The 137,993-nt window shown below is 42.5% G+C and overlaps 1 protein-coding gene across 1 annotated transcript; it reads right to left on the minus strand.

Moving 5' to 3' along the window:
- Nucleotides 1–27,370: 27,370 nt before the first annotated feature.
- EIF5A2 (eukaryotic translation initiation factor 5A2) lies at nucleotides 27,371–65,105 on the minus strand. Its single transcript, XM_089675493.1, has 5 exons — nucleotides 64,959–65,105; nucleotides 61,525–61,710; nucleotides 59,595–59,699; nucleotides 47,118–47,249; nucleotides 27,371–30,140 (listed from the first exon to the last, which is right to left on the minus strand). Exons 2-5 carry the CDS (start codon nucleotides 61,687–61,689, stop codon nucleotides 30,078–30,080), a joined length of 465 nt encoding a protein of 154 aa, XP_089531619.1. The 5' UTR covers nucleotides 61,690–61,710; nucleotides 64,959–65,105; the 3' UTR covers nucleotides 27,371–30,077.
- Between the last annotated feature and the right edge of the window lie 72,888 nt (nucleotides 65,106–137,993).

The following is a 137,993-nucleotide window of genomic DNA, read 5'->3' on the forward strand; positions in this document are numbered from 1 at the left end:
AATGGAAAGAGAAAACAACCTTGGACTAGAAAGAAAGGCAGGATATAAAGACAACCTTATCTCTGGAAAGGATGAGAAAAAGTGCATTCCAAGAAAAGACTGCCAGCTCCGAGACCCTCCTGGCTGAAATGATAGGCTGCTTTATGAAATGGTGGAGCACCCTCATAATGGTCAAAGACCGCTAAAATAGAATTGCCATGACAAGTACTTGTCCTTTAATAATCACTAATTATTGATTCATGTCCTATTGAAGAAAATTTAGAACTTGAGTGACTGAAAAGAGTGAGGCTTAAAGGAATTTTGACATACCTGTACATACTGTATCTTTGGAGTATAGTATAATGCAGGGGTCTCCAAAAACTTTTAAAACAAAAAGGGTCAATTTACTGTCCTTCAGAATTTTTTTTGGGGGGGGGGGTTGATTGGAAAAGTGCCCCAGGGCCAGATAAAGGCTAGCAAATGGCCGCATCCAGCCCTTGGGCCACAGTTTGGAGACCACTGGTATAGTGAAAAGGCTGGATATTCCTAGAACCTGGATTATAGCCTACCACCTGCAGATGACTGAATATTGCAAACCTTTTGGACACTCCCCCACTTGGTGAGACCTCTCTTTTGTAACAAGCAATGCTAAGTAACCCAGAAACAAGGGGGGGGGGTCAGGGAACTGCATTCTCTACTGTACTCGGAGATACAGAATTTACAGGTAAGCCAAAATTAATTTTATCCTAATCATACAGGACACAGGGTTGATATTAATAGACCCTGGGATGTCCCCAAGCAATGAAACAGAAATGGGGGCAACAAGGCACAAAGAACAGTGCCAAAAGGGTCCAACCATACAGAAAAAGGTCAAAGAACCAATTCTGAAAAAAACTTGTGGCTGAAAGCTGCCATTTTATACTGTGTACTTGCCTCTCTCCAAAGCATTTGAGTGTTATTTCTCTTTGCTGTCTTGTCCGGTTATCAGCATGAGTCACTTCTGGCAGCTTTTCCCACCACCAACAGTTAAAAAGGTGATGGAGAGGGAGCTGCAGCACTGCACCTGTAAGCTATATGGAATCTGCTTGCGCTCCTATGCAGAAAATGGTAAATATGCGTGTGAAGCTGCCAACATCCGATCCAATACCCCAAGATCAAATAAAGTGCAGAAAAAACTAGAAAATGATGTAGCGCTAAAAACACACAACTATAACATCAATAACATGGGACATATATATGACATAATATAGGGATCCTGTTTTTTAGCGTGGGGATACTGTATCCCCAGTATACAGCTTCCACCTCTCCTATGACATCCTCCGAGGTTTAGCTGAGCAGAGTGGACCCCAGCTCAAACCCCATTAGGATAAAGGAAGCAAAAAGACATCCTCCATAGTGTAAAACCGTTTAATATAGATGTCAGAAGGTAAATATATAGTACACTCACATTTGCCAGATGGAATACAGGCTATTTCCCATACCATGGGTGTAAGCGTGTGTCTGGAGGGTGTACCAAGATGGCGCCGCGCCGGAAGTGCGTCACCACGTGTTGCCGTCGACGCGTTGCGTCACGTGACCCCGTGACGCAACGCGTCGACGGCAACACGTGGTGACGCACTTCCGGCGCGGCACCATCTTGGTACACCCTCCAGACACACGCTTACACAGGTGGAAGCTGTATACTAGGGATACACTAAAGAAGCCATCCATTCAAGAGGAAGCATACTTTGATTCAGTGGGGATCTGTTAAAGCTCTGTGGCCCTGCAGGATCGCAGGGAGGAGGTGAGAGGCCATTTCAGCTGGTTCTGGATTGCACGTGGTGGTGTGCGGGTCCACATACAGTCCATGGACTCTGTTTTGAGAGGAGAATATTGATACAGGATCACTGGACTTTATATATTTATGTGCACTGTGTTCAGGGGTTGCACATCTGTTTTCCATCTTTACCTTGTCAGTATCATCACGCACATTTATATATTTATTTTCTTTTTTCACGCTAAAAAACAGGATCCCTATATTATGTCATATATATGTCCCATGTTATTGATGTTATAGTTGTGTGTTTTTAGCGCTACATCATTTTCTAGTTTTTACTGCACCTGCAAGGGCTCATGTACACAGGGTATTTGAAATACTTTTCTGACCTCTGGAAACTGACTGCTAGAAAACGTAGGTTAAAAATGTTAGTTTAGCCACGTTTACATTTAGAGGCATTTTTAAAAGATAACCTCAGGAGACCCTCTGAAAATGCCCAGAATGCACTGAAAAATAGTAAATAATTTATCATTTCAGAAATTTTGTGAGAAATAGAGAGCAGAAGTAGACAAACCACTACTTTCTGATGGGTGTTGCAACTGTAGTAAAAGAGGCTCGTGAAACATGCTTGGCACTGTGGGAGGTGTTACAATAGTGCTGTAATGCCTCCGGCTGCATTCTGGAGTGCACACAACACTCCTTGTGCTTTTTTGCTGCGTTTTGATATAATCTAGCACAGTTATGTGCAGAAATAATGCCGCACGTTCTACCATTTTTTTCCTGCAAACGAAACCTGGAACTGACTGCACTGGTGTATTAGATCCATTTGAATACATGGAAACCGCTGTGCATGCATTTTTGATGAAGGAAAAGGGCACTGGCCAGCATCTGGATATGGATCAGCCCAAAAAAGCATATAAACGAGTTTACAAGTGTTTGAAATGCTGGTAAACTCTACTCCTGAACGTGATTTTTGTGCTTTCAAATAAAAAAAAACCAAAAAAACCTGTAAGCTCAACTGCCTGTAAACAACTATGTCAGGCAATAAAATGATAAAAGTTTAAACAAGCGCTAGGTAAATATGACGAGCAGCTAGCATGAAGGTAAAACCTCAAAATCCTTCCCAAAATCAGTAAACGTAAAATGCAGCGCTTAATATAAATAAATTAATATATACACCTATATATGTAATGTGATTATCATAAATAAATGCGCTGTGGAGTGCTTCATCCACTAGTGTAACGTCTGGATAATGATGTTTACAGTGCAAAAGTGACACAAACAAATAGATTTAAAGTCCAAAACAAATCTTCAGGTGAATTCTGTGACCCCAGTGGCTTGAAAAATAAATGTATATTGCACTAACCAGAAAGCGCAATATAATGCACATTTGAGTAAATCAGACCACTCCTGGTCATCAGGATCTGGAATGCACATCCATCCAGCAGGGGGAACCACTCATAGGGGCAAGCAGGGAGTAATAGGAATCCACCTTGGGGGGGGGGGGGCTCGCAATAAATGAGCCAGAGAAGAAATCTCTAAGTGTGCAGTATTTTTTTATTTGGTATGGCAAAAATATCACTTACAAAAGGAATGCATGCATGGAATGCACATCTGGCATGTAATACTGAAAACAAAGATGTGTACAAACCTGGTGGCCAACTACAGGAAATGTCTGACCTCTGTGATTGCCAACAAGGGATTTGCCACCAAGTACTAAGTCAAGTTTTGTGAAGGGGATCAAATACTTATTTCCCTCATGAACATGCAAATCAGTGCATAATTTGTTAGACGTGCATTTCTTTTGAATTTTTTGTTGCTATTCTGACTCTCAGTGTTACGATACCATTCCTACCATTCGATTTTTAGACTGATCATTTCTTTGTAAGTGGGCAAACATTCAAAATCAGCAGGGGATCAAATACCTATTTCCTTCACTGTATGCTGCAAGGATATTTAAAACATTGCAATACTCATAGTAATTAAAAATAAAATCATAAAATAAATATATAAACAATATATAATACTATAAACATGAAAAATCCCTCGCAATTTAATAAAATGGGATATAAACCAAGATGATAATAAAATAAATAAAAAGCCAGATGTGAAGAGTAAAAATTACAAAATATAACACAACACAAAAGACAAAAATCCATATAAAAATCATGTAAAAGTAATACAGAAGTAATAAACATATAAAAATATATTAAAAATATATAAAGAGATATGACCTATAATGAAATTAGGATCTCAAATATAAACAGATAAAAATAATAGAATTATCCGTATTGACTAGAATAAAAAAGCTAAATTATCAAAAATATCAGAGGCACTGGGATAAAAATTTACATAAAACAAAATTCATTATTGTATATAAAAAATATCATAAGAAAAAATTAATATGTAAAAAATACTTTGTGGGATGGTATAAAACGCATGTTAAAAAATCAACTTAACTAGTATTGATAAAACAACTGATGTCAAGATCAATGTTCAAACCATGTGGAAAAAGTGAACGCAACTCAAAAATCTACTTAGTTTCTAACATGGACACAGTTCTACGTTTATACATCCTCCAATGCTGCTTGATGATGTCAATACCCGTGAATTTGAGGCACTGAGGGTTTCTGTTATGAAATTCCTGGTAATGCATAGAGAGAGAATGCTCTTTGTATCCTCTATTGATATTGTACAGATGTTCTCTCAATCTGTCTCTAAGCCTTCTTGTAGTCCTTCCAACGTATTGTTTGCCACAAGAGCATTCTAAAAGGTATACGACATGCGTGCTATTGCAGGTGATAACTGACTGTATGTCGTATGTTTTCATTGTTGAGTTAGAGCAGAATGTTTTTACGGGTTTCTTATGAATTTCATTATTAACACATAACATACATCTATTACATGGATAGAAACGTTTAAGTCCAAAACCAAAGGATAATTGTTTAGGAGGATTTACCACATTAGGAGCCAAAGTATGTCTCAATGAAGATGCTTTCTGATAGGTGATCTCCGGATAGTCAGGTAAGGCTCAACCAAGCACCGGGTCATTCTTGAGATTAGTCCAATTCTTTCTAATAATTTTCGCTACCTCCTTATATTGCACAGAGAAATTCGTAATAAACGGACAAAATCTATCTGATTTAGAGTTATCTCTTGGAGTAAAAAGATCATTTCTATTCAGACTACCCCCTTCTTCAATTTCTTTATCCACAATCGCTGGGTTGTATCCTTTTTCTAAAAACCTCTTCTTGAGTATACTTGCTTGAGAAATAAAATCTTCCATTCTGTCACAATTCCTATGTATATGAAGAAATTAGCCTTTTGGAATATTATTTAGCCAACTTGGGTGATGGCAGCTATCCAATGGTATGTAGCTACTTCTGTCTGTAGTTTAAAAAAAAGTTTTAGTAAAAATCCCAGTGCCATTGTTAAAAAGGGTAAGATCTAAAAAGTTAATTTCATTATAGTCATATTCATAGGTCAATTTAATATTCAGATCGTTAAAATTAAGGGTAGTAAAAAAATTAATAAGAGAAAACTCATCTCCCTGCCAGAGTAAAAATATATCATCAATGTATCGGCGAAAAAATAGATCAGGCCAGTCTCTAGAGTAAATAAATAATATAAACCCTGGTGAATTATATTAATAGCAGATCAATATATTCCAAAGTCTACACCATCGCGCCTTGAGAATGTAGTACTGAGAAATAAGTATTTGATATTTTTTGGTTTATTGTATAATAGCAGCTCCTATTTCAAATATGTGAAAATCTATCAATATAACCACAATAATAGCGTTTACAAAATATAACTAATTAAATTAAATAAAATTAATAATAGTAATATTAATCCACCACCAAATGAAACATAATGTGTGGAAAAACAAACCAAACACAACTATATAATAGATCCTCATTAAAGTCCATTAAATAAAGTCCACATAAAGCACATATGTTCTTCAGTAAATTAAGTTATGGAATCTTTGACTTTCCTTCACCAGTAGATACTCCAGTGCTCAACACCCCATCAAAGTGAAAACTCACCAGATACTAGTGAAATACCAGCATTTCTTTATAAACTCAGTAGATGTAATACACTCCACAGCATATCATTTGTTATATATATCAGCTGAAGGATCCAAAGAACTCCGTAGGTCACATGTGAATACAGTAAAGAACACTCTCCATAGTGTAATAACGTTTCAGAAAATGTATTCCAACAAATACCCCCATAAAAACAGCACTCACATTATGTCAGTACATCAAAAACCTTGTATAATTAAAATCTTTCCCACAGCAGCGCTACAGACACTGCTTCCTGCATGAACGGTGGTGTCTCACCAGCCTGCAACAGATGACGCGGTTGCGGTCATGTGGTCCGGACATGTGATACGTCACTGCTAGATCAAGTCTAACGCGTTTCGTCACATGACTTTGTCCGAGGGTGTGATCAGCAGTGGATTACACGAGCTCTTAAAGAGCCGCCCCCATTCTCATTAGATAATTACATTGGTAACACTGTAATGCAATCACAACAAGATTAAACATATCGCAAATGATTGGCTCAATAAGATACCATTAAAAAGGGGAATCAGAGCCATTCCTTAGTGCCATCTTGTGCATAATGAAGAGATAACAGCAAAATATATTTAAATGATATAGGTACCAGTACACATAGCTAAAATAATAATATTAACCCTAAATAAACTTGAATCACATAAAATAAAATTAACTAAATTTAATATTATAATAATAAGACATAAAATGAAATACAATATATCCTAATAAATTTACAGACAAATAATATCACTAATCACTAATAAAACAATTTAAATCCAGTTCAACATTTAATCCTTTAGTTGATAAGGTCTCAGTCATATATATCCATCTAGTTTCTCATTTTGACAATTCCCTAATTCTATTAGACTCTCGCCATGCCCTTGGGACAAATTCCACACCCCAAAACTTAATAACGGTGGGATCACAGTTATAATGAAGAGCTATAAGTATCATAGTGTATCTATGCACTTTAGAAAATTTTATATTTTTAATATGTTCAAGTATTCTGATTCTTCGATGCCTTTTTGTTCTACCAATGTAAATGAGGCCACAAGGACATTCTAAAGCGTATACTACATGAGTGGACTCACAAGTAATAAATGTGGTTATTTTAAATTCCCTTCCATTAAATTTGGATTGAAATTTGGTCAGACCATTACATTTATTATTCACTATACGACAGGCAGAACATTTTTTAAAAGTATAAAATCCTTTTCTATCCCAAAACATCCCCATATCTCCTATAGTAGGAGCCTTTCTATATATGAACATGGGTCTTTCAGGAATAATATTACCCAATACTCTATCCATTTTAAGTACTTGCCAATATTTCTGAAAGACGTGTTCCACATCTCTATATTGTGTATGAAAATTGGAAATAAATCCCCATTGATATCTATCATTTAATTCAGATTTAGGTTTGTCTCCTAACAGCTGATCTTTTGGAATACTCAACATTTCATCAACTGTATTCTGGAGGCGTTGTTGGTTATAACCTTTATCAATAAACCTATCTACAATAATAGTAGATTGAGCAAAAAAATCATTATCCTGACAACAATTTCTCCTAAGTCTCATTATTTGTCCATTTGGAATATTTTTGAGCCATAATGGATGATGGCCACTAAACCAAGGCAAATAACTATTACAGTCAGTAGGTTTGAAATAAGTCTTAGTTTGTAATATATCATCTTTCCTAAAGATTGAGAGATCCAAGAAATGCACAGTTATTGCACTATATTGATAATCCAACTTAATATTATTAGGGTTCTTATTTAATCCTTCAAGGAATAATAACAAATTGCCTTCACAGCCTGCCCAAATCATAAACATATCGTCTATAAATCTTTTGTACTGCAAAATCTGCTTATGTCTATGATTGAAGACAAATCTATCTTCCCATTCTGCCATGAACAGATTAGCTATAATGGGTGCAAAACGAGCCCCCATGGCTACTCCCCTCTTCTGGGAGAAAAACCTCACCATTAAACCAAAAATAATTGTGGGATAAACAAAATTCTAATGCATCCCTGAGGAACTTTTTTTGGGTATAGGGTATATCATCCCTTCTACTCAAGGCCCAATTAAGTGCCAATAAAGCATCCTCATTCCCAATAGATGTCTCAGCCAAAAATTTCAATAAATGTTTAGTGTCCCGTAAATAAGCTTTAGTAGAACATACACTAGCTTGTAAAAAAAAACATCCAGATATTGCCCCAGTCTCACAGAGACTGAAACAATACCATTCACAATAGGCCTGGCATGTGGGTTTATTTTATCTTTATGAATTTTGGGTAGAGTGTAAATAACAGGAATCCTACGCACACTAGGAACCAAATATTGTTTCTCTTTTTTGTTTAATACTCTAGTTCTATAACCCAAATTTATCAGTGTTTTTAATTCTTCCCTATATTTATTTGTGGGATCCTTATTTATCTTAACATAGGTATTAGAATCAGATAGCATGTCTATAATTTGGTTAAGATAAAACAGTTTACTCATAACCACCACCCCTCCACCCTTGTCAGCGGGGCGTATAATAATGTCCTTACGTTGTTCCAATGATTTAATACTTTCCTGTATATACTTTGGATTCACATTCCTCATGGGCTCAATGGCCTCTAAATCTCTCAAAACTAAATTGCTAAACACATCTATATGTTGATTAGACGAAACATTAGGACTAAATAGGGACTTATTTTTTAAACTACTATTCAGGTTGTGATGGACAGCAGAAATATTCTTTTATTTTTGTGTTGTTTTGTTTGTGGCCAAACAGTCAGCTTGACTGCTTTGTCTACAATTTGGAGTTCCTGTGCCCCGCAGGGGGTGGGAAATGGGATTGATCTCCGCAGGGAGCGCAGACAGCATGGTCTTTTGTGGCTGTGAAAGACCAGTTCTTACCGGGAGTTTGGGGGCTTGGACAATTTGAAAGGGCCATGCGGTCTCTTTATGAATGAGAGAGCTAGAGAGAGGAGGTCAGAGTCACTCCTAGCTGAACCTAACTATCAGATGCATGTAACTGTGCTTTGTTTTGTGCACTGCTGGGACTTTTGGTCCTATAATGCCTGTGTGGTCTTAAAGCTGCGGCCAAGACACACAGCCCTAATTGTGACAGAATGGAAGATTTTATTTCTCAAGCAAGTATACTCAAGAAGAGGTTTTTAGAAAAAGGATACAACCCAGCGATTTTGGATAAAGAAATTGAAGAAGGGGGTAGTCTGAATAGAAATGATCTTTTTACTCCAAGAGATAACTCTAAGTCGGATAGATTTTGTCCGTTTATTACAAATTTCTCTGTAAAATATAAGGAGGTAGCGAAAATTATTAGAAAGAATTGGACTATTCTCAAGAATGACCCTGTGCTTGGTAGAGCCTTACCTGACTATCCAGAGATCACCTACCGGAAAGAACCTTCATTGAGACATACTTTGGCTCCTAATGTGGTAAATCCTCCTAAACAATTATTCTTTGGTTTCTATCCATGTAATAGATGTACATTGAGGAACAGAAGTATTTGAACACCCTGCGATTTTGCAAGTTCTCCCACTTAGAAATCATGGAGGGGTCTGAAATTCACATTGTAGGTGCATTCCCACTCTGAGAGACAGAATTAAAAAAAAATTCAGGAAATCACATTGTATCATTTTTAACCGCTTGTCGACCCGCCACAGTGTTTTTACTGCGGCAGGGTGGCACAGCGCCATCTTTTAACATCGCTCGGGCTCCCTGTGTTTTCACAGGCGGGGGGGGCGCGCGCCCCCGCCGACCTGCAGGTGTCACCATTTGACCCCCGAGGGATCAATCATTCGGTTTCAGCCAGTGATGTCCGGCTGAAATCGGATGATCGGTCCCTGTCTTATCCTGTGTTGACAGTTACACAGGACAGGATATGATGTCATTTTTCTCTGCCTATGCACATTCCATCCCAAAGAGAGAAGAGGACATACAAATTGTGTGTAAAACAGTACATACCCACAGTTAGAACACACCTAGGTCACATTTAACCCTCTGATCGCCCCCCCAGTTAACCCTTTCACTGCTCTGTCACCAGTGTCATTGATTACAGTGAACAGATTTTTACCGATCACTGTATTAGTGTCACTGGCGACTTCTGATAGTGTTAGCGCCCCTCCCAGATAGCGCCAGTTTGCCCGCTAGTACACCAGTAATCCCATTTAACCCCTTCACTGCCCTGTCACCAGTGTCATTGATTACAGTGAACAGATTTTTACTTATCACTATCAGTGTCTCTGGCGACTTCCAATAGCGTTAGCGTCAGTTAGCGCCCCTCCCAGATAGTGTCAGATTGCCCCCTAGTACACCAGTAATCACATTTAACCCCTTGATTGCCAGGAACATGCTCATTTGCACACTAAACCTCCATTGCTAGTATAGCGTCTGATTGGATCAATATCTTTGATCAGATCAGCGCTATACCAGCGTTCACATTAGTATAGTGTCCCCAAAAATGCAGCATTAGCAGGATCAGCCCCGACACCTGCGTTTAGCCCCTACGTCCCCCCCTTCTCCCCCAGCAAGTGCAGTGTCAGTAGATAACTGTCACTTGATACATTATACACAAAACCGCAGTGTTCACAGAATCAGGCCTGATCTCTGTTAGCACTTGTCGGTAAATTTTTTTGTAGCGGTTCAAGCAGTCCCTGACAGCCAGGCGCTCTTTTTCCCATGAGTCACACTAGGTACCTGTAAATTTAGTGGCCAAAATGTCCAACCAAAGGTACACTAGTGAAGAGGACTATAGGATTCTGAGCATGTCAAGTGAGAGCGAAGGGGAAGACTCACTGACAGAATCCAGCTCAGAATGCGAACCTGTAGACAGCAGCGGCACCCTGACAGGTAGCTCAGACGACGGAGAAGAGGTCCCTGCTAAGATCAGGCGTACCTGACCCCATTTCCAGGTTGCTGAGGTGGTACAAATGCATGATGACTCTCATATGCAGCAGAGTGCCAACACTACCTTTTGGTGAACTGGCGAGCACCAGCAGCCTAGTCCATCCTGGTCTTATACATACCACCACTGCAGTATCACTTGGTGACGTCGCGAGTCCCATAAGTGCAGTACAAACTGGTGCGGTGGCGAGCACAAATAGTGTACCGCGGCCACCAAGAATTCGCACACAGGCCCGTAGAGCCCCTAGTATCCTTTCGGATGTGCTTGCAAATCCCGATTGGCAGCCCAAATTCTGAAGCACACTTACTTCCCCCATTCACTGCCCAACCTGGAATTAAGGTGGAAACAGCAAATTTAAATACTCCCCTTGATTTTTTTGGAGCTGTTTTTGACAGATGATCTTTATGCATTGTGGATCAAAGCAATTTATATGCGCGACAGTTTATCACCGCCAACCTTGCCAGACCATTCGCATGGAAACCCAATACTGTTTCCAAATTTAAAGTTTTTTTGGGCCTAACCCTCAACACAGGCATTAATAAAAAAATGAATTGCGGTTATATTGGTCCAAAGACCCAATTTATCATATGTCTGTGTTCTCTGCTGCCATGGCCAGGAAAATATATGAGATGATATTGCGTTTTATGCACTTCAACGACAACACACTCAGACATCCTTGGGGGTGACCCTGAATTTGACCGGCTCCACAAAATTCGGCCCCTCGTAAATCACTTTAACCAAACATTTGCAGATATCTATACTCCCCATAAAAACATCTGCATCGATGAGTCCCTCATTCAATTTGCTGGCCGCCTTGTATTCAAACAGTATATCCCCAGCAAGCGTGCCAGATATGGGGTCAAGATGTACAAGACCTGTGAGAGGGCAACAGGCTATACATGTAAGTTTCGGATTTACGAGGGAAAAGATAGTCACGTGGAGCCCCCCAGGTGCCCAGACTACATGGGGAGCAGTGGCAAGATAGTTTGGGACTTTGTGTCATCCTTTTTCCACATGGGGTACCACTTATACGTGGACAATTTTTATTCAAGCGTGCCACTGTTTAAACATTTGTACAATCTTGGAATTTGCGCATGTGGCACTGTGCGACGTAATCGCTGGGGCTTCCCCCAACGGCTTGTAAATACCCGTCTTAGAAAGGGGAAAAAAACCTGCTTGAGAAACTAAGAATTTCTCGCAGTAAAGTGAAGGACAAACGGGATGTTTACCTCCTGTCTTCCATTCATGCAGATACGACCATCCAAATTTTCACGGCAGCTGGTGTTGTTGAGAAGCCCCTCTGTGTCCACGATTATAACCTTAACATGGGAGGGGTGGACTACAACGACCAGATGATGCAGCTGTACTTAGTTTCCCGAAAATCCAGACGCTGGCACAAAAAAATGTCTGTTTTTTTATTCCAATTGGCTAGATATAATGCTTCTGTTCTTTACAAAGCAACTGGACATAGTGAATACTTCCAAAAATTCCAGGAAGATATCTTTTGTATCCAAGAGGTGCTATGCCCCAAACCCCCAACCCAGATGCAGTTAGCCGGCTGCATGAGAGGCATTTTCCCCATGCCATTCCCAGTACCCCAACCCAAAGGAACCCCCAAAAAAGATGTTCTGTAGCAAACGTGGAATTAGGCATGACACCCGCTTTTGTTGTCCCTCCTGTCCTGACCAACCTGGCCTCTGCGTCAAGGGCTGCTTCCGCCTCTACCATACACTAGTGGATTATTAGTATAGGGTACAGCACGGCGCAGTTCAGGGCACATTTACACAGGGTCTCGAAAGATGTTAGGTAGTCAGGAAACTGGCTATCGCATTTGGAGAGACCGTACCATCTGTTTTAAACATTTTTAAAGTTTGAAAAAAGTTAAAAAAAAAAAAATTTAAAGTACAAATCCCCCAAAAAATTTTAAAAACCAAAAATAGTTAGTTTTTTTTGTTGTCATTTTTGTTATTGTGCTACTTTTACTGTTTTATTGTTAACCATTTCTGTTTGCAGGAATGCTTTCAGCTGCAGCACTGACCTGTTTATTCTGACAGCCCCAGGGTCTTGCTTTCAGAATAGACATAAGTAGGTGTGTGCAGTGCTGTCGGATGAGATTTTTCATCCGCAGTTAAAAAAGAGCATATATGCCGAAGCATGGGGGCCTGGGGTGGATGGCCCCTATACTTCGGCATATATATTTTATATTTGTTGGCACATTTCATGTGTGCCCACCATTAGAAGTGGGTGGATGAAGGGAGGTTTTCTAATGGTGGGCATACCACCACACACTTTTCCTTGCAGAGATATTTCAATTATAAAGTTATTTTATTGAGTTAATGTTTTATTGTTAACCATTGTTGATTTCTTTGCAGGAATGTTAAGCTGCAGCACTGACTTGTTTATTCTGACAGCAACAGGGTCTTGCTTTCAGAATAGACATAAGTAGGTGTGTGCAGTGCTGTCGGATGAGATTTTTCATCCGCAGTTAAAAAAAAAAAAAGAAAAAAAAAAAAGAAAAAAAAAAAAAGAAGAGCTGCAGGATTGCTTTTACAAGCAGCGGGAGAAAATGCCCCCCCCCCCCACTGCCTTCCACGGCCTTCTCGGGCAGTCCCGTGCCATCAGTGGAAACCTGAGAATGCAGCCAGAGTTTCTGCCAGCTGACCATAGAGCTAACTGGAGACCAGAATAGTGCCAATCATCTATAGTCTAAGAAATCAGAAGCTACGAGCATTTCATCACTTCAGTTGCGCAGGATATAAACAGCGCCATTTGTAAATTGGGAAAACATCTGATCACACAGATCTTGGCGAGATTAGATAATGTAAGGGCAGAGGAGATATGTAGAGTATGCTAGACCCCAGATTTCTCAAAAAAGAATATATGACCATGCCCATTGAAGTTATAGGGGATATTTGAATTCCCTGAGATAGCATTAAAAGTGATATATATATATTGTGACAGTTTGGCGATCTGTAACCCTGGATTCTCAACAAGGCAGGTTGAGGGGCTCCAGGGTAAGTGTTTGATATGGAGGAAAGTGGCTTTTCACTTTCCTCCTGTGTTTGTAAGGTCTGTTTTGGGATCTGGAGCCTGGAGATTTCAAAGAGATCTGGGAGGGATGAAATCTCCAATCCTGGGACCAGGTTTTGGGATAGGCCAGGAGACTGATTGCACAGGTGTGTGCAGGCCTTTAGAGAGAGTCAGGACCAGGGTTCTGGGCTCCACCCCGGCAGCTAGGAGTCAGGCGGGCTCCACCCCGGCAGCTAGGAGTCAGGCGGGCTCCACCCCGGCAGCTAGGAGTCAGGCGGGCTCCACCCCGGCAGCTAGGAGTCAGCAGGGCTTCACCTAGGGGAGGTGGAAGCCAAAAGCAGCAAGGGGCTGCTAGAGACTAGCTGTGTGCTAGTGGCCAGCGGTGTGCAAGAGCTGTGTCTTGAAGAAGTCTGCAGGAGGCAGACATCAAGCGGAGTATAAGCCAGGAGGCTGAGTTTTGTTTTGTGTGATGGTGGATACCCCTGCGTGGGAACCTCTTATGTTATTGAACTGTTTCATTTAAATAAAAGTGGGCTAAAAAGGCCCTGAGAAAGAAAGCGAGTAGCTGTGTGCGTTTAAAAGCTCTACCACTTTGAAGCGAGTTCCCACATATGGTGGAGGATGCGGGCAGAATTGGAGATCCCAGCGATTGAAGTAATTTCATCAGTTATATGAACTGTTTGGTGCATAAGTCTGCACTATCTGTGTATGCAGGTGAGGAGAACCTGCTAGAGGAAAGGACTTTGCCTTAAAGAGACAGTGTTCCATGGTGTTGCTGAACTGTGTAACACACTGCTGTGTGCATGACTGCAAAGATGGGGCGGTCAAAACAGAAAAAGGAGGCAATGTTTTCTGAAATGAGAGATAGAGCCCTGTGGCTAGGGGGTTATATACCGCATGCTCCAGTCAAGCCGGGAAATTTAGATGTGAGTCTGCTGTGGACTGGTGCAAGCGGCACCTGGCAGCATTGAACCAACCTACAGAGGAAAGCAAGCCAACCTTCAGTGCAAGGAGAGAGCTGCAGGATGTCCGTACCTGGGAGAGGGGTGTTGTTGCCCCTGGCAACGCTGCTGCAATTAAACCAGTAGCTGTTGTGAAAAATGTGAATGTGTCACGGCTTGAGAGTTGGTCCAGCAGAGAGAAGCCTATGCTATGTGCAAGGAGAGGGGCTGACCAGAGGCCAGGACCAAGAGTGAAGGCCCATAGCAACACAGAGGAGGCCAGTCGGGCTGTCTGTGTATGGGGGGCTATGTCATACAAGGATCATGGCAAGTGGCATCAAGAGGAGCCAATACAGCGTGTTGGAAAGAGCCAGCAAAGTTCTGCTTGGAGAGTGCAATCTCCCATGGCGACCGGAGAAAAATTAGTGCCTGGAAGGAGGAGCTGCATTGAAGATGTGGCTCAGTGTCCCAACAAAGATAAGAGTGGAAGTGTACCATGCCTGGAATGTGGTCAGTGGGGGCATGGGATCTTTTCCTGTCCCAGACTCTGGAATACCACTGATACTGGGCAAATGTCTACAACATCAAGCCCAGATTCTTGTTTGAAAATGTTGGCGGCCGCCTCTGGCAACAGGGAGGAAGTTCCTGTTGGGCCTGCAGGGGGTGCCGGAGAGTCCATGGAGCCTATGGAGGCATCTGTTACTTCACCTTGGGGCAAGGGAAAAGTTGCCAAGGAAAGTGCAGTTGAGGATGCGTTTATGAGACAACGTACTCAAATGAAGATGGTGACACCTACTACTGTGGTGGGTAAGACTGTGTGTGATAAAATCATGGCTGGGACTGTCATGTTGAGAAGGACTGGTTATGAGACTGTCCATTCTGATGTAGGAGTGACCCCAGTTGGTTGGGCCACTGAATGTGCTTTTGAGAGTGACTTTTCCCTGTGCAGTGCCTTGTACAGTGGGGAGTTAGGGGTTAAAGTTAAACCTGTGCCTGGTTCTCAAAAAGCAAGTGATGTCACTAATGTGTGCCAGTCACAGGTTGGTAGTGGGATAGTACAGCCCACAAGAGCTAAAAATGCTAATGTTGATGTGAAATGTTCTGCTGTTGGGAAAACCCTGAGCTCTTGCAGTGCAAAAGCTATAGTTAAAGATGGGTCGTTTCCCATAGCAACTGGTGGTAAGACAGCACAGGTGTCCTTAGACATCTCCAGGGGTCTCCGTGTATTGGAGCCGGAGGTTGCCCTGGACAACTGTGATGTCACTCTGGTGGAGCAGAGTGGAACTGCACCTTGTCATAGGAGTGTGTTGGTGCAGTCTAACAATACGGAAAGTGTTCAGGTGAACAGCGGGTTAATGCAGCCTGGCAAAAATGCAAGTGTGTGTGTAATTCAGGAAGCACCACCAGAGCAAAGTGGTGGATGTGAGGTATTGCAACCTGCAGTGGGAAACCAGGTGTTACCCAAGTCAGACGTGATCCAGAGTGATTTGTGCAATGGATCTGCAACTAAGCCCGTCTATTCTTGTGTGTCTCCTTGGGCGGATGGATCGGTGCTGAGGAGCACTGGCGAATTGAGCACATATACAATGGATTGGGATAGTTGGGGTAAACGGCTAATCTCGTTGTTAGATGAGGCTTTTATGCAAAAAAATAAGGTGGACACTGTTTCTGCTGTGCCAGCAGGAGGATCTATAGAACAGCCTATGGATAAGGGCGTGTATACAGCAGAGAATTTGTCTGTGACCCACAAAAGTGATGTTGGCATGGAGTGTCAAAATGATGTTGTCACTGGGAATGATCAGGGGCAGCTTGTGGATGCTGAGTCTGAGATGTTGAGAGTGAGCCCAGCACATGGCAGCGCTCTGGTGGAGCACCAGGCTGTGGTTGTCTCCAGCTTGGAGAAGGTCCCTTTAAAAATTTCAACTTCTCAAGTCTCAGCAGGTGAGTCTCTCAGCGTTCCCAGTGCCCTAAATATGGTCAGGAAGCTCTTAGGTTTAGAGTCAAGTGGTTGGGTTGTATCCAAAGTATTAAAGGAGATGCTTGAACTTTGGAATGTACAACCAATGTATACTGGGGTGTCTCCTCCACAGTCAGATGGTCTGGTACTGCGGAGTACCTCTAGGTGGAGCACCGAATGGCTGGCTGTACAGATCAAAGGGGAACAAGAAAGTGGTTTATTTCTGAATTTGTTGATGGTGTTAAAAGTTGTATCAGGGTACGCCGCTGGATTACCTGTAAATGTGATATATGAGAAATGTTTTGGAGAAATGGAAAATGAGTCAAAAAAGGTTTTACCTCCTAACAGCCAGGTGGGAAGCATTTCTGCTGCTATGGTCCAGGATGGTGCTGGTCAGTTGTCAGTGAAGGGTGTGTTGACTGCACCAGTGGACAAACCACATGAGATGGAAGGGCCGAGCATGGACCAGAGAACAGCAGAGATCCTGACCCGGGCTCAAACGGATGTGCATAAAGAAATCCGGGTCATTGGGCCAAAAAGAGGTTTAGGTAGCAGGTCTGATGAGACATCTGACATACAGGGACAAATGGTATCTGAAAACTGGCAAAATGGATCAGAAGAGAGCTCGTCTGTACAGGATTTGTATACAGATACAAGTGGTGTAGAAAAAGTTAAAATGGTTGGACAGCCGCCTGCAGATTGCATGACGCCAGGTGAAGTGGCATTTTGTGAGGTTCACGTGGGTGATGGCTGCCCTATGGTGTGTGTGCCATCTACAGACACTGTCCTAACTAATGCTGGAAAATGTATTGAAAGGTGTAATATTGACTGGAATATAACCGTTCATGGTAAACTGAATACTGTGGTAATGAGTCATGCAGGTTTGATAGCTAAAGGTACAAGAAATCAGGGGGGTGGTCCTGGTACAAATACAGTAGAAATAGTTCCCCTACAGCCTTGGGACAGGAATACTGAGAAAGGTATTAGGAAACCTGATCACCTGAAGCAAAGGGGCAGAAAGGTCGATAGAAAGGCCAGGGGGACCCTGTTAAGATCTCAGGAGAGAAAGTGTTTATGGAAATGCACCCGGAAAAAGAATAGGGAAGGTCTGAGTAGAGCCCATAGCAGAGTGACAATGAGGCTTGGGGAGAGACACCAAAGGAGTCATTGGGTAGAGTTCCCCTTTAGGAAAGGTAAGGTCAGACCAGATTGGACCCCTGTAAGTGAGAGCTGGCACAGAGGTGCCAGAAGATATAAGTTGTGTGTTCTGCCCCCTACGGGATCAAAACAAAGGGGGGGGATATGTGACAGTGTGGCGATCTGTAACCCTGGATTCTCAACAAGGCAGGTTGAGGGGCTCCAGGGTAAGTGTTTGATATGGAGGAAAGTGGCTTTTCACTTTCCTCCTGTGTTTGTAAGGTCTGTTTTGGGATCTGGAGCCTGGAGATTTCAAAGAGATCTGGGAGGGATGAAATCTCCAATCCTGGGACCAGGTTTTGGGATAGGCCAGGAGACTGATTGCACAGGTGTGTGCAGGCCTTTAGAGAGAGTCAGGACCAGGGTTCTGGGCTCCACCCCGGCAGCTAGGAGTCAGGCGGGCTCCACCCCGGCAGCTAGGAGTCAGGCGGGCTCCACCCCGGCAGCTAGGAGTCAGCAGGGCTTCACCTAGGGGAGGTGGAAGCCAAAAGCAGCAAGGGGCTGCTAGAGACTAGCTGTGTGCTAGTGGCCAGCGGTGTGCAAGAGCTGTGTCTTGAAGAAGTCTGCAGGAGGCAGACATCAAGCGGAGTATAAGCCAGGAGGCTGAGTTTTGTTTTGTGTGATGGTGGATACCCCTGCGTGGGAACCTCTTATGTTATTGAACTGTTTCATTTAAATAAAAGTGGGCTAAAAAGGCCCTGAGAAAGAAAGCGAGTAGCTGTGTGCGTTTAAAAGCTCTACCACTTTGAAGCGAGTTCCCACAATATATATAAAAAAAAAGGGACAGTGTAAAAATAAATAAATCAGAGAAAAAAAAAAAAAGTACCCTCGCCCACCCGCGGTCGTGAGTGTTGACCCTGTGCCAGTATGGAAACAGCGATTGCACCATGCATGTGAGGTATCGCCACAAACGTCAGATCAAGGGCAGTAATTATAGCTCTAGACCTCCTCTATAAATCTAAAATGGTAGCTTGTAAAGGCTTTTAAAGCGTTGCTTATAGATATTAAAAATGTATGCAGTTTGTCGCCATTGCACAGGGCATGCGCAATTTTAAAGTATGTCATGTTTGGTATCTATTTACTCAGCATAGCATCATCTTTTATATCATACCAAATAATTGGCCAATATATTGTGTTTTTGTGCATTAAAATTAAAAAAAGTGTAATTTAAAAAAAAAAATTGTGATTGAAAAATTGCTGTGTAAGTACGTGAGATAAAAAATTGCAGCACCCACCATTTTATTTACTAGGGTGTCTGCTCTAAAAAAATATATAATGTTTGGGGGTTCACGTTAATTTACTAGCAAAAATACTGATTTTTTTAATGTGAACAAAAAGTGTCAGAAAAGGCTTGGTCTTCAGGTGGTTAGAAGAGTGAATGATGTGTGGCATAAACGTCTAATGCTGGGCATAAAATGCCCCCACCCCCCAAAATGACCCCTTTTTGGAAAGTAGACACCCTAAACTATTTGTTGAATTTTAATTTAATTTTGGAAAATGACAAAAAAAAAAAATACACAAAATTGTCATTTAAATAATTTATTGCTCACACATGCCGAGTATGGGGGTACCACATGTGAGAGACATTTTGGAAGTCTAGCCAAGTACAGGACCCCAAAATCCAATAAGCACCTTCAGGATTTTAAAGGGCTTTGTTTCCTCTCTACACTTCCTGACTACCTATCACAGTTTCGGAGGCCCTGGAATGCCAGAATAGTACCAACCCCCCTCAAATGACCAATTTTTGGAAAGTAGACAACCCAAGGAATTTGATAAGAAGCATGATGAGTATTTTTCAGATCTCGTTTGTTGCCACAAGTTTTTGGAAAATGAAGAAAAATGTTTTCTTTTATTATATTTCAAAACCTTGTGAGAAAAAATGAGATCTGAAAAATACTCACCATGCCTCTTTTTAAACTCCTTGGAGTGTCTACTTTCCAAAAAGGGGTCATTTGGGGGGGGGGGGGGGTGCTATCCTGTCATGTCAGGGCCTTCAAAACTCTGATAGGTAGTGGGGAAGTGAAATGAAGTTACGCACCTTCAGGCTTTCAAAGTGGTCATTGGATTTCAGGCTCCTGTACGTGGCTAGGCTCCCAAAAAGTCTCATGTGTGGTATCCTCATACTCGGTAGAAGTAGCAGAATGTATTTTGGGGTGTAATTCCACATATACCCATGGCTTGTGCGAGAAATAAATCATTTAAATGACAACTTTGACATTTTTTTTTTTGTACACATTTTCCAGAAACTTGTGGAAAAAAAATAAATCTTCCATGGACACAATATGCCTCTCAGCAGATAGCTTAGGGTTTCTACTTTCTGAAAAGATGTCATTTGGGGGTATTTGTTCTATCCTGGTATTTTAGCACCTCAAGAAATGTGATGGGCAGTCATAAAGTAAAAGCTGTGTAAATTTCAAATTATCTATACCATAGTTTGTAGACGCTATAACTTTTACACAAAGCAATCAATATACACTTATTGGGATTTTTTTTACCAAAAACATGTAGCAGAATACATTTTGGCCTAAATTTATGACGAAATTAGAGTTTTTTTGGATATTTTTTATGACAGAATTGAGAAAATATTGGGGGTTTTTTTCAAAATTTTTGGGGTTCTTTTGTTTATAGCGCAAAAAATAAAAAAGCGCACAGGTGATTAAATACTACCGAAAGAAAGCTCTATTTGTGTGAAAAAAAGGACGTAAATTTTCTTTGGGTACAGCATTGCATGACTGTGCAATTAAGTAGTACAGTGCCAAACAGCAAAAAAAGGCCTGGTCAGGAAGGGGGGTAAATCCTCAGGAGGGCAAGTGGTTAAAGAATTTATTTGTCTTGCACTGCTGAACATAAGTATTTGAACACCTGAGAAAATCAGTGTTATTTTTTGTACAGAAGCCTTTGCTTGCAATTACAGAGGTCAAATATTTCCTGTAGTTCTTGACCAGGTTTGCACACACTGCAACAGGGATTTTGGCCCACTCCTCCACACAGATCTTCTCTAGATCTGTCAGGTTTCGGGGCTGTCGCTGAGAAACACGGAGTTTCAGCTCCCTCCAAAGATGTTCTATTGGATTTAGGTCTGGAGACTGGCTAGGCCACTCCAGAACCTTGATGCTTCTTACGGAGCCACTCCTTGGTTATCCTGGCTGTGTGCTTCGGGTCGTCATGTTGGAAGACCCAGCCACAACCCATCTTCAGTGCTCTAAGGGAAGGAGGTTGTTGCTCAAAATCTCACAATAAATGGCCCCATTCATCCTCTCCTTAATACAGTGCAGTCGTCCTGTCCCCTTCACAGAAAAGCACTCCCAAAGCATGAGTTTACCACCCCCATGCTTCACAGTAGGAATGGTGTTCTTGGGATGCAACGCATCCTTCTTTTTCCTCCAAACACAAGTGAAGTTTAGACCAAAAAGTTCTACTTTGGTCTCATCTGACCACATGACTTTCTCCCATGCCTCCTCTGGATCATCCAGATGGTCATTGGCAAACTTCAGACGGGCCTGGACATGTAATGACTTGAGCAGGGGAATCTTCCGTGCGATGCATGATTTGAAACCATGACAGCGTAGTGTTCTACCGACAGTGACCTTTGAAACTGTGGTCCCAGCTCTCTTCATGTCATTGACCAGCTCCTCCCTTGTAGTTCTGGGCCGATTCCTCACCTTTCTTATCATCAGTGATACCCCACCAGGTGAGATCTTGCATGGAGCCCCAGTCCAAGGGAGACTGACAGTTGTCTTTAGCCTCTTCCATTTTCTAACAATTGCTCCAATAGTTTATCTATTTTCACCAAGCTGCTTGGCAATTGCCCTTTCCAGCCTTGTGGAGATCCACATTTTGTCTCTGGTGTCTTTTGACAGCTCTTTAGTCTTGCCCATGGTAGTAGTAGGTGTATGACTGACTGGGGTGGACAGGTGTCTTTAAAGAGCTCAGACAGGTGCTACTAAGTTAGATTAATGAGTGGAGTAGAGGTGGACTTTTTAAAGGCACAGTACCAGGTCTTTGAAAGCCAGAATTCTTGCTGTTTCTTAGGTGTTCAAATACTTATGTTCAGCAGTGCAAGACAAATAAATTCTTTAAAAACCATACAATGTGATTTCCTGAATTTTTTTTCAGAGTGGGAATGCACCTATAATGTGAATTTCAGACCCCTCCATGACTTCTAAGAGGGAGAACATGCAAAATCGCAGGGTGTTCAAATACTTCTGTTCCTCACTGTATGTTATGTGTTAATAATGGAATTCTTAAAAAACCCATAAAAACATTGTGCTCTAGCTCAACAATGAAAACATACGACATACAGTCAGTTATCACCTGCAATAACACGCATGTCGTATACCTTCAAGAATGCTCTTGTGGCAAACAATACGTTGGAAGGACTACACGAAAGCTTAGAGACAGATTGAGAGAACATCTGAACAATACCAAAAGAGGATACAAAGAGCATTCTCTATGCATTACTGGTAATTTCATAAACAAAAACCCTCAGTGCCTCAAATTCATGGGTATTGCCATCATCAAGCAGCATTGGAGGATGTATAAACGTAGAACTGTGTCCATGTTAGAAACTAAGTAGATTTATGAGTTGCGTTCATTTTTTCCACATGGTTTGAACATTGATCTTGACATCACTAATTTTATCGATACTAGTTGATTTTTTAATATCAATTTTTTTTAACATGCGTTTATACCATCCCACAAAGTTTTTTACATTTTAATTTTTTCTTATATACAATATTTTGTTTTATGTAATTTTTTATCCCACTGCCTGTAATATTTTTGATAATTTTGCTTTTTTATTCTAGTCAATATGGATAAGTCTATTATTTTTATCCGTTTATGTTTGAGATCCTTATTTCATTATAGGTCATATCTCTTTATATGTTTATATTATTTCTGTATGACTTTTACATGATTTTTATATGGATTTGTCTTTTGTGTTATATTTTGTAATTTTTACTCTTCACATCTGGCTTTTTATTTATCATCTTGGTTTATATCCCTTTTTATTAAATTGCGAGGGATTTTTCATGTTTATAGTATTATATATTGTTTATATATTTATTTTTAATTACTATGAGTATTGCAATGTTTTAAATATCCTTGCAGCATAGGCACATTTCATTTAAAACTCACTGGGATTTGTAGTCCCATATAAAGACTGTCATTAGTTCTCAATGGAGCCTGTTTATTAGACTCGTGTCTGTAGGAACGGGACTACAACTTAATGGAGGTATGTCAGATCCGGTTCCTGTCTAATATCGATGTACCTTTAGGTGGGAGCTTATTGTGATTACTCCCCTGGTTTAACCATCTTTTTTGTCCCAGAGTTATTATTCTACTATCCTTAATCGAGTTTTTTCAGTTTGTAGAGTTAATTACTCACTGTACCATAAATTACATCCGTCCTATCGTCTCCTATGCTGCTCGGTAATCAATCTCCTCTAAAATGGCCGTCTTTGCATGCATCGCGCATGTGCGAGCAGACCAATATGGGGTCATTCCGCCAAACCACGCAGCACCGTATTTAAAAGATCGCTAAGCTGAGGCACGCTTCCTTTGAAAACATGCACGAGCATGAAACACATTAGGGAGGCGCCCAGCTAGTGACGTCACGCCACACAAGCCACGAAGAAGGCCGGTGGCCATCTTTGTTTTCAGTATTAAAATACTGCACAATTAGAGATTTCTTCTCTGGCTCGTTTATTGCGAGCCCCCCCAAGGTGGATTCCTATAACTCCCTGCTTGCCCCTATGAGTGGTTCCCCCTGCTCGATGGATGTGCATTCCTAGAGCCTGGAGAGTGAGGGTGTGCTGATTACCCGCTGTGCCGATGTGTGCCAGATGATCCCGAGATACCTTTCCAGATCCTGATGACCAGGAGTGGTCTGATTTACCCAAATGCGCATTATATTGCACTTTCTGGTTAGTGCAATATACATTCATTTTTCAAGCCACTGGAGGCACAGAATTCACCTGATTTGTTTTGGACTGTGAATCTATTTGTGTCACTTCTGCACTTTAAACATCATAATCCAGACGTTATTCACACGAGTGGATGATGCGCTCCACAGCGCATTTATTTATGATAATCACATTACATATATAGGTTGATATATTCATTTATTTATATTAAGCGCTGCATTTTAAATTTACTATGTCAGGTAGCACAGTGGCTAAGAGGTTAGCACTTCTGCCTGGCAGTACTACCGTCATTGGTTCGAAGCCCAACCATGGTGGCACCTGCCTGTACTTTGCAAGTTCTCCCTGTGCCTGCGTGGGTTTCCTCTGGGTACTTCCTCCCACACTCCAAAGACATGCTGGTAGGTTAATTGTATCCTGTTTAAATTGGCCCTAGTATGTGTGTGAATGAATGGGATTTAGGAACCTTAGATTGTACACCCCTTGAGGTTAGTGACTGTTGTGAATGTACAATATTTGTATATAAAGTGCTGTGTACATTGATGGCTCTATATAAGTACTTGAAATAAATGTGTACATGGACACATAGGAAAACAAAGGAGAGTTCAGGGGCTGCGGAAAAAAACACACACACAACTGCTCCTAAACTTGTTTAGCAGCTGCAGTGTACATGAGCCTTAATGCAGTCACAGCTATGCTTGTTCTCCTGTACTGTGTGAAGGAAGCTGTGTCCCTTTTCTCCACTCTGAGCTTCTGCACTCTGCCTACTTCAGGTCCCCAGCCCCTACTTCTAGATCAAAAAGAAGAAATGATTTCCCATTTGTAGTTTTACAACACTCTACAGCAAAAATGGCTACAGGTACAACTTATGGAAGAGGATTTTTAATCTGCATCATTGTCCCACCACAATCCAAAGCTCAACCACACACTCTGCACTGAAGTTAATGCTGCAGAAAAGAGAAAATGGAAAGACAAACTGACTCTTAGTGAGACAAGTTGTAAGGCTATACAGGTAATATTACAATGTAGGTAAAGCAGATACTGCCATCAGTGGTTTAGATACAGTCTTACTTGTATTGGATATACAGGGCTGTGTAGTTTGCTTTGCCTAGTGTCTGACTCCTTAGAGGTAGCAGCTGTAACCAGATGTAGAATATTGTATTGGCCCTGTCCACAAAGGACCATTAGGAAGTTTATAAAGCCATAGCAGATAAGACTCCACCAAATATAATACTCATTACCCCCTTTGGTTTGGTTAAGACCAAACCATTTAACAGACGAAGCTGTGCAGGAAAGGTGGCAGCTAACAAATGAAGCAACCGCATCCAAGAACTACACTACTCAAAAAAATTAAAGGAACACTTATTATGCAGTATAGCATCAATTAAACTCCTGGGATATTGATCTGGTCAGTTAAGTAGGAGAGGGGGCTGTTTCAGTTTCAGCTGCTTTGGTGTTGCCATACAAAATTACCTCTAGCAGGCCACGGGTGTGAATGACTAACCAATCAGAAACAGACTTCATGAGGGTGGCCCGAGGTCCTTTAATGAGCCCTGTGCTCACTGCCCAGCCCCATAGAGCACGATTGGCATGATCCACCACTGGCTCCCTGTGCTTTTCACACGAGAGCAGGTTCACCCTGAGCACGTGACAGATGTGAAAGGGTCTGGAGAAGCCGTGGAGACCATTATGGTACCTGTAACATTGCTCGGCATGGCAGTGATGGTCTAGGGAGGCATACCCATAGATGAATGCACAGACCTCTACAGGCTAGACAATGGCACCCTGCCTGCCATTAGAGATAAGGAAAAAATCATTGGACCCATTGTCAAACCGTACAGTGGGTCCTGGGTTCCTGCTTGTGCACAACAATGCCCAGCCTCATGTGGCAAGAGTAGGCAATTGCTGGAAGATGAAGGAATTGAAAATGTCAATAAAGCACCTCTTCGCTATCATGTTTCAGTCCATCCAACACCACCAGCATGCAGCTCAGTCTGTACAGGAACTCAGTGCTGCACCCTGGTCCAGATCAGGGGGGAATACAACAGGCCACCAGCTATTGTCAGGCATGCCTGCAAGTTTTGTGTTTTTTTTGAGTAGTGGCATAATTTTGTTTTTATTATTTTAGGGTTTGCTCACACCATGCTACAGCAACAGTTTATCACATGTTCTATTGGGGCACAACCCCATGTTGTTCTCTATGTACCATATTCATACCCCAACACTAGTAGCTTGGGGAGTGGTTTTTTTTGTTTGGGAAAGGAATCTACAATATAAATAATTCAAATTGAAGTGTACATGAAACCTGATCTCTGCAAGTGAAAGCTGCAGGTCAGTTTCTGTAAGTTTTTCTGTATATATGAACAACGCCTTAAAAGGCAATTTACATATGCCAATTTTTTATTTTGGCTAAGCCTTGGCTTTAAGATAGGTTTATTAATAATAACATGGACCAGACCACTTTCCACTGATGTAGCAAACCACAGCCCAGACCTTATGGCAATGCAAGTGCATTATCCACTAGTAAAAGAACTTGGCATCCCATTTGAAATAAATTACATTGCAGTTTGCATAGTAATGGGCATTGCTACAAAAACATTTTACCACATTGCATAAAAAGTTGGTTACATTAGTGGATCAAATAGAAACTTAATTATAAAAACCAGTAGACAGTCAACAGGCTTGAAGTATTATTAAACAAAAACGATAAAATCAGTCTGCATATGCAGTAAACCATGCTGGTTATACTCACTGTGGAACCTAAAAGGGGTTGATTCTCTACTTTGTGTAAAAAGGATGTTCGAGCCTGTCCTCTGATTCACCCCCTACTATTCCAAAGCCATCTGCTGATAGTAGAGGCCTAGGAATCACTCTGCACATGCTCAGTTTGGTGTGTAGTACTAGAGCATGTTGTCTTGTGCGAGTGCATATAAAATCAGCAAAGAGCCAATCAACATTGGCCAGAGGTCCTACCATCTCAAAGGCTAGTCACATGCAAATGAAATCTTACAAGATTAGACAGACTGATGGAAGCTCAAAGACTGAGCTAACTGCTGATGAGAAAAAGTTTTTAGCCATTTTATTTACTAACATACAGTAAAGGAAATAAGTATTTAAGCTCCTGCTGATTTTGAACATTTGCCCACTCATAAAGCAATGATCAATCTAAAAATCAAATTGTAGGTGTATTGTAACATTGAGAGACAATAGCAACAAACAAAATTCAAAAGAAATGCATGTCTAACAAATTCCATGTTCTGTATATTGTGGGAGAGCAGAAATAGTGACTGCATGGTACTGGGTTTAGTAACATTTTAAAGCAAAAGGCTGGGTAGTAAAAAACTTAAAGCTGCTGTTCTCAAACATTTAACTGCAAAATGTATACTCACCCCAAGTCTGTCAACTATCACCTCTGCATGAACAAAATCTAAAATTACAGTAGCACAAACCTGACCACTACTTACAGCTAGACCAGGTCAATCTGTAGTGGTTTCAAGTATATAGAACATTTTAGCGTTAGTAAATGTCCAGCATAAAAAACAGACCAAATCTGAACACATTTTTCAAGCCGGTCTATCATATAAGCAAGGTTAAAGAAAAATGACTAAAGACATCAGAAATCACCTATATTTTATTGATCTTATTAACTTTGTTCAATTCACAATTGTATAACCTAGTAACACAATTGAAACTTTACATGTTCTGACTAACCAATGAAGGTTTTACTTTACAGGGAAATGCAAAATATACAAGGCTGCTAGACTTTTGTACATTGTGAAATGTAAAACCCAACACAATATTTAAACCTGCCATTAGTTTGAGACTGAGCCTTTACTCTCATAGTGTGTTTTCTACAGAACCTATTAAAAAGGTGTATATCAATGTGAGTATTGCTGCAAACTTAAGGACTTAATGAGGGGCAAAGTTTTAGGTTTGGTTTTTCCCTCTTGTGAACTGCAATGTCTGGGCTAGAGCATGCAGACAAACTATTGACATTAAAGGACTAGAAAACATTGCAAAAGCACAAAACTTCATGTAGTCACCACCCTTTGTTATCTCCCGCCATACTACTATCTACTCACTTCACACACAAAATAAACTAAGATATGCTGCCATCTATAACATAGCTCATAAAAAAGGATCTATTTGATACCATGGACTAATTTAATTTCTAACATTAGATTTATATTACAAGCATGGCAATACTGTATATTCTAGAAACATAGGATGTTTATGTGTGAAATAAGTCGCATTTATTGCTCAAATCCTAGTTATGCACCACCCTAGGTCCTTTTAAAGTCAAAATTAAAACGCCATTTAGTGCCATGTACATTTGAGCTAGTGCAGAGCAATATATTTATAAGTTATTTTGATGCATAATGTATGATCCTCATGCACAAGCACTAAAAATTGCCCTCAAGACTTGCAACAAAGTGCACAATGGCAACCCCAACAAAAAGTTACTTATGTCAGGGGCATAAAGGCAGAACAAACTCAGCTTCACCAGATAATGCAAGTATGGCTGTAAACCCCAAGTTCACAAAATTATGTTCCTTTACAGCAGTACTCAAGGCAATTATGAAGGTAGCAAATCACAAACTTAATTGCAGCCTGAAAAAGTAAAATCTGAAAGCATGAAAGCTGGGGAAGTTGCAACCAATGGCAAGTGCAAAAAATTAACAGCAAGATCATGATTCAACAAGAGACTGTCAAAGTGCCTGAAGAATGGTCTCCCTATACAGTGACCAATAATCAGATCTTTATTTTACAATTAAAATAAAAAGAATTTCCCTCAGACATTGATATAGGCCCATAGTGTTCACACCAATGAGATGCAATACTGGTCTGCATTACACTGACAGATTTGAAGGGTATTCCCAATACCAGGCAACAACACGTTTGACTAGTGTAGTTTAGCCAGCATCCCAGTAGTGCATTTTACTCCTATGAATTTCAAGTGTATTCTGTAAGCTTTAATTACTTTTGCAGTACCGAGAAAAAAAATTGGAAACCCTTTGTAATTAAGTTGTGTGCACTGCAACACCAGATTTACATATTGGGATACAGAAAGATCCTGTAAATAACTTCTTTTAAAGTGTGTATAATGTAAGACAGATAAGACAAGAAAAAGGAGGCACAAGACAATCTTTATATACATAGTTAGTCCAAAGGAAAAAGTAACAATTCAGGTTTGCGCAATGATTCATGATGACTACATATCCATAATGTGCACATGACAACCAGCAGCACAGAGGCTGCTAGTTTAGAGTTGCAAATTCATACTGAGGAAAAAACGAATCCATAAACAAGCATGGACATTCTGAAATTGGCAATTCGGTATTACACAGTTTTCCCATTACTGGCAGTTTTAAGCCAGGCAAGATGAGCACTCTGAGATCCAATTTCCAGTATCCATATTTGTGCTACAAAAAAGTAGATTCTCAATATTTAAAAGAAATCACACTGGAAGCACTGCAAACCAATTCCTGGGAAGGTCTTTACTTTCTTTAATATTTCAAGATAAATACAATAAAAGAAAGAGCAACTGAACTGCATTTTCTTTATTTTTTTTTTCAGTCGGATGACAAAGGCCTCGAGTGAAAATCTGTAGCATTTACAACTCTAATCCTCATTTTGTGCCATGTATGCCTGCTGTGTAGAATCACCCAACATACCATGTGCCTGTGGGCAGGCTTTGACACCATTTTGATAAAGTTACAATATACAAGCCAACATGTTGGCAGGAGAGCACAGAGGTAATACAATTTACTTGCACATGGCCACCAGGAGTAGTTCTTTTCTAAGGAAGGGAAGGAAAGTGGTGCATCAACTGGCAATCCTAAATCACTATTTTGAAGTGTCCTAAGTTAATGCATTTGGGAGTTCCAAATGCTCAAACATGCAAAAGAAAATTTTATATTTGTTTCAGTTAACCTAAGCAGAACACAAAGTTGGCTTAACATTACACTAAAATTACCTTTATCATTTTTAGATACTTTTACTCATTACAAGCTTGATCTAAAGTATGCATCACAAGTAAACAGATGCTGAACTCCACTAAAGAGGTTTTTGATCTGTTCATTTGGACTCAATACATTTATGTTAAAGGTAACTTAAGTACTGAAGTTTAAAACTGCAGTGATTTTGGAAATTGCCAGTTAGACTGCATAACCAAAATTTAGACTCCAGCAGTATTTGCAAACAAATCAAAAAAAATGAGGTTTTTGTGAAGGCCATAGCTTTGGTGACAATCAGAACCAAATTTAAGATCTGTGGTTAATCTTGACCTGAGCAGATAGCTCGAGCCTCGGGATCCCTGTTTATTTGGTAATGGGCTTGATGGCTACTGCACATTCATCAGCCATTGCTTGCAAAACCGAGACCTGCAAAAGAGAAAGAAAAAAGTTATAAGCCTCATTCTTGCACCACTGTATACTTGCCAGTTATCCATGAAGAGCTTTATAAAAATTTGCCAACCAGACCATGACACTTATTTGGATGCCCACACACACACACACTTTACTCACTGTGAAAGGGAATGCATTTCTCGGCCCATAAGAACTCTGGTCAACTCAGCAGGTTAACAGCTGCATTAATTTCTTAAAATAATCTCATGCAGTATTTTTATCGGTCTTATTTACCAAATGAGTTGCATTTTTTCCCCATTATGAGATATTGAGAACAGTGTTTTTGGTTTTACGTCAATTTTTATCACCGCTATAACATGGCACAAGAGCAAGATCAATGAAGACACCAAGAACTATGAAGCTGAAAAGAATAGAACAATTTTTCTGCTACAAGGTTACACATTTACATTCCTGATCCAACATTGCAGTCATACCAATTTAAAGAATTCCAGGCAAAATAATTTTCCCATGCAGCGTCCCTGGCCATCTCCTCTGGCCAATGCCGGCATCAGTGTTCCGGTCCCTGCGACGTCAGGACGTATGGGGGCCGGAAGCAGCAGCAAATTTAAAAAACTTTTTTGTAAACGAATATAACATAGTAAAACATTGCTGTTTCTAAAGCATTTCACATACATTTGGTCCCTACTGCTTTGTCCTGTGCCCTGCCTGCATTTTGACTGTTTTCTGCCTGGAATCTTAGAGAAGTCCACGGCGTCCAAAAAGCATCCTTTTAGGTCAAAAGCGGTTTTAGACCGGCTACAGAACAGCGATAGTAAATCAGAACCACTTGCAGAATTGAGTGATAATGTGGTGAAATTCGCCAGACATTGAAAACGATTTTGCGACTGCTCAGTGATGTGCGAACTTGGTGCTATATTTCAAATTTCAGTGGTTTTGGATTGATTATATTAAAATTATATTTTATGATTTATTAAATTATAATTTCGTGTTTCAAATTTTATCATATCCGGAATGTTTACTAGACTTATTCGGACAGATTTCAGTTATTCCTAAAAATTACAGGCCTACAATAAAAAAAAAGCTACATATTTCCATGCAAAATAATGGTACCGCTTTCAGCACCAAAAATCTAAAATCAGCATACCGCCAGGGAGGTTAACCTACCAGCAGGTCCTTTGGAGTGGTAGAAAACATGAAACTGCCAGGCAGGTGGTGCCGTAGTTGGGATTCGAACCAACGACCCTAGTACTGCCAGGCAGAAGTGCCAACTATTTAGCCACTGTGCTGCCCAATACCGGTTTTTGTGAACAGAAACAGTGTACCACTGGATGTGGGGGGGGGATGGGGAGCACAGTTTTCCAGAAGAATTTACAGGTACAGCTTTTTCCTGAGCTCCGAGACAAAAGCACTTGGCTGTGCCCACACTGCATGGGGGAAATAAGTTTCGACTTGAATTCTACAGAGGGAAATCTGCTTGCTTCACCAGGTGATTGCAGCCATCAGCTTTCTGATCAGAACACCGTGCCAACTCACATGCCAGTGGTTCTGTAGCCAGATTTGCTTCTACATTCCATTGCCAGTTCTGCTTGAGTGAATGGGAACACATTTCCCCCGCTGTCTTTATACTACTCACCCCAAAGCAAAGCAGAATCTCCTCTCCCCTCCCCCAATCACAAAAAAAAAGTTAAATAAATATGGTCTAGTAAGCATCCTAAGAATGTTTATAAACATGGTTAGACTTATAGATCTACTTATAAAAAAAATCCCAACCTAGCTTAATTTTTGGCAATCTTAATGTACCTAAAACAAGTAAAAACCACGATTTACCAAACTGGAGGATTTTTAGAATAGGATTTTTTTTCTTATCTGAACATGTCCTTTCAGCTTGAACTAGAGGACTGAATTGATGCAAAAGAAATGATCCTCAATACTTCTCTGGGGTCAAATTGGACATTTTTGCCAAACCCCCACTAGTACAATTCAATCATGTAAGTGGGAATCTTTAAGCCCAGGTGAAGTCAAGTGAACTTCCTGCCGCTATTGCAATACTACAGTGGTAGTGCCTTTGCAGCACAATGGAGTAGGTGGGGGATAGTAAAAGTGTGGCTCAGATGCACATCTTTAATACCCCTCAAACAAGGGTAAAAAACAGGAAGCATCTCACTGTGCTTGCGATCATGTTCACAGTATAAAAAAGGTGCTGTATATCTGGAGGCACAGACTGAGATACAGCTATACATTGTATACAAACAAAACTGAAGCTTGCCTGTGCATTGGGTTCCCATTGCTGCCTGTGTCCTCGGCCACCTTTGTTGAATCACCTCCTGCTGCCAGGCTACAGCCACGCCTTCCACCCTAGCGGAGGAAGGTAGAATCACTAAAGTAAAAGGCTATGAGCAGCTGCAGGCGAACGCCACTGATCAGCAATGCAACACACATGGCAGCGCCCCTGGCAGCAGTGTGCCCTAGGCAGCTGCCTAGTGGTAGCACTGGCCCTTGAATACAGTGTAGAACCCAGACTTACTCAGCCTACTAAATTGGGTGCCGTCACCTTCAGGCGATTGGATGCTAGCACGCCTTTAGGACACCCCCAACAAGCAACAAAAACTAAATCACAATAAGGGGAGGGAACAGTGTCCTGTACTTCAAGAAAGGATTTTGCAGGCCAGTCAAATCTTGGGGATGACCGACTCCAATAAGCCCCATTCCCTAAGGGACATGGGTTTAAGCAAGCCAGCAACTGAGAAGCAAGGTAGTAGACCAGTCATTCAAAGGTCTGAAGAGGTCACAGAGTTTAGTCTACATTCTCTTGCACCAGTTTTGAGTAACAAAGGATCAAAATGCCCTCCACATTTCAAAGAGGAAAAGGTGTAAATCAGTAAACTGATCCCATGAGGTCAACATTCACTACTACAGGAGGACCTTCATGCCGACAATGAACAGGACCAGATTATTGCTGAACTTTGCCACCAGGTAGTCCACATCCAGATTCTCCAACTGCAACAGAGGTCCTGTAAACCCCTCAAGGTGAATAGACCACTGCCCTGAATACCCATTCACAACTGAGGAAGTTTGCCAGTCAACTTTCCCACACTGACAATATGCACAGCAGTTAAGGTCAAAATGTGAAGTTCTGACCAAGCCAAAATTAGATCTGCCTCTTTCTGGGCCCTCAAATTACTTACCAAACTGGAGTTTTTTTTTTTTTTTAACAGGATTTACTTTTCCTATCCGAACATGTCCTTTCAGCTTGTACTAGACAACCAATTGGTGCAAAAGAATCGATCCTCAATACTTCTCTGGGGTCAAAGTGGACATGTTTGCCAACCCCCCCCCCCCCCCCGTACAATTCAATCATGTAGGTGGGAATCTAAGCCCAGGTGAAGTCATCACCTTCCTTCCAAGGCATGAAGCAAGGTACAGACCAAAATTTAACTCAGGGTTCCGAAGGTCCTCCAAGTGTCCAGAATGTACCAGGACCAAGAGGATGTGAAGACCAGACAGGTCTCTCTCGCCTCCCCCTTGAAGTAAGGTGCTCCATCATTGGCAATGTGGACTTGGACCCAGGCTTAGCAGTAGAGTTCTTGCAGCAGAATTTGGTGTTGGGCTGAAAAGGTGCAGCATGTCTGTCAACCTGTTCTTGCAGTAGCCTAAAGCTACAGGTAGGAGCTTGAGCTTCTTAAAAAGACAGAAGAATCTGCAGGGAACAGAACCAGAGTCTTGGGCTATGCACTTAAGTCAAGAAAGCAAGAGTCACTTGCGGGCAGATCTAAGATGAAAGAAGCAGTCCTGTGTCAGGCACTGAAAGCTGTGGGATACCCAAAAGATGTCTCATTTTGCTGTGGTGTTTAGTCACAGGGAACAGTGGTAGAACATTCAGGTGGCATCCCCAAGTAAGCACATAGGCCTGACTCGCAGGAGAAAGTCCAAAGAAAGGATAAATCCCACTGATTAGACTAATCCGTGAGAAGTGTTGCAGCATGAAGGTTTCTTCATGGGGTACAGCTAAGAATAATTTTTGGTGGTGAAAAACAAACAGCATACATCACTTTTTGAAAGAAAATTGGAAAGGATTTAGGACATTTTGATGCCCGCTAGGAGCCAAACCAAGTGACTTGTAGAAGGACCCCACACTTGATGGTAACTCAGTGCTCAATGCATCCACCAGAAAGCCTGCTGCAGTATTGTGTCTAACAGCCCCTGCAATTTCCACCTTGAAGACCTCTACAGAGGATCCCTGAGCTTCCCCCCATTCCAAACATTACACACACTTGCTGGTCTATCCCTTTTGAATACCACTGGTGTATTTATTGCTCTGCATGTAAATTTCAGCTTACAAAGGGAACACTGTTAGGGTAGAGACTGCCACAAGGCTCCACCACAGAGGCACTCATCAGTCCATACTACAGGGCTCAAATGCACTTGATTCTTCCTACACCCCAAGTGATCATTGCCCTTAACCTTTATCATACATCAAAGGGCACTTCATGTTCACAAACTACTTATACAAGAATGTAACCCAGTTATCTTAAAGTAGTTGTCAAGTCTCAGCCATAAACTCCCATTTCTCTTTGGTGCATAGTAATCTATATGCGGACCTTGGAGGGGAGGAGCAGCTGCAAATTGAGTTAAGGCAGGAGAAGAGGGGAGCAGCTTTATAAGACTATGGAAATGGCAAGGAGGGAGATACAGAAACACTGCATACAGAACAGCATGAAAAATTGACCATGCTGTTATGGATCAGCCATAATTGCCGCAGTCAGTTTACTCACAGGAACAGGTAGGATCAACGAGGTATACTATGGGGAAAGGATAAAACATTGCTAAAACAGAAGCATGATTTTTTGGGGGTTTACAAACACTTTGTAACGTGTTGGGAAAAGTAACTTTCCCCTTTTTAATCATTTGTGAATGGCTGTGTTAAAAATTTAACAGACTGCCTCAAAAGATGGATCTCAATCCCAGCAATTGCATGCAACTCTGCACGAAGACAGTCAAGTTGCCAAACCAGGTAGGAATACCTTGGAGTGCTTGGTGGGCCTTCTCATGGATATCTTTTCAGGCCAAGTGATGTGTTGGATTAGATTACCTTTATTTACCCTAAACCTTCCAAGGTCCATACTGCAATGGCCATTGGAGCTCACATTTAGCAAGATCTTCAGCAGCAAAAAACATCCAGGTTCATGACTTGAAACACCAGACTCAAATACTCTCAGGCCTAGGCAATGCCTAAGGCAAGGAGCACAGATAGTGGTAGTCACTGATGGAAAAAATGAATGCCTTTGAGGTTCACAAATAAACCAGTTTGATTTTTTTTGTTCCCCCATTAAAATTGAAACCTCTGTTTAAACCATACCTGAAAGGCTAAAAGGCCCCCCTGATGCTACCAAGACAGGAAAAATGAAGCAAAAACCAACTTCTGTAATGTTTCAATAACCCCTCCCACGCACCTATGAAAGCTTACCAATCTCTGAAAGCCATTAGGCATCCCCCCACCCCAACATTCCTATCCCCTGTGAAGGGCATCAAAAAGACTCTAGAGAAGTCTATCCTATTTAGCCTCCATGTATTCCCAAGGACACAGAAGTGGAGATACTTAAACCTGACAAGCAAAGGAATGCTGATGCAGAACAAAAAAAAAAAAAAAAAAAAAAGTGTGCCTTTCAGTGAAATTAAAAAGGAAACACTGGACCCAAAGGGTTGGCAAAGCAAGGAAAGAAAGTACCCAACACTAAAAAATCGCTGTGTGATTAGCAGTCTTTTTGCAAAGGGAGGTGAACTTGCAGAGCTCTGGTCTCATGACTCTACAAGGAATCCCCAGGAAATACTGACCCAAGTCAAAGTCTGGTGCTAACTGGAACATACAAGTTTGTAATTGCTGACTGCAAGACCAAAGAACACTAGTATATTTAACATAGAACCCCTGCACTTGTTGGCTTACTGGAGAGACTCAATTTCCTATAATCTACCAGAAGCTGGTGAATAATCATCCATTTAAGCAAAATTACAGCTGATGGGAAAATAGATGCCCAATAATCCTTAACAGAACTAAGCAGGTGTGAGGAGGGGGAAAGGTCAGTTTCAAGGGGCCTTCAGTTTATGTGCCTAGTGTCCAGTTTCTTCTGAAGGCAGTAGAACGCAAGGTTGCTTATCCTCAAATTGCATCCCTTGAATGAGAATTATTTAAAATGTTACATTGTGGCTAGACATCAGCCATAGGTTATGACCACCCATGTAATAATGTGTTCCCCTTTGCTGCCAAAACAGCCCTGACCCATTGACACCACTAGACCCCTGAAGGAATGCTGTGGCATTAGGCACCAAGTAGTCAATAGCAGGTTCTTTAAGTTCTGCACGTCATGAAGTGGGGCCTCCATGGATCAGACTCGTTTTTATAGCACATCCCACAGATGCTCAATTGCATCAAGATCTGGAGAAATTTGGAGGATTCAACAACTTCAACTAACACCCCTCAAAATACTCTAACTGTTTTTGCAGTGTGCATTATCCTGCTGAAAGTGGCCCCTTCCATTAGGAAATGTGTCAAAATAGATAAATCTTTGGCGCTGGAGGTATAAATGGATTTACTTAGTCCAAAGTGCATTAATAAAGTCCAACGTGAAAAGTGGAATAGGGGGAAGGGAGTGGGAAATGGACTGCAAAAAGTTCAATAGGCAGTGGACAATGGACAGCAGCATCAGTGGCAGCACCCACAGAGTAAAGCTGGACTCTAAGCAAGGAAAGAGAAGAGAAGAGAGGGGCGCCAGACTAAGTGCATTACAATGGTAGGTTTATTGCAAGGTAACTGTCAACTCACTAGAAGTAAAATTTTAGAAAGCATGTCACTGGACATCATCCTGTGTGGATCCCAGGAGCTGGTGGAGAGCAGGCAGGAGTGTGTTCAAGATCTGACTGCTGGAACAGATCTCCTAGGTGTCTCCCCCGCTGGAGGGGGAAGTAGTCTGGAACGCAAATGGCGCCGGGATGGACGTGACGTCAAACGTTGAAGCGTGGTGACAAATTGGGCAGTGACTAGTTTCAAAGCTTCTTCTGCAGACCTAATTGGCCAGTGGAGGAGGCCCTCTAAATAGGGGATCAGGGGGGTGAGGATGGTTGTGGTGACGTGTCTAGACCCTACGAACATACTTAAGGGGAAATTGCGATCCGAGGAGCATAACCAAGCACAAAAATGAATGGTAAAAGGATGGGTAAAAATGCATGGAAATACATAATTCATAAGTTACAAAACATTGTGAATGTCAAAATCATGCAGTATATACATTACAGGTGATGGGGTAATGATTGATCAATATTGATAAGGTGAATACCTAAAAACCATGATGACCACAATATAGAATGCCAATTGGATATAAAGGATTAGAATGTTGGGGGGGGAAAAAAAAAAAAAAAAAAAAAAAAAAAAAGTGTATGTAGATGGAAAAAATTGTTAATAGAATAAAAATGTATAGCAGTTAAGAATGAAACCTAATGTACATAAATGTGTAGAAACCAATATGAGTCAATAAACCTAATACAAAATATACCCTATAATATATAGTTACCCACCCCAATACGAGACAAAATGGTTGGGGAAATAATGAAATCACTAACCCAGGGTGGGTTAGAAATTCCATTATATTTCCCCAACCATTTTGGAGATGGAGAAAAAAGTGGGTACATTTGAAAGTAGCAACCTGAAATATGCAAGGCAATTAATAATGAAACCAGTTTGGATGTATACCATATTTTTCTAAGGTAAATAAATTAAAACACCACTATAAATGGTAAAAAAAGGTTCAAAATGGGTTAACCACCTCCCGTCCGATGGCACTGCAGGGTCAGGTGGCCGTTTATAAACGGCCTCCCCGCACCCTGCTTGTGCACGCTCCCTGGGAGCGCGCAGCACCACGATCCGGTACCCGCTATGTCCTCCGGACACAGTGAAACACCAATCGGATGGGACCTCTGTACGAGGTCCCGATCATGTGATCAGATTGGCCAATGCAAAGTAGTAAGCAAGATGTCACTTGTGACATTGCTTACTACGTGTGAAATCTGAATGATCACAGGTGTCACATGGTACAAGGCTATTCACAACAGCCTTGTACCATGTGACAAGTTGTGACCAATAACGGCTCACTCAGTAGTTCTCAATGGCTGTAAGAATGCAGACAGAAAGAAATCATTGCTTTTACATCATATATGGGTGTAAAAGCAATCAGTGTGTAAAAAAAAAAAAAAATCCAAATCACCCCCCCACTAATAGTGTCACCATGGTAGGGTGACAGTATGTAAAAACAAACAAATATAAAAAATAAATGTAAAAAAAAAAAATTTAAAAATAATTTGGTTATAAAACTAATTTGGCTTTTTTTTACTAAAGAGATAACTGAATAAATTTTGGCCAAGATTTGACATATTTGCAAAATTTTATAAGAAAACCTTTTCAAAATTTTCGGACTTTCAATTACATTGCAAAAAAAAAAATCCCAGCAGTGAATACCACCAAAATAAAGCTGTCTGGAAAAAAAAAAAAAAAAAAAAAAACCAAAGTGTAAACAATTCATATGGTGTACAGTGTTGCATGACCGCACAATTGTCATTCAAAGTGTGATAGCGCTGAAAGCTGAAAATTGCCCTGGACAGGAAGGGGGTAAAAGTGTCCAGACAGGAAGTGGTTAAATTTTTTAAAAAAAAATATATATACACAGTATATTCATAAGACCAGGAACAAGTACAGGATAAAAGCAGGGGAAAACTGGGACCCTAGCTACCACGTAGAACTAAAAATGCTCGTGTGGATCTCAATTTCCTCGTTTAAACCTTTGGGGGCAAGGGTATCAAGGATGAATATTCACCGTTTCCGGTCGGCAAAGCTTTTGAAAGCGCTCTGCCTGGGGTAATCAGGTATGGACTCAGTAACCCAAACACGTAAATCTAGTGAGGATTCTCAGCAACATGGCGTGGTATGCTGTGTTTAGTAATGCAATCATTCACTAGCCTGCAGTGTTCACCAAATCACTTTTGTAAGGTTCTAATGGTGCATCCCATATAGTACACCACAGGGGCAAGATAAACAGTACACTACATACATAGATTAGCAGTTGTGGAAAGAAAAAAAAAAAAAAAAAGTGTAGGTCTTGCCATTGGCATTGAAAGATTTTTGACCATGGTGAACCTGAGCATATGTATGGCAGAGGGGTCTATTGCAGCGAAACATTCCCACTAACAGGATTAGGGTGGGTCTACGAGTAGTACTTGTGACGGATGCGGCGTCAGACCCACAGCCCTTTTCACCAATTTGTGACTGAAGGACTAGCCAATCACCAAACCACGCTGTCATGTGCGTAACAATACCACACTCAGCTGCACCCTGCACAAAGATTTTCCAGCTAATGGACCACAATCTATGTACCGCAGCCTGAGAGCGATTGTTACTGGGTCAGGTTAATTACGCAATTAACACTGCACACTGCCACCACCGCCTTTTTGTACGGAGGAGGAAACTTGCCAATCTTAGCAGTAATACTATGTTTGAATAAGTCTGTATACACACTGTCACCGCAGGCAGATGTATGCAGAAGAGACAGGGATTCTTAGTTTGCATTAAAGTGCTTTAGAAAGTTCACTTTTCAGATAATAGGATTTATTACTAAAAAGGTCAAAATGGTGCAATAAAAAAAATATTTACAGAAAAAGATGACAGAGCAATACCACAACAGAGATAACAAAGAAGTTTAGAGAGGTAGAATACTTGCAGAAATCCTGCAGCTTCAAGGGTCCTGAGCAAAAGGGTACCTTTTCTCCCAAAATTGGTTCCTGATGTTAAAAAGGGAGGTCTCTTCAACTTCTATCAGGCCTGACAGCCTAATTTTTAGTCCACCAGCGTCTCCTTAAAACAGAGAACCAATTGCCTCATTTGGGGGAGGGTGTTTAGGCGGGGAACTCTGCTATGACTAAATTCCTCACATGTTTATACCATGGTCAATAATCTTCCATAGGTACATGGAGCATCCTATCCACTGGTAGGATAATATGCAGAATCATCTGCTAAACGTTTAGATATCAGATGACATTTCTACCTGTGACAGTTAAAGAGATCGCTTTCTGCATTCGGGTAGGCTTAATCTAGGGGTGTAAGATATCAGGCGACTCGCATTAAACTGAGCTATCCGGATATATGCTTTGTTTGATTGTATGTATTCCCCATTTTAAGTTATGAAAAGGTTTTTAAAATGGGATGTATGTTTTACGGCTATTCTGGAATGTGTTTCATGTCCAGGGAAGGACTGGTTTATAGCTTTACGATCAACTCCAAGCGAGACGCTAACAGACACCCAGGCACCAGCTAACTGGGATTACAACCATGAAGTGTATCTGCTGTGCCTGATGCCCTTATGAACCCAGCACACACCACATTCCTGAGGGAGGGGGATTGGAGAGGGAATGATACAAGATGGGGAATCGTGAGCAAGATGGATGACCGTTGTCCATATCTGTGTGCACAATTGCTACAGTACTGGTGAATTGTTGGGACAAAAACTTGCTGGGTGCAATCCTCTTTTTAATGTTTAAGGCCCTTCTGTACACAAAATTGGGAACAGATAGCATGGCAGGTTTAAAAGGTGTGGATCTTGATTTAAAATAGGCCAATGTTTTTTCATAATGGCCTCCATTTTGGAATGGCAGGAGTGGTATTGGGTGACAAAACGAATGTTAGGTGCCAATGTGCGTTGCTTAGGTGGAGGGATAGAATCAGATAAGCGAGACAGGCTTTGTTCACGATGTCTGCGGGGTACCCCTTTTCCGCAAATTTGTTTTAAGAGACGGATTTTGTAGTCTAAAGTGCAATTATGACGCAGTCTACAGAATTGTCCTTTGCCATCATCCTAGATGGATAAATAGTCCCAACTAGTAGGATCTAGACTGTGCCATAATTGCACTTTGTTTTAAAATACTTTGGATTTTGTAGCCTTCTAATAAAGATTTGTGGAAAAGGGGTACCCCGCAGACATTGTGAACCAAGAGCACCATTGTGAATTGGAGTTTTCCACAACTGTTCATCGATGTATGTAGTGTACGGTTTATCTTGCACCTGTGGACTACTATATGTGGGCCGCACCATTAGGACCTTAAGAAAAAAGGGATTTGGTGAACACCACAGGCTAGTAGATGATTGCATTAATAAAAAAACAGCATACCATTTTGCTGAATTTCACTCAAAATCCTCCTCAGATTTACATGCTTTGGTTATTGAGTCCATACACGATTGTTTCCCCCAGGCAGAGCACTTTCAAAAGCTGTGTCGACAGGAAACTTATTGGATATTCACCCTTGCCCGAAAAAAGTTTAAACGAGGAGATTGAGATCCACACAATTTAGTTCTACATGGTAGCTAGGGTCCCAGTTCTCTCTTGCTTTTATCCTGTACTTGTTCCTGGTCTTAAGAACACACACATAGTATATGTGATGTGTTTTTAAAGCTGTATGCGGTTTTTTTTGATTGACCTTAGTTAATGGAACCAATTTGGATGTATACCATATTTTTCTATTACCTTACATATTTCAGGTTGCTACTTTCTAATTTATCCACTTTTTTCTCCATCGGGGTGGGTTAGAGATTCCATTATATTTCCCCAACCCTTTTTTCTCATATCGGGGTGGGTAAGTAAGTATTATAGGGTATATTTTTTATGTTTATTGGCTCATATTGGTTTCTACACATTTCTATTATGTACATTAGGTTTCATTATCATTAACCTATATAATTTAGCAATTTTTTTTCCCATCTATATACACACACTATGTATCTTTTCCAATTTTATAATCATATCCAATTAGAATTCTGTATTACTTGTGGTCATCTGTTTTTAGGCATTATCCACCTTATCAATACTTTTTATCAATTACCCCATCACCTGTAATGTATATATACTGCATGATTTTATATTTCCAATGTTATTTTGTAACTTATGAATTGTTTATGTATTTCCATACATTCTTTTACCCGTCCTTTTACCATATATTTTTGTGCTTGGTTATGCTCCCCGAATCGCCATTTCCCCTTAAGTATGTTCGTGGACTCTAGAGACACCACAGCCATCCCCGCCCCTCTAGTCCACTATTTAGATGGCCACCTCCACTGGCCAATTAGGTCTGAGGAAGAAGCGCAGCTTTGAAATGTCACTAATTTACGTCAGACCAATTTACGTCACCACGTGCCAACGTCTGACGTCACGTCCGCCCCCATTTGCGTTCCAGGCTGCTTCCCCTCCAGCGGCCAGCTGCTACAGACACCTAGGAGTTCCATTCCAGCTATCAGCTCTTGAACACTTACTCCTGCCTGCTCTCCACCAGCTCCTAGGATCCACACGGGACAACATCCAGGGTGACATGCCATCTAAAATTTCACTTCTAGTGAGTTGCCATCGTTTTTACCTTGCAATAAAAACTACCATTTTAATGCTGCACTTAGTCTGGAGCCACTTTTTACTTTTATCAGGAAATAGTTTCCATAAAGGTGTGCATCTGCAAAGACTGTTTTGTGAGTATAAGATGGCCAAATAGTAATACAACCTATAGTTTTAGTAATAGCCTTTTGCAAAAAAAAAAAAAAAAAAAAACTGTACTCAGATTATTCAGATATTTCAAGTGGTCCCTGACCCGTCACCACAAACACATGTATGTTTAACAATAATGCAGTATCCAAACTTCACTTTGGAAAATATTTATCTTAAGGGTTCCATGCACACTGGGCTTAAAAGTGGTTTTAAGGCTTCGTTTTTTTCCCCCCATACTTTCCTGTGCACAGAGCAGCCCCGATTCTCCTCTTGGGTCCTTTGCTGGCACTCTTGGCCAATCCCAAGTGCCTCCAGAGTAAGTCGCTTGCTTTGGGGACACATGCATCTTTGCTTTTGAGCCTTCCCTTTATGCCCATAAGACAGTGCAGCTGGCCCTGACCCTGCCTCACAGGCTGTGATTGCCAATGACTCCAGTTACTGTGTCTCAGCCAATGAATAGGGAGAGACCCAGGAGAGTTAGAGGCTTTCGTGTACAGCGCTGGATCACAATCAAGCTCAAGTATAGGGAAGGGGGCTGCACACTTGAGGTCTAGAAGCATAAAGCTTAGAACATTTTTGTACACTAGTTTAAATTTTCTTCTGCCTGAAAACTGCTCAAAGAAAAAAAAAAAAAAATCCAGGACGGAAGGCTTTTTCTGCCTCTAAATACTAAGGATAATATATGCCCCCCAAATGTCTAAGGCTAGGTTCACACTAGTGCGGGGCATCACATGTGATTCGCACAGGAACCGCACCCCCGTGCAAATCACATGCGATTTGTGTGCGGTGCGATTGGAGCCATATATTTTATATGGCTCAAATCACACCGCACAAAAAAAAAAAGTGCAGGATCCTTTTTTGGGTCCGCACTAGAATTGGATCGCATGGGTATTCACACCTATTCGATATGATTGTGCACATCAGTTTTTTTTTTACAGACCGATTTCAGGGTGTTAACTTACAGGTGAAACTCAAAAAATTAGAATATCGTGCAAAAAGTTCATTAATTTCAGTAATGCAACAAAAAGGTGTAACTAATATATGAGAGACTCATAACATGCAAAGCAAGATAGTTCAAGCTGTGATTTGTCATAATTGTAATGATTTTGGCTTACAGCTCATGAAAACCCCAAATCCACAATCTCAGAAAATTAGAATATTGTGAAAAGGTGCAATATTCTAGGCTCAAAGTATCCCACTAATCAGCCAATTAAGCCATAACACCTGCAAAGGGTTCCTGAGCCTTTAAATGGTCTGTCTGGTTCCGTAGGACTCACAATCATGGGAAAGACTGCTGACCTGACAGTTGTGCAGAAAACCATCATTGACACCCTCCATAAGGAGTGAAAGCCTCAAAAAGGTAATTGCAAAAGAAGTTGGATGTTCCCAAAGTGCTGTATCAAAGCACATTAATAGAAAAGTTATGTGGAAGGGAAAGTGTGGAAGAAAAAGGTGCACAAGCAGCAGGGATAACCGCAGCCTGGAGAGGATTGTCAGGAAAACGCCATTCAAAAGTGTTGGGGACTTTCACAAGGAGTGGACTGAGGCTGGAGTCTGTACATCAAGAGCAACCACAGACGGATCATGGACATGGGCTTCAAATGTCATATTCCTCTTGTCAAGCCGCTCCTGAACAACAAACAACGTCAGAAGCATCTTACCTGGGCTAAAGAAAAACACACCTAGTCTGTTGCTCAGTGGTCCAAAGTCCTCTTTTCTGATGAGAGCACCTTGTGCATCTCATTTGGAAACCAAGGACCCAGAGTATGGAGGAAGAATGGAAAGGCACACACTGCAAGATGCTTGAAGTCCAGTGTGAAGTTTCCACAGTCTGTGTTGATTTGGGGAGCCATGTCATCTGCTGGTGTTGGTCCACTGTGCTTCATTAAGTCCAGGGTCAATGCAGCCGTCTACCAGGAGGTTTGGGAGCACGTCATGCTTCCTTCCGCAGACGAGCTTTATGGGGATGCGGACTTCATTTTCCAGCAGGACTTGCACCTGCCCACACTGACCAAAGCACCAAAACCTGGTTCAACTACTGTGGAATTATTGTGCTTGATTGGCCAGCAAACTCTCCTGACTTGAACCCCATAGAGAATCTACGAGGCATTGCCAAGAGAAAGATGAGACATGAGACCGAACAATGCAGAAGAGCTGAAGGCCGCTATTGAAGCATCCTGGTCTTCCATAACACCTCAGCAGTGCCACAGGCTAACAGCTTCCATGCCACGCTGCATTGAGACAGTAATTGCTGCAAAAAGGGGCCCAAACCAAGTACTGAGTACATATGCATGCTTATACTTTTCAGAGGTCAGATATTGTTCTATGTACAATCCTTGTTTTATTGATTGCATGTAATATTCTAATTTTCTGAGATTGTGGACTTGGGGTTTTCATGAGCTGTAAGCCATAATCACCACAATTATGACAAATCACGGCTTGAACTATCTTTACATGTAATGAGTCTATCTCATATATTAGTTTCACCTTTTAAGTTGCATTACTGAAATAAATGAACTTTTGCACAATATTCTAATTTTTCGAGTTTCACCTGTACACACCCACATCAGTTCACATGAACAGGGTGCGATTCTGATGCGGAATTCGCACAGATAACTCTGCGAATTCCGCAACGCATCAGTGTGAACACAGCCTTAATGTGCACAGACATAGGACAACATTTGCTGCTTCTACAGGTAGGGGGGGAAAAAAAAAAAAAAAAAAAAACCCACTCCGCTAAACTACTCTATAAGCAGCTTTTTCTTCAAGCTAGTGTGCATGGACCCTTAGTTATAAGATTACACTCCCTCATGTCTAAACCGCACACAAGCAGATTCTGTTATTACCATTGTACCCTTTTGCTGTACAAACAATTAAATGTACTTAGACCATTCAGTTTTTAACTGCAGTTATGGTCAGATTCACAATAACCTTATTTCTACTATGGCTGATTTTTGCCCACAGAAGTAGCATATGAACATTTTAGTCTTGGGCATCAATTTGGCATATAAGCTTTATAAAAGCTTGACAAATTCACAAAACTGCGATAAAGAGGAAATAATGCACTGTTGGTTTAAACCTATGAAAATTAAAACCCTTCTAGCTCAATATTTCATATGAAAAGGAAATTGAACAGTTTAAAAATTAAAGACTAGATTTTTAGCATTAGCATGAACAATGGTGTAAAAGCGTGAAAACAAGTCAAGTTTCTGCAAGCTTGTAGACATTTCCCCCGAATGATATTCAGGACCTGACAGAAGTGAGCAGATTCATTTCCTGAGTGAAGTGGAGAATCTAACCTTTGATAGCTGTTCTCGTTCAAAACGACACTGTATTGCCAAAAGTATTTGGGTGCCCACCTTTTACACGTACATGAGCTTTAATGGCATCCCAGTCTTCATCCATAGGGTTTGATAGCGCGTTGGCCCATTCTTTGCAGCTATAACAGCTTAACTCTTCTGGGAAGGCTGTCCACAAGGTTTTAGTTTGTCCATTCTTCCAGGAGTCCATTTGTAAGGTCAAACACTGATGTCTGATGAAAAAGGCCTGGCTCGCAGTCTAATCCCAAAAGTGTTCCATTGGGTTTAGGTGAGGACTCTGGCATGTTGACACCTTAAGAGTTCCCTTCACTGGAACCAATGGGCCAGGACCACCCCTGAAAAACCAGCCTACAACATAATCCCCCCTCCAAACTTTACACAATGCAGTCAAATAAGTACCATTCTGGCAAACACCAAACCCAGACATGTCCATTGGATTGCCAGAGAAGCATGATTCTTAACTCCAGCAAACATGTCCCCACTGATATAGAGTCCAGTGGCAGCATGCTTTACACCACCGCATCTGACTGTTGCACTTCGTGATGCAAGGCTTTGACGCAGCTGCTCACCCATGGAAACCCATTCCACTAAGCCCTCTCACGGTTGTGCTAATCTGAAGGCCACATGAAGTTTGGAGGTCTTTAGTCATCGACTTTGCAGTCAGTTGGTGACTTCTGTGCACTGTATGCTTCAGCAGACGCTGACCCAGCTCTCATTTTAGGTGTTGCTGTTCCCAGTTGCTTCCACTTTGTTATACCACCAACCATTGACTGGAATATTTAGTAGCAAGGAAATTTCATGGATTGACTTCTTGCACAGGTGGCATTCTATCATGGTACCAGGATTGAATTCACCAGGCTTCTGAGAGCAACCCATTCTTTCACAAATGTTTGTAGAAGCAGTCTGCATGCCTAGGTGCTTCATTTTACACACCTGAATCCAATGATTTGGAGGGTTGTCTCAATATTTTTGGCAATATAGTGTTTAACGTTTCCTCATCTACTAGTGTTTGCATTTGTCCCTCATTTTTAGTATCAATAGTCATTAGTACAACCCACAAGCGACTGCCCCACGGGGACACTTTCAGCAAAACAAAGCAGACATTAACTTACCATGATGTCATCACCAGCTTCATATCTACTTTCTATTTCCTTTCCCAGGTCTCCTTCTGGCAGCTTGAGATCATCACGAACTTCACCATTGTCACACAGCAGGGACAGGTATCCATCATATATGCCAATAAGCTGTACAGTGGGTGAAATGAAAAAAAAAAAAAAAACACATGCATAAGGCACACTACTAAAGTGGAACTAATAAAGATTTCGGATACTGAACAAGTAGCTTTTTTCTTCCATAAAAACTTTCAACTATCAAAAGTGCAATACCCATATAGTACAATTTCAACATACCAAGTTAGATACAAATTGTGTAATATAGAAGATAAAGCTGGCTTATAAAAAAAATAAAAAATTCATGTTGCAGTTCTAGTGTCGCAAGACAGGTAGAAAATATAGAAAGTAAACAAATAAAGGTAAACCAGGACTGAGTGACCACAGTACTAAGCAAACCCAAAAAGGGGAGGTTACCTAGGAGAGGCTGCCACTCCAGGAGCAGTTGCAGGCAGCCATTTTTTTATTGCAGAAGGGACATGCTATGGGGGAGATTTACTAAAAGTGGAGAGTGGCTACCACAGCTGCACCAAATTCTACAATCAACTTCCGCTTGTTCTATTAAGCTTTGACATTAAAACCTGGAAGCGGATTGTTTTCTATGCAGAGAAGCACCAGATGTTTTAGTAAAACAACCCCCTATTCCTCTTCTGCAATACAAACATATCTGCCTGCTCAGTTTTCTACTGAACGTACACTGCTTTAAGTCCAGCATAAGAACACTACACATTAAATCCAGCAAGTCAAAGCTTAACAGTATGAAACCCAAAAACAAAATATATTGCAGCCTACTATATCTTCAATATAGTGGCTATATTCATCTTCAGCCCCCCATCCCCCAACTTCCTTTAACACACCAAGCTGCAGTTAGAGGGTTGAGACAATAAACATTTCAAACAGGAGTGTTTATTTACATAAAAACATTGCTGTAACAGTTCTCAAAACAGTGTTAGTGGTTTTGTTAGACATGCCCACCCATTTGCCAATACATCTAACTACCCACGCCCCAGACTGACAATGCTTTCCAAAAAGGCATCTCCCATTGCTTATCCAGAGTGGAGAGACCCCAAGACAGAAGGGTGATACAGGCTGGATCACAAGACAAAAACAACCCAACACAATGCAGACACCACATAAGGTCATACACATTTAAGAGAGCAAAGGCTGCCAAATCTCAGCATTTCCACTAATCTAACTGGTGGGTGGGATAAGCAAAGATAAGCAGATGAGAGCAAGTTTCCTTGGGTGCATTGAATCCTGAGACTGTTACAACCTGGGCAAATACATTGTGTTTTTCCTCAAAAAGGAACCTATAGTCACTTAGTGAAGTAAGCAGCCCCCCCATTTAGATTGATTTTTTAGCAATAAGTTAAAGTGGTGTCACCGTAAAAAAATAAGTCAGCAACTACAAAAAACATCCACTCACCTGTCCCACAATCCCCCTGCCACAGCCTGCTTTACTGGCTGACTTATATTCCAGGTGCCGGCATCTTCAGTGTGGGTACCCGGCTGTGAGCTTGCGGCTTCACAGCCAGGTGCTTACTGAGCATGCATGAGTAGCGCTGCGCTTCCTGAATGGCCACTTCGTCTGAGACCGGTTACGTGTCCCACAAGACTATGGGGAGGGAGGGTAGGACAACTTCTGCTTCCGATCACAGCGGAAGTGGGAGCAAGTACCTGTCAATTTTTGGTACCCGCTCCCTCAATGTGCCAATCCTTAATGGGGAGCGGGGGACCAATCTTTAACCACTTGCCTACCGGGCACTTATACCCCCTTCCTTACCAGGCCAATTTTCAGCGCTGCTGCACTTTGATTGACAATTGCGCGGTCATGCAACATTGTACCCATATGAAATTTTGATCATTTTTTCCTCACAAATAGAGCTCTCTTTTGGTGGTATTTACTCCCCGCTGGGCGCTTTACTTTTTGCACTTTTAATAAAAAAGTGCAAAAAATTTGAAAAAAAAAAAAAGTTTGTTTCTATTATAAAATTTTTCAAACAGGCATTTTTTCTCCTTCACTGATGTGCGTTGATGAGGCAGCACTTATGGGCGGCACTGATAGGCAGCACTAAAGGGCACTGATAGGCAGTACTAATGAGGTGTCAGATAGGTGACATTGATGGGTACTGACAGACGGCACTGACTGGCACAACCCCTGGGCACTGACTGGTGGCACTGACTGGCGGCACTGGTGGGTGGGCGCACTGCTGGGCACAGGTGGGCGGAGCTAGTGGGCGCACTGCTGGGCGGAACTTGCGGGTGGCACTGCTGGGCACAGATCAGGGCACTGATCAGTGCCGATCCCCGCTCTAACTGCCGGTTCTCGGCAGTACTTTCCTCACGATCTGACAGTGTGAGGAAAGTGCAGCCGAGAACCGGCACTTGCATTTCCCTCTGATCAGCGTGTCATTGGACACCGCTGATCAGGTGGTAAAAGGCCGCTGTGATTGGCCTTTTACCACATCACTTGATCAGCTGTGTCCGTAGGACACAGCGATCACGGAGATCGCCGGGTGCGCGGCCCCTGGGGCGCGCAGGAGAGCGCGTTCTGGGAGGACGTCATATGACGTCCACCCAGAACTGGCTGGCCGCGGTGAAGCCGTCATTCGGCTATGCGCGGTCGGCAAGAGGTTAAAGCAGACCTTCCCCTTTTGGATGGAACTCAGTTTTAAGTAGGCCACGGCAAAAATAGACTGGTTAAAAAAAAAAAACAAAAAAAAAACACTATAGCATGATGTGAGTATTGGAAACCATGGATTTCTGCTTGTTACTGTATTAGGCTTGTGCCAAGTAAAGCAGCCTGATGAACTTGTGTGAATAGGCCCCAAATGTAGACTGACACCACAGCCAGACCTTCCTAACCACTTGCCCATCAGAGGATTTCCCCCCCCCTTCTTGACCAGGCCATTTTTTTGCAATAGGGCGCTGCGTTACTTTGACACAATTGCACAGTCATGCAATGCTATATTAAAATGACATTTACTTCTCTCCCCCCACAAAGCTTTCTTTCGGTGGTATTTGATCGCCTGTGCGGTTTATTTTTTCAGCTTTAAATAGAGACCATTGAGAGGGAAAAAAAACAAAAACCAATTTCATCAAAAATTTAGGCCAAAATGTACTCCGCTACATGTCTTTTCAAAAGAAAATCCCAATATGTGTAAATTAATTGGTTTCCGTGAAAGTTAGTCTACAAATGGCAGTATGTATGCTGGAATTTTGTGTGTTAGTAATGGCAGCGATCGGTGACTTATAGCAGGACTGCAGCAGGGATTTTGACACGGGAACTGACTGCCACTGACATCAATACAGTGATTAGTGCTAATAAAAAGCACTGACAGTACTAATGGCACTGGGCATTAAAAATTAACCCTTTGATCTCCAAGATGTTAACAGTACAGTTTCACTATGGGGGCTGTGAGTACTTCACTGTAAGCACACCACTTTGTATGGCTCTGCTATGCAGAGCCATACAAAGCAGTGTGCAGGAGCTGACAGGGGAGAGATCAGTATGGTTTACATACAGATCTCTCCACCATCTGAGATACTCTGCAATCACTGGCCGGGACCTGGTTAAATAATGCAGACACAGCAAGGTACATGCAGTGTGGTATTCTCAAGTGTGGATTTGCCAGTGCCAACTGTACTTGTGCACTGCTAAATGGCACACTTTACTGCACATTGCCACACAGTTACCAAGATTGATCTCACACCAGTCACTTTCCCTTGAAGGAATGTAAGAAGTCCCAACTGGTCGAGTCAATGAACATTCCAATGTGAAATTCAGGCAATATTTGTGTGCCCCCATTGCCTAGGCATTAAAAGATTTGCACCTTTAAGTGGTAGTAAATCCCCCCAAACACATTTTTACCTATAGCAAAGCTTATCTACATGCAAAAATTAATTTCTCCTAAAACCCGCACCATTTAGGAGAGTCACTGAGAGCCAGAGCATTGACTCTGAAGGAATGGCATACCCATGCTGTTCCTTCATAGCACTGTGCCATGGCCAGGGACTCTTGCGCACATGTGGGAGTGACGCCATCAAGGCTCAGCCAGACAGCCGGAGCTCGCAAACCAGGCCTCTGTAGCAGTGACAGCATGCTGCTGGAGGGCATCATTTAGTCCTTCATAATGTGCTAGTATACAATGCATTTTTAGCTGCAGTTTACTGCTTTAACTCACCAATTTGTCTTTCGTTTCTAAAAGTTGCATATGCCAACAAAGCTCAAATGCAGACAATATGGATATCCTTTCAAAGGATTGCATTTTAAAGGATAAGTTCACTTTAGGGAACAGGTTTCATATTCCACACAAAAAAAAAAAAACAGGTGGAATATGTAACATGGTCCCGTTCCTGCAGCGGCTTGGCAGCCCGAGCACTCTTAGGAGAAGATCCCCTTACCATTTGGCCGCATCATTCATTCAGAGTTCTATGAATGAATCAACTACAAGTACCAACATCCTTTGGGGATGTTGGCTTGTAGTTCTAAATGAACTACCAAGGTGCTGTGGTAGTTCACCAATTCTTCTTGTCCATGTGAAACCGCCTACCCAATCAATGTACAGGCAGAGCGCTTACATTGACATGCAGGAGTCCTGCATTGCGTCAGCAATTTGCTGATCTCTGGAACAATGCTTTCTAGGCAAAGAAAAAAAACAAAAACCAAAACCATCATGCTGTCCAGAAAGACAGTGGAGGTAGTCAGCACCACCCAAATGTAGACCAACATTACCATCTACACATGAGTGAATGGAGGGGCTTTATTTTTAGGCAACATACTCATAAAAGTATAAACATTCTAAATATATACTTAAAGCAGAGCTCCAATCTCCAGCAAAAGGGGAAAACAAAACACATCTGAAAAACTTCCACTTCTGATCACTTAAGCGATTGCAGTAAAGTGGGATCTGGTACCTGTCATAATCAGGTACCCATTCCCCTCCACAATCCCCCCAAAGGCACCAATCCTTAACGGGGAGCAGGGGATAAGGCCTTAAAGCACAACTTCCTCTTTTGGGTGGACCTCCGCTTCAACTTTCCACCAGCATCTAACAACCTGGTGATTTTGCCAGTCAAACAGCCATCCTCATGCATGGCATCAAGTGTCACCCCACACATCTACATCTTTGCAGGCATGTAGTGCTTGTGTGGTCACCGTTGATATAACTTTCAACTGTGAAGGTAAAGATTGACCATACAAACTCTAGCCTTCCTCAAAGCAAACACTACAGGTCCTTAAATACAATGGACAGCTTTTAAAATATAACTTTCTTTTAAAGAGTAGGGAAGGCTTAGAACCTATCAAGCCATTTTAGCCCAGAGATTATTTACACGAACATGGTAATGAAAACCTAGGTTCAAACCATTCCCTGGTTAAATGGTTCATTGCGTGCCAGTATGCTTCGATTGTGGGTCACTTCTGCTATATATATATATATATATATATATATATATATATATATATATATATATATATATATATATAAAAATAAAATAAAGCTAAAAATGAGCTTAAAACAGAAGCTGAAACTTTTCCTCTTGAGTCCCCCAAGCCTACTACCTATAGCCCTTCAGGTACTATTCATCCCCAAGCTGTTCTATGCTAAAGTGGAACTAAACGTATTGATTTAATGGTTTCTCAAAGCAGTTAAATTCCAGGCATGGCGTGAATGTCAAATGGTTGGGCTCTCAAATGAACCCTCAAATGGCTGGTGTCATAACTGATTATATGTGCAACACCATGGCAAGTGCAGATCAGAGGCCAAGATAGCAACTAAATTCTGTCCTTTACAATGAAGCTAAGACCTTTGGTATTTCACCAAACTTTATGGAGAGGTCAGGGTTTTAATCAGATTTCATTTTGAGGTTTTAAAATTTCCAGTAATTAAAGCAGCCCTGTTCATCCCCCACCCCAATGCAGTCCCATATAATTACCTTAAAATATAACCAAAGTGTTCTGATTAAGGGTTTGTTTACACTGAACATCATGTTCAGTATGCAGTTCTGAATGCCATTTACATATTGATAGTAAAGTTGAATAAAGACACTAGTCCATCCAGTTAAACCTGTGTGGGTGTGTTAAAGTAAAAAATCCTATCCCATATCCCTGTATATTGTGCTCGCCAAGATGCCCATCTATGTCTTTTGAAACTATCAATACTTCCTGCTAACACTTGATTGTTGAAGATTTCCACATCCTTACCACCCCGACAGTGAAAAACCCCCTACACAAATTTGTGGTTGAGTGGCCCATTGTTTTCTTGAACTCAGACTGAATAGTTTATTCCTCATGTTGGAATAACCACTGAGATTTTTATATAGTCATAGCGCCACTAAAGCATCTCTTCTCCAGGGAGAAGTATCCCATAACAAGTATCCCGTAACAGAGGCCCTCTAGCTCCCATATTAACCAGTGCCCTTTTCTGGGATCTCTCCAGCTCAAGCACATTCTTCCTGAGGACTTTGACCACATCTGGAGTTTTCCCATCCAGTTCTGGTCATACCAGAGTTCTATAAAGTGGCAGGATTATAGCTTTATCTGAGTAAATAACTTGTAATGCATGCCAACATTCTGCTAGCTTAGCAAACCATTGCAGAGTGCCATCTACTAGGAACCCTAGATCCTTTTCCATCCTGGATTTCCCATAGAGGTTCTCCCTCTAGTGAGGGACTCATTTTAGCCCCCTGCATTACTTTAAAATTTTTCAACATTAAACCTCATTTGCCATGTAGTTGCCCACCCCTTTATTTTATTAAGGTCTTCTGGTAAAGTTTCTATATCGTGCTATGAAGAGATTGTCCTGCTTTGTTTTATACAGTCAGCAAAATATTGAGTCATTTATAGCAACCTCAATATCATTTATGAATTAAACAGAATTGGTTCCAGGACAGAGCCCTGTAATACCCCACTTAACACTGCAGACCAGTCTGAGTACTCATCAGCACCCTCTGGACACAACCCTGTAACCAATTTTCTATCGATGAACAAACCCTATGGTCTAAGCCAGGGGTCTCTCCAAGCAAAGGGCACGTTTACGGTCCTTCAGACTTTAGGGGGGCCAGACCAGAAAATGCCCTGGCATCAGTGGGAATAAACAATGCCCCATCTTTGGTGTTAGTGAGGATTTGTGCCCCATCATTGGTGTCATTTGGATAAACCATGCCCCATCATTTGTGTCATTTGTTGGAATTGTACCCCATAGTTTATATCACTGGGAGGAATTTGTTGGTGTCAGTGGAATAAATAGTGCCTCAAGGTCCACTTAAAAGCAAGCAAAGGACTGCATCTGGCCCCCGGGCTGCAGTTTGGAGACCACTGGTCTAAGCCTACAGACTTATTTGTAAATTAGGAGTTTGAGGGACTATATTGAATGCTTTTGCAAAACCCAGATACACCACATTCACTGGTCTTTATCTACATGGCAGCTCACTTCCTCAGATTATCAACAGGTTGGTTTGGCAAGAACGACCTTTATTAAAGCCATGCCGTTCACTACTAATGATACTTTATTAATCAGCAAAATCTTGGATATAACCCCTTATCCCCTCCAGTAGTTTATATAATATCGATGTTAGACTGACTGGCCTGTAGTTTCCAGGTTATAGCGGCACACTTTAAAATATTGGTACGTTGGCCCCTCTGCCAACCCGTTAGTACCATTCCTGTCAGTAAAAATTAGGTCCGACTATGTCCCGATAGTTCTTTGAGAACTCTGTGTGAGCCATCTGGTCCTGGTGATCTCTTTGCATTAAGCTTTTCAAGTCCTTCAGACACTGGCTATCTGTAAGCCTTAAGGGTACATTCTGTGATGCGGTACTAATGATACACTCTTAATTACTATACCCCTTATTTCCCTTTGTAAAAACTGAAAAGAATGCATTTAGTACAGTTGCCTTTATAACCAACTTTCATTCTTAAAGAGGCAAATATGTGCTTTTTTTTAAATATATGTAGTGAAGGTGGATTTTTTTTTACTCTCTGCTATGCATCTCTTGGTCTTAGTCACCCTAACTGCATTCTTACATTTCTTGTATTCCTTGTGTTAAAATGCCAACAGTGACCCCTCTGCCTTACATATTAAAGAGGGAAAAAAGGGCCTTTAAAAATATATTTTCACATTAAAGTTTAGCCACCCATGTTTACCACCTTTTTTATATTTGTTGCCCATTTGAATACACTGGATGATACCACTTATTTAATATGTTGCTAAAGTACTCCCATTTTTCCTCAGTGTTAAAATGTTCCTAGGATATGGTCCCATTCAATATCTTGTATTAAGCACAGTTTAGAAAAGTTGGCTCTTTTGAAGTCTAGTGTTCTTGCACTACCTATATGCCTCCTTTTTTCTATGATTTATGCTGAATGTAGTTATCCTGTGATGACTGGTTCCCAAGTTGTCCCTTATTTCTATATTTGTAATAGGTCTAGCAATGCATTATTTCATCTTCATGACTGTTAGGGGGCCTGTAGCATTCCTCCCACCATTAGTTTCCCTCGTTTCTGCTCTTTGAAGCTCCACCTCCCCCCTTGCCCATTTGCAATGTCATTCCTCACATTCACCAGTAAATGTTCCTAATATACAGACCCACCTTTCCCCTTCTACCCTCCCCATCCCTCCAACGAATACATCGAGAGTTGTCAAACCGTTTTTAATATTCCCAGGAAGTCGCAATCATGTATCAGTAGCTCCAGTTACTCCATTTTGTTCGCTAGGCTCCTGGCATTTGTATACATGCCTCCCAGTTTTGTACAGGCACATTTCCTTCTTAGTTCTGTGATTAATATTGTTCTCCCAACCCACTTTCCCATTGCTTAGGTATTCTGGTTATATCTCCCCCGACCTGTGCTCAAAGCTAACGTTTCCTTGATCTTCTCCCCTGCAACCTGGGTTTAAAAGCTCCTAACTTTTTTTTTTTTTTTTTTTTTTTACACAAGAGCTTTTATTTATTAAGAAACGTACCACAAAAACAGCTTAACAGCATAAGGTACAACATAAAAAGGCACATCTGTAATATTCATACCAATAAGGTACAGATATGTAGAACATAGTCAAGTACATGAGCAAGGTAGGCAGAGCAATAAAGCCAGCCCCTCAAACGTTTTGGTCATCTCCTCCCCCAAAAAAGCTGCGCCATCCCCATGGTGAAGTCCATCCCTACTATAATGCCGGTAACTGACTAAAGTCCGCCCAGTTCTCTAGGAACCCAAAACCTTCCTTCCTGCACCAATTCCTCAGCCTCTTGTTAAGTTCTCTTAGCTCCTGCTGCCTCTAGCATGGCTCGATGTATAGGCAGTAGTTCTGAGAATAGCACTTTGGAGGTCCTTTTCTTCAATCTAGCCCCCTAAGGAAAATATAATTTGTGATATACTGCCATGTATTTACATTCAGGTACTGTAAAGTGTGAAAAAAATGCAGCATTCTAACCTTTAAAAAATGCACATGAAAGCACTGCACTAGTGTACACTAGGATCACTGAGCATTCAAACAGCATTTAAAATGCACCTGTTGTACACAAGCCCTAAAAAGGATACCAGGGGAAAAAAAAAAAAAAAAAAAAAAAAAAAAAAAAAAAAGGTTTTTGGAAGGAAAAATGCATTTACTTTTTCCATAGGAGCCTACTAAGCATTGCACCCCCAATCAGTGGATCACATGTGCATATTAGGCTCCTGCAACGCATCCTTTGCCAGTTACCACACTCAAGTTCCTCTGAATACAAGTCCATCTCTCAGTGGCAGACAAGACTTTAATTCACAGATCACTGAATGAAGCAGCTGTACTAGCAGAGCCATGCACAGCAGCAGATTTTAAAAGTGACAGTAACAGCAGGAGGAGAGCTTGGCAACATGTTACACCCAAAATATGGGTCTAGCACAGCAATGGGCAAACTACGGCCCGGCGGACCTTTTAATCCGGCCCGCAGAGCGTGATACATTGGCTGTCAGGATGTGTGTAGGCGGGGCAGCGTGACGAACGTGAGGGGAGCTAGGCTCCTCTCACAGTCCGCCCTGAAGACCGGAACAGCGCGGGAACACGGCGAGAGGAACGCGCAGAGCAAAGGTAAGTAAATTGACACAGGGGGGACTTTGCTTACTACTTGGGGGGGAATAGTACTATGGGGGATGAAATACTATGAGGGACGAATTAATATGAGGGATGAATTACTATGCTTACTATGGGGGAATATTACTATACTTACTATGGATGACACATACACATCATTCATCTACTCTTGGTCCGGCCCCCGGGTCCAATATATGAACCCATTGCGGCCCTCAAGTCAAAAAGTTTGCCCACCCCTGGTCTAGCATGTAGCTATAGGTGGAGTTTGCCTTAAAAAAAAAAAAAAAAAAAAAGGAAAAGGTTTATATGTTTTTCCCCTTCATATGAGGGTTTAGATCAGATCAGTGGACCAAATCCAGCTGGGCAACACCAAAAGATGAATTCCAGGACTGACCCAATGCTGGCTGCCCCAGTGCCTGCTAAGCCTTGTACTCGCCAACTCAATTACAGTGCATGCACTGCACACACTATTCAATCCTATGTGGAGTATGTACTGTATGCCAAAAAGTACAAACCTAACCTCGTAACTAGGAAAAGGACAGTAGCCATGTGGCCTTGACAGCTATGCTTCTAGTTCAGGGATAGGGGAATGACTGAATTGAATAGTGTAACTACAGAAAAAAAAAAAGAAAAAGAGTATGCTTTAAGGGAAAGAACAGTCCAAAAAATAGGAAAGACCTCAATAGCTTGCACAAACATTACATTGTAAAGAGGCTCTAAACCAGATACTTCTTGGAAACCACAAACTGAATTCCTTTAAGTTACCTTTTCAAATACTGGCCGAGATGTCACAAATGGAAGCTTTGCAAACATGAAAGTCAACTACACAAGAGGCAGCAACAACAGCTGCAGAGCCTGGGTGATAATGTCACTCATTGGTTTACTATGGGGCATCTGTTAGCTGTCCCTCCTGTATTACTGAAGCCAGCGCTGCGACCCAATCATGTGACCAGAGCAGCTTCAGAATACGTATAGGCATCTTCTCTTATACAGGGTAGATCGAAAAGGCTTGGAATGAGGGTGGGAGTAGATTTAGGTTTAGTTAGAATTTAGATGGAATTCCACTATAAGGCATACAAATAGGAATGAATGGCTTTGCAGGTAGATGAAATTGTTGGGGAAAAGGGATGATTATGAATAGTAGAAAAGTCATAAAACACTCGGGCTTTACAACCCCCCCCCCCCAAAAAAAAAAAAAAAAAAAAAAAAAAAAAAAAAGAAATAAAGTTATTGAAAAGCAAAAACTAAGCTCGGAACTTTAGGCTAAGGCATCAAAATTGAGTTAGGCGTTTTAATGCAGAAGACACAGGCTTTGTTTCTTCTGCATTATAGCTACCTGTTAGTCTGCCCCTGTACAGTGAGCTGTGCCCAAGTGGCAAAAGTTAGCAATGCCGAATCTGACAACTATCATACATGCGTGAATGACATCCCCGCAGCTGCCAGTGATCGAGACCCGGAAGCCAACCACACAAAGGTTAGCAGGTGGGCAGTGAACTAGACACCGCATCGTTGAAGCGGAGATGAGTATTGTTCCGCTTTAACCACTTGTCTACCAGCACAGTTTATAAACTGGCTGGTAGACCAGTATTCTAAGCTGTTCCAGCAATTTTTCAGTGGGTGAACGGGCTTGTTGGCTGGAAAGACCGAGCACTTCTACAGCCCGCCAAAGGCATCGCCCCATCATGTATCCTGGGCTCTGCAGTCCTACCTGTGGACCTGCATAGCAGGTGGAAGACCAGAATATTGTGGATCTCCCCTCCAGCGAACAAAGCAGCAATACGCATTACATCACTTGTGGGTTCAGCTGACAATTTTTCTAGCTGCTATAGCTGGATAAGAAGCTAATGGAACACAATCTTGCTCTAGCTAAACTAGCTTCAGTAGAAGAAAGGAGAGAGGGTCAGAACTTGTCATTACAGTATGCTATCACATAGGAGGCTACTGGCTTCCTACACAACAGCACAAGTTTATTTTAACGTTAATGTACACTGAGTGTGCTGCCACATGAAAACTGTGCTACACGTTACAAACCAACATGAATGGTTGAGTGAGCAATAAATCTAGAGCCATTCACAATTTACTTTAAACCAAAACCCATAAAAGCTTTTAAAGTGATGACTATGGACAATTTGAGGCACCAATGTAAGGACATGCACAATTTTAAGGCTTGATATGTTAGTATTCACCCACTTGTTGCAGCCTCTTTTTCCTGTAAAAAGTGTGATTACTGAACTGCATTTTTACTGAAAGATGCACATTTGACAAATTTGCAACTACCACAATTTTATTTGAGTATTCTTGCAGAATATTTTAATGTGGAAGAAAGTAGCTCTGACAGTTAAGTGGTTAAGATTACCTGGTAGTCATTTCTTTTAATATTAGGAACATCCATGTTGTGGGTGGATGGACAAATATCTTCATACTTCTTACCAGTGAAGATATCAATACCAACAAGGTGAACCTGCAAAATACAAAAAGGCATAAGTGCAAGAATAGAACATAAAAAAAAAAAAAAAGGAAAAAAAAAAAAGCTTTTGGACTTTAGGCATAGGGTTTGGAGCAACTGAGCATACAAGTGTTAACAGGGACAATTAGGTCCCACGCACACTGGATGTATAGTCGCAGTGCATGGGGCTCCAACATAGAATACAATTGTTCAGTCCCAGCAGCCTTGGACAGCTCGTGCAGATGGACAGTGCACTCAGCTGTACACTTAGGGTAGTATGTATCCAGAAACGAATGCCAGAACTGCAAGAAGCCCAAGTTCCAGGCATTTGTCCCTGGACACACTGTGCTAAACATTCACCATACAAGCTGCACCATCAAGCTACAGGAGCTATCAGTCTAACAAGCGGCCAGCAGCAGGGCTGAATGACAGACAACTGTGCCCTCCCTCCACCAGGTTGGTAGCCACCATAAGGTGCCAAGATTTCTCCTCAAAGCACTGCCATAGTCTAAAGATTCAAACTCCTGGGGTACAGAAAGTGGCCCTGCACCTACCATCAATAGCACCATAATACATATCTTATAGCAACCACTGTCCCATGATTAGTGCAGAGTGCAATCTGATTGCTACAACCAACATAAAGTGGTTGTAGAAGCTAAAAGGTTTTTACCTTAATGCATTCTCTGCATTGAGAAAAAAAAAAAAAGAATTTAAAATTATCTTAGATGCTGCCCTTGCCGCCCCCCCCCAATTACTTACCTGAGCCTGATCTCAATCCAGCGCTGTGCCCGAGAGCAGTGGCACTGCACTCTCCCACCTCACTGGTGGGAGAAGCAGGAGCCACCAACTTCTGCTCTATCAAATCCAGTGACGAGGATGCGGTGGATGAGGCAGAGCCACACTTTCTCTAGACACTGGCTTGGGATTCAGTCTGCAAGAGCGCACCCCTAGAAAGAGGCATGCTAAGGATACTCAGTGGGGGGACCCAGGAGCACTGATGGGGGATCCCAGAAGACGACTAGCGCTGTTCTGTTAAAAACCGCTGCACAGGTCAAGCATAACATGTTTGTTATTTAAATAAGCCTTTAAAATCACTGATCTGTGTACCATGTTCTATCTAGAAGTAGCTACATTCGGCTGGAATGGTTAGGATTTTACCAATCCTATGTTTTGACTTTATTTGGAGCAACCCATTTGTTCATCCCACATGTATGCTGTGCTTCCTGCTACACGGACTGATCTTTACTATTCTTTATAGGTGTGCTAAAACCTCCCACTGGACAGAATGCCAACTACGCAACTCCCCAAATTCCAGCAAAAATGTTATTTAAAATGCAACACACAGAACAGTAACCATAAAAGTGATGTTCTTCCAGTTCACTACTGAAACCTCAATAGTTTTAAAGTCACATTGTAAAATGCTCAAATTAAAAAAACACATGACATACTTGCCTGCTCTGTGCAAGTGAGCACAGAGCAACCCTGATTCTCTTCTTGGGTCCCCCGCTGGTGCTCCCAACTTCTCCCCCTCGCTGAGTGTCTCCAGTAGCAAGCCGCTTGCTATGGGAGCACTCATGCTTGCTTGCTACCAAAGCCCCACTCCGTGTTCACAGAGCGTTGCTTGGCCCAGCAACCCTCACTGGTTGTGATTTGATATCAGCAGGAGCAAATGGCTCCTGCTGCTGTGTCTGAGCCAAGGAAACCCTGCTCTTGTGCAAATTGCTGGATCAAAACTGGGCTTGCAGCTGCAGAGAGAATGCATTAAGGTAAAAAAAGCTTCAGCCTTTAGAACCATTTTAAAATTTATACCCACCAAGCATGGACTACATTATACATTTACCTTGGCATGACCGTGCTTGCCAGTCTTGGAAGTTGACATTTCAACAATTTTGCAGGGACGAGATTTCAGAACCACAAACCCGTTCTTACGCAAGGCAGAGCACTGCATAGGGAAGGTGGCAGAAGCCCCGGCATCTCCAGTGTGGAAATCAATATCATCTGACATATTGGTGGGTGTCTACTTGTACTGGGGAGAAAGGGAAAATGCATGTTTACTTGTACAGAAGCTACAAAATTACCTCAGAAAACAGACCTAGTTAAAAGAATAACCCCAAACATTGTTGGCATTTATAGCGGAAAAAAAAAAAAAAAAAAAATTGGGATCCTCAGCCTGCCCACAGATTGATCAAATCTCAGCCAGACCCTGCTGAACTAGCTGAAATTCCATCCATTTATGGCTGACTTAAGGTACACCTTTAACTGCTCACATACAATGCAGAACAGCCCTGCATTGTATGATATTGGGGATTGCCCAAGAACACCAGACTGAGGTGTAAGGAAAGTACTACAACCCTCATCTACTGCCTAAAGTCAACAATCCTTTAACCCTTACAGTGCTGTGGGGTTCAATGCAAGGTTTTTTTCCCAACCCAGAATGGGGAATTCAAGACTGAATTCAGACCTGTACTTTGTGGTATGCAGCCAAGGTATACAAGGTTTATGTTTAACAAAGTACAGATAAGCACCTGTGTTGTAAAACCATACATATTTCATGCTTTACAACCAATTTACAATGAATGTGCCATCTTAGAAAAACCTATCTGCAGGAGCAAACCAAGTGTAAAATCTAGCATAAGATCATTACATAAAGTTAACTTTCTAAAACTTGGTTTTTGGAAAATAGGTCTTCAACTTTCAGAAGTCAAGTCACATGATGCAGTAAAATAATCAGTTCATGTACCTTTTCTACTCCACTCTAAATCAAGAGCATGCACACTTTCAGTGGCAGCCTTCAGATAGATACAACTCTACACACCTGCCAGGAAAACAGCACACTTGAAATCCTGTACTCTTTGGAAAAAAAAAATCCCTTTTAAAATGAATAGGCTCAAGTGCACACAAATGAGGCATTCGTTACAGCAGAGGATATTCCGGTTGGGAATTTACTAAAACCACAGCAGACAGGCTAGGGCAGCTGTGCACAGTAACCAGATTCTGACTTCAGCTTGTCCAGAAAAGCTCATGAAAACAAAATTGGCCAGCCAGCTGAACAAATAAAAAAAAAAAACAAACAGGATTTCCCCCATGCACACATTTGAGGAAGATTAAGGAATCACCCCAGCTGTTCTACTGTAATCTAATAGAGGGGCTACTCTGCTGTCAGAATAGACTGAAGGTGATTGGCTGCATGCGCTAATGAAATAATCCCATTTGAGAGAAGTCAATCATTAGATCAACTTCTCTGGAACGGCCATAGATGGATCAAAATTCCACTGGCCTCTGCTGAACCGGCCAAATTTTGATCCGCCTATGGCCAGCTTTAGTAAATTACCCTCCATGTGCTGCGCAGCCCTGCACACTCAGATGAGTCAGTTACCATGAATGGCACCACTAATGCATGTAGCCTGCATTGCTGTGCCATTACAGCACTGCCATTCATCTACACTGGTTATATTCACATGGGCATAAAAATGGTACTGATGTTATGCAGTTTTTGTAGTATAAATGTTCCTGCGTAAGGACTACTAAAATACTGTGGTACAACCCTCTCCTGCCCACCCCCCATAGCTGCATCTGGCAGATGTTCTTAGATGCAGATGTTTGGATTGTGTTACAAATCTGAACGCAGTGCATGTTTACTCACCCACTGAAAACAATGCAGCTGTGTGATGATCCTTAAAGCAGAATCCCACTGAATTGGAGCCCCACAAAAAAAAAACCCACACACCGTTTAATGTCTAATACACAAGGCAAACTCACCCATCCATGACTTATTTTACTAAGACATCACTCTGAAAACCACCCCCTAGCATTCCTGGGTGTGGCCATTTTGAGTAAGGGCAGAGGATTCATGAAGCGCTTACTTCCTGGAATCCATCTGTCCTTAACTCAGGCACAAGGGTGTGCTAAGCCAAGAAAATAACTCCTGGGATTTATGACATTTGCACAGACATAAAAACCAGGAAGTAACTAAGGAAATGTAAAAAAAGTTTAATAGAATATACTTTCCTATGTACCAACGCTGGCAGCATTAGGATTAAAGACAGTCAATGTTAACAGAGCGAAGTTTCACAAAAAAACAGCTTGAAAATACATTTTTCAAGCCCCTAAAGTAGCTCTAGGCAAAACCGGTTCCCATTTTGGATAGAATAGACAAAGGTTATAACCCCTATTTTTTGCCATCTATGTCCCACTTAGATTTATCTTCACTTCCAGTCCCATAGACAATATAACAAGAGGAGAAGAAAGTCCTCCAAAGCTAGAGAATCCCTTAGGTGGGAACAGGGTACTATTGTCCCCACTCAAAACTTTCCCCTCCATTACTTTTCTATGGACAAACCAAAAGCTGATACTTTCATTTTACCTTTTCAATGATAATAGTAAACAAGACAGAAGTTGAACCTCCCTAATGGGGACACAGACATCAACACAAGTCTAATATGTGCTCTGATCAATCTCCACTATTAAAACAATTGTTTGGCCTTCAGTTCTACTCCCTGCGGTATCCAAACACACAAAGTTCAGTAGAATAAAGGGCCAGCACTGGTCACAATGGGTATGTGAGCAGCCAGACACAGGAGCAGTGTTCCAATAGGAGAGTCATCCAGGCCTGGCCCAATGATGATCGGTGCGGAGATGTCAGCAGTAATGTAGGAGATCGGCCCTTGTGAGAAGCCCCAGGCAGATGACAGCTGTGCTCCTGGCCGCTCACATAGGTAGATGAAGGCTGGCAGTGCTGCCCCGTACTGATCCCATCAATGTGTGATCCGCCGTCCATGTGGCAAGACAATGGTGACACAAAGCCCCCCGCCCGGCACCACGTGTCCACCCCATGGCTGAGCCCTTTACGGCAAGCTGCGCAGGAGCCGGCATCGCCCTGTCTTGGCGGTCTGGCTACGCTCCCCTCCCCCCAGCCAGGCTCAATGACTGTGCGCTCCCCATAGGCCCGCCGCGACATGGCGCCCGCACGCCGAGCTCAGTCCGGAGATGGAGACGGCCACTGCCGCGAACACCTCCCCTCCCCCACCCGCCAGTCTCACCTCACGCTCGGCACCATGGCATGCGCACAGGCCTCGCGCTGTACACCAGATGGAGGCCCCGAGTCCCGCCCGTGCCGGCCTCACCCTGTCCTGCTATCGCCGCCAGCCTCCTCCTCCCTCCGCCGGCTTCCCCGCGCCATGCCTCCGCGCGAACCAGCCACGTCCGCTGCCTGTCACGTAAAACCATCGCTTACGGGAGGGGGGGGACCCGGGCGCCATGCTAACCCTTCCTTACCTTCCAACAAAAAAAAGGAACGTCACTGCGCAAACGCGCCCAATTTCACTGCGGCAGCCCGGGAAGGCGGGGACAACAGAAGCTTCTCCCTGAGCGGCCCCTCCGCTTCCGCTTTTATGCTGGGCGGGGACAGACTTTACAATGGACGAGCTCCGAGGTTGGGCCGGGCGGCCGCGTCAAGATCCGGCGCGAAGTGACACATACAAGAATTAGGCCCTGCCCTCGCCGGCTGCGTCACGCTGCAGTCTGAGTGGCCCACTCTGTGTGAGAGCTGGAGCTGAGCCTGGCTGCACAGGCCTGAGCTGCTCTATACAGCCTGCTCGGAGTACATGTAGTCTATACCAGCACATTCGTTACTAAGTCTCAGATAATAGAAGACATTGTAACTGCTGTGTGAAATTCATCATTTGTACAGGGCTGGAAGCTAACTGTCACACTGTAGTACATTTGTTAGACATGGTGGTCTGGAGAGAAAGCTGACTCAAGGCATAGGTAAACTATGAAATGCTAGGGCCTGTTGCCTCAAGGACGCACCAAAGTCAGCAAAATTAATTATTTAGGGCTCATGTAGATGGCTGAACACATGACAACACTTGAGGCGGAGTCTGGCACCTCCCACTAGAACAGGACCCACAGCCAGCACAAATCCTTAAGGGCTCTTTCATACAGGCTACTGGTTGAGTTGCACAGGTGTTCCGGTCGCATCAGATAACACTGAGATGTGTTCTTTTAATTTGTAGAAGGATAAAATGTGAAATGATCACTTTTCTGTTTCAATATTTTTATTGTCATTGAAGATGAACATATAAACAGATAAAAGATCATATACATCAGGCATCACTAAATGGTGGACCTGGGTCTGGATGCGGACCGAGTCACTGTCCCATCTGGACCCATGCAGTCCTGCCATTTAGGAGCCTTTTCTTCCCTCAGCTGTCTCGCGGTCATCCTCACAGAGCTGACAGCGGGAGGCAGCACAGTTCTGGATGGAGGGTGGGAGCTGGCCGAGGTTAACAAGCAGGTGATTGGTTGCTAGGATGAAGGGCAGTCCTAGCAATCAACCACTGTCAATCACTGTCTGTGGGGGGGGGGTGAAGTTAAAGGGGCTAAGGACATTAGTGTGAAGGGGGGCCGAGGACTGAATGTGGGGGGGGGGGGCTGAGTACAGTAATGTGGGGGGCTTAGGACTGTGGTGTGTGGGGGTTGATATTAAAGCGGGAGGGGCTGAGAACTGTAATGTGGGGGCTGAGGACAGTAATATGGGGGGATCTGGGGACAGTAATGTGGGGGGATGATTTAAAAAGGGGCCGAGTACACTTCAGTGAAGGGGGCAGAGGACAGTACTGTTGGGGGGGGGGTTGATGTCAAGGAAGATGAGGACACTCATCAAGAGGGATCTTACTGTGAACAAACAAGGAGGGGACTGTGATGTACAGTGGGGATTGAGGACACTGATGTAAGAACAGGTTCAGATCTGTACATGTGCATTTGGTGCACACGTTGTGGGTAGGTTAACAATACCTGCTAGAAACCTGAAGAAGTCCCCAACCTTTTTTTTTGTTTTCACAATCTCACCGCAGCAACACGTGGTTTGGCACAAATGAAAATATACCACAGGGGCCTACATGAGATTTGGATCTCTGATGCATGCATATTTTACTGCCAGGACCTTGGTGATTTTTAATTCAATACCCCTGATATACATCAAGGACACAGAGAGTAAATCAAGTCCAGATGTCTTAATCCACCTCAGAGCAGGAGGCACCAGGATTGGTCAACAGCAGGCACATAGGGATAGAAAAGCTGGCTCTGTGGAAGCAATCCTAATGTGCCAAAACCCAAGGTCTATAATCCCACATATCAGGCACAAAAGAAAACAAAATACTATACAATGTATCTTTAAATTACAGTAAGGCATCAAGCCATCGGAAGGCCGATCGGGCAGGAGAAGGTAGAAAAATGGAGAAAAAGAAAAGTAAAAGAGAACAAAGAAATAAAATAAAATAGAATCCACCCACGCGACAAGCTTCACTGAGCTAGCACAATGGAGAGCAATTTTAGGATGTAGCTTGCAGGTAGCTAATCCATGGGTTCCAGATTTGCTCAAACTTGGCAGAGGTATCTCGCAGGATACTGACCATTTTCTCATTGATCGTGATCCAGGAAAGTTTTAGTTTCATTAAGTCCACTACCGGGTTCTTCCAGGCAGTAGCGTTCGCAATTTTGGCTGCAAGGAACATGAAATAAATTAGGGTCTGAGCGGATCTGGAAGTTCCAACAATGGGTTCGTTAAGCAGCGCAGTTCTAGGGTTCTTGATGACATTAATCATGGTCACTGTGAAAATCAGGGAGTGAACTCATATCCAGTACCTTCTAACCTTAGGGCATGTCCACCATACATGGAACATCGTTCCCATTTGCCCACATCCTCGGAAACAGCGAGGAGGAGCCAGGGTACATTTTTGACAATCGTTCTGGGACTAAATACCAGTGGGAGAGTACCTTATGGCCTGCTCCTACAAGGGAGACATGCATAATGCCCTTGTGTATTCTAAAGGACCATTCCCTCCAATCCTCCTCTCCTATTTCCTCACCCACATCTCTCTCCCAGGCAAGAATATACGGTAGTCTACCTGAGTCTGAAACAAACAATTTATACAGACTTGAGATGCCCCCCTTCTGAATCTCGCCTGAACTGATCACTTTTGACATGTTTACAGTGCGTTTATAGCACTCTTGCAGTGCATTTAGGTACAGTTGAACAGAGGAGGTTTCCAAGCATCAACACCTGCTGAACTCTGCATCAAGGCGAAATGAGGCAACACTAATGTTGCAGTGTGAACACCTCCATCCACTCCTTATTTTAACAATTTTGAGTAGCATTGATAGGCGCTCAGAAAGTGGTAAAAACACTACTGATATCAGCAACATTATTATTATTATTATTACTACGAGTTTATATAGCGCCAAAGGGTTTGCTCAGCGCTGTACAATAGGGGGGGACAATACATGGCACATGTGTCTTGTTTGGAGCTGAGAGTGTGGCCCTGAAGACTTGGGAGGATAGACTGTCTAAGATGAATCAGAAATTCAGAAAGCCTGAGAGAACTCAGCATTAAAGGAAAGACACTGGTACTCTTCAGCAAGATCATCCCCATGTTGCAGTACCTTGCCCAGGCCTGGCACCTGTGGGCCAACACCCATAAGGCCAACACAAGGGGGATGTTTTACTTCACATGGGGCTCCAAGATGGACAGAGTAAAATGGGCAATCATGTTTAAAGAGTCCCTCAAAGTTAGGGGCATAACCAACATCCCTACACAACTGAGGGTATTCCTTGCTTGTAGTTGCATCCACAGTACTTTGAATGATTAAACAGTGGAGTCTGGTGGAAACTCCATGTCCTCTTTCTCCCTCCATCTTTGGAGGTCCCTTGTATCCCTATACAGCTGGGACATTCAAACTTTTAAGTTTATCGTGAAGCAGGGGCTGCATGGATCCAAGCCCGATTTCAAAGACTACAAGTTGAATAGAGACAAGGGCATCATGGAGTCTACCTCTAGCCACTTGCAAGGTGGTCTGGAGGAATGTTTCTTCAAAGAGTCTCACCAACAGGCACAAGGGTCTGGCACAGATGGTGATCCATGTGGGGTTGACTTTGAGGACATTCATGCCTACCAGAAATCTGTGCAGATACAGGCATTGCCACTTTTGCATCATCCATGAAGAAATTGCTTTGCACGTCTTCTGGCAGTGCCCCTTTGCACAGGACCTGTTGAGGGTCCCTGGAACCAGAGCTCAAAGACTTTGTATCATAGACAGACACTTTGGGGTGCAGAATGGACTATTTTGTGGTGCACTTGCACAAGAGGACATTGATGGTGCCTTGTGGGTGATGTGTTGTTTTAACCACTTGGCAACTGCGCTATAGCCAAATGACGGCTACAGTGTGCTTATCCAGTCCTGGGAGGGCATCGTATGACGTCCTCCCGCACGCCCTCAGTGGCTCGCACTTGGCGATCTCCGTGATCACTGTGTTCTACGGACAGAACTGATCACACGATGTGGTAAAAAGCCAATCACAGCGAACGGTGCCCTGATGATCAGTGCCTAGTGGTGCCACCCACCTGTGCCCAGCAGTGCCACCCACCAGTGCCCCTATCAGTGCTGCCCGTCAGTGCCACCCATCAATGCCCATCATTGCTGCATATCACTGCAGCATCATCAGTGCTGCCTCATCAGTGCTGTCTATCTGTGCCACCTCATCAGTGTCCACCAGTGCTGCCTATAAGTGCCCATCAGTACTGCCTATCAGTGCAGCCTCATCAATGCACATTAATGAAGGAGAAAAATTACCTGTTTGCAAAATTTTATAAAAAAAAAAGAAAAACTTTTTTTTCAAATTTTGTGCTATTTTTGTTTATAGCACAAAAAAATAAAACAGTCAGCAGTGATTAAATGCCACCAAAATAAAGCTCTATTTGTGTGAAAAAAAATGATAAAAAATTCATTTGGGTACAGTGTTGCGTGACTGTCAGGGATGTCCTCGATCCCCGCCTCGATGGTCCCGGCGCAGGCGCAGTGCAGCGCCCTGTGCAGGGACACGGGCACTAGGTCCGGGCCGGCAGCAGCGTTCGAGTTCGCGCATGCGCAGTAGAAGCCGCGGCCGCCCGCTGGGCACCAATGGCAGCGCAGGGCGGGATATTTAAATGTCCCTGAGCTGTCATTCAGTGCCTTCTGGTCTTCCCTGCATCCTGTATCCTGTAAGTTTTTGACCCGGATTGTACCTGACCTTGCTGCTTTCTCCTATTCTGACCCTTGCTTTGCCTGACCTCTCTCCTGAATGCCCCCTATTGGATTTGACCTGCTGTTGCTGACCTGGCGTGTGACCCGACCATTCTATGCCCGCTGCCTTGTACCTTGCCGTCCTCTCTGTTACCGACCCGGCCCGTCTGACCTTGCTCATCCATCCATCCATCCCTTGCAGTGGGGTCTTCTGACCTCCTCATATCAGACTCTTCCCCGTGGGAGCCCTTGGCGCATACCACTACCACTGACGGACGCACCCAGTAGCCACGACCTGGTCTCGGGGGGCTCCAAGTCCATCCCCACCATCAGGGGCCCTGGTGAACAAGCACCCTGGGACTTAGATTCTGTGCGCTGGGGACGCCTATTCAGTGGAGTGCTAGTGGTACCGCCAGGCGGTCCCTTACAGTGACCGTGCAATTGTCATTCAAAATGCGACAGTGCTGAAAGCTGAAAATTGGCCTGGGCACGAAGGGAGTATAAGTGTCCAGTAGGCAAGTGGTTAAGGACATTTTGAGGTGTGCCAGAAAGTGCTTCTTCCACCAAAGGAAGGGGATGTCTATTGAGGAATGACACAAACTGGTCTACAGTCTGCTCAGAGACTTTCTGTCAGCTATAACTTCACCTATAAGGGTGTGTAATTGAATTTATCAGTCATTGGGCCTCATCCACTACAGCTGATGATACAGGAATAAAAGTCATTTACATATATACTGCCCTTCCCATATCGGGTGCTGCACCAATATTCAGGTGCCACGGATATACCCTATCATTGGGTGACAAATGGCAGTTTAGTTATGATCCATCTTACTGCAACCAATTGGGAAATTGAATGGACAGATATGATGTATGTCAGATGTACATTGCTGTACTTCCTATACATATCATCAATTATTTGCATCATACCAGCTTGACCTATGCCCTGCTAATTTATTGAAAATCATCATATTGATCAGCAAATCACAGTCACTCACTGCTCCTCCATACCATTGATATAGCACCAATACAGGTGCATATTCTACCTCTGTATGAGGATATGCTCAAGATGGGAGAATCTGGCAGTACTGAGTGACTTTCCACCCCCTATTGGGGAGCTACTTCATATCATCCATCATTGGATAATCTTTCCCAAGCCAACATCATTTACGGATATGAATTGTTTGAGACTGTATTATTAAACATCTTTACCTAGGGCTATCGCTGTGTATGGATATTGCTGTACCTGTTGCCTCTACATTCTGCTTCATCTTGTCCACTCAATTTCCCATCTTGACCTTATCTCTGTTCTCTCATCTGTATTGCCCTATCCATTCTCTTTGAGCTCACCATTCTACTTTTTTGTAGATTGACTATTCTGTGAGTGAATGTGTGCATGTCAGTGGGGCCGGGATCCCGAAACGTGTGTTGTCTTCTGCATGACAACATTGTCATTTTATTTAATTTCTCTATGTTAGGTGGAGGTTGTCTGCTCTTTATTCTGTTCAATTTTGATTTTGTTAATAAATAAATCTTTTCCTAGCAGCTGTTTGTTCTCATCAGGACCTCTACACCAGTGGATTCTCTTCCCCCTGTTTTTTTTCTTTTATTGTATGCTTTACGTTTCTGAGGATACCACCACTGGACTTGGTGAGTCGGCAATATTATTATTATTTAAGATTTCCTTCTCTTTGGGAATTTATTTTTTTGTGAGGCATCCCAGTTTTCTTTTATGGAATTTTCCTATGCTCAGATACTATAACCTTATGGACTTTAAGTGGAAAGAAGACATCTAACAGGATTTTCCCTTCCCCCACTCTCCCTTAGGTGTCTTTGTCCTTTAATAAAGCTGCAGGCCTGTGAACTCTTTCCCCCTCCCTTATCCCTCTTTACTATCCCCAATCACACTTCTTACTTGTTGAAATGTTTGAACTGGTTGCTTTTGTTGCAGTGCCATGTAGGACATGCGGGGCAGGAGTCTAACTTAGTCACTGCACATCTCATATTGCACCACTAGGTTTTAATGGTAATGTAATTTATATGTTTAATTGAAACTGTATTGTAATGTAGTATATGTATATGCTGCATCGCAATACATGTTGGAATGTACCCGATTAAGTACTTAAAAAAAAAACCCATATATTAAAATTATAGACTTCATGCACTACATCCCTAAATAGACATATAAAACACAAAAATATGGGACTTCCCTGGTATAATGTAGGACACTTCCCTAATAAAATTACAAATTTTATGAAATCGTGCATTAAAATAATTTTACATGCTTTAAAACCAATATAGTGACTAAACAGCCCTAATACAGCATCACTCTAAACATTATTCTTGCTATTATGTCCTCCAAGAGGTCAACGCGTTTCGCATTCTCACCTTCTTCTGGACCATGAATCTTGGGGACAGAGGACAATAAAGTCAGACTATAGAAAAAAAATCAAAATATAAGTATCTTCACATATACATGGCAATATATCTAAATCATGCAAACTGCTTTCTACAAACTTACATGTCGCCTAGGTGCAGGGCAATAGCGAGCAGAGAGGCTCAGCAAATCAATCATGGGTGGACGTCAATCAATTATTATTGAGCGCATTATTTCAAATTACATGAATTTATCCTACCCAAGAAATGAAGGAACAGATAAGGATAAATGTAATAGGAAAAGGACTGAAGCATATCCCATATCATCCTCATAGCCTAATTAGAGGACATATCAAATTATACTGCATATCTCCAAGAACTCAGTTGGTCCAAACCAGGCAAATCAAAGATAATCAGTCCATTGAAAAATACATCACATAAGTCCTTCCCTAAGGTATTCCCAGTTCATATCTATATGCAAATGAGCAAAAAATAAAAAACAGGAGATTTTTATTATTTCTTATACAGTAAATAATCAAATCAATATCCAATCTCCATACCCATAAGGACATCCTAAACACATACTTGGTATTCCAAGAGGGAGAAGGGAGAGTATCATCCCAGCCAGAAAACACCTTCAATGAATGTGAATACTGCTCCAAACCAATTCCTGAAATGCTTCGAATCACATATCTATAGTAGCTCCTTATATTCCACCACATAAAAAAAGGGGGAGAGAGGAAAGACACCGAACAGTCCCCAGTAGATATCTCCCTGAAAAAATAAAGCCACACTTGTATATTGTGCTTCAATATCACCAACAAAGTGGTCAAAGTTTTCCAAATCTTCCTGTATAATTCTTACCTCACCAAACCCCCACCATGTGCAGCCAGGCACTACTAAGCCAATCACTCTCCAGTGCATAAATCGCTGTAATGGCGCCAATATAATCAGCGGAATGCCCGAAAATGATGTTAGCTGCCACCCATGTCATTGAGCGGCGCATTGCGTCACTTCTGCCCTCACTAGAGTAGAACTTCCTCCAATCCAGCCGTACAAGAGCGCGAGCACACGTGTACCACAGCTAGCGCCCACACACCTCACATCCACAACAACGCAACCAGCCCACACCGACCATCGGAAGACTATATGACCTTCACCACCTCAGCTTCACCTCCTCAGGAAACCTTGGATGGTAAATCCCATCCGATCTCCTTGTTGGTAATCCACGCCATCACTCCAAATAGTCCCAGCCTAGGTTTAAAGGGGAGTGCTGCATAAAAAGCAATGTGATAAAAGGAATGTCCTCACAAGAAAAAGAAGGCACTATTTTGTAAACCCATCCAATACACAGACCTCATTAACCCTCTACCTCTCCCCTGCATTCCAAGTGACATGCAGTGTACCTGCATTGCAGAAAAGCAATGACCCTTTTGAAAAAGTCATAGGAAGTGACGAAACGCGTCAGTAACACGTGACGTCAGACGTATCGACGCTGACCGGAAGTGCGATCGCGGCCATCTTGGAAGTGGGAACATGTGGCTAATGTTTCCCTAACTTGTCTGCACCTGTATCCCTGTGAGGAGGAGCTGCTTCATCCATATCTTTATGTAAGTTGCTAAATAAAGAAGACTGTGTTTTATCTACCATTGGTAATTGTGGATTCTCTCATGAGGGAAATGGAGGAATAACCCTTACATTGGATGAAAACCTGAAACCTGAATGATGAGATGTTAACCCAGAGTGGTGCTAAGCCTTGTCCTTTCTGACATAGGGTAATTATCCATCAGCACATGAGTTGGAGTTTGCTGGTTTGGGTTTAAGGTGTACACTTATGTATATAGAGTGTGGTGATACACATAGTTGCAGTAACAATTTTGAGTTCGTTTTCACTTACTGTGTAGTTGACACTTTATGTGAGTGTTTTTATTTATATATGCATTTTAGGTACACATTTGATTATTTGCATGTGTATTGATACTCACCTATAGAGTATACACGCTTTTATAGAGATTTTGCATGTTGCACAGAGAGTGGCACGTGTGTTCTTATTATTTAAAAGATATGACACTATGTTGAGTTTTTTTTCTTTTGAGGTTTATTGTCATCAGGATCTGCGGGTGTTGAAAAAGATAGTTTGAAGAAGAAAGAATATAATGATTTATGTTTGTGAGGATTAATTTTGACAATTTTTGATATTTGGACATTATTTTGATATTTTGGACACTTTTTTTTGTACGGGTGGATATGTTGATATATCTAATTGTGCGCTTAGACACATGGACGCTGACAACCATTTTGTATCATAACCTGCAAATCTCATTCCCCTCCCCCCTCCCCCCTCCCTTTTGAATGGAATGTGGTCTGTATGTGAACTGGGGTCACAAGTGCATAGGCACAGCTGAATAAGCTTCATGGCTGTAAATCCCTAATTAGCCTGGTTCCAGAATGTCTGACAACCACTTTCCTCTGCCCGGTCGTAAAACCATAACATAATGATAAGTCGGTCATGACCTGTAAGCATGACAGCAGAGGGTGCCATAAAATGTACATCTCACATGACTCATTTTTTATACAAATTCATAAACTTCAGCAGGAACTGACCACATTGATAGGAAGTACAGTTGCAAGAAAAAGTATGTGAACCCCTTGGGATTACGTGGAGTTTTGCATGAATTGGGCATAAAATGTGCTCTGAACGTCATCTAAGTCACAACAATAGAAGAACACAGTCTGCTGAATATAATACTACACAAACATTAGATGTTGCCATGGTTTAATTGCACATAACATGTAAACATTCACAGTGCAGGGAGGAAAAAATATGTGAGGCCCTAGCTTAATGACTTCTCCCAGAGCTAATTGGAGCCAGGAGTGAGCCAACCTTGACTCCAATCAGTGTGATGATATTGGATGTGTTGCTGACAGCTGTCCTGCCCTTAACCACTTGCTGTCCTCCTGCTGTTTATAAACAGCAGGGCGGTGGCAGTGCAGGGGCGGGTTGCCGTCCATAAACGGCATCAGCCTTCTCTAGCTGTGCGCGCTCCCTGGGAGCGCGCAGCACCGCGATCCGGTGCCCGCTGTGTCCTCCGGACACAGTGAAACACTGATCGTCAGACGGGACCTCTGTACGAGGTCCCGATCATGTGATCACTGATTGGCCATTCAGTGATCACATGCAAAGTAGTAAGCAAGATGTCACTTGTGACATCATTGCTTACTACGTGTGAAATCTGTGAATGATCACAGAGGTTACATGGTACAAGGCTATTCACAACAGCCTTGTACCATGTGACAAGCTCTGACCAATCACAGCTCACTCAGTACTTCTTAATGACTGCAAGAATGCAGACAGAGAGAAAGAGAAATGATTGCTTTTACATCCTATATGGGTGTAAAAGCAATCAGTGTAAAAAAAAAATCTTCATCACCCCCCACAAGTAGTACAGTGTCACCATGGTGACACTGTACTGCTAGGGTGACAGTATGTAAAAAATAAATAAATAAAAAATAATAATATAAAAATGTAAAAAAAAATGTTTAACCACTTCAAGACCGGACACTTTTACCCCTTTCCTGACCAGGGCAATTTTCAGCTTTCAGCGCTATCACGCTTTGAATGACAATTACGCGGTCATGCAACGCTGTACCCAAATGAATGTTTTACCATTTTTTTGAAACAGATAAAGCTTTATTTTGGTGGTATTTATTCACCGCTGGGATTTTTATTTTTTTTGCTATGTAAATGAAAAAGTCCAAAAATTTTGAAAAAAAGTTTTTTTTTTATAAAATTTTGCAAATAAATAATATTTCATCATAAATCTTTGCCAAAATGTATTCCGTTATCTTTTTAGTAAAAAAAAAAATCCAAATTAGTTTATAACAAAAATTATAATTTTTAAACATTTTTTTTTACATTTTTATTTTATTTTTTTATATTATTTTTTATTTTTTTATTTTTTTTTACATACTGTCACCCTAGCAGTATAGTGTCACCATGCTGACACTGTACTACTTGTGGGGGGTGAAAAATGGTAAAACATTCATTTGGGTACAGCGTTGCATGACCGCGTAATTGTCATTCAAAGCGTGATAGCGCTGAAAGCTGAAAATTGCCCTGGTCAGGAAAGGGGTAAAAGTGTCCGGTCTTGAAGTGGTTAAACATTTTTTTTTACATTTTTATATTATTATTTTTTATTTATTTATTTTTTACATACTGTCACCCTAGCAGTACAGTGTCACCATGCTGACACTGTACTACTTGTGGGGGGTGATGAAGATTTTTTTTTTTTTTTTTTTACACATTGCTTTTACACCCATATAGGATGTAAAAGCAATCATTTCTCTTTCTCTCTGTGTGCATTCATGCACTCATTGAGAAGTACTGACTGAGCTGTGATTGTCACAGCTTGTCACATGGTACAAGCCTGTTGTGAATAGGCTTGTACCATGTGACCTCTGTGATCATTCACAGATTTCACACGTAGTAAGCAATGATGTCACAAGTGACATCTTGCTTACTACTTTGCATGTGATCACTGATTGGCCAATCAGTGATCACATGATCGGGACCTCGTACAGAGGTCCCGTCCGACGATCAGTGTTTCACTGTGTCCGGAGGACACAGCGGGCACCGGATCGCGGTGCTGCGTGCTCCCAGGGAGCGCGCACAAGCAGGGTGCGGGGAGGCCGTTTATAGATGGCCACCCGACCCTGCAGTGCCACCGTCCGGCCGTTTATATGCAACGGCCGGTCGGGAAGTGGTTAAAAATTATAATTTTTGGTTATAAACTAATTTGGATTTTTTTTTTACTAAAAAGATAACGGAATAAATTTTGGCCAAGATTTATGATGAAATATTATTTATTTGCAAAATTTTATTAAAAAAAACACTTTTTTTCAAAATTTTGGGACGTTTTCATTTACATAGCAAAAAAAATAAAAATCCCAGCGGAGAATAAATACCACCAAAATAAAGCTTTATCTGTCTCAAAAAAAAAATTCATATGGGTACAGTATTGCATGACCGCGCAATTGTCATTCAAAGTGTGATAGCGCTGAAAGCTGAAAATTGCCCTGGACAGGAAGGGGGTGACAGTGTCCGGACAGGAAGTGGTTAAAAAACACACACCTGTTTTGGGTTTACTGGTTTCAAGAAGCACTGTCTGATGTGAACCATGCCTCGCAGAAAAGAGCTCTCAGAAGACCTACGATCACGAATTGTTGACTTGCATGAAGCTGGAAAGGGTTACAAAAGTATCTCCAAAAGCCTTGATGTTCATGTGTCCACGGTAAGACAGACTGTCTACAAATGGAGAAAGTTTAGCACTGTTGCTACTCTCCCTAGGCGTGGTCTTCCTGTAAAAATGACTGCAAGAGCACAGCGCAGAATGCTGCATGAGGTAAAGAAGAATCCCAGAGTGTCAGCTAAAGACCTACAGAAATCTCTGGCACATGCTTACATTTTTGTTGACACATCTACAATAAGGAAAACATTAAACAAGAATGGAGTACATGGGAGGACACCACGGAGGAAGCCATTGCTGTCCAAAAAGAATATTGCAGCACGTTTGAAGTTTGCAAAAGAGCACCTGGATGTTCCACAGCACTACTGGCAAAATATACTGTGGACAGATGAAACCAAGATTGAGTTGTTTGTGAAGAACACACAACACTATGTGTGGAGAAAAAAAGGCACAGCACACCAACATCAAAACCTCATCCCCACTGTAAAACATGGCGGAGGGAGCATCATGGTTTGGGGCTGCTTTGCTGCCTCAGGGCCTGGACGGATTGTTGTCATTGATGGTAAAATGAATTCCAGAGTTTATCAAGACATTTTGCAGGAAAACGTACGACCATCTGTCCGCCAACTGAAGCTCCGCAGAGGATGGGTGATGCAACAGGACAATGACCCGAAGCATACAAGTAATTCAACAAAACAATGGCTGCAACAGCACAGAATATGCCTTCTGGCAGTGTTTGTATTCTTCTTTGCAAACTCAAACATTCACTCTATAAACTGAAAAATGTTTGAAGATTTTGCTTTCCTTTGAATCACTTAATTAATATTTACAGTGGGGATCGAACGTTTGGGCACCCCAGCTAAAAATTTGTATTATTGTGCATAAAGAAGCCAAGGAAAGATGGAAAAATCTCCAAAAGGCATCAAATTACAGATTAGACATTCTTATAATATGTCAACAAAAGTTAGATTTTATTTCCATCATTTACACTTTCAAAATAACAGAAAACAAAAAAATGGCGTCTGCAAAAGTTTGGGCACCCTGTAGAGTTAATATCTTGTACTGCCCGCTTTAGCAAGTATCACAGCTTGTAAACGCTTTTTGTAGCCAGACAGTCTTTCAATTCTTGTTTTAGGTATCTTTGCCCATTCTTCCTTACAAAAGTCTTCCAGTTCTCTGAGATTTCTGGGCTGTCTGTCATGCACTGCTCTTTTAAGGTCTATCCATAGATTTTGCAATTATGTTGAGGTTAGGAGATTGTGAAGGCCATGGCAAAACCTTCAGTTTATGCCTCTTGATGTAATACCTGTGGATTTCGAGGTGTGTTTAGGATCATTATCCATTTGTAGAAGCCATCCTCTCTTTAACTTTAGCTTTTTCACAGATGGCATCAAGTTACCATCCAAAATTTGCTGAAATTTTATTGAATCCATTTTTCCTTCTACTCGTGAGATGTTCCCTGTGCCACTGGCTGCAACACAACCCCAAAGCATGATTGATCCAACCCCATGCTTAACAGTTGGACAGAGGTTCTTTTCATTAAATTCTGTGCCCCTTCTTCTCCAAACGTACCTTTGCTCATTCCTGCCAAAAAGTTCAATTTTAACCTCATCGGTCCACACAACTTGTTTCCAAAATGCATCAGGCTTGTCTATATGTTCATTTGCAAAGTTCAAACAATGATTTTTGTGGTGAGGACGTAGAAGAGGTTTTCTTCTGATGACTCTTCCATGAAGACCATATTTGTACAAGTATCTCTTTATAGTGGAATAGTGTACCACAACTCCAGTGTCTGCCAGATCTTTCTGGAGGGATCGTGCAGTCAAACGTGGGTTTTGAATTGTTTTTCTCACAATCCTGCAAGCTGTTCTGTATGATATTTCTCTTGGTCTTCCAGATCTTGCTTTAACTTCCACTGTTCCTGATGACTGCCATTTCTTAATTACATTCCGAACAGAGGATATTGACATCTGAAAACGCTTTGCTATCTTCTTATAGCCTTCTCCAGCTTTGTGAGCGTCAACTATTTTCAGTTTTCTAGACAACTGCTTAGAAGAACCCATGGTGCTGATTGTTGGGGCAAGGTCAGATGAGTCTGGGCATTTAAAACCTTTGAGATTGACATCACCTGGTCTTCCCAAGCGATGATTGAGAACAATCCATGACACTGGCAGGTCGCAGCTTGGCAAAGGGGGCAGTGCATGCTATAAATTCTGCAGGGTGCTCAAACTTTTGCAAACCTCATTTTTTTGTTTTCTGTTATTTTGAAAGTGTAAATGATGGAAATAAAATCTAACTTTTGTTGACATATTATAAGAATGTCTAATCTGTAATTTGATGCCTTTTGGAGATTTTTCCATCTTTCCTTGGCTTCTTTATGCACATGAATACAAATTTTTAGCTGGGGTGCCCAAACTTTCGATCCCCACTGTAGTTGTATAAGCACTGTTTCTGAGAACTGCTGTACATTTGTGTTGCATGGAGTCAACCAACTTCTGGCACCTGTGAACAGGTATTCCAGCCCAGGATGATTGGACTACATTCCACAGTTCTTCTCTATTTCTTGGTTTTGCCTCAGAAAATGCATTTTTGATGTCACCCCACAAGTTTTCTATTGGATTAAGATCTGGGGATTGGGCTGGCCACTCCATAACGTCAATCTTGTTGGTCTGGAACCAAGATTTTGCATGTTTATTGGTGTGTTTGGGGTCGTTGTCTTGTTGGAACACCCATTTCAAGGGCATTTCCTCTTCAGCATAAGGCAGCATGACCTCTTCAAGTATTCTGATGTATTCAAACTGATCCATGATCCCTGGTATGCGATAAATAGGCCCAACACTGTAGTATGAGAAACATCCCCATATCATGATGCTTGCACAACCATGCTTCACTGTCTTCACAGTGTACTGTGGCTTGAATTCAGTGTTTGGGGGGTCGTCTGACAAACTGTCTCCGGCCACTAGACCCAAAAAGAACAATCTTACTTTCATCAGTCCACAAAATGTTGTGCCATTTCTCTTTAGGCCAGTCAATGTGCTCTTTGGCAAACTGTAACCTCTTCAGCACGTCTTTTTTTCAACAGTGGGACTTTGTGGGGGCTTCTTGCAGATAGCTTCGCTTCACATAGGCGTCTTCTAATTGTAACAGTACTCACAGGTAACTTTAGACCTTCTTTGATCTTCCTGGAGCTGATTGTTGGCTGAGTCATTGCCATTTTGGCTATTCTTCTATCCATTCGAATGGTAGTTTCTTGCTTTCTTCCACGTCTTTCAGGTATTGGTTGCCATTTTAAAGCATTTGCGATCATTTTAGCTGAGCAGCCTATCATTCTTTGCACTTCTTTATATGTTTTCCCCTTTCCAATCAACTTTTTAATCAAGGTACGCTGTTCTTCTGAACAATGTCTGGAATGACCCATTTTCCTCAGAGTTTCAGAGAGAAATGCACTGTAACCAGAATGTACAACATTTTCTGCCTTCCTTCCTTAAATAAGGGCAATAATTGCCACCTGTTTTTCAAAGAATGAATGACCTCACTAATAGAACTCCACACTGCTATTATTTTGAACATACCCCTTTCAATTAGTGATTCAATTACACAGAATCAGCAGCATGCATGTCATGACTGTTAGGTCTGTTGGATTTCTATTACTCTACTACACCTGCTAGTACATTATTTGCCATGTAGAAATATCATTTCTACCAAAAACAGTGATTGGTCAGGTTAGTGATGTCTGACTGCTAATATTTTGAACACAACTGTATATATATATATTTGTTACATCTTTTTCTGTAAATATTTTAATTGCATCATTTTGACCTTTTTAGTAATAAATCCTATTCTAAAGCTTTTAATGAAAACTAAAAGAATCCCTGTCTCTGAAGAGTGCTACTGTATGTATAACCCTCTGAATACATCTGTCTGCGGTGGCAGTGTGTATTACAGACACTTATTCTAATATCATAGTGCTACTGCTAAGATTTGTGAGTTTCCTCCTTCTCTGTAAAAAGGTGATGGTGGCAGTGTGAAGGATTAATTGCGTAATTAACCTGACCCAGTAACAATCACTCTCAGGCTACTGGCACATAGATTGTGGTCCAACGAGCTGAAAAATCTTTGGGCAGGGCGCAGCTGAGAGTGGCATTGTTACGCAAGTGACAGCGCGGTCTGAGATCGGCTGGTCGTTCAGTCACAAGTTGGTGAGAAGGGCTGGGGTCTGATGCCACGCACCGTCACAATCAACACTTGCATTTTAACAAGCAATCAGACAATTTAACCCTATAGGTTCCTCTTGCCCATCATTATCCTCAGTACGGATTAGATGGACCCCATGTGTAACTATTCTTGATCCAGATACAAATTTATTTGTGTGATTCACAATAAGCATCATCTTTCACAAAAAACTGTGTAAAGCTTAATGCCTCATTCAAGCCTGGAGGGAGATGTTGCATTTAAGTTGTATATCCATCTTGCCTCCCTTTGCAACAATTCTTTATCAAAATTATCCCCTCGAAGGTCCTCAAGTATGCTTTTTATGGCTGCAAAACGGTGTATGTCATTATTGTGACCATGCTTTAGGGCCACATGTTTGCCAATGGGTGTGTATAACATATTTTTTCTAATATAGTAAATGTGGTCATATATTCTCCACCAAAAATTCCTTAGTCTTTCCAACATAAAATGCCCCACATTTGCAAAACATGATATATATTACACCTTTTGTCTTGCAATCCACAAATTTAGTCCTATGTATTGTTCCATTTGGCAAATGAAAAGAGGTTTCTTCCAATATCCATCCAAAATAATCACATGATCTGCATTTAAACATACCCCTTATGTCTTCCAACTAAGATGGTACCTCAGAAAAATTACTTTTCACTAATTGATACTTTAACAATCTAGTTTGTTTATATGTGATTTGGGGGTAATCTTTAATATAGGTCTTGAGTATCGGATCACAAGCTAGTAAATGCCAATGTTTTTGTATGGCATTTGTAATTGCATTGGCATTCCTGATAATATGATGTTGGCCTGAAAAGCTAGTAACAAATCTAACTATATCCTGTTGGTCTTTTACTTTTCTACTAAATAATAGAGTCTGTCTCCCCTGAATTTTTGCTCTATTGTAGGCTTTCTTTAAAGTTGTTTTGGTATACCCTCTCTTTATTAATCTGGATCTCAATGCTGCAGCTTCCTTTACAAACAATTCCTCTGTCGAACAATTTTGCCTAATTCACAAGTACTGGGAGTACGGAATGCTTCTAATCAATGGCTGGGGGTGGGCACTCGCTGCATGGAGACTAGTGTTCTCCGCTGTGGGTTTCCTGTATAGTGATGTCCCCAATAACCCATCTCCCTGAAATGAAGGATATGCTGATTCAATGCCAAAAAAATCATAAATTCTTTTAGAGAGTGTACATCTGAGCTCCAAATTACAAAAACGTCATCGATATATCTATACCAGCAGAGAATATTGACCAAGTGCTGTGAAAGGGTCTCATTAGAAAAGAGATATTGCTCCTATTCCCCCAGGCACAGGTTCGCATGTGATGGGGGCTCAACATGTTCCCATCGCCATCCCCTGTACCTGGAGGTAATGAGAGCCATCAAAAGTGAAAACATTCCTGCTCAGAATATGCTTGAACAATTGTAGGATGAAGCAATTGAAAGGTTTAGCTGACATCTCTCTTTGATTCAAAAACCGCCCCACTGCAGCATCTCCTAGATCATGTGGAATGCTGCAGTATAGGGCCTCTATGTCAATGGATACTAGCAAACAGCCAGCAGGTATCACTATACTATCCAATTTATGAAGTAGATTTAAAGTATCCTGAATATAAGATGGAAGACTTTGCACGTGCGGACATAAAAATACGTCCAACAAGCGACTACCCTTTTCCATTTTTGCTCCAGTCCCAGAGATAATTGGCCTACCAGGTGGCATCTCCATATTGTTATGCGTTTTAGGAAGCGCATGACATGATGGCACCAGCAATGTCTCATATATATCCTTATCTATAATAGCATTTTCATATGCCTCCCTGATGATCTTATCAAATTGCATATTAAAATCTAGTATGACATTTTCAGGAATTGGCATATACCATTCTTTATTGGATAGGAAATCCAGGCACATTTGTTTGTACATGTGGTTGTCCATGACAACCACATTGCCCTCTTTATCCACCATTTTAATCTGATTGATTTGCTGATCTCCTCTGTTCGCTAGTGCCCTGCACCTAGGTGTCATGCAAACTTGTAGAAGGTAATTTGCATGATTTAGTTATATTGCCATGTATATGTCAAGATATGTATAATTAGATTTTTTTTCGCTAGTGTCAGGGATCCCGGGTCCTCGGCGGTGCGCGCATGCGCAGACGGCCGATCCGTCCCAGCCGGCGAGCGCAGAGTCCTCAGTGATCGCGGCGGCGGCCGCGCATGCGCAGTAGCGATCACGGCCGCACCAATGGGAGAACAGGGCGCTCTATTTAAAGCTGCCCTGTGCATCTCCAGGTTGCCGCAAGGTCTTGTTCCTGATCCTGTAAGTATGCTTCCTTGTTGCCAAACTCTGCCTGTTCTGACTTACGCTGACCCTCTCCTGCTCTGACCCCGGCTCGTCCCTGACCATCCTTCTGCTTGACCCTCGGTACCGCGCTGCCCGCTACCTGCTGAACCTGGCTTGTGACCCCGACCATTCTCCGCTTACTCCCCCTGTACCACGCTGCCCGCACGATACCAACCCGGCTAGTCTGACCTCGCTCACCCCTAGCTGTCACCCATCCATCCCGCTCGGATCAGAATCTGTCATCCGTCCATCCCGCTCGGATCGGGATCTGTCATCCCATCCATCCGCTCGGATCGGACCTGTCATCCCCTTCACAGCAGGCTCATCCCGGGCACATACCCTCAGCGGGACCCCTCTGCCACCGCTGGGGGTGCCCAGGGGCGCGACCTGGTTCCAGTCTTGCACCAAGTCCATCCCCACCATCAGGGGCCCTGGTGAAAAGGCAGACTGGGACTTAGACTCTGCGTCCTAGGAAACCCCGTGCTGTGGACCACTAGAGATCCCGTTGGGCGGAGCCTGACAGTACCTTGCGGCCATGACTGAGCCTGGAAGGGGAACGTCCCCTCTGGATGACATCTGCCGACAGATGGAGACCCTTACACTAGGAATTAGGGGTCTACAGGAGGGTTATACAAAATTGGACAGTCGCATGCAGACCATAGCTACATCTACCAGGGGGTCTGGGGAACCCACTAGGGAGACACCAGGGTTGTTACCCACGCCTGAACCCCGTGTCCCCACACCAGAACGTTTTTCTGGAGACCGAAGTAGATTCAGGGCCTTTCGTAGCTCCTGTCAGCTATACTTTGACCTCCAGCCTCGGACCTTTTTCTCTGAATCAGTGAGGGTAGGGTTCATCATTGCCCTACTACAGGGTGGACCCCAAGACTGGGCCCACCGACTCCTAGAGAATCGAGACCCACTGTTGAGGTCAATGACAGTATTTTTTGAGGCTATGGCCCTCTTGTATGACGACCCGCTGAGCGCCGCAACGGCCGAGAGGGCCCTATATACACTCAGGCAGGGTCACCGGACAGTGGAGGACTATGCCGCCGAATTCAGGCGTTGGCGTAGTGACCGCCAATGGAACGAGGCGGCTCTGCACCACCAGTTCCGCATAGGGTTAGCTGAATCACTGAAGGACGAATTGGCCCGAATAGACATACCTAGTACTTTGGAGGCCCTAATAGCATTGACTATTTGAATTGACCGCCAGTTGCGGGAGCGCAGGCAGGAAAGGTGCAACCAAGGACAAGGACCAACTGAAACACCCCCTCAGGCTTCAACCCAGTTCCTGCCGGCAAGCCAGAATCAGGATGCTATGGATACACCCAAGACCGGGCCACCAGGAAGGACACGGCCGACACTTACACCTGAGGAACGCCAGAGGCGTCTTACCAACCATCTCTGCCTATACTGTGGGGGAGCAGGCCATGTGGTACGTACCTGTCCAGCCAAGGGGGGTAAGTGTTCCGCTGTTTTTTCTACGGTCAATGTAGTAGCTTCATAGATTTGGACTTTGCAGTTCAGCAACAAATCCCCCTACAGGCTAAGGAGGTGGGATTGAATATTTTTCTGGCAGATGGATCCCGTATTAAGTCAGGGGTGGTGGACCACGAGACCCCACCTATCCGTACTACTATATCGACCCATCATGAAGAACTCCTTCGGTTAGACGCCATAGCATCCCCATTATTTCCAATTATTTTGGGGCTCCCGTGGTTACGAGCCCATAATCCCCAGGTGGACTGGAAGACGGGTTCTATCCAGTTCCTCTCCACATACTGCCAGCAGCATTGCCTCCCTAAGACCTCCCCGATTCCGGAGACCTTGTTGTGTCTAGAGACAGATGTGGAACTGGCGCAAGTCATTCCTTCGGCCTACCATAGTTTTTTGGATGTGTTTAGCAAGCGGGGGGCGGACATTCTCCCCCCGCACCGAGGTTATGACTGCCCAATTGATCTCCTCCCAGGGTCGGAAATTCCATTTTGGCGGATATTCCCCTTATCCGAGCGGGAGTTAGGGGTGCTGAGAGAATACATCGATGAAAACCTCCATAAGGGGTTTATTAGACCCTCCACGTCACCAGCTGGGGCGGGCATTTTCTTTGTGGAAAAAAAGGACAAGTCCCTCCGGCCCTGCGTAGATTACCGGGACTTGAATAAAGTCACGGTGAAGAACCGTTACCCGCTACCACTAGTCTCTGAACTTTTTCAGAGGCTAAAGTCAGCATCTGTCTTCACTAAACTAGACTTGAGAGGTGCCTATAATTTAGTCCGTATCAGAGAGGGGGACGAGTGGAAGACAGCATTCCGTACCAGATTCGGACACTTTGAATATTTGGTTATGCCCTTCGGCCTATGCAACGCTCCAGCCACCTTCCAGCATTTCATAAACGATGTGTTCAGGGACTATCTGGATATCTTCGTCATTGTATACCTAGACGATATCCTTATCTTTTCCCCAACCTTGGAGGACCATAGGGGTCACGTGAGGCGCGTGTTGGAACGGCTCCGCCAACACAGCTTGTATGCCAAGGCAGACAAGTGCTGCTTTGAACAGAGTAGTATTTCATTTCTGGGTCTAACCATCTCTCCCACGGGAATAGCCATGGATCCCCAAAAGGTTTCGGCCATCTTAGATTGGCCAGCACCCACCGATAAGAAAGCGGTCCAACGCTTTATCGGCTTCGCGAACTTTTATAGGAAGTTCATTAAGAACTTTTTGGGCCTAGTATCCCCTATCACCCAGCTGACCAGGCAGGGGGTCCGCTTCCAGTGGACACCTGAGGCACAGAGGGCATTCGAAGCCTTAAAAGAGTTGTTTACGGCAGCTGCTATTTTGAGCCACCCCGATTCATCCTTGCCATATATCTTGGAGGTAGACTCATCCGAGAATGCGGTCGGGGCGATCCTGTCCCAGAGGAAGGGCATCAAAGAGCTTGTGCACCCGGTGGCTTTCTTCTCCAGGAACTAACTCCTGCTGAAAGGAATTATGATATCGGGGATCGGGAACTCTTGGCGATCAAGGTGGCACTAGAGGAATGGAGATACTTGTTAGAGGGGGCGGTACACCCGATATTGATTTTCACGGATCACAAGAACCTAGAGTATTTGAGAACAGCTAAACGTCTGAGGCCACGTCAGGCCAGGTGGGCACTGTTCTTTTCACGGTTCTTTTTCCATATAACCTATAGGCCAGGGTCTAAGAACACGAAACCTGATGCGCTCTCCCGCATGTTTGGGGATCCCGAAGAGAGTCCCAAGCCAGACACTATCCTGTCCCCAGGGAATTTCCTAGCCCTCCAATCAGAGCTCCATTCTCAATTGCAGACCGCGTCCGTAGGTATACAAGGTCCACCCGGTGTCCCCTTACTAAATAGGGAGGGACTCCTCTGGAAGGAGGATCAGATTGTGGTCCCTGAGGAAGCCCGTACATTGGTATTAGGATACTGCCATGATCACCCTCTGGCCAGGCACTTTGGGGTACGTAAGACCTTGGAGCTGTTGCAGCGTACTTTCTGATGGCCTAATATGGCCAGAGAGTGCGAAACTTACGTAAAAACCTGTCCCGTTTGTCAGAGGAACAAGCCTACTAGGAATAAGGCTTGGGGTCTCTTGCGTCCATTACCAATACCCGACAGACCATGGACAATGATTTCCATTGACTTTATTGTGGAACGTCCACCCTCTCAGGACCACACAGCAATCTTCGTGATTGTAGACCGCCTGTCCAAGATGGCCCATTTTGTACCTCTAAAGGACACACCTATGGCCCTTGAGACAGCACGTGTGTTTATTAAGGAAGTGGTAAGACTCCACGGAATTCCCAGGGATATTGTATCTGACAGAGGGGTTCAGTTTACATCCAGGTTCTGGAAAGCTCTATGTGATACCCTGGGAATTAAGCTATCATTCTCCTCCGCTTACCACCCACAGACCAATGGCCAGACGGAGCGTACAAACCAGACCCTAGAGCAGTACCTCAGGTGCTATACCACCTTCCTCCAAGATGACTGGTTTACTCTCCTGCCACTTGCGGAATTCGCATATAACAATGCGAGTCACTCGGCTACTAGACAGTCCCCGTTTTTCGCAAACTACGGGTTCCACCCTGTATTCCTGCCAGATCTGATCCCGGAGGTCGCAGTCCCGGCCACGCAGGATATGTTGCACTTTATGTCAACCAATAGCAAGGTATTGCAGGAAGCAATGGCAAAGGCCCAGGGTGACAATAAGAGGGCATTTGATAAGAAAAGAAGGGGGGAATTGAGTTTGCAGCCAGAAGACCAGGTTTGTTTGTCCACCGCAAATTTAAAAATGCCCTGCCCTTCGAAGAAATTGGCTCCCAAATTCTTGGGGCCTTTTCGGGTAAAACGTAAGATCAACGAGGTGGCATACGAGCTTGCACTGCCCGAGTCTATGAAGGTTCATCCGGTCTTCCACGTGTCCCTGTTGAAACCAGCAACTCCAGACCCCTTCCCGGATCGAAGGTCTAAACCACCGGAGGCAGTAGACGTGGATGGGGAGGAGGAATTTGAAGTTGAAGCTATCTTAGCTTGTAGGAAGAGGGGAGGCCAAACTCAGTTTCTGGTTAAATGGAAAGGATATTGGGGCGGAGGAAAATTCATGGGAGCCGGCCCAAAATGTGCACGCCCCAAGACTTGTGCGGGAATTTTTTCAGAACCAGCCGTTCAGTAGGGGTCGGTTGGGCATCCGGAGGTTGCCCGTAGGGGGGGGGCGAGGTCAGGGATCCCGGGTCCTCGGCGATGCGCGCATGCGCAGACGGCCGATCCGTCCCAGCCGGCGAGCGCAGTAGCGATCGCGGCCGCACCAATGGGAGAACAGGTTGCCGCAAGGTCTTGTTCCTGATCCTGTAAGTACGCTTCCTTGTTGCCAAACTCTGCCTGTTCTGACTTACGCTGACCCTCTCCTGCTCTGACCCCGGCTCGTCCCTGACCATCCTTCTGCCTGACCCTCGGTACCACGCTGCCCGCTACCTGCTGAACCTGGCTTGTGACCCCGACCATTCTCCGCTTACTCCCCATGTACCACGCTGCCAGCACGATACCGACCCGGCTAGTCTGACCTCTCTTACCCCTAGCTGTCACCCATCCATCCCGCTCGGATCGGGATCTGTCATCCGTCCATCCCGCTCGGATCGGGATCTGTCATCCCATCCATCCGCTCAGATCGGACCTGTCATCCCCTTCACAGCAGGCTCATCCTGGGCACATACCCTCAGCGGGACCCCTCTGCCACCGCCGGGGGTGCCCAGGGGCGTGACCTGGTTCCAGTCTTGCACCAAGTCCATCCCCACCATCAGGGGCCCTGGTGAAAAGGCAGACTGGGACTTAGACTCTGCGTCCTGGGAAACCCCGTGCTGTGGACCACTAGAGATCCCGTTGGGCGGAGCCTGACAGCTAGTCAGACTTTATTGTCCTCTGTCCCCAAGATTCATGGTCCTGAAGAAGCTGAGAATGTGAAATGCGTTGACCTCTTGTAGGACATAATAGCAATGATAATGTTTAGAATGATGTATTAGGGCTGTTTAGCCGCTATATTGGTTTTAAAACATGTAAAATGATTTTTATGCATGATTTAATAAAATGTGTCATTTTAATAGAGACATGTCTGTCCTACACTGTACCAGGAAATTGCATCCTGGTGCCTGGGCTTTTGTCAGCCCATTCGTTGTTGATCTGAAAGTGGTGTAGAGTGGTTTGGGGGGGGCAGCTGGTACGGTCGCCCCAGGTGCAACATTTAGAGGTGCACAGTCTGCCAGGTCACAAGTGCAAGGTGCAACACCTACAGCCCTCCAAGAGATGAACAACTCTCCTGGGGGGCATGTCCAAGATGGCGCCAGGAGTGGACATCTGAACAGGAGGCTCTCGTGTCTGGTATTTTCCCCCGCAGTCCCATCAAGGCAAGCAACACTCACAAGCTGCACCGATACTCTCTTCTCCTCTGGGACACTAGTGGGTATGACTCGAGGCAGAAGCGCCTGCTCATGCCACCGCACAGGAGATCCTCTGACATAGAGCAGAGCAAGCAGTTCCTCCACCATTACCGCCAGCATGCCCACTCAGGCAGAAGAGCTGGAGCCTGTTTCCTCTTCTGCGCCCAACTTTAAAAAGTTGATGGAGGCTATCATGAGCTGTCAAAAATCCCTCTCCTGCCACTATAGGCTGAGAGGACAGAACACCAGGCCGCCATTGACTAAAAATTTTATGTGGGCGGGCTCTGCAAATACAGATCAATATTCTTTCTGTTATTTTGGGCTCTTATGCCAGACAGCATCGCATGGAGGCTACAGAATTTTATGAATGGGAGCCAAACACCGGTGGAGAGTTATTATGGAATGGGGACACTTCATGTTGAAATCTATTGGAGGTGATTGTAGCCCTATCTCTACTTATTTCTGCTAACAGAGCTGGGGGTGGGGTTATGGTGCATAGTGGGTGCCTATGATAGGGTCTATGTTGGGGGTTCACTGGCAATTTGGCTGCTCTAACCTCTGGTGACACCTCTCTCACCCCCCTCTCTCTCACACCCCCCTCTCACCCCCATCTCTCACCCTTCTCTTTCTCTCACCCCCATCTCTTTCTCACCCCTCCTCTTTCTGGCCAGCCTATATCCCTGATGCAACTGTGTTATTTCAGGGCTATTGGTTGATTGCTCTGCTGTAAGTTAGGGTTAGGGGGCACAAATTACTTGTCTTGCCCTGGGTGCTGACAACCCACTTTACGCAGAAAAAATGGCTCTTTTTTAGCTGGCTCCTAGATTAAAAACAAATTATTTGCACAATAACACAACTTCATGTGTGATCTAATGTTTGCCTATTGCTGGAGGCCAACATTCTACTCAGACTAGAAGGATAACATTCTTTCTCCTGCCAGTGACACCTGTCCCAGCACTTTGAAGCTTTTTTACATAGTTACATAGTCTGGCTGAAAAAAAGAAAAAAGTCCATGCAGTTCAACCATAGAATAATAAAAAAAAAAATTATAATCCTATACCCACAGTTGATTCAGAGGAAGGCACAAAAAACCCAGCAAAGCATAATCCAATTTGCACCTGCTGGGAAAAAAATTCCTTTTTGATCCCCCGAGAGGCAATCGGTTATTTCCTGGATCAACTTTACCTAAAAATGTTAGTATCCAGTTATATTCTCCGTATCTAAGAAATAATCCAGGCTCTTTTTGAAGCAATCCACTGAGCTGGCCAGAACCAACTCTTGAGGGAGTCTATTCCACATTTTCACAGCTCTCATTGTGAAGAAACCTTTCCGTGTTTGTAGATTACATTTCTTTTCCTCCAGACGTAAAGAGTGCCCCCTTGTCCTCTGTGTTGACCTAAGGGTGAATAGCTCTACACCGAGTTCACTGTATGAACCACTGATGTATTTATACATGTTGATCATATCCCTCCTTAATCTCCTCTTCTCAAGAGAGAATAAACTCAGTTCCTCTAATCTTTCCTCATAGCTGAGCTCCTCCTTGCCTCTTATCAGTTTAATTGTCCTTCTCTGTACTTTCTCAAGTTCCCCAATGTTCTTTTTGTGAATTGGTGCCCAAAACTGAACTGCATATTCCAGATGAGGTATTACTAGTGATTTATACAGGGGTAAAATGATATCTCTCTCTGGAGTCTATACCTCTTTTAATACAAGAGAGGATTCTGCTCACTTTAGAAGCCGCAGCTTGGCATTGCATGCCATTATTAAGCTTGTGATCTACCAGAACCCCCAGATCCTTCTCCACCATTGATTCCCCCAATTGTACTCTCCCTAGTATGTATGTGTAGTATATTGTGTGTAATATATGGATATATATACCGTATTTTTCGCTCCATAAGACGCACTTTTTTCCCCCCAAAAAAGGGGGGAAAATGTCAGTGCGTCTTGTGGAGCGAATGTAAAGTGGCCGGTCCGGTATTTCTGCCGCCACCATGTCAGAATATCGGGCCGGCCGCTCAGCTCTTCTCTCCTGCAGGACCTTACCTGTTCCTCGCTCCAGCGCTGCAGTCTTCCCACGGCAGCTTCTGTTACAGCCGGGTGCCCAGTGCGCATGCGCGAGAAGCGCTGCGCTTTGTGAATGGTCTGGTGTCTTCTGTGCAGTGGGCACCGCGGGAAGAAGGAAGGACAACTCCGCGGAAGTGGGAGCGGGTACCTGTCAAATTCAGGTACCCATTCCCCCTCCCTCCCACAAGGTCCGCAGTCTCTGGTAATCTCCTTTACTGTGTGCAGTCTCTGGTCATCCCCTGCACTGTCTGCAGTCTCTGGTCATCTGTACTATGTACACAGTTTCTGGTCATTCCCTGTACTATGTCCGCAGTCTCTGGTCATCTCCTGTACTGTGTCTGCAGTCCCTGGTCATCTGTACTATGTCCACAGTCTCTGGTCATCTCCTGTAGTATGTCCGCAGTCTCTGGCCATCCCCTGTACTATGTCCACAGTCTCTGGTCATCTCCTGTACTGTGTCCTCAGTCTCTGGTCATCCCCTGTACTGTGTCTGCAGTCCATTGGTTCAGAATATTTTTTTTCTTCTTTTTCTCCTCTAAAACCTAGGTGCATCTTATGGTCAGGTGCATCTTTTGGAGCGAAAAATACGGTATATATATATATATATATATATATATGTGTATATATATATATAGATGTATATGTATTGAAGACATAGAAACACATGCAGTTCATTTTTGGATAGGCCAGTGATAAGACCACTTTACACACCAAAAGGACTCCTTACTATGTTAATGTATGCAGGAGGTAATTACCTTACCTTTGTTGTGTTGGGTTAACCTGTTTTTGGGTAAATATATGGAGAGTCAGGGGAAGTTTAAGAGCAGGATAGTTGCAAATAGATTGGGAAAAGTCTTAAATATTCATGATGTGCTTGTTTATGGTGAAGAGAGCAGATTTGCCATAAACAAGACAAGTAGTATCTATTTAACTTTTTAATTAAAGCTATGCATACAACTATTCTAGGTCTAGAAACATAAGATCAAACATGCTAATAAAAGTGGCCAATCAGAGTGCTTGCCATTGTACTGAATGGGGAAAATGTGTATATTAACACAGGACACAGAACACAGGACAGAATACATGGGACAGAGCATAGGTCAGGATACGGGTGACAAAACACAGGTGACAGGACAGGTATAGATCATAACTCACATTATTGCATGCACGGGAGCAACCTAGGTGCATATTATACAGTCATGGCCGAAATTGTTGGCACCCTTGATATTTTTCCTGAAAATCAAGTATTTCACACAAAAAAGGTATTGCATTAACACATGTTTTGCTATACACATGTTTATTCCCTTTGTATGTATTGGAACAAATATAAAACAGAGGCAGAAAAGCAAATATGACATAATGTCACACAAAACCCCAAAAATGGGCTGGACAAAAGTATTGGCACCCTTAACTTAATATTTGGTTGCACACCCTTTGGAAAACATAACTGAAATCAGTCGCTTCCTATAACCATCAATAAGCTTCTGACACCTCTCACCCGGAATTTTGGACCACTCTTCCTTTGCAAACAGCTCCAGGTCTCTCTTATTGGAAGGACACCTTTTCCCAACAGCAATTTTAAGATCTCTCCACAGGTGTTCAATGGGATTTAGATCTGGGCTCATTGCTGGCCACTTCAGAACTCTCCAGCGCTTCTTTGCCATCCATTTCTGAGTGCTTTTTGACGTATGTTTGGGGTCATTGTCCTGCTGGAAGACCCAGGATCTTGGACGCAAACCCAGCTTTCTGACACTGGGCCCTACAGTGCGACCCAAAATCCTTTGGTAATCCTCAGATTTCATGATGCCTTGCACACAGTCAAGGCACCCAGTGCCAGAGGCAGCAAAACAACCCCAAAACATCATTGAACCTCCACCATATTTTACCGTAGGTACTGTGTTTTGTTCTTTGTAGGCCTCATTCCGTTTTCGGTAAACAGTAGAATGATGTGCTTTACCGAAAAGCTCTATCTTGGTCTCATCTGTCCACAAGACGTTTTCCCAGAAGGCTTTTGGCTTACTCAAGTACATTTTGGCAAACTGTAGTCTTGCTTTTTTATGTCTCTGTGTCAGCAGTGGGGTCCTCCTGGGTCTCCTGCCATAGCGTTTCATTTCATTTAAATGTCGACGGATAGTTCGCGCTGACACTGATGCTCCCTGAGCCTGCAGGACAGCTTGAATGTCTTTGGAACATGTTTGGGGCTGCTTATCCACCATCCGGACTATTCTGCGTTGCAATCTTTCATCAATTTTCCTCATCCGTCCACGACCAGGGAGATTAGCTACAGTGCCATGGGTTGCAAACTTCTTGATAATGTTGCGCACTGTGGACAAAGGCAAATCTAGTTCTCTGGAGATGGACTTGTAACCTTGAGATTGTTGATATTTTGCCACAATTTTGGTTCTCAGGTCCTCAGACAGTTCTCGTCTCCTCTTTCTGTTGTCCATGCTTAGTGTGGCACAGACAGACACACAATGCAAAGGTTAAGTGAACGTCTCTCCTTTTTATCTGCTTTCAGGTGTGATTTCTATATTGCCCACACCTGTTACTTGCCCCAGGTGAGTTTACAGGAGCATCACATGCTTGTAACATTCTTATTTATCCGCAGTTGTGAAAGGGTGCCAATACTTTTGTCCAGCCCATTTTTGGAGGTTTGTGTGACATTATGTCGAATTTGCTTTCTTTCCTCCCTTTTTTTGTTTTGTCCCAATACACACAAAGGGAATAAACATGTGTATAGCAAAACATGTGTTAATGCAATACGTTTCGTGAGAAATACATGATTTCCTGGAGAAATATCAAGGGTGCCAACAATTTCGGCCATGACTGTATATCGGACATTTGCTGGACGGTGTACTATCTCTATACTTGATATGAAGTATCTTGAATGGGACTTTGAGAGTTGTTGTTCATTGTAACATTTACAAGTATTCAGCTGGATTTCTGTCATCTGTAACAAATATCTTTATCCGAATAAATGCATCTCTCTGGAAAAGGACTATTGGTTGCTGCGAGAATAGTACATATATAAATATACACTGGTCATACGTCCTCCATTATTGATATAAGACAACAGATTTGTCTTATGAACTGTTTCTGTGTGGACTTCATTATAATAAGACAACAGTATGATGCATGCATATTCTTAACCCCCAAGTGCATAACCTTACATTTATCAACATTAAATCTCATTTGCCACATAGTTGCGCAATTAAACAGTGCACTGAGGTCGGTTTGGAAGTTGGAGACATCCTGTAAGGACGTTATTCCATTGCACGGCTTGGTGTTATCTGCAAAGACTGAAATGGGATTTTTAATCTCAGACCCTATATCGTTTATAAATATATTAAAAAGTAAGGGTCCCAACGCTGAACCCTGGGGTACTCCACTGATGACCCCAGACCATTCACAGTATGAATCATTAAGCACTACTCTCGTAGCCTCCCTGGCGGTATTCCCGAGTGTAGATCGGGGTAAGGTTTCAGTACCAAAAGCGGTAACCCCGAGCTACACTTGGGCTTACCATGCGGTGCTGTTCCAGCATCTGTTCTTGACTTACCTTGTCCTGCGCTCCCGCGATGTCCCTCCTGCAGTGTCCCCTGCAATGTAATCCGACGGATGCCGGCATCTGTCATCTGGATTCCGTCCCCTGCGAGCGTCGGGACGTACGGGGGATGGAGCTGGCGGGAAATTTGAAAATGACAAAAAGTGACATTCACTAAATACACTAAAATCACATAGTAAACCATTACTGTATCAAACCATTTCACATACATTTTGTCCCTAGTGCTTTGTCCTGTGCCCTGCCTACATTTTTAATGTTCTTATTGCCTGGAAACTGAGAAACGTCCATGGCGTCCAAAAAGTGTCCCTTTAGGTCAAAAGCGGTTTTAGACCAGCTAGAGAACAGTAATAGTAAATTAGAACCACTTGCAGAATTGAGTGAATGATTCGTGGGGGAATTCGTCATCAGACACTGAAAACGATTTTGCGACTTTGCTCAGTGAAGTGCGAACTTGGCGCTATATTTCAAATTTCAGTGTTTTTGGTTTGATTATATTATTGAATTAAATTTATTATTATTATATTATTATTTTTTATGATTATTTATTAAATTATAATTTATGATTTCATGTTTCAAATCTTAACATACCCGGGATGTTTACTAGACTCTTGTTCGGACAGGTTTCAGTGAGTTATTCCTAAAAATTACAGGCCTACAATAAAAAAAATACATATTTCCATGCAAAAAAATGTACCGCTTTCAGCACAGAAATATGGACATAATCAGACCACTAGGGAGGTTAATACGATCTTTTAGCCAGTTTCCTATCCATTCACATATCGATTTTTTCAAGCCCATAGACTTTATCTTACAAATTAGCCATGTATACCATGCAAAATCCAAGTATACAACGTCCACCGCCACCCCTCTGTCCAAGGTTTTGCTCACCCCCTCATAAAAAGAAATCAGATTTGTTTGACAACTTCTGTCTTTCATGAATCCATGCTGTCTGTTGCTTAAAATATTTTTTTTCCAGAAAGAACTAATTTATGTGGTATTTTATTAAACTCTCCAGTATCTTCCCAACTATAGAAGTTAAACTAATGGGTCTGTAATTACTTGGTAAAGATTTTGACCCGTTTTTAAATATTGGCACCACATTGGCCTTACGCCAATCCAGTGGTACTATGCCAGTCATTAAAGAGTCCCTAAAAATTAGAAACAATGGCTTTGAAATGACAGCTCAATTTTTTAAGGACCCGTGGGTGTATGCCATCCAGTCCAGGTGCTTTATTCACCTTTATACTGTCTAAATATTTTTGGATCATATCAGTTGTGAGCCAATGTGGATCATCTGGGGCTGTGTCAATACCATGCCCATTATGGACAAGAGCTACCCCATGGTCCTTTGTATACACAGAGCTGAAGAAGGTATTAAATAAATTTGCGTTCTCTTTGTCCCCAGTCACCCACTCTAGATTATTTTGTAAAGGGCCTACATGCTCAGACCAAACCTTTTTACTATTAATAGAATTTTTTGGGGTTGGTCCTGCTATCTTTTGCAATCTGTCGTTTGTTTTCAATTTTTGCAGCCTTTATTTCCTTTTTGCATATTCTGTTATATTCTTGATGATAGCATTCCTTCAATTTTATATTGAATAAAAGCTCTTTTCTTATTATCTATAGCCTTTTTAACTTTGGCCGTAAGCCACATAGGTTTGATTTTTAGCCTTTTAAACTTGTTGCCCATGGGAATATATTTTGCAGTGTGTTCACATACAGTCTTTTTGAAGAACTCCCATTTCTGTGTTGTGTTCATCAATGCCAATATTCCCTCCCAGTCTAAGTCTTGGAGAGCAGCTCTCAGCTTTGGAAAATTACCTCTCTTGAAATTTTTATTTTTCCCGTATGTGCTTCCTGTTTACAGCTAACAATAAATGGAATCATGTTATTGTCACTGCTACCCAGATGTTCTTTTATGTGCACATTCGTAATAAGCTCTACATGGTTTGAGATTACCAGGTCCAGCAGAGCATCATTCCTAGTAGGGGCCTCTGTGAACTGTACCATAAAAATGTCCTGTAGTAGGTTTAAAAATGTTTGCCCTTTAACTTTTCCTGTAGTACCATTACTCCAGTCAATTTCCGGGTAGTTAAAATCCCCCATCATTATCATTGTTTTGAGAGAGATAGCATAGAACACTGATCTTCCATTACTGGTTCTTTGACACACTTTACTCTTCAGCCTTGAAAGAAATGGCAGTATACTTCACAAGGCCTTTCACAATCGTAGTCCAGGCCCAGTCCACAGGAAAGTTCTGCAGTGCAAAGGATCATAACGTAAAGTGTTCCTAAACCCACAACAGTAAAATCAGTCTGTTATTGCAGTAAAACATGCTTGTTATACTCACTGTGGAACCTAAGGGGTTAATCCTCTGCATTGTGTAAAAACGCTGCTTGATCCTGTCTTCTCTGATCCTCCCCTTCTTCCAGTGCCCCCCTCTTATCTCTTGATAAGACATATTGTGTGGTGTCATTCTGCACGTGCTCAGTTTGGTGTGCATTGCTAGACAGGTTTTTTTCTTCGGAGAGTACATGTGATCAGCACAGGGCCAATCAGCACTGTCCAGACAGAGGTCAGGGGTCCTGAATCCTCCTAGAACATAATGTAAACACCCGCCTACAAGCTTTAAGCACTTGCCCTCCTGAGAATTTATCCTCCTTCCTGACCAGGCCATTTTTTGCATTACGGTAATGTGTTACTTTAACTGACAATTGCACGGTCATGCAATGCTGCACCCAAATGAAATTTATGTCCATTTTTTCCCACGAATTTAGCTTTCTTTTGGTGGCATTTGATCACCTGTGCATTTTTAATTTTTGGCGCTATAAAAAGAAAAATGACGAACAATTTTGAGAAATAATTTTAACTTTTTGCTATGTCCAGTAAAAAAATTGAAAAAATCCAATTTCGGAATAAATTTATGCCAAAATGCTACATCTTTGCTAAAAAAAATCCCAATACGAGTAAATGGTTTACGTGTAAGTTTTAGTGTTTACAAATGGCAGTATAGTTGCTGGATTTTTTTTTTTACTAGTAATGGTGGCAATAAGCGACTTATAGCGGGACTGCGGTGGGTATTGTGACACTGGGGGGAACTGACTTGGTGTTACTGACATCCCCAGTGATACCAATACAGTGGTCAGTGCTAAAAAAAAGCACTGACACTGTACTAATGGCACTGGGCAGGAAGGGGTTAAGAGGAGGGGCAATCAAAGGGTTAACTGTGTGATGGGAGTGTTTTACTAGGGGGTTGTATCAGTGTGCTTCATTGTAAGCACACTGCTTTGGATGGCTGTGCTGTGCACAGCCATCCAAAGCAGTGTGCCCGAGCTGACAGGGAGGAGAACTGTTAGTAAACAAAACAGTTCTCCTCCCCATCGGAGATCATCAGAAACCACCGGGCGCTGGCGAGTAATCCCCGGCCCGGACCCTGTGATTGACAGCTGAGTCCGCGACACGGGTAGGGCACGTGCGCGGCTTGCGAGTGCCCCCAACCCAGAAATGCAAAATTACATATATATAAGTGATTTTGCGCATGCATGCCGCCCTGTAGCAGTATTTCTGCTATAGTGTGGACGGGAAGCAGTTAACATGTGCTCGGCTGGACACTGATAGAAGTCACAAGACTGTTCTAATGAGAAAAGGTATTTAGCAGTTTATATTGTTGTGTGTACTGTGGGAGATCATATAGAGTGAATGCAGGGTCCTGGTTTTAGTAACACTTTAAGGTCCCAGCTGCTAGACAGGAAAAATATACAGCCACCAATCCACCCCTCCTCTCTTCTCCCTAACTGGCTGCTACTTGTCTCTCTCATTTAAACATATACTCTGTTCCCCGTTTCCATACACTGTAAGATTCCACTCAGTATTTCCAGTAAAGCAGGCCAGACAATTCACTTAACCAGCAGCTCCATTTAAAGAATGAAGTTGACAAAACATACAAAACTTCTTCAGACAGTCTGCTGTCAGCATTCACATGATAACTCAATAGTTTATCACAAGTCAGCATTCCTTTTTACGTTTTAGGCAGGATTCGGGCTATGCTGTGGTGTCTCATGCTTGTAATGAATACGGAAAGACCTCCTGAGTTGCCACTATACCCCAAAAGGTGCTAAACTAAAAACCCAACAAACAGATAGCAAAAACCAACAGAACAAAAATGGTGCTGCGCTAATCCTATATATATAGCAAACAAACTACATAACACTAATCAACAAAGAAAATGAGTGAAAAAATATACCCACAGGTCTGCAGTAATGAATGAAATATCAGCACAAATAAATACAAACACACACCCAACTAAAAAATTTGGAATTTGAATGGTGAGAGCGGTCGTGTCATCTGGCTGAGGCGGATGAAGTTGTAGCAATCATACCCACAGAGATGGACGCGGTTCAACCATTTTGGCTCCAATCTCCATCTTGGCAAAGGATCCTCCATCTTGTACAAACATATCCCCCTCATTCTCATTCTTCCTCTCTGTTCAGCTACAGTGACATATGGTCTGTGTGTTGGCAGTGTCACAGGAGGCCAGAGCACAGCAGGCAGCCCTGAGCTATAAAACCCCAAGGGAGCAGGGGTCTCACTGTCCAAAGAACCTGTGCAATCTAGCACATCGTAAAAAGATAACCCAAGCCTTCCCCTGAGTTCAAACACATTCCAGAGGAGTAGAGCCTAGATAACACTTTTAAAATCCATGTTTTTCCCCTATGTCTCATATCTGGCAAATGAGACATAGCAAAACCAGGTATATCTTCATATTGGCCACAAGAAGACAAACAGTTTGATAGGTCACACTCCCTAACTGGAATACCTAGGACAGCAGAAAATTACAGTTCTTGAACCCTTCAAATATGTATTTCAGATTTCATATCTAACCGTTCCTCAGATGCGTCTGCATAGTTATCTACCCGTGTGTGGAATGTCACTTGTACATAGGAAAAGTTATGAGCAAAATATGAACTATGAGAGATTTTGGCTCTAGTTTAGGTATCCGTCCAGATGATCCCTCCCTAAACGGGGCATTGGTCCTTGACTTCAGAGACACCCCCTGCTAGGGAACTACAAAATGGGCTGTCAGGCCTAAGAGAAAAAAGTTGAAGAATTCTCCCTTTTAACATCAGAACCACCTTGGGAGACCGTGCCCTTTTGATCTGAAACTTGATCTGCTAACCCAGGACTTTGGCAAGTACTTTAACCCTCAAAACTTCTCTTTGTTATCTCTTTGCTGTGCTGTTGTTCTCTGTAGATTTTATATATATATTGGTCACATCTTTTTTCTGTAAATATTTTTATTGCACCCTTTTGATGTTTTAGTAATAAATCTTTCTTTCTGAAAGTGTTGCATTGTTTCTATAGCTCCTTATTGCAACTTACGAATTCCTGCCTCTAAAAGAGCGCTTGTTTAACCCTCTGTATAACCTGTCTGTGGTGACCGTGCTATACAGACGATTATCTCAACCATCATAGTGTTATTGCTGGTATTGCCGAGTTTCCTCTTTCTCTGTACAAAAAGGAGGTGGTGGCAGTGTGAAGGGTTAATTGTGTAATTAACCTGACCCAGTAACAAGCGCATTCAGGCTGCCGGTACATCGATCGGTGATCCATTAGCTGGAAAATCGTTGCGCAGGGTGCAGCTGGGTGTGGCTATTCTTTTGGTCACAAGTTTGGTGAGAAGGTCAGGGGTCTGACGCCGCGATCATCACAGAAGTAACTGTTGAATCAGCGGCACAAAGCTGAGTAGGATTCTTCCCCGGTTCTCCGTCCGTGGTTACGTCACTCTGTGAACGTCAGACATCCTCACATCAGAGGCTGCACAGCTGGAGGGCGGTTATCTATTATTATTATTATAATACAGCATTTATATAGCTACAACAGTTTGCTCAGCGCTTTACAATATAACGGGAGACAATACAGCAACAATACAGTTCAATACAAAAGGGAAAGGAGGGCCCTGCTCCTTGGAGCTTACAATCTAGGTTATCTATCACCTCCATCTTCCAAATTTAAATTTCATGTGAGTGACATTGCAGTCCATCCTATAACTACAACCTGGATTCACAAGGGATAGGTTGAGAGGCTGTCCGATGAATTATCTCTAGGAGGGGTTTACCACCACTATTGCTGACGATTCCTGGACTATTGCCTAAGGCCCTTACAGAATCTTGACCTTTGGAGCTGAGTGCCTCTGATGTGTGTTGACCCTTAGGGGTCACAGCATGGAGGTGAGCAGGCATTTTAGCCGGTGGTGAATATATTTATCAGGCTGCTCACCCTAATTGTCACCAATCAAGTTTTTACATGGGAATATACCATTGGACTTTGCACAAAGTTTTTTTGGACTTTACACCATTTTTTGTTAGTTCATTATATATATTTTTTGTGGCACTATTAGTCATGTGTGTCCATTTGTTTGTATTTGTTATTTTTCACAAGCATTTATTACCATTTATTTCTTGATATATTCACTATATTACTCATCACTTCGGGTTTTTTTTTTCGTTTCATGTTTTGTTAGATGGTTATATACTTATTATCACAGTCTTGCTGTCACGTTTCCACTGTCATATATTTTGATGGTCTCTACATTTTTCATGTTCCCACATTTATTTATTTTTCCTTTATGTTCATTATTTGAACAGGAGTAGTACAGCACTTTTCTTTTTAGTTGGGTGTGTGTATGTATTTATTTGTGCTGATATTTCATGCTTGTAATAATTCCCATCCAAGTATAGCCCCGGTTTGCACTGCCAGCAGAGAGAAGCGACTGTAGTTGTTGTTCCTGCTTGTGTTTACAGAGGGACAGGCACAGCTGTAATTGGAGACTGTTATTACAGGGCTTTATGTAGCCTGTTAAATCTGCCCTCACACAGAGAAAGAGGATGTGAACTGCTGTGAGTGCTGGGAGGAAATGAGGATTGTGGGAGAGTAGTTCCATACAGACTAAGCTTGCTTTGTGGACTGAGCAGAGGAATTACAGATCCCAAAGTCATTGAAGTTCTGAGGAGAGGAAAAGGAGGGGACTGGCTCCTGGGAGAGAGAGGCAAGGAGGACTTGAAGGGAGAAAGTGTGTGCATATGGGTGCTAGCAAGACACCTACCACAGCATCCGAGACAAAGAGAGGACCACAGAGGATACTCCCTGGTACCTGGGATCGTCCCTGACACTGTCTGAGCCCACCGCCCAGTTGTTGGAGATAACCCTGCAGACGTTGGCTTTTTTGAGCTTCTGACAGGGAAGGAAGAGAGGTCATCTATTGCCACAGGAGTTGGTGAGAGGCCACTGGCCAGTCCCACAATGCCATGTGGGTCACAGTGTAAGTGTCCTGTTTGTGGGGGAGCTTTATCCTGAGCATTCCAACTTCAGATTTGGGCCCCAACATGCTGGTCAGTGGGTAAACAGGTTTAATATAGACTGCCAAACTATTATTGTGGTATTGCTGTCACTAACAGTTTATCTTAATTGTATATCTTAATTGCCATTGTTTTCCATATTTGTTACTACTCATTCTTTTCTATTAAACTGCTGGGGAACGGTATATATTTGTAATAAATATTCCCCCTTCAGCCCAGGTGTGTCAGAGTGCATGGTGCTACTTGCAGAATCAGGGGCACAGGAAAGGGGATGCAGGAATTAGCAGCTGCTTTGGGGTAAGGAGGCAATGTGGCGCGCTACAATCCCACTTCAGGTAACCACCCGGTAAGTGCCCGGTAGGCAAGTAGTTAAATTTAAAAAAAAAATTTTTACTTTTTTTTTATCACATAGGGGACAAAAAGTCCCCTGTGGAGATGATATTTACGTGACAGGTTTTCTTTTTTGAGACATCCAAGGTCTAAAACAAGGTCTCCCCTGTACTACACTGGATGTAATGCAGTGTACATTGCACTGCATTGCATTCTTTCCCGGCCTCGATCGCTGGGAAATCTGTCAACGGCGACCTCAAAGTGAAGTCCCATCACTTATGGATCAGGGCACGAAGGGGAGGGGAGGAGATGTGTCTGCTCTCCTCCCTCCCCTATACCCACTGGTACCCACTGAACTGGTCCCGGGCATGCAGATGGGCAAGCGGAGCCCAGGAGACACAGTGGGCAGCGGGGAGGAGGCTGGCACCATAGTGGGCTGTGTGGACGCAGCGCAGCCACCCAAATGCTTCCAGCTGACAGATGGGCCCTGCTGCTTGCCTGCAGCAGGGCTAAAGGTAAACAAAAACTACCTACCAGACGCCCGAAACTACATGTCCCGGGTGTCTGTTGATATGAATTGAACATCCCTTCATCTTGCCCTTTGCACTCCCAACTCCCATTTACTTCCTCATCCCCACTTGCAGCCTAAATCTGTGTCTTTAGTGCATGTTCAAACCTTAATACTATTATTATTATATTACAGGATTTATATAGCGCCAACAGTTTGCACAGCAGTTTACAAAATGAAGGTAGACATTACAGTTACAATACAATTTGGTACAAGAGGAAACAGAGGGCCCTGCTCGTTAGAGCTTACAATCTAGGAGATACCATAAATACTAACTGTGCGGCGCCCTACCCCTGCCCTTCTCACCAACTCGTGACAAAGGATCACACAATCTCGCACCGCGCTGTCACTTGCAGAACAATACCACTCTCAGCAGCACCCTGCACAAAGATTTTCCAGCTTGTGGGACCACAATCTATGTGCCAGCAGCCTGAGAGGGATTGTTACTGGGTTAGGTTAATTATGCAATTAACCCTTCACACTGCCACCGCTGCCTTTTTTACAGAGGAGGAAACTTACAAATCCCAGCAATAACACTATGATTTTAGCATAAATGTCTGCAACACACACTGTCACCGCAGACAGGTATATTCAGAGGATTATTACATACAGTAGCACTCTTCAAGAGACAGCAATTCTTTAGTTTGCATTAAAAGCTTTAGAGACAGTTTCAACTTTTTTCAAAATAGGGTTTATTACTAAAATGGTCAAAATGGTGTAATTAAAATATTTACAGAAAAGATGTTACAAAGACATAAAGAGAACAATAAAGCAACAGAGAAATAAAAGAAATGCGCTAAGAAGGCAGAATACTTGAAAAGTCCTGGTTTAGCAGAGTCCAATTGTCCGAGCAAAAATGATTGCCTTGGCTCTCAAGTCCGTTAGATGTTTCCTGATTGATGCTAAACGAGAGCTCCCTTCACAAGGCCTGTCAGTCCTTTTCCATGATATTAAAGGGGTGTCGCCTGAGAACAACTGAACAATCATCCGGTTTAGGGGATGGGTGCTAGGAGATCACCAAGTTTATGACCAAGTCCCAACTGCAATTTCATACTAATATTAATAACTTCCAGTATGTACAGGTGGTATTCTAGCAACTGGCAGATTAATATTCAGAATTATATTTCAAGCCCAGGGATACCAAACACAGCGTACCTTTGACACCCAGGAGGGAAGAGACGGCTTTCTCCCCTTTCCTATGTGCTAACATAGTCATGTAGGACCTTGATTGGTTCGGCATGAAATTCCTTATTCAAATATATACCTAATATTAATGTGCCCAGTTCCTGTTGAATTCTATGAATTGTATTGGGAATTGTTACATGTGGAATAGATGTTTTATGGCATGCTCTACATTCCTAGAGGTCTAATGGCCTAACAGGTCATGTGTGACGGCTGGACTGAGTTATTGTTTTACGATAGGGCAGAGGAATGTGGTTTTCATGGTTCCTGAAAAACAGGCATCCTGCCAAGACTAATTAGTGGTTTACAGCTCTGGAGCTGGCCTCTATTTGTGTTTTATTTAAGATAAGAGGCTCTTTTGAAGTTCGTTACAACTTACAGCCACAAATTGCATTTTCAAGAGGAGGGAGGAGGGGAGAAAGATGATTGTTCATGAAAAATAAAATGGCTGAAACCTTAACAAGATGGCTCTCGCGTACAGCTTCCATGTCTTTATTGTGCATAATCGTTACATTAACGTTATATTTTTACTCCAGGAGTATAAAATTAGTTTAGAAATTATAGACAAATGCTTAAATAATGCATTACAGTTTAACTAAACCCATTAATTTTAGTTGAATAAAATGTACTGGAGATTTTAGTCGACTAAAATACGGCTAAAACTAAAATAATTCAGATGACTAAAATACAGATAAACTAAAATGGCATTTTATTCAAAAGACTATGACCAAAACTAAATCAAAATTTGGTGTCAAAATTAACACCGTATGCTAGCATGTAAACAATATGATTCTCTGGCTAGAGTGCATGTGGGCGAGGTCTAATGCACCCGTGCACGTTTTCTTGAGGGCATGCTCACCAATGCCCAGGACCTGGTAGAGATTTCGGTCTTGTGCAGTGTTACATTAATACAGTTTCTCGACTCAGAGATGAGCTTTCACTTTCTGCAGTAAAATTAAAAAAGAGTTCCTCTTAACCGTGGTGTCCCGTGTCAATACACACTGTGCCTTCCATAGTTTTTGCATTAGGATGGGCGCGAGGCATTTTGATTATATGGTTATGGTTCCTTTGTATCTCCATGTTGTCTGTGTTTCCTGTTTGCTGGCGTTTGGATGAATTTTGGTTTTACTCTAAATAAATCTTTTTTTTCTTTCCAAAATAATTTTTATTGAAGTAAAAGGCATTTTGGATCATAGGCAGATACGGAACACAGTCCACAAACATACAACTGATTTAATCTCCCGTGTTGCAGACGGGTAATCAGACATGCATTTGAAGTATACATTAAACAGAAACAAGAGATCACGCTACCCAGTAAACGAAGTATAACAACAGATTAGAGAATATGGATGGTAAGCGATATAAGTGTAGAGGATGTAAATGTAAGGGGTAGAAATCGCTCAGACAATCGGGCAGTGTAACAAAAGACAGCACTAACGTCTAAAGCGCACACATCGTGTGATTCCGTATCCGGTTAAGATAAGTTTCTTCTTGTGTTTAGAAATAGTTGTATAAGAGAAGAATGTGAGACAAAACGAGAGAAAAAAGAGAAAAAGAGAGAAGAATGCTGTATATGGAGGAAGATTTAGAAAGCATAAAGGGGAGTGAGAAAAAAGAAAAAAAAAAAAAAAAAAGGGGGGGGCGGGGGGAGGGGAAGGAGAGGTGAGGGGTGGGTCAAGTAATAGGTAATGGATATTAACCAATCATAATGTATTATAGTAGACAAGCTAACATGTATTATCCTTATGACTTAACATATACTCCGATTGGTCTCAGTCCGCGTCTCTATTCCGGAGGCGTTAGCTTTGAATGGTATTCACGACCCTTAGACTCGTTTTAGTTATTCATACAGAGATTATAGAAATTGGTGGTTTGGAAGTGTTTCCAACAAGCCAAAGTTTTCCGAAATCTCTCGGGGTGGTCCCTTGTCACTGAAATCAATTCCTCCATCTCCGCAATCCTGATGACCCTATGAAACCACTCTCGCACAGTAGGAATCTGTTCTGATCGCCAATGCATTGTTTCGCCTCATTTGTCATATGTAGGGTAAGAGACTTACGATACATCCTTAAAGGAATTGAGGAGTGGTGAAGTAAAAATTGAGCTGGGGTGAATTCCAGGGTGTAGGTGGTCACTTGTGAGACTATATCTTGCACTTTTTCCCAAAAAGGCTGCAACCGGGGACAGTCCCACCAGATATGTAGGAGTGTGCCTGTTGCCTGTCGACATCTCCAGCACAACTCTGAAATGTTAGGATCAAATTTATGTAGCAGGGACGGAACTCTGTACCATCTCGAATATAATTTGTAATTACTTTCCTGCGTGGAGACACATGTAGAGCCCGAATGTATGTGGTCATAAATGTGATCCCAGTCTTCAGTTGACAAAGGTATTTGTAAATCTCGCACCCAAGCCTCACACGCCTTCCGAGGCTGAGATATACTGGTAGTTTCAAGAAGGGAGTAAAGCTTGGATATAACATGTCTCTGGGGAGAGTTCGAGAAGCAAAGTTTCTCATATGGAGTAAGTGACCTGGAATAGTCTTGTAAATGCGAGGAGTTACGTGTAAAGTGATGAATTTGTCTATATATCCACGGTGTTAGGTTCAGGGATGGCCACAACTTCAAAATGTCCTCTCTAGATAAGAACTTAGTATTTTTCAAAAATTGATGCATTGTCAGGTTGTCTGGAAGGTCATATCCAGAGAGGAAAGCCCGGGACATACCCGGCAAAAAGTCAGGGTTCTTTTTGATTAGGGTTAAGGGGCCCGGGGAGGAAGAAATCTCAGTTCTCTGGAATAGCTGTCGGCAACAGCCTAATGTGGGGCCTACAAGAGGGTGATCCCGAAATTCAGATGGAATATGAGCATTTCCCAGCCAAGGGGAGGAGGCAAGCGAAATCATCAAAAAATCAGACTCCACATCAACCCAAATCTTACGATTATAGTTCGAGATCCAATCTACTACTCTTGCTAATTGACACGCCCTGTAGTACCGTGTAATGTCAGGTAGTCCAATACCTCCACCTCTCTTAGGCATGGTAAGTTGTACAAAGCTAATTCTGGGGTGTTTGTTATGCCAAAGAAAGGAGGAGCAGAGCTTTTTATAAGATGTAAAGAAAGAACTCAGTAATGCAATCGGTATTGTTTGTAGTAGATACAGTATTCTTGGAAGCACATTCATTTTGAGAATGGCTGCTCTACCAAACCAGGAAAACCAAGGTTTGTTCCAAGTCTGGAGGTCTTTGGAAATAGTACGCAAGAGGGGTAGGAAATTCAAATCATAGAGTTCCTTTAGATTAGTTGGTAATTGGATTCCCAAGTATGTAATTGCCTCCGACTGCCAGGCAAAAGGGAAGTTCGATTTAGCTTGCCTAATCACCTCCTGGTGTAGAGAAACATTAAGAGCTTGGGATTTAGAGAAATTTATTTTGAAGTTGGCCAGATATTGAAACGATTCAAAATCGTTTAGCAGATTAGGTAAAGTGATATGGGGATCTGTTAGAAAAAGCAAGATGTCATCTGCAAAGGCCGCTATCTTATGAATTTTGCCATTAATCTGGATTCCCTTGATATTATCATTTTGTTTGATGCAAATCAACAGGGGTTCCAGTGTTAGAATAAAAAGGAGGGGGGATAGTGGGCATCCCTGTCTGGTGCCAATGCCTATCGAAAAAGAGTCCGAAAGTAGACCGTTAACTCGCACTTTAGCTGTGGGAGATGTATACAAAGACATGATGAATGTACGAAAACGCTGAGGTAATCCAAGGCCAAGCAAAACCGCCTCCATATAATCCCACGCTAGCCTATCAAAGGCCTTCTCGGCATCTAATGATAAGAAAAAGCCTGATTGTTGCTTTTGAGTTAACCAATGATGAACGTTTATGGCCCGTATAGTGTTGTCTCTGGCCTCTCTCCCAGGCACAAAGCCCACCTGGTCCGTGGATACAATGGGATCTATAATATGTAATAGGCGATTGGCCAAAATTTTTGCAAAGATCTTTAAATCAACATTCAATAAAGAGATCGGACGGTAATTCGCTGGTGAGGTGTGGTCTTTATCCTCTTTTGGAATAACCGTAATATGTGCCTCAGAAAGATGGCGCAAGGACTGCCCCGGTGTATCTAAAGTATTAAAGGCCCGTAAAAATGGTTGTGCCAGTATGTCGTGGAAAGTCTTATAATAGGCAGTGACAAATCCATCGGGACCTGGGCTTTTACCAGGTTTCAATTGTGTAATAGCTTGTTGTAATTCCGTCAGGGTCAGAACTCCATCTAAGTCTTTCGCTTGTGATCTAGAAATAGGGTTTGGGAGATATTGGTTCAGGAAAGTCTGGATAATTGTCTTACGTGACCTAGTGTCACCTGGTGGTTTAGACGGTACAGGTAAATTGTATAAAGCGGAATAATAGTTTTCAAATGCAGCTGCAATATTCTTTGACGTTTTCAATAAGCGTCCCTGCTTAGAAGTAAGCTGGTATATGTGTCGAGCTGCCTTTTTGGCTTGTAAGGCCCGGGCTAGAAACTTGCCACTCTTATTTCCATGTTCATAAAAAAATTTTTGTTGAAGAATAAAGCTACATTTGGCTTTTTTGTCCACAACATCTAGAAGTTGTTTTCGCACTTGATCTAGTTCAGATGCAGAATTCAAAGCTCTAGAGCGTTTATGTGTGCATTCAAGTGTACAAACTTTTTGCAATAGGGAGGCAAAAGATGCTTGAGCTAGACGTTTTCGCGAGGCGGATATAGACATGAAAAGCCCACGGGTTACACATTTGTGTGCTTCCCACTGTATGAGAGGGGTCGTTTCTGGAGATATGTTTTCTTTGAAGTAATTGGTCAAAGAATCACGGATCTGGAGGGTAACAGAGGAGTCTGTAAGAAGGAAGGGATCTAATCTCCACGTTTTGGACGCGACTGGTGTATCAGGGAATTGTAAGGTCATCATAATTGGATGGTGGTCAGATAGGATCATTGGTTCGATCGAAGCAGATTTCAGGTTATGTAAATCTTTCTGAGAAAGAAAAAAATAATCAATTCTAGAATGTCGCTTATGTGGTGCGGAGTAAAACGTGTAGTCTTTGTCTTTAGGGTGGAGGGTGCGCCAGGTATCATGTAGGAGAAGATCATGTAGCTCGAGTTTAATCTGTCTGAGTGCTTTGAAGGGTTTAGAGGAGAAACTGGTGGAAGTATCCTCCAATGGGTTCAAAGCTACATTAACCACTTGCCTATTAGGCACTTATACCCCCTTATTTACCAGGCCAATTTTCAGCTTTCAGCGCTGCCGCACTTTGATTGACAATTGCGCGGTCATGCAACATTGTACCCATATGAAATTTTGATCATTTTTTTCTCACAAATAGAGCTTTCTTTTGGTGGTATTTAATTGCCACTGGGCGCTTTACTTTTTGCGCTATAAATAAAAAAAAGTGCAAAAAATTTGAAAAAAAAAAAAAGTTTCTTTGTTTCTATTATAAAATTTTTCAAACAGGTATTTTTTCTCCTTCACTGATGTACGTTGATGAGGCAGCACTGATGGGCACTGATAGGCGGCACTGATGGGCACTGATAGGCAGCACTAAAGGGCACTGATAGGCAGTACTAATGAGGTGGTACGGATAGGCGGCACTGATAGACAGCACTAATGAGGTGTCACGGATAGGCGGCACTAATATGCAGTACTGATAAGCGGCACTGATAGGTGACACTGATGATGGGTACTGAAAGACGGCACTGACTGGCATCACTGCTGGGCACTGACTGGCGGCACTGACTGGCACAACCCCTGGGCACTGACTGGTGGCACTGACTGGCAGCACTGCTGGGCGGCACTGGTGGGTGGCACTGGTGGGCAGCACTGGTGGGTGGGCACAGGTGGGTGGCACTGGTGGGCACAGGTGGGAGGGCACAGGTGGGTGGCACTGCTGGGCACAGGTAGGTGGCACTTCTGGGCACAGGTGTGTGACACTGCAGAGTGGCACAGGTAGGTGCACTGCTGGGCACAGGTGGGTGATCTGCTGGGCACAGGTGGGCGGAGCTAGTGGGCGCACTGCTGGGCACAGGTGGGCGGAACTTGCGGGTGGCACTGCTGGGCACCGATCATTAGGGCACTGATCATCAGTGCCCTGATGATCGGTGCCGATCCCCGCTCTGACAACTGCCGGTTCTCGGCAGTACTTTCCTCACGATCTGACAGCGTGAGGAAAGTGCAGCTGAGAACCGGCACTTGCATTTCCCTCTGATCAGCGTGTCATTGGACACCGCTGATCACGTGGTAAAAGGCCGCTGTGATCGGCCTTTTACCACATTACGTGATCAGCTGTGTCCGTAGGACACAGCGATCACGGAGATCGCCGGGTGCGCGCCCCCTGGGGCGCGCAGGAGAGCGCGTTCTGGGAGGCCGTCATATGACGTCCACTCAGAACTGGCCGGCCGCAGTTTAGCCGTCATTCGGCTATCTGCGGTCGGCAACTAGTTAAAGTCGCCTCCAAGAATCAGAATACCTGATTGAAATGTAGCAAGTAATTTGGCGATTTTGTGAAAAAAGCATACTTGTGCAGTATTGGGGCTGTAAATATTAGCTAAAGTAAGTGGCTTATTATAGAGGGTGCCCTTGAGAAAAAGGAACCTCCCCTCAGGGTCCTCAAGAGATTCAGTGATTGTAAACGGGAGCTGTTTAGAGAGTAGAATAGATACACCTTTTGCTTTCACCTCCGTGTTGACTGCATGATATACCTTTGGAAAGTTAGCGTCCGAAAATCTAGGTATGTGGTCTGCTCGAAAGTGAGTCTCTTGGACAAAGAGCACGTCTGCTCTAAGGTTTTTCATATATGTTAGAAGTTGCAAGCGTTTCTCGGGTATATTTAAGCCCTTTGCGTTGAGCGAGGCCACAGAGAGTTTGGGGACTGAACGTGCAAATGGGTGGTTAATAGCCATTATTTTGTATGCCAAAAATACCTATTCGAAACCTCTTGGTGTGTCAAATGGTTGTAAGTAAGGTGAGAGAGAGAAAAAAAAAGGGGTGGGGGGTAGGTGTGGGGGGGTGAAGGGGGAATTAAGAGGAAGTACTAGAATAAAGTCGTGTCAAGATAGGAATACAGATAATAGATATGTAGGAGAAGAATAGAGGAGAAGAAGGAAGAAGTGTCAGGCATGTCACATAGAAACCCATATATATATATAGCATTCATATGTTCCTTCAACTTCTTTTATATATAGGACTCCAGAGAAGATGTAGGCCAGCTACTCTATCTCTCAATAAAGCTCTAGTAAATTGTAAAGCTGTGTACTAGAATAGGAAATTACACTTGGAGATGTGCCGAACACAGAGACGGCCGTATTGTGAACGTGTAATATACTCGTGAGAAGGTTATATGTCCTCAAACGAGAGGTATACAAAGGACTTTGACCAACATAAGATGGCCTTGACACACAGAGATACGTGGGAAGCAGCCAAAGTGTTTCGAAGGTAGAAGGGAAAGGGAGGTGGATAGCAAATAATATATGTAAAGATTTAAAGCTATATAAGCTAAAGCAGTGCGGATGAGCGGATGAGCACAAGGGCCAATGGCAGCCTTTACAGGCGCGGATACACAATGAGGAATATGTAAGAGGTAAGTCTTGAAGGAGAGTTCCTATGTGGTGGATTGTATGTACGTTGATGTGGATAGAAACTAAAAATTGTGCTAATCAATAAAATGAAGCATCCTCATACCTCGTAACATAGTAAACAAGCACAGGTTCGATCTTTATATAGTAAGTAAACAGACAATTCCTATCATTAACTATGAACCATTTATATCGAACAATCGTATCACCATACGAAGATCATCTTTAACTGTATCAGTTTCAAGGAAGAACACCAACTGTATGTAAAACACTGTAGGGATACAACAATAATATAACATTTAAGTGTTCCGGGATGTAGGCCATAGGCCATCCATTCCGTGTAACCGATATTCAAATAACCTTGTAGATGCAAATCCTAACCGAGGGAACCTGCGTTATTTAGCATGTTACTGCTTACAAGTGTGGAGTTTTCTTACTTTTACCAACCATGAGTGGCTTATTGAAAGGAAGGTATTTAAAATCCATGGCCCAATGTGAGCACTGGTCAAATTCAATGATAGCATATGTCACACTTTAACACCCTAAGGCGCACCATGGACGTGAACAACAACATGGAGGGCCCTTATCTTATAGCTGAGACACCGAGACACTACCTAGTCCTAGAATAGGTTGGGGGTATATAACTAGCCTGATACTTTTATTCATGTGAAGGAGATCGGAGTATCATTTGGGAGAGCCCATAATTGTAGGGGAAGTGAAGGATATGCATACGCATCAAATTAGTGCAATGTCTACTCAATACCGATCGACACATAAATATATATATGCATATATATATATATAGGAGCTCAATCATGGACACATAGGGACATAAGCGCCACAAGTAGAGAACCCTATGGGACAATCCAGTACTGGCCTATTCCGGGAGGCATTAAGGACCCGTTACACATCTTAAGTATGAAGCGACCATGTGGGATTATTTCCATAGTGTCACATTGTAGCTAATAAAAAGGGAATGTAAAAGCTAATTCCAAGATATCTCAGGGATTATAAAATATGTAATCTTCCGGGAAAAAAGGCATTGATTACGTAAATCATTGATAGTAAGACGCTATAAACACGGTCATATAGAGCTCTTATCCAGGTGTGTTTTGTTCAAAATACAGCGGAAATCAGGGCATCAGGCTTAGGTCAAGCATAGGGGTTTAGTCAATGTCACCAGAGCTCAGGCTGGTCTACATATCGGTTTTCCATGAGGACTAGAAAGTTGATACAATGGGCCGTTGCTGATTAAGCGAAAGCGCTCTAGTACCAGCAAGGGTATTCCCAATATCTCCATTAGCCACGTTATCCTATAACCCCTCCAAAACTCATAGCAGAATACCCTCATCAAGTAAATATAACTACACTTAAGACATATGACTGGTGGATAGTGTACAAAGAAAATATGACCATTTGATATGCTTAACATACCCAAATGTCCATTTTCCAGGATCACAGGTGGTTTCATGATGGACTGTATATAAGGACCATGGGTTTTATTTCTCATTCCTTTCTCCTTTTGTAAACTTATTCAGACCTAGTGTAAAGAGGCCTCAGGTTGAGAAGCTGTTTCTGCGCCTGTGTGTAGAAAGGGGGCAGTGAAGTAGAGTCATTCGTGACGTGCTTTACGATGTACAGGGGATGCTGGTAAACTGTCATCAGTAATGAGCCGTCGTCGTACAGGGGAGGTTGAGGTGTGACGGGGGGTTCTGCGTCTTCTGTCTCTGCCAGGGTAGGCAGAGAGTTGCGTATCCATAAGGTCTTCAGCTGATCGTGAGAGGGGGAGAGATTCAATAGACCAGTTGGGTATATCCAGTAGTGGGATATTCAGAGATTCACAGAACAGTGTAAGATCCTCTGGAAATCTCATGAGAGCTGATTTCCCCAAATGTGCTGCCGCGAGGCCAAACGGGAACTTCCAGCGATAAGCTATTCCCTTGGAGCGAAGCAGATCGAGCAGAGGACGTAGGTCTTTCCTACGTTGCAAAGTGAGGTGGGAGAGATCTTGAAATAATTTGATTTCCGTTTCATGATAATGCAAGTGGTGTTTGTCTCGAGCTCTGCGTAATATTTCTTCCTTGAGCCGGAAATCAACTAGACAGCAAATTATATCTCTCGGTGGGTCGGTGTCTTTACCTCTCGGGCGTAGTGCCCTATGTAGGATTTCAATTGGAGATTCAGGTGGCCTTTCCAAGAGATCGTTAAAAATGGTTAAAAGCGCCTGGGTAAGCTGGGCAGATTCGATTGCCTCAGGGACACCACGCACCCTTAAATTATGCCATCTTCCCCTGTTGTCCAGGTCTTCAATGTGACGGTCAAGCTCTCTCAAATGTAAAGTGTGCGTGTCAACCTGTTTGCGCATCTCAGAAATGGCTCGATCTTGTGTGTTAACTTTATCTTCTACTGCGTCAAGCCTGTTAGCTACTGCTTGCATATCGATATGTAACTCGGCTATAGCTGTAGAAAGAGTCCCTTTAATATCTGATGCAACCGCTTTCAAATCCCCTAAGGTGAGAGGGGAGGTTTCAGGGTGTCCTGTTGTGTTAGCCGTTGGCTGATTCAGATACTGTGGACGAATTTCCATAAGAGGCGAGTGTAGGGGAGATTCATGGGAAGAGGCTTCCGTGTGATCTGGAGTTTGCGACTGTAATAATTCCGGAATGCTGCGATTTGCCGGACCATTCGGACGCCGAGGGGATCGTGAGCGAGGAGTATTAGACTTCTTATCTGATTTCCCCATGTTTACAGCTACTCTCTGTGTTATGAATGCGTAATCCCACCTCTGTGTGACAAGGATCAAGATATTATGTAGACATTTTCAAGGGGCGCCAGCTGGGACCCCCAGAATTAACGAGAAAGAGAAAAGAGAGTAAGTATTCCTGAACAAATCAGGAATCGTAGTATATACCTCAGCAAATTTGAGAGGAAGAGCAGTGTTCAGCACTGTTGGATCTGTAGATCTTTGGCTTCTGCAGAGTATTGGGGATCCATATGAGTGCAGGGATTTCCTCTGCTTTCCCTTGTAAACCTTTGTAGGAATGTCTGCTGCTTCGGGCCTAGCTGTCAGACAGATCCTAGTGGGGGGTGTATAGGCCCTTACTATAGGCCGACGTTCTCTGGGCTCTTGGGGGGGGTGCCCCGATGGGTAAGGGAGAAGTGCCCCCTTATTTATGTGGGGAGTAGCTGAGGACTTGTGGTCCTTTTTCACGCTGGGTGTCTCACTCACCCGGCCTGTACATGTGCGTGCGGCCGCGGTCTCGCCGGGCCGCGACAAGCCCCACCGCTCCGCCGCTTCAGACGGGGAGCAGCCGACACTCCCAACGTGGATGGAGGAATCCAGCCACCACCAGTCCGGATGAAGGAGGGGGAGAGGTATGATCGGCAACCCCCTCCTTGCGACCACACCGCTTTCTTCCTGCCGGGCAGGCGCTAGCCGGGTAGTCTCGCGGTTGTGCTCGGCCGCGACCGGCCACGCTGGATTGCCGCCGCGGATCCGGGCCAGCAACCTCCAGACCCGCTCAATGTCCTCTCCGGAAGACACAGCAGGGTCTCTCACGTGATCGCGCTAGCTGCTATCCCTCGGATGGTGGCGGATGCGGAGCAGGCCGACAGGAGCTCAGAATTAAGCGGCTTGTCCAGTCGCCATCTTTGACACGCCCCTACTCTAAATAAATCTTACCTAAATCATACACAGTCTAGTCTCAGTTCCTAAGTGTAGCCATGCAGATCTGGCCATCCCTGCTGCTGATCGTTGACAATACAGTAGGGTTATAACCTCCATGAAGTGTGTTTTGCCATCTGTGGCCAATGTTGGGGAAATTTCTCCTCACATCCTGTCCAAAAAGACAACTTTGTCAGTGGAAAAAAGAGTGAGTGGAAATCCATCTAATAAAAACACAACCAGGGGCATTGCTAGGATTGTGAAAGACTTGGGGCACCACTCCTCATGGAGAAGTGTGTGTGTTTGTGTGTATGTGTGTGTGGGGGGGTCATACTTCATAACCTTTTGCCATGCCATGGGACTTTGATCTGACACAGTGGGGGATCCTTTTTAACTATAGGTCCACTCCAAAACTATGGTGACAGGCTGGCATAGGACTACTTTGTCTAATCAGACAATTCTCATTCTCCTCCTCCATCTTATGAACATAGTATCTCCTATTATATTTTTTAGTTAGCTGCATCAACGTCAACTTCAACCTTAGTCTTTCTCCCAGAACACATTTTTATCCAGCATTCCTATTGTCTGCCAATTACAAGTATTACATGATGTCATCTTTTGGCTGTGTCCCTGTCAGCTCAGCTTCCTCTACACACTGCCTTAACTTAAATTGTTCAGGAGAGCAGCTTATGTTTACATCTGACTGCATCATTTCAACTGGTTCTGTATGAGGTAAGCATAGTCCTGGGCAACGCATACACTGGCAGTCCTCCACAAACCATTTCATGAACAAAAAGCAGAAAAGGATGTACCAACCTAATGCATGTATGTAAAGCACTGTTCATTTAAAGGATAAGTTCACCTTTCATAACATTTTACATCCGTATTCAGAGTGTAACATGTTACTGTGGGACTGCCCCCGCACTCCCTCGATCCCCTATTGTGACAGCTTGCGGGGGATCTTCTCCCCCTGCTATATGTCACAATTTTTCAAAAAAAACTCAGCCCAATCAGATACGTTATTCGTTCACAGAGTTCTGTGATTGGGCAACTACAAGTACCGACAGCATATGTGGCTGTTGGTTTGTAGTCCCCAATGAACTACCACAGCACTGTTGAGCACTGTGGTAGTTCATTGATTCTTTCTGTAAGTGTAAAATTTCCTACCCGTACAAGCAGACAGATTACACTGACAATTTGCAGGAGACCTGCATGGCACCAGCAGTCTGTTGATCAGTGGTGCAAAGTTTCCCAGGCTCCTAAAACAAAAAATAGTAAATGCACATTTTGTTACCTGCAAAAAAAGTGCATTTATTGTTTTTTGTTAAAAGGTGAACTTATTCTTTAAAAGGAAGAGTAAACAACTATACTCACAAACATGCATGTATTGAAATTTCATTGCGTATACCAGGAGCAACTCCAACCAGAACTGCTGTAATTTCCCCTTGTTACCCACCGTAGGAGGCGCTGTAATTTTGTCCAGGTCTTCCCTAACTTCGCCCTGCACAATGTAGTCTCACAGCCAGGTGCACACACACCTTTGCTTGTTGTCTCCAATGAGCAGTCTAGGGGTTGTTGTTTTTGTTGTTTTATTATTGGAGAAATTGGATAGAGTTTAGTAGGTTACTCCAGGAATAGGACTAATTACAGTTGAGGACAGAACTTCCTTAAGTAACAGCCTTGAGCAAGCAAAGTCCCAGTGTTAGGAAGGGAGTTAAACAGACAGTGCTCTTTAGGACACCAGATTTTTTAGACCCACACTAACTATAGAGCACCAGAGGGGTAGTAAAGCACACAGAGTCCCCAAGATCCTGCATTGTCTGTACTCACAAGGCCCAACGATAGAATCTTCCAAGAGATGCTCTCCAGTGACACCAGGCAGATCTTTGGCAGACAGCTCCTCTCAGTCAGCTTACTGAAGAAACAGAGTCAATCTTTCTCTTACTTTAGGACCTCAGGTGTCACATACCTGGATAGTTAGCCTGACGTGAAGAGGCAGGCCTCCCGCACAGCTCTGGCTCAAGGGCTACTGATAGTGGGACAGTGGCTGCAGGAGCACGTCAAGGTATCAATGCCTGTGATCAGTCCAGTAGTCCGTGTACCAGCAGTAGTCAACAGGCAGCAGGACAGACTGATGGCAGATATATTAGCACGGACCTTGGCTGTCAGTAGGCTGGAGACTTGCAGCAGGAAGCAGGATCCAGATACGGCTGTGCCAGATGGATGAACTGCAAGGAGCAGGATGGAGGATGCGAGGTCAGACAAGCTGGGTTGGTAGCAGTCGGGCAAATCAGTCATAGATAGCAGGAGGTAGCATAGACAGGTCACAGGCCAGGTCAGCAGCGGAGGTTCGATCAGACAAGAGCAGGAGGCAGAAGAGTAATCCAAGACAAGCTGGGGGTCAGGGCAGGTAGCAGACAAGCGGAGGTTAGGAACAAGCTGGTTCAGTATCAGGGGTCAGGCACAAGGATCAGGATACACAATCAGAAGCTGTGGATCAAACAGCAATGAGACAACACTGCAACCAGTTTAAATAGCCCTTTTGACGCCATCATTAGTGACAGGCATGTGCCTGAATGCACGAGTGCACATGGGCTGTGCGTGCCTATGCCCAAGTACACGCACATCTGCCTGGCCCATAACTGTTCTTTCCTGACATCAGGTCACCCACCTGAGGCCACATGGCAGCAGATGCCTGAGGAGGAAGCGTGCCCTCCCCCCAGGCTGGTACAATCCTCTCCAGGAAAGACCAGGGCTTAATATGCAAAAATGATATTACACTCTCCCAGCATCCTTCAGGGCTACACTCAGTGATGTCACTAGGGTTGGTGTCACCTGGTTATGTTAAACATGGTGTTACCCACCCAAAAAAAACACCATACTGTATGTTACAAATACACTGGTCTGTATATAATGTACAGTACAGTGTCAGGGTACAGACTGATCTCTATCAAATATACAGTATGGTGTCAAGGTACAGACTGTACACTGTATGTACACCATACTGTACATTATATGCAGACCAGTCTGTACCATGATGACACCATACTGTATATTATATACAGGCCAGTCTGTACCCTGACATTGTACTGTACAGTATATACAGACAAGTCTGTGCACTGACACTGTACATTATATACAGGCCAGTCTGTACCCTGATGACACCATACTGTATATTATATGCAAACAAGTCTGTACACTGACACTGTACTGTACATTATATACAGACCAGTCTGTATCCTGATGACACTATATTCTTCATTATATACAGACCAGTCTGTACACTGACATTGTACTGTACATTATATACAGACCAGTCTGTACACTGACACTGTAATGTACATTATATACAGACCAGTCTGTATACTGATGACACTATATTCTACATTATATACAGACCAGTTTGTACACTGACACGATACTGTACATTTTATACAGACCAGTTTGTACACTGACACTGTACTGTACATGATATACACTGGTCTGTATATATTGTACAGTATGGTGTCATCAGGGTCTGTATATAATGAGAAGAGAGATATGGGACAGAGTAAGGGGAAAAAATAGTTGGCAGAGGGAGGTTAAGATAGAGAAAGTGAGGAGAGAGAGAGAGAGAGAAGATAGAGTGAGAGGAGGGGAGAAAAAGAGAGGGGGGGAGGAAGACCTTCTCACTATAAGCAACTACAGAATCTGCTCTAAACATTCTTGAAGCAGATAAATCGACAAGATGACACATCATCTTTCAGAGCCCTAAAAGAGAACAAAGGTAAACATCCTGACTAATCTGGCTACCTAAGCATGTAGTAAAAAATAGACTTGGCAAACATCTTAAAGTCCTTTTTCAAAGTTGAGGCCCAGGCTCTGCTAGCCAAAGTCCAAGGGCTCAAAGGACTGGGAGCCTCAACCAACACCTGCAGGAACACTGCTTCTTGTAGCATTAGGCTCATAATGAAGACTAAGCAAAGGATCCTTCTCCCCGCTAGGCAGAACAACTTACAGAGCAAAGATCTTTTCAAAGTGTCCATCAACAAAAGATCTTCGCAAAGTGTTTAGTAACAGACGATCTTTGCAAAGTGTCCAGTGTTGCAAACCCCTAGCAACAAATACACCTTCCCCCCTTTGTCTTGCAAAAGAAGAGCTTGGGTCCAAGAGTCCTTGTCTCTTTAGGCCAGACTTCCACGGAACTTGGTTGAGAGTCCTTTTCTGGAGAGACTTGTGGTGGACTGGAAATTCAGTTGATCCTCTATGTAGAAGTGGAGAACGCCTCTTCTTTTATATGCAAGGATATTATGGAAAGGAAAATGTCAATTAGGGGGACTGCCCTCTTTAGATCAACAGCAGAACGAACAATTCAAGGGTTCTTCATGCTTCTTAAACAGCTGGAACATGATGAGAGACCCTCGTGCCTATTTAGTAGTAGAAGTCAGGATGAGGGATCTGGACCATTCAGTTAGCAATCCGAAAAGTAATGGACCACTCTCAATCCCATTGACCTGTCTTCACCACCAGTACCCTGTCTTTGTGGATGGAACATCCCAGGCTTCAGTTTCACTTTATGGCTTGAAACTGCTTCCACAGCTGAGGGTCTAACTGGTTCCTGAAAGGCTTTGGCGCATGCATAAAGTCCCACACCTCGTTTTCACACCAAGAAGCCTTCTTGGCCTCAATCTCTTCTATGATCTCCCTAGGGACATACAGGGAATCATGCTCATATTTCAGGGCTACCTTTCACTAGACGATTCTCTGTAAATGAGAGAATCTAGGCAGCTCATCCTGGTATCCTCATCCTGGTGGAAAGAAGGGGCTTGTCACTTTTCTGAGGAGGTAGCTGTAGGCCTCATTTTGTGCTTGAGCCCAAGCATAGGTGTGAGGTGGGGATAAGTCTGGCATCTTCTCAGTATAAGCCTGGCAGAATCCAAGGTTTTTGGCACACTGAGTCAGCTGAGCAGGCTCTTCCTTGTCTTCACTGCCCAAACCAGAGCACTGGGAGTCCTCTTCCTCTTCAGTTTCACAGGCCCATTCAGTGTCTGCGACTGACTCCCAGTCTCCTATCCCTTCCTCTATGGACCCATAGACATTTTAAAATTCAGGGACCCCACATCAATAATCCCTGGCTCTGGCCTTTCCTCACTCAAGGGATCTGCAAAAGTAAGCCTCTGGATCTTCTGGGTCTCCAAAATGTTCAGTACAGCCATTTGGTTTGTCAGTTTGGCTGCCTTGGTGGTTGTTGTTTGTTGCCCACCCCAGGCTGATTGGATGCCCCAGATTGTGGAGATACATTTCTCCCTGGTTTGTTAGACTGTAGTGTAGTCTGAGCATAAAACACTGGTCCTGGCCCCACCGATGACCCCATCATACTGCTGTCTCCTGTAGGAGCTGTGACTGTGGTATTCTGCACTTCCACACAGTAGCCTGTTTCCTAGTTCACCAGCAGGACCCCTGACTGACTATCACTGTGCACATGCTTCATCAACATCTCCCCACAGTGACCACACCAACCCCAGGCATGCAGCTTAACAGTGACACGTTGGCATCTGCCACATGCCAGAACACGGTATTCGGTGTATTCTTTGTGCCCTAGGGGTAGCAGATGCATTCTGGTGCCAGTCAGCATCCTGCTTGGCAGCTTTGTCAGTCTATCTGGTTGTCTGCCACTCGCTATAGTAGTTCTGATGCTCAAGCTCACGTCTACATGCGCCATCTTGCTACTCACTCTACATGGTTTCTCCTCCGCTACATCTGGAAATGGCACCATCTCTCCACCCCTCTTTCCAGATTGGCTAACCTTGGGCACCTACTCTTCCCACTCTTTCAGATAGACTGGCTTATGAGTGATCATGATCTCTGCTGGGCCAACTTTCCAAGCACTCTCTCTCCCGCACTCTAAGTCAACTTCCCCGCTTCTAGTCACTTCAGTATTAACAGTCCGTGTAGTAACACCTTTTCCGCCAATATTAGAATGGGCTGTAACACAGATAGCAACACACAAACTAAGAGCTCTCTTCCTGGCCTCCCACCAGGTGTTACTGGTGCTCACACTCCAGCGCCCTGAATTTAACTCTTTAACCACCACCTGTCGCTTTAGTATTATTAGTCCGTGCTGTAACACTTTTTCTGTCATTAAAGTGGAGTTCCACTCACACCGTAAAAAAATAAAAGTCAGCAGCTACAAAAACTGTAGTTAATTCAGTATAAGCAAGCTGTGCTGTAATACTTTTTCTGACATTAGTAGACCGTGCTGCCTCTTCCCAGGCAGACCTCTCCAGCGCACTACTTCCCACACCCTGCATTAACTCTTTCTGTGCCAACTTCTAAAATGCTTCTGCACTGGCTACTGTAGAGCAGACATTCCCCCAGGCATAACAATCCTCTAAACCGATTGACCGATTGCTATCCCACAGTCCATAGTGTAACAGTTGCAGGTGGCAACTGCTGTGGTATTTCAGGGAATACCAATCCAGTGACAACATTGACCAGGATGGAGTCAATAACATCACTGGGATGGCAACACCCATTGTGACATCATTGACCCCGCCCCCTCATTTATTTAAGCGGCAGGGGAAGTGGTGTGTCATTCGGGGTCAGTGGTGTGTCAGTCAGGGTCAGCGTAGTGTCTGAAGCAGTGGTTTTTTTCATGTGGGTAGTGGGCAGCATTTATCATGATTGACAATGGGTCTACATCAGGGGATGTTTTTACATTTTCTTCTTTAATAAAGGACTTGTCAGAAGTCCTGCTGTTTTCATTTACACTAGTCTTTTTTTGGGGAATGAGTAGGGGTATGTACTCATAATCATTCACATAGGGGGCAGGATCTGGAGGCCCGTACTGTGGTCACCCTCCTGAAGGAGAACTCTCCACCCATATCCATCTACCAGGCCATGTACACAACCCCAGTAATCCCACCACACCATAGGTCACTGGGAGGGGGAGTAATCAATCATGTGAACCCTTCAGGGAAGCCAAGGATTCTTGAGAGTTTTACGCCACCAACATTCCTGTTCTTCTGCAGTCTCAAGTTCCCCAGAGAAGGATCCTCACTCCATACCTCCAAAAGTGGGGCATCTACTTCAGTGGCATCCATGTGTGCAGGGTGTGCATTGCATACAGGCCCCAAGCGCGGGGGGGACTGGAGTAAGAAAAGATGCAGTTTTCTGCACATTTTTGTTTTACAAACATGGACAGAGTAGGCTGTGCTGTGGCAGGGCGGCTCCAGGAGGTTACATGCCTGTCTCTCTCTCACCTCTGTTGAATCTCCTGGGCTGGCTCGGTGCTCCATCAGCTCTCCCATGTCTCAACCAACCACTTCCTGACCCGCCGTCATGTTACCGCCATATTCTCCTAACAGCCAATCACTCCTTACCCCTTAACATCCAGAGCTAAGACCAGTGGAGCGGGTGAGGGGGAGAACGCTCTGCCTTCCTCTGTAAAGTCCATGCTGGGAGTCTGGGACCTGTCCTCATTGTCAATGTCACACAGAGCAGTAAGTGAATGATAAATGACATGTGTGGAGACACTGACCTGTTGTGGTGATCAGGAAGGACCATTATGAGTGTTCAGCAGACAATGTTCAGGGATGGAAGATTGGACAGTACATGGGGCAATGCAGTCTCTGACCATCTTTCTTGTACTCTGTCTGCAGTCTCTGACCATCTTTCCTGTATTATGTCTGCAGTTTCTGACCGTCTCCTGTATCATGTCTACAGTCTCTGACCAACTCTCCTGTATTATGTCTGCAGTCTCTGACCATCTCCTGTATTATGTTTGCAGTCTCTGACCATCTCCTGTATTATGTCTGCAGTCTCTGACCATCTCTCCTGTGGTATGTCTGCAGTCTCTGACCATCTCCTGTAGTATGTCTGCAGTCTCTGACCATCACTCCTATAGTCTGCAGATTCTGTCCATCTCTCCTGTATTATGCCTGCAGTCCCTGATCGTCTCCTGTGTTATATCTGCATTCTCTGGCCATCGCCAGTATTATGTCTGCAGTCTCTGACCATCTCTCCTGTATCATATTTGCAGTCTCTGATCATCTCTCTTGTAGTCTGCAGTCTCTGACAATCTCCTGTATCATGTCTGCATTTTCTGACAATCTCCTGTATTATGTCTGCAGTCTCTGACCATCTCTCCTTTATCATGTCTGCAGTCTCTGAATATCTCTTGTTTTTTGTCTGCAGTCTCTGACCATCTCCTGTATCATGTCTGCAGTCTTTGATCATCTCTCCTGTAGTCTGCTTGCAGTCTCTGACTGTCTTTAGTAACTGCCATTCACTGCTTTGGCTGTCAATCACTGGGTCCCAGCTGTCAATCACCGGTTCCCGGCCGGTGATTCCTCGCCAGTGATCTCCAAGTATTACGGATGGGGCAGAGACCTGTATGTAAACAATACAGATATCTCCCCTGTCAGCTCCTGCAGACTGCTTTGTATACACAGCCTACATAGTAAAACAGCACACAGTTAACCCTTTGATCACCCCACATGTTAACCCCTTCCTGCCCAATGCCATTAGTACAGTGTCAGTGCTTTTTATTAGCACTGATCACTGTATTGGTGTCACTGGGGATGTCATAGACACCAAGTAAGTTCCCCTCAGTGTCAGAATGCTGCCGCAGTTCCGCTATAAGTTGCTGATCGCCGCCATTACTAGTAAAAAAAAAAAAAAAAAATACAGTATATATACTGCCAGTTGTAAACGCTATAACTTTCACGTAAACCAAATAATTTACATGTATTGGGATTTATGTTTAGCAAAGACATGTAGCAGAATACATTTTGTGCTAAATTTATGATGAAATTAGATTTTTTACTAGATATGTTTAATAGCAAAAAGTAAAAAATATATATTTTTTTCAAAATTGTCGTTTTTTTGTTTATAGCGCAAAAAAAAAAAAACGCACAAATGATCAAATGCTACCAGAAGAAAGCTCTATTTCTGGTGAAAAAAAGACTTACATTTCATTTGGGTACAGCATTGCATGACCGTGCAATTGTCAGTTAAAGTAACTTGCCGTATCGCAAAAAATGGCCTGGTGAGGAAAGGGGGGGGGGGGATAAATCCTCTGGAGGGCAAGTGGTTAATAAAAACATGTTTTTTAAAGCTCACACAAAGATTATTTTTAGCCTGGAGTAGCTCCACTGAGCACTGTGTATACCAGTGGTCTCCAAATTGTGGCCCTGGGGCTGGATGCGGCCCTTTGCTTGATTTTATCTGGCCCCCCCCACTGTCAGCAACAATGGGGCAACAGCAGGGCAATGGTTACTGCCACTGAAACCAATGATGGAGCACATTTCCTCCCACTGCTACCAATGATGGGGCACTATTCCTCCCTTTGACACCAATGATGGAGCACTTTTCCTCCCTCTGCAACAAATGATGGATTACTATTCCTCCCTCTGCAACAAATGATGGGGCCATTGCGATATGAAGGTCACGTGACTCATTTTTCATATATATATCACATGAGATAATATAAGAGTCAATTCATCAAAGTAAAATATCGAATGTGCGGTAAATACCACACAATTGTTAGCCTCTTCACGCCGGCCGCACACAAATGTGCGGCCTCCCGGCATCTGGGCCTAGACGCTGAGCGGCTGCACATTTGCGTGCAATTAAGAAAAACATGTTAGCTGAGAGTGCACGCCCTGCGCACTCCCAGCACACATGTTCGGTACTCACGGAAAGGTCCCGATCTCCTCTTTTGATCGGGACCTTTCCTGATCAGGTCACATGACCCTAAAACCCCGACCCGCCTCCCAACTTCTGAAATGCTTAAAGGGCCGGGAGGTGCCGGCAACATGAGATAAATCATTAACCTGGGTTCACACTAATGTGGTGTGGAATTCACACTGCATCACAATCACACCCCGTTCATGCGAACCGCTGCAGCTGTGTATGTTAAATTTAACAATACCCCGAAATCGGTTTGCAAAACATAGTGTGATGTGTAGAATCGGATCGCATAGGTGTGAATATCCATGCGATCCGATTCTAGTGCTGACCAAAAAAAAGTGTCCTGCACCTTTTTGGTGTGGGTACGGTGCAATTTGAGCCATACAAAATGTATATGACACACCGTATATATCCAGGTGAAAAAAATATATGAAATCCAACTTTCTAAATATAAACTGCACTCCAAATAAAAAAGTGAATAGCAAACAATATATATTATAAAACTATATATAGTCACTACTTTCTAATGTGAACAAAAATTGTAACAAATAAATAATACTTTGGAATAACAAAATATAAATGCAGCGCTCTGTAAATCGTATAAACAAAAAGTCAATAAGTAAAGTCCTTTTTGAAATCACCATGTGGATTGGATTATCAAAATAAATCACCACGTGACTGTAAATAAATATCCAAACTGTGCTGTGCTCCCCCTTTAGGTGTGCACTCATCAACTTTATTTGCCTCCCACTCTCAGGGTTTGCAAAATTCGCTTTGGTTTAAATATATATTTCTCCAGACCAGAATATTCGCTCATATACATTGATTTTTCTAACAATGGTTCCAACACTCCAAATCCATAGCCTTTGTAACTGACTCTCCACAGTGACCTTCCCAGAATGGCTCCGAAATTACAATCTCTGGTAATGACTCTCCATATCATATGAAAGAAAGGAAATAGAGACCCAACATGGTGCAGTATCCTTTAAAACCATTTAATCACTGCTCAAAAAACTTACTTACAAGAACAAAATGCAAGATAGGCCCAAAGATATATATCTCTACTTTAGTGAAGGTAATGTCAGAGAGGGAAGACCGCACAACACTCTCACCACTGCCGGTCCTCGCTCTCAGACAACCCGCGTCACTTCCGGTCCCAAAGATCGTCACTTCCGGTTTTCGCTCAGCCAATCCCTTACTCGTTTCGTCACTTCCGGACTTATTCATAGGGAGTGGCTAAGCGATGCTGTTCCGCGCTTTTATAGCGTGCACGGTAAGTATGCAGTGTTACTAATTGGTTGACTTTGACAAACAGAAATTCACCCCATAACCTGGCAGAAGCTAACCGTCACGACTGCCATATTTAAGGGCACAAGAGTTTAAAACACATATATATGTCTCTACAACTCAATGCCAAACATGGATAAGATGGTATATATTATTAAATATCTACAAACATATTTAGCTGGCATATCCATAAATCGCTAAACATATATTATTAGTAGTTAATTAATACTTCACTATTATGCCCATAACCTGGCGAAAATGACTCCCCATTACTCCCATATTTAAGGGCAGACTATTCAATATTCATAACAGTGCATAAATATATATCGACAATCTATTAACAGATATGAATATAATATCATACATCTTTGGGCTTTTACAAATGTATTACACAACCATATTTTATAAACTTAAACTTTAATAAATACATACAAACTCATAAAAAATAAAAAATATATAAAATTATAAAAAATTAAAATAAAAAATTATCTATATAAATATAAAAAAAAATATAAAACTAAAATATTATAAACTAAGTGTAACTATGTCATTTATTAACAATAATTAAGTACAATAATTTTTTTTTTTTTTTTTTTGTGGGTTTCATCTAATAATAGAGCTTCAAAGATCACTAATGAAGCAGTTTAAATCTAATTCAATGTTTAATCCATATGGCGTTAATGATTTAAGAAGAAAGATCCATTTAGTTTCACGTTTAGATAGATCCCTAACCCTATTTGATCCCCGCCATTTGGGGAGTATCCAATCAATTCCCCAAAATTTTAATAAGGAGGGATCCTTATGATGATGTTTAGAAAAGTGTTCTGATACACTATGATCTTTGAATCCTATTTTAATATTTTTAATATGTTCCACTATACGTGTTTTTAGTGGTCTTTTTGTTCTCCCAACATAAATCAAATTACATGGACATTGTAACAAATATACTACATGGGTGGTGTCACAAGTGATAAATTCCGATATGGTAAATTTGTGTTCCACATTCACAACAGTGAAAGTAGTGGTCAATGTTTTAGTATTTCTAACAGTACGGCAAGCTCTACATTTGCCATATGTTTTAAACCCCTTATTGTGAGGGAACATAGATGTAATTTTAGGGGCATCTATTATTTTACGAACAATTTTTTCCCCAAAATTTATTTATTTATAGGAGAGCCCCAAATTTTGGGGAAAAAATTGTATTTATACCAAAGCGAATTTTGCCAACCATGAGAGTGGGAGGCAAATAAAGTTGGTAAGTGCACACCTAAAGGGGATAGTTATTTACAGTCACGTGGTGATTTATTTTGATAATCCAATCCACATGGTGATTTCAAAAAGGACTTTACTTATTTACTTTTTGTTTATATTATTTAAAGAGTGCTGCATTTATATTTTGTTATTCCAAAATATTATTTATTTGTTACAATTTTCGTACAAAATGTATGGTTCAAATTGCACTGCACAGAATTGGTATGTGATTTGCACAGGAATGTGGTGCAGTTCCTGTGTGAATCACATGAGATATGTCGCACCGCAGAAGTGTGAACCCAGGCTCAAAGTCAATTCATTCAAAAACACACACATTCATTATTTATCAGCTGGTGTTTGCTGGCAGTATTTTACAAATGTACAAAATAACAATTATAGGAACTCTGCACTGACCAGAAAGTGAAAAGTATACAATGTATCAATGTGAAAATGTTCTCCTCTGAGCTCAGGAATGAAAATAAATTGGAACATTTCATCAGAGTGAGATCATTTTGTGAATGAAAGAACACTACAATGTTTTCAAAGTTTCACATAATTGCTGTGTGCCTTCATGATGAAAAAAAAATTTGTGAAAAAACACCAACAATAACGCAAAATTTAAGTGCTAAATATCGCAAAACATAAATATTTAACGCGTTCAGTAAATAACACTTTTTTAGTGAATTGGTTACTTTTTAAATATATACCACATGAGTTCTTTTAACTAAAAAATAATGCAGTATTTATCTCTTAGTGAATAGACCCCAAAATAATCTATGATAAACTCCCCCTGAAATTCTTTTAAAAATACAAATAATCTTGTAATATGTAGTACCATGTAAATTCCACTGGGTGGTGTATATGGCTAAACTTTGCTCTGTATGTAGCTGACCTACATCAGAAGGCAAACCTTAAGGCCTAATATATGTAACATATTGGTGTACTTAGGAGACATTGGGGGTCAGATTTATAAAGAAATGGAAAGATGTTCTCCTGGAGTTCATCATTGTTTGTCATGGTTCTCTGTTTATCAGAGTTCGACAAATTATTTTCAGACAAGGGAGAAAAAAAAGTTAACTGGACTGCATATGTGAAGAAGGAATCCAAGAAGTACTATATGAATCTAAAATGTCCCTTTAAAGGACAACTGCACTTATAGTGATGTTCTCCTTTTGGGCCTATTCACACTTTTCTAGTACGGATCACCAAAGTAATGTTACATGTGTTAGCATTTTGCTGTGTCATTTAATTTGAATGGCACACCAATGCACAAAAGCAATGCAGCTCCTGTGCACCTGCATTGCACCATACCACAAAGTACTGTAATGAAGACCATGTACTGTATTGGCAAAATAGTGCATGTCTGGTTTTTGGAAATTTTGGTGTCATACCAGCCTATTCATTGCTGTAAAAGATTGCTCGTAGATTGTAAGCTCCAAGGAGCAGGGCCCTCGAACCACTCGTGTATTGTATTGTTACTATATTGTCTCATGTACTGTCCCGCACTATAATGTACAGCACTGAGCAAACTTTCTGGCGTTATATAAATACTGTATAATAATAATAATAAAAGAGAAGTATGGCTTTCCAGAAAAAAAAAAACATGTATAATAATTTAGGTGAATACATCATCGACCCGATGTTACATCTGTTCCCCGCTGGCTCTGCAATGAGAACTTAGCAATTAAAATCTGCTGATCGCTCAAGGCAAACAATATCCGGAATCCGCTCTTCAATCTTTATTGATTATCAGTAATCATAACAGTGGTTATGAATAAAAGCTAGTTTTCAGCGTGAAATGCGTTAACCTCTTTGTCCCTGACACTGTCTGTAATATGGATTTTACTGATAATCAATAAAGATTGAAAAGTGCAGCGGAATCCTGGATATTGTTTGCCTTGTAGTTTCACAGACGAGCTCTGCGAGCACCTTCACTCTAAGCCCTGGTTCACATCTGTGCGGTCGTGTGGGCCGCAATTTGCATGGGCATGAGAGCCCATTCATTTGAATGGACTCCCATGCCCTGGGACACGCAGGGAAGAAGTCCCTGCACTACTTTGGAAATCGCAACTGCACGGGAACCGAGGCTGCAATTTCCAGGGCGGGCAGTGTGCCATTAGAATGGCACCCGCCTGCAAGTCCCGCATTCCTCTGTGCGGGTGGTGCGGCCCGCAGTGGCACTACCTGCACAGATGAGAACCAGGGGTAATGGTCAGTGGATGATTCACACGACTCACCTGGTGGGACTTTGCTGTGTTTGTCTTCCACTGCTGATTGCTCAGTTCTCCCCTCAGCTCTGAGCAGGAAAGCGCAACTCTCAGTCTCTGGCTCTCTGCTCTGCCCCTCCAGAGCTCACTGGGTGTGGAGGGGCAGGAGTGGCTGGCTCATGCTCTCAGCAGATTACTGAGTGGCTGAGCCAGGTGCTGATTCAGGCTTCTGGATGGATCCCAAACATATGGTCGGGATCTTTTCAGAGCCTGGACTAGCAGTGGGCTTCAGTCCTCTGTTGGCTGAAAACAGGCCACAGGAGTGATCCTAGGAGACATATAGCCAAAAAAGCTTTATCTATAGTTCACCTTTAACATAATGCATGTCAGCTGATGAAAAAACACAATAATGTAAAGCCCCAGGGCATCAGGTGGGCTTCCAATGTTCCCCCTCATGCCCACCGCCCAGGTCTTCACTGTGCTGCCCTTGCTAGCACCGCGCAGCCTTTGGATCAAAGATCTCCAATCTGCGTCCAGCTCTTATTGTGAGTGTGTGCTGCTTGCCCCATTCCTGTGGTTGGTATGTACACCCCTGCATGGCTGGGGCAGCTGGACCAGACATCCAACTGAATTAACCAAACAGCACTTATGAGCAAATGCTGTTGGACACGGTTAGACGTTTGCTGCCAAGGCTGTGTGGTTCTAGGCAGGACTTCAAAGTGAAGTCAAAACTCCTGATCTGCATACTTGTTCTAAGTCTGAGTCTCGGTATAAAAGCCTGTCATCACAGCACCCTTCAGTATAATGACACAGAGAGTGGGGCTGATATTTTAACATCAGTGCTGCTCTTTGTATCAGTTAGGACTGCCCAGAAAAGAGGAGCCTTTCGTGTCACATGACTGGCCTATAGTCATCTCGAAAACGTAAGTATAAAGTACAAGTTCAAATAATTCTGGCAGTGGGGGTCACAAAGTGAAAGGGTTAATTTTTTGGGGAAGAGGGCATGGAACTTTGAGTTGGACTTTAACATTTGCTTCACAGGGCAGGTAATCTCTTGTGGTGCTTTCCTTAAAGGGTGCACAACTGTATGGTAGCATGTATTAACTTATAGATGATACTTTATCTAACATAGTGATATCTGAGGCCAGGTCTCTGCAGATGTGTATATTGCACAACAAATATCAATCTATTTTCATCCTATAAAAGAAAATTCAAACAATTCAGTTCTCCTTGACTTAAGCAGGCCATACAAGGGTCGAAATTCTGAATGAATTTTCTTTTGAAAATTGGAAATTTTGTGTGATTTGTAATCCAATGGTGCCACCATTGATTTCAAAATTCGACCAACTAAGTCTTCAGTTTCACCTCATGTTGCTAAAGAAAATAATTTTCATGGCTGGGAATCTTCTTTTCTTTCCAGGTCACAGCTCATGTTCATTTTTTTTTCGATTATATTTCTTACATGACTCTCCCATCATTGATTAGAAATTTGTTCATTTAAAAAAAATTTCCAACATGCCCAATCACTCAAATTTGATGGCTGCACAAAAATTGTTCAATGCCGAGGCCCACTAATGGTGCATTCTGGTAAAACTTTGTGAAGTAGTACTGCTTGGATCTTGAAGAAGGGGACATACCCCGAACGTTTGTCCTGAAAATTGTATGTTAGTGCAAATAAAAAAAGTATCACGGACAATACCCAAATGTTTCTGATTTCCGAAAGAAAATCCTTTTGTATTGTATGGCCTGCATTACAGAGAAAATATTTCCTGGCTATCTCTGCAAATGAGTCTGCCAGTGCTAAATGGCCTTTATAACTCTATGTAACATTTTGACATATAGTTCATTTTTTCCCCTTCCCAAAAAAACCAGTTCTCCTTAAACGCCTGCAAAATACGGCTCACCCATAAGAATGAATAGAGCAAGAATAAGACAGTCAGGAGAAAGGCTGTAAGGTGGGCAGGACTGCTCAGTGAAGATTGCTAGAACAGGCAAAAAAAGGTAAATGCTAGTATTTAACACGACACTTTGCACTTAATGGGGTTTGGGGAATTGTTAAAGTACAATATGTATTTCAATGGTTTTTATTAACTTTTTAAACATTTTAACAAAGAAGGACTTGAACAAAAGGCATGCCCATGCAGGGGCTATCAATGGCACATAAAAATTAAACTACACTTTGAAAACAATTTTGAATTTATATTAGCATGTTTAAATTTATAAACATAAATGTATACATTTAAAGATATATCTACTTTATTATTTTACAAATGTATTTCTATTTATGAATTTTTAATTCTATACTGTATGTACTCTCCCTAGATACAGTCATACATACCTTCCCTTTATACAGGCTGTGCATCCTTTTTTGGTACTGCCCAGTGTTGTACTGTTGTTCTAACTCAGTAAAAGTCTATAATTCTTTCCACACTGATTGCAAAAAAATACAATCTAAAAATGGTTTATTCTTTGGCCTCAGCAGTTGTTCAGTAAGTCCTTGCTATTTTTTCTAGGCATTCAAAAGGGAGTATGTTAAAAAAATATGTACAGAGGGGAACACTATAGTATACAGGGGCGGACTGACCATTTGGAAACTCGGGCACCGCCCGAGGGCCCGGGGTCAGTAGGGGGCCCCATGAGATGCTCCTGGTACCTTTTTCATAGGCTTTTTTGAGTTTGGGCAAGGACACAGGGGCCCCATGATCTGCTATTGCCCAGGGGCCCCATGAGTTGTCAGTCCGCCCCTGATAGTATATGTATGTTTACATGACCCTGTCTGAGTGAAAAACATATTTAGAGTTGCTTGCATTAAAGATATAAAAGAATAAAATACTACATGGAAGCAATTATAAATACTTTTTATTTTTTTCAGCAATTAAAATAAAAAAAAGTTAATACTGATATTTGCTTGTTACATAAAAGAACATTGTTACAAAAACGTTTGATACTCTGCAGAAAACAACATGGTTTACTCTTAAGTTGAAAAAAATTTGACTATTATGTATTTACCAACCAGTAGTATTTAGCTTCTAAATCTTGTTATGAGCATGGCATGTAATATACATATGTATAAAAATAAAATAAAGAACAAAATATTAGACCTTGTGTACCCGTATATAAATAAGGATGGTGTTATAAATTAGTAGTATACTGTATATATGTTTGCCAAAGAAGACTCCGACAGCAATATGGTGCACAAGCTTCTTTGTTCTCTAAATTACTGGGCCCCCGGAACAAAAAGAAGTGTTGATTGGGGTAATAAACTATAATTTACTTTTCTTTTCTAATTTGTTCAAACACATAACAGCTGCAATGTGATTGGTTGCTACTAGGCACAATTTGTATAAATTCATATGGTTATAAAATATTTTTCTAGCTCTTCATAAATTCAGGGTATACACATACTGTATGTTTATGACAATGTTTTTTTTATAAAAGCCATATTAAAGATTTCACCTACATGGAACTAATATTTCTGTTGTGAATAGAAGCACAATGGTTAAGTAAATGGCATATATATATATATATATATATATATATATATATATATATATATATACATACATACATACATACACACACACACACACACTATATATATATGCTTAAGAGTAAAATTGATCAATTTGTCAATAGTTTGCCACCACATTCAAGTTATTCAGTGAAGTAGATATTTTGTTGGACAGTTCTAATAGTTATTGACCACAAAAGACCTTATGTATCAATGTGTTATTACTAAGAACTGGAGTTCCTTCTACTAATCCACCAGTTAGCATAAGACCTGCCCTGAAAGTTTCAATGTGTGTAGAACTGGCACCAATTCTTTGTAAGAGTACATTGATACATTTTGCACAAAATGCTTATTGAATTGATTAAAAATGTACAACAATCCCATTGACTACCAGATATAAATCAGCCAAATGGATCAGTAATAATAGAAACTGACCATATAGAATTTATCAGCTGGTGCTGAAGCAGATAGGGACCCAGCCTGAGTTTGAGCAAAGACAGTCAGACAATTAGCTTGGAGCAGAGAATGGGTTCCTGGTTTCTTTGAGATGATATTTCTTCATTAAATTTAGAGTCTTTTCTACCACATAGTGCAGCATGGAGGAAGTGGCTCCACAGCACATGGTATAGACAGTATCACTAATATACCTCTGAATGTAGCGCTCCTTATTACCAAAATAATATATCCCTCCTTTGATATACCACACCATAAAAAAATCAATAATAACTAGAGACAGTGTTATATAATCAAAATATTGTGCCATAAAATCAATTTGAAATTTTTTATATAAATAATATTAGTCCCATCAATCCAAAGTAGTCCAATATTAGGGATAAGGTGATCATTAATCATCAACTTGTGACTTTCTGTGAATTCTCCAATTGATAAAGATATATGCTCACCTCCTTTAATGCCTACAATTAGGCTATACACACTTGTGGTTCACCCTCCTTGGAACCTGCCAGAGTTATCTCTATATGGAGTAGTTGTAAGGTCCTTCCTTATGGATTAGTGCAGTTATCCTGTGTCAGCTGCTTATCCCTGCAGGGATTGATCCCTCCCTCAGCTGTTAAATATCACCTACTAATCCTCTTTATTCGTTCCTCAGCATGCAAAAAGAGAATGGAAACATGGTGCTTTATCCTTAAAACAATTTATTCCCACAATCCAGGTAATACACTCACATTAAAAATATATAAAAAGCATTCAGTGTCATGAAAGCCTGTGCCAGCCGCCGCAGCATGTACTTGCCGTCTGCCGTTTGCTCTCTCTCCTTCCGAGTGACGTCGTAGCCCCACCCCAGGTGTGGCATATATCTTTATCAATTGGAGGATTGGAGGATTCACGGAAAGTCACAAGTTGATGATTAATGATCACCTTATCCCTAATATTGGACTACTTTGGATTGATGGGACTAATATTATTTATATAAAAAATTTCAAATTGATTTTATGGCACAATATTTTGATTATATAACACTGTCACTAGTTATTATTGATTTTTTATGGTGTGGTATATCAAAGGAGGGATATATTATTTTGGTATTTTGGTAATAAGGAGTGCTACATTCAGAGGTATATTATTTAATTTGCACAGTTGTAGTTATGTGTTTAATGTTGGTGATCCATTAAAGTAATTTAGTAGGTTTGGCTCGCAAGTCACATATATATATAAAATTATAGACAGTATCACTAACACGAAGCCATGTTCTGCAATCAAAGTCCTTGGGATGAACAATAATTGCTTGTTGCAAAGCTCTGTTATTACAAAGAGTAAGTTAATGTCTATGTGTATCAATTGTGGGCTAAAAATATACTGTTGAAATACAAACATGTAAATGTTACTCCTGATAAAATAGTTCAATTGGTTCATTCATTATAAAAAAGATGTCTACCATAACACTATGATTGATCTATTTTGTCTATAAAACTATTTTTTTAGTGGCACAGAAATTTCCAAATTACCATTGGCTCATGTGTTTCATTTTAAACCTCTCACTATAAATTATAAGCAGTGGCACAAATGTATGCCTATGGTTTAGGACGTTTGTTCAGTGGAGGATATAGAATTCTATCTATATTGTGTAATAGACAACAAAGACTTTAGTGTATGACAAGGACAAAAATGCTACTAGAGTTCCACAGATTGTGTATATGTTCTCCCAGATATAAGTGATGACAGTACTAGGGGAAAATCTTCATTGTCAGCTAAATGAACCAATCTATACACACAGAATGGACTTTAAATGGTATGTAACAGACTGGAGCAAACATTGTAAACAATAAGCTATAGTAGTCGATTGTTGATCATCATCCAACTAAAATAGTAAAGGTATCTTTTACATCCACACTACAAATGCAGTGTATATACCATTAATAGATTATTAACAAAGTTTACCAAAGTTCCCTGGGCTCAGCCTTCAAACTGGCTGCCTGGCTATAAGCGAGAGATGTTTTTTATGAGTTGAGTATAAATAATAGATTCATTTCTGTTATTTATACTTCATTGAATTTCAGAATAGTTTCTCCCAATATGTAAAGAAACATGATGGGTGGATGATTGGTGTTTAGTTGATCTTTCTAAGGAGCTATGTACAAAGCAAAAAAAAATGAAATTATGAAATCTAAAATTTGGACATTAAAATGTGAATGTGCTCCAATTAAATTGTTTCTTGCTAACAGGTCAGTGTACAGAAAAGGATTCAAAAAGTCATTTGCTGAATGGTTTTTAAGGCAGTGATAATTTTATACATATTTTCATACCTTTTTTATTATGATCAGAACTAAAAACACTATTGGGGCCTCTGACAACAGGCTTCAGGGTTGTATCAATGACATCAGGTTGACACCTCACTTCTGAGATCATTCAGAATTTGACAGGTGCATTTGACCTACATCCTTCTCACCTGCATTTAACCAGCTTCAAACAGCTTTGACTTGTATGGAAGCGAAAAACACTTAAAAGCTATGTTTACCTGTTACAAAAAAATAATAAACGCACATATATATGCAGGAAACAATGTGCATTTTTAATTTTTTTTTTATGCACAGGAGCCTGCAAAGCATTACATCCATGATAAGTAGACATGAGTGCAAGGCTAGGCTCCTGCTGACTCTTCCTCCAGCTCTCCTTACCAAGGTACAGGCTTTTGTTGGGGAGCTGGAGGAAGTGTCAATGTACTATGAGCGTGGTGATTAATACACTTTTGTTCCACTGAGAACTACAAGTCTGTCTGCTGTAGTGGCAGATTCCTGTGAATGGATGACAAGGCTATGCCAATTTCAACAGTGACAGCTGCTGTGAGGGTGAAGAACCCCTGTACACTGTCATAGGGTGGGGATACCCCATTTTCACTATGTTACATATTACATCCTAATTACAGGTGTAATATGTAACATGGTGCAAAAGGTGGAGTTAGCCTTTAAAGTGACTAAAAGCCCATTGACACAGGCCCTTAATCAGGTAAATGTGAAAGGTTGAAATGGATATTATGTAATCTATAATTATCTAACCAACAGGTGAAGCCCTTGGTCTTTTTCCCATGCATTCTCATCTCTCCTCAAAGTGGATATTTCCCCATTTTCACTAAAAATCATATCAACTCACAGCTCTGCATGCTAATAAGAAACCATCTTACATACATTAGGTAAACATAAATTTCTTTGCTTTTACTTACAATTATTGTTTTTCTGCTTCCTGGTTGAGTGAGGCACTGGTGATATAGCCCTGGCCTTACAGATGCATCCTAAGAAAGCTATATGATCTGTGCCTCCCCCCTCAAATGATGTGCACTGTTACATGTTCCAGACAGAGTTCCAGAAAGAAAAAGGAGATGGATTCATGTGT

This window comes from Staurois parvus, unplaced genomic scaffold, assembly GCF_062004578.1.
Source record: "Staurois parvus isolate SC_StPar_1 unplaced genomic scaffold, SC_StPar_1.0 ptg000155l, whole genome shotgun sequence".
NCBI lineage: Eukaryota > Metazoa > Chordata > Amphibia > Anura > Ranidae > Staurois > Staurois parvus.

Coding starts and splice junctions, on each gene's coding strand:
- EIF5A2 (XM_089675493.1), bottom strand. CDS start 61,689: ATGTCAGATGATATTGATTTCCACACTGGAGATGCCGGGGCTTCTGCC. Junction 47,250..59,594: donor TTAAAAGAAATGACTACCAG/GTAATCTTAACC, acceptor CCCACTGTACAG/CTTATTGGCATATATGATGG. Junction 30,141..47,117: donor AAGCTGGTGATGACATCATG/GTAAGTTAATGT, acceptor TCTCTTTTGCAG/GTCTCGGTTTTGCAAGCAAT.